The 116375-nt window shown below is 43.3% G+C and overlaps 4 protein-coding genes across 5 annotated transcripts; 1 reads left to right on the plus strand and 3 right to left on the minus strand.

The window, feature by feature from the left end:
* Positions 1-4000: 4000 nt before the first annotated feature.
* Positions 4001-16467, minus strand: LOC105021757 (cortexin-3). 2 transcript variants are annotated; one of them, XM_020053048.3, is made up of 2 exons: positions 15831-16467; positions 4001-6765 (listed from the first exon to the last, which is right to left on the minus strand). In XM_020053048.3, the coding sequence occupies exons 1-2, from the start codon at positions 15859-15861 to the stop codon at positions 6365-6367; spliced, it is 432 nt and encodes a 143-aa protein (XP_019908607.3). In that variant the 5' UTR covers positions 15862-16467; the 3' UTR covers positions 4001-6364. The 2 variants fall into 2 exon arrangements, with proteins under 2 accessions (XP_019908607.3, XP_019908608.1); XM_020053049.3 differs by lacking the exon at positions 15831-16467 and adding an exon at positions 14387-14765.
* On the plus strand, positions 10603-14394 carry LOC105021756 (diacylglycerol O-acyltransferase 2-like). Its single transcript, XM_034296736.1, has 2 exons — positions 10603-12140; positions 13792-14394. The coding sequence occupies exon 1, from the start codon at positions 11071-11073 to the stop codon at positions 12049-12051; it is 981 nt and encodes a 326-aa protein (XP_034152627.1). The 5' UTR covers positions 10603-11070; the 3' UTR covers positions 12052-12140; positions 13792-14394.
* Positions 16468-27695: 11228 nt separating the features above from the next.
* Positions 27696-39155, minus strand: prrc1 (proline-rich coiled-coil 1). Its single transcript, XM_013137270.4, has 9 exons — positions 38844-39155; positions 36942-37054; positions 35166-35585; positions 34165-34313; positions 33040-33142; positions 32452-32615; positions 31648-31751; positions 30017-30119; positions 27696-29320 (listed from the first exon to the last, which is right to left on the minus strand). The coding sequence occupies exons 2-9, from the start codon at positions 37036-37038 to the stop codon at positions 29111-29113; spliced, it is 1350 nt and encodes a 449-aa protein (XP_012992724.2). The 5' UTR covers positions 37039-37054; positions 38844-39155; the 3' UTR covers positions 27696-29110.
* Positions 39156-40231: 1076 nt separating this feature from the next.
* megf10 (multiple EGF-like-domains 10) lies at positions 40232-111433 on the minus strand. The gene is made up of 25 exons (XM_010889645.5): positions 111108-111433; positions 90426-90571; positions 86718-86819; positions 86197-86297; positions 83528-83620; positions 72200-72446; positions 70994-71114; positions 70569-70705; positions 59798-60010; positions 56052-56226; positions 55629-55749; positions 54801-54964; positions 52799-52901; positions 49883-50029; positions 49504-49638; positions 48796-48924; positions 45583-45711; positions 45121-45249; positions 44342-44470; positions 43686-43913; positions 43322-43449; positions 42478-42598; positions 41875-41919; positions 41575-41778; positions 40232-41449 (listed from the first exon to the last, which is right to left on the minus strand). Exons 2-25 carry the CDS (start codon positions 90551-90553, stop codon positions 41283-41285), a joined length of 3396 nt encoding a protein of 1131 aa, XP_010887947.4. The 5' UTR covers positions 90554-90571; positions 111108-111433; the 3' UTR covers positions 40232-41282.
* Between the last annotated feature and the right edge of the window lie 4942 nt (positions 111434-116375).

Consider the following 116375-nt stretch of genomic DNA (forward strand, 5'->3'; position numbering starts at 1 on the left):
ATGAACAAAACTACATAAAACTGGTATGAACTCTACTTAAAACTGGTATGAACAACACTATATAAAACTGGTATGAACAACACTATATAAAACTGGTATGAACAACTCTATATAAAACTGGTATGAACAAAACAATATAAAACTGGTATGAACAACACTATATAAAACTGGTATGAAACAACACTATATAAAACTGGTATGAACAAAACTACATAAAACTGGTATGAACTCTACTTAAAACTGGTATGAACAACACTATATAAAACTGGTATGAACAACACTATATAAAACTGGTATGAACAAAACTACATAAAACTGGTATGAACAAAACTACATAAAACTGGTATGAACAAAACTACATAAAACTGGTATGAACAACACTATATAAAACTGGTATGAACAACACTATATAAAACTGGTATGAACAACACTATGTAAAACTGGTATGAACAACACTATATAAAACTGGTATGAACAACACTATATAAAACTGGTATGAACAACACTATATAAAACTGGTATGAACAAAACAATATAAAACTGGTATCGCTTGGAGGCCTATGAATCTGTCTCACGCTCAGCTCCAACAGCCTCCAGCCAGGACTCCCATGGAGGGAGGGACTGGGTGTGGTGGGGCTGAGCCCACTGGGTGCTCACGGCAACAAACCATTTCACAAAACCGACTGAGGCCGTTGCATGATAATGAGACCATCGACAACAACCTGGGAGCAGAGACGTTTGGAGCAGCAGAGTCTTTTCTATGATGCCCAGAGTTCTGTGTGTCGGACATCGCATGTCACTGACTTTGGTTTTAACAACACTATATAAAACGGGTATGAACAACACTACATAAAACGGGTATGAACAACACTATATAAAACGGGTATGAACAACACTATATAAAATGGGTATGAACAACACTATATAAAACTGGTATGAACAACACTATATAAAACTGGTATGAACAACACTATATAAAACGGGTATGAACAACACTACATAAAACTGGTATGAACTCTACTTAAAACTGGTATGAACAACACTATATAAAACTGGTATGAACAACACTATATAAAACTGGTATGAACAAAACTACATAAAACTGGTATGAACAAAACTACATAAAACTGGTATGAACAAAACTACATAAAACTGGTATGAACAACACTATATAAAACTGGTATGAACAACACTATATAAAACTGGTATGAACAACACTATATAAAACTGGTATGAACAACACTATATAAAACTGGTATGAACAACACTATATAAAACTGGTATGAACAAAACAATATAAAACTGGTATCGCTTGGAGGCCTATGAATCTGTCTCACGCTCAGCTCCAACAGCCTCCAGCCAGGACTCCCATGGAGGGAGGGACTGGGTGTGGTGGGGCTGAGCCCACTGGGTGCTCACGGCAACAAACCATTTCACAAAACCGACTGAGGCCGTTGCATGATAATGAGACCATCGACAACAACCTGGGAGCAGAGACGTTTGGAGCAGCAGAGTCTTTTCTATGATGCCCAGAGTTCTGTGTGTCGGACATCGCATGTCACTGACTCTGGTTTTAACAACACTATATAAAACGGGTATGAACAACACTACATAAAACGGGTATGAACAACACTATATAAAACGGGTATGAACAACACTATATAAAATGGGTATGAACAACACTATATAAAACTGGTATGAACAACACTATATAAAACTGGTATGAACAACACTATATAAAACGGGTATGAACAACACTACATAAAACTGGTATGAACTCTACTTAAAACTGGTATGAACAACACTATATAAAACGGGTATGAACAACACTATATAAAACTGGTATGAACAAAACTACATAAAACTGGTATGAACTCTACTTAAACCCACTGGGTTGGGGTCCTGCAGGTTTCTGGAGATGATAGGGGAGGTGGACCACTGGGTCCAGCTGCCCCCCAGGGGGGATGCGTGGCATGGCACCGGGACAGATTAGCCCCATACAGGTGGGCTTCTCCCGCAAACACCCTGGGATCCAGCAAACCAGAGTGGGGCAGTCTTCTCAGAGGGCACCAATCAAGCCCACAATAGGGGGGCCAGACAATGGCCTGTGTTGGATCTGGTTCAATACAACAGCTCTATTTGATGACTAAAGAACGGCTGAGGCCCTTCTGACATTAATGATTTATCGAGGTCATCACAATATATTCATATATTCATAGAGAAGAGTCAGAAGAAGGGTGAACTACTTTGAAATGACAGGCAGTTGAGGCTGTGCAATTGGGCAATGAGAGACATTGTACATTTGAAGGGAATATCCCTAGTTGACTTTCACCTTGTGGAGCTGAATTACAGGGACAGCAAATTCAAACCAACCTCCACAAGCCTTACTTTCACTTTTGGTCAACCACCTTGAAAAAACTGTAAAATATATTTTAATAATTTTTTTGTTAGTAAAGCAACATGGTAGATTACACAATGACTCCCTAATTTAATCGTTGCTTGTTTTCTGCTTGAAGAGAAATTGAGTAAACAGTTTAGCATTTTTGCTAACTGGAAATGACAGAAGGATTTGGACCAGGTGGAGCTAACCCCTAAGTTTAGACAAACCTCATACCCTACCCCAACCTGGGCTCTTCATTTGGCTACATCTGGGGTCTTCGCTGTCCTGCCCCTACTGATTTTTTCTAACTAATTAGCCAAGTAGTTCCACCTAGCTATCTTAAGATGCTAGTCTCTCTGGTAAATGACCAACATGTAAACATAAAACGTATTTTGCTGGCTGCAGTCTGCCATTGCTGATTTGAGGAGAGATAACTGTGTCTTAGTGATGTCATAGATTGATGATGCCACTTCTCCATTTTAATATAAATTCAGCTTTTTACAATGATCATTCGTACGCACAAGTAAAAACACGATTCCTGCTGATATATTATGTACATTTTCTGATGTGACAATCCAGAAATTCCACAATACACCTTTAACCCACCAATATGAAAATAATCTAAGTATCAGGTAGTCATTCGTATCTGTCAGTTCTATCATGGTTAATACCATTTTCATAATAATTAGATGATTAATTTATTAATTCATCCGTGGAAATGAGCTCACATCAAACATTTTCTAAATTTATAAAAATATTTGCAAGACATATTGCTCATATCGGGGTAATTTCGAGTGAGAACCAAAGCAAGAGCAGCGGTGCATGAGAAAGTTCCCATGAACTTTGCTTAAAAGAACAGAAAATAAAATAATGATCCATCCAATTTAATGGCATAAAATGTATTTCATGCCTTTAAGAACAAGACCATTTGGGCAGAACATTACTTTTTCAGCAGAATAGCCAGCCAGCTCAGGGAATGTTAATGCAGACAGTGTGAGGCTTTGCATCTGTGCAGTGGACGAGAACAAGATCATACAGAAGCTTGGTCACACACACCCCTAAGGTTTGTGAAATGGGAGAGGAGGAATGTAAATAAGGTAGAGAATGAAATGGAGTAGGTCGAGGCTGCTATTGCTGCAGATTTAATTCCAGGAAAAATAACCCTGCCATACATGTTATGTTCTTGTATAACTTTTGTAATTACTTAAGTTAGTTACTTACCTTAGTTACTTAATTGTTTTTCACCTGTGCTGCTTACCTCATTAGACAGGACGCTTTTCACCTGTTCAGGCCCATCAGATACTCAATATTTTCAAGCTGCAAGCATAGGGTTTTAATTTGATTTAGAGGTCTGAGAGAACAACACATTTAGTTGTTTTTTCCAGAAGCTATTAAACCTTAAATGCTTTACTTTTGACTTTTCACTCCATATCCTAAAATTGGTGTGGATAATTTATTTTCCAGTAGTTTGAAAATCTTCAGTGGGCAACAGAAGTTTCCTTAGTGAGGATGTTATGTTGCTTATTTCATAAGTCTGTGTTTAATTAGTGTCTGTATCATATAATATAAATCATGAGCCTCACGTCAATAAAATACCTTCAGACGTTTGGATCTGGAAACAGTTTATTCACAGACACATCATCACATTGAATGGGAGGCAGGTGTTTTGTTCAGTTGGTGGACAAAAATCCGACCAACCACCACATTGCAGTTGTAGCTCAATGGTCACTAGTGCCGTGCATTCTTACACAGGCTAATCTACTGACTGAGTTAAACTTCACAGCTTGAAAAGGCCACTGCTTCAATGTCAGTTTTGAGAAATGAGTATGTTTAACAGTAACTCAGTCATTTCAACATACTCAGGTGACACGTTTATTGTAGAAAGCCTACCTTGTGTAGCATCAGACAACACACTTTATTTTTTATTTTTTTTAAAGACCTTCACACCAGCTGATATAATTTGCACCAGCCCCTTTGCCAGGCTGAGTTGAAAAATAAGCGTGTTTAATGGTCTTGTGCAATCTGAAGTTTAAAAAAAACGCAGGAAAATGAACACCTTTCAGGTACATGGCTAACACGTCAACATTTGATTGCTGAGTAGATTACACATGAAATAATATATATGATCTTTGCTTTTGAAATGGACTGTTACATTACAATAGCCCACCGACTGACTTCGTTGAGGAACCTGTGCAGAGAGAAACAGTGGCTTTTGTGAGATTACCGTTGCTTTTGCTAGCTAAAAAGGTTTACAGTAAGAATCTTAGCAACCAGTAGCAGTTCACACTTGCAACTCAGAACACTCTATGCAGTTTATTGAAAATCTAACATTTTGTGTATAATTATGTGCCATTTTACTGATTTGTAGCAGTGGGATTTACAATAACAACAATCTAGAAACAGTCTCTGAATAACCTTTGCCAATTGTGTCTAACAGATACAAATGACTGTCATTACACAAAAGAACATCTTACTGGCTCATTCATGGTGATAAGATAAATTAGCACAATATTACTGAATTGGAGTTATTAGAATTACTGGCTGAATGCAAAGCCAGGATATATGAAAATTGTTAAATGTAGCATAAAGCAGATTTTAAAATGACTGAATAAATATAGTCTGACTACCATTAGTCTCTTGAAATTAAGACAGGTGTAGTTGGCTCTGGCTTATTGGAGAGTAGTTCTCATTTTCAGGCTATAAAAAGTATAATATTACTAAAGAAATGACATGACTGGGTGTGGTTTAAATATAATGACTTGACCTGAATTGCTTAAGTTACACCTACGCCGCCATTCTGAAGACTTCTTAACTGCGTCCAATCACCTTTTCTCTGTTAATTGTGATCACGTTTCTTAACCTGTGCAATTCGTTTCTGTGTTATGTGTATCCAAACTAAATTACATTTAAAATGGCTAGAATACAGGACTCAGCTGCAAACAACACACAGGTCTCAAATTCCCTGCGCAAATAAAGGTAAAAAAATATATAGCTGTAATCTTATGCGCTATGAAAACAGAGGTAACCTTGAGCTATTGAAAATGTCATAACTAAATTGAATACCTTGTGCAAATACGTCCAGTAAATTTAAATGAATTACCAGCAGAAATGACAGTGCCCTGAAAGTTTTGGTTGATAATACTCATTATTACACTATGCTAGGTCAACATTTGGCATTCAGCAATTACACAGCTGTCACTTTCAAGTCTCTAGTCCCACCTCAGAACCGAAATGTTCAATTAGTACCAGTTCTCTGAGGTGGAATAACTTAGCAGCCTAGAACAGCAGAGGCTGACACAATGTGGGCATAGTTCCAGAAGGTGAGGCATTGTGACCTAAGAAGAGGACAGGGATTGACATAGTTATCTACTTGAAAGATGCCGTGAGGAGGGTTGACAAAATGTTGACACTGACAAAGCTGTCGCCCTGAACGTTGAGGCCATGTGACACGGACTACTCTGTTTGAGGGGCGCAGTACAGGAACCATGTGTTTGTGTTTCCATGCGTGCGTGTGTGTGTGTGTCTGTGCGTGTCTGTGCGTGTGTGTAAGACTTTACCAGTCCACAGCGTAAACAACACCAAGCTGGAGAAAGTGCGTAGGAGAGGCTTCGACTCAATATACGTGTCTTTTGCCTGTCAAGACTGTGAACCTTGAAGACATCAAGTTCCCTGCAGTGTGTGAGCGTGTGCATGTGGGTGGGTGTGTCAAACCAGATCTTCTGGTACCTTCCACACCATTCACCCTGGACACCCCCACACTGCAGGATGTGTCTGTGTGTGTGTGTGTGTGTGTGTGTGTGTATTTCATTCTATTCTACACATTGTACAATATGTCTGTATTCCTACATCACCGCATCTGATCACACTGACCATTCTCTCCAGCCAATCCAGATGTCAGCCAAAGTTGCCACCGCAACTCTGCATATTTCACTGCGTGTGTGTGTGTGTGCGTGCGTGCGTGCATGCGCACAAGTGTCCATCGCCCTATGCCAGGGTGTAGTCGAACTGGCCCTTCTCCAGGCCGTCCAGGCCGTCGGCCCAGGTGGAGGTGGGCATGCTGCGGTACGGGTCCAGCAAGATGCGGAAGCAGCGGACGATGAGGATGAGGAGGAAGCCGAAGAGGAAGAAGACCAGGGCGAAGGTGGTCTTCTGCTCCAGGGTCATGGCGGCGGCGAGGGCGGCGGCAGCCGCGGAGGACGAGATAGAGGAGTGACGCTGTCCTCCGGCAGAGTGCAGGAGGGAGAGAGGAGAGGTGAAGGGCTCACCCTCCGACACCAGGGAGGCGATGTGCTCTGCGGCTAGGCCACGTGGCTCCCACAGGGGGCGCTCTCGCATCCTCACCGAGCCAATCCTGCCTGTCAGCCCTTCCAGACCAACCTCATCATCTAGACAACGGGGGATGGGGGGGGGGGGCATGGAGGAACAAGGTAGGGAATGTGTGTGTGTTTGTATGGGGGGGGGTGAGAGGAGGGGGATTGAGAAAGGACAGAGAGAGAAAGAAGTTGATAAAGTGGTGTGGAGACACAAAAGCAAGGGAGGTGAAGAAAGTTGTGGGACAGGGGACGTAAAGGTAGAGCCATGGAGAGAGAAGGGGGACGGAGTTAACCCGCGGGGAGACAAAGATCTGTAAAAGCATTATATTCAGCGGGATAACAGCAATTTGTTGTTCGTCACCTGACCTTGAAAATGCGTCCTTCACACAAACATGATGGGCCGAGTTTGAAGGAGTGATTATTCTTATCCGAAGGTCTATGACAATTTCTTACTGGGAAAATATTTTTTTGTGCATCCGTTGCAATTACATTTGGTCTATCTGATGCGAGGAAAAACGGAATGCGACACGGCCAACGAGCCCATATATATTTCTTTTTTTGCTGTGTCATTAATCATCGGCTGTCAAGAACTTGTATTCAAAATACTTTACATGAGTCACATACAGCAAAATGTTTTGCTTCACAGCTGTGATCTGGCGATAGGAAGACACTATCCACTCCTGATAGGTTTATAGTGAACCAAGATGGAAAGTGTCGATCTAAGAGGGACTCGCTGTCATGTGTCGTCGAATCGCTTTAAAATATACACGTTATTTTATGTTTATAGTTATCTCCATTTTATTTCCTGAAATTTAATTTTAAAAGCTGGACGTTTTGGTGTTTCCTTTAGAAATGATTGAACTGACACAAATGCGTAAGATAATTTATTTAAGGGAAGTTAAAAATGAAAGATTTTTTCAAAAAGTAATTTACTTTTACAAATATTAATTAAATTGACATTTTTACTTTGTATAGTTCCAGCTGCCAGATAAGAGCCTGCGGTGAGATTTGTCAACTGCCGTGTTGGTGAAGCAATACATTCCCAGCTCACAATGCTGCACTATTGCTCTTGACATGGTGACACGAGAGGAGTTGGCAGGTGCAGATCTGGCTGTCAGTCAGTTGTCACGGCTGATTGACAGCATGGTTTGAGCTGCGAGACACAGGCCACCGCATGTAGTAAAGTATACACAGTCTTTTCAGCGGACACCAAAGGTCAGTGCAAATGTACTGACACTACCAGCAGAGTTGGGGAGTAATCAGATTACGTTACTGAGTTTGAGTAATCCAAAAGTTACGTTACTGATTACAAAGGTGGACAGGTAACTTGTAATTGTAACGGATTACATTTAAAAAGTAACCTACGCAACCCTACCAGGCAGGTGTAGGCACTGTAGGGCCTGAAGGTGTTTTTTGTTCACAGGTGGGGCAGGCCTAAATATCAGAATAACAACTAAAAAAAAACATTTAAAGCTGTCCTACTGAATTTGGCTAAGCTTAACTGGCACACACAGCGCTAACTTGACTGCCCACTTGAGTGTAACAACGTCCATCTATGTATGAATCTGAATTGACCAGAACGGGGCAGTACAACCACATGCCTGAAAAACTCTCTTTGTGGTAGTTTTGCAATCCAGCCCAGTTGTTCCTGATTCTGCCCATCAACCGGGATCATTTTGTGAATCAGGTGCCTAACCCTGGGGCTGGAGCCGACACAAAGGACAGTAGTGACAACTTGCTGGACCACAGGAAAGCTCCCAGACCAACCCACAATACAGGTCTTTCATGCACTTCCTACTCCACTAGTTGACATACTACAAGTCAAAGGTTAAACAAAATACGCCCAAATCTTAAACATTGCACTAACACAAACCACAGTCATTTTAAATCCATCATACTGGTCCTTAAAATCGCAGCCTGTTGGCAGCGCGAGTGTGTTTTACCGTGCAGGATTAAGAGACAGCAGGAGTCGCTAGGAGCTATTTAAAGACAGTGTGTCAGACCACTCTGAGCAGATCAATGTCTGCTAGATTATTCGTCCTGAAGCCGCAGAGGCTCAGGATCATTCTCACTGAGGAGAGATTAAAAGAGTGAGAAGAGTCTGATATATTAATCCCAATCCCCCCCCCCCCCCGTTCTCTCTCTCCCTCTCTGTCTTTACCAAACACAGAACGACTGTTGTAAATGCCAGGAAATGGAATGAAGGGGTCCCCTAACTGTGTGTGATTCCACATTAGAACAGTATTGCAGGGGAACAGTATGGGACAGTGACAGTGAGGGACGGACAAGCTTCTGTCAGACTTGTGCTTCGAAGCCCATCGATGGATTTGAGTTAAAGGGTTTGGGCACCTCTCCGTTTTTGAGTGTTTCTTACTAAGAGCCAGTGCTTCTTGCAGACTAAAGACAATTAATTCAATGAATGAAAAAGACGTAACTTTCTTAACCGCAAAACATGTCAGCGCGCAAATGTGATATGTTAAGAGTTGATCGCGGTTGGTCCGACCCAGGCTTATTGTCTGTGTAAACTTATAGCCCTGCCTTTTTTATTTGGATTTTCAAAATTACCGTCTGTAGATGCTCTAGAGACATCTACAGATGTAAATAATTGTAAATAATAGTAAATAATGGCTAAGGTTAAGGCTGGGTATACCACAAGTGATAGGGAAATGATGAGGGAAGGGTTAAGGTTAGGGATAGGATGAGGGTTAAGGTTAGGGATAGGATGAGGTTTAAGGTTAGGGATAGGATGAGGTTTAATGTTAGGGATAGGATGAGGTTTAAGGTAAGGGCAGATAGCAATCTGAAATGTTATTAATAGTCTGTAAAGCATCTACAGATTGACTACCCAAATTAAGTGTTACCAGACATCTAGATGTGCACCATACAATTGAAACAGTAAATTGGTTTTAAGTATTGCTATGTGACGTGTGTTTTCCTTTCAGATTGCACGCGGTTAATGTGTTCCCTCCAGGCCAGAGGTATCCAGTTTTACAGCATCTGCAGTGCTGGTGTTGGGTTGCAAACCATTATTCAAGCCAAGCTGGGAGACAATATGTTGAGGGAAGAAAACAATACGTTACTAAATGAAATTGAATTTGCTGATGGATGTCTGCAACTCATCCGGAATTCTGCGACTTGCCTGGTGTTTCAACATCCTAAGTTCCCAGATCCTTTGGTCACCACTATCCTTTTTAAACACACACTGGCTTTTAACAAAAATGTGTGTCCACCACAAAACCACAGCGCTTGCCTAAAGCACTGCGGGGGGAAATGATCCTCCCTACCTTCACGCAATGCTCAAACCCTACCCTCCTCCCGGAGCTCTCCGTTCTACCACCTACAGGTTGTAAGGTGTAAAACATAATCCCCCTCAAGTTGATTTAAATAACACGTCTCACGAACTGGGGCAATTCAAAGTGCTTTAAATTATCAATCAAAACGGGTTAAATAAAACTATTTCTGTTCACTAAAATGCTGGGATCTGTTACCCATGAGGCAAGGACAGCAGCTCCTCGCCTTTTCAGAGACAAGCAGTCAAATTAGTGTTCTTTTGCATCAATGTAGGCGTCTGCTAAATGACTTCAATGTAATGTGCTGATGCTTGGATTGCACTAAAATCTGCACTCCAGTCAACCCTTGGTGGACACAACTGGGCCACCCAGGCAGAAACTCTGTTACTGTCTGAGACGGGAATGTTGAGCAAGGCTTCCCTTTTATCCACTGTTGAATAAGAGGGTGGATAAGACCTCCACGTATCTGAAATCAATATACCATGAACAGTTCTGTAAATCTCTATTGAACTGTTTTGTTTTTTTCATTCCTTTCCAACATCATTCTTTTTACAAACATTCTTTTTCTTTGAGGTGTGCATTGTCATTGTCAGCATGTGAGGGGTCATTAAAATTGTCGTGTCTGCCATTCTGCATGCCAAACAACCACGGTTTCCCTCCAGACTTTAGGCATCCCAGAAAGACACAGTGTGCAGACACCATCTTGGGAACAATTCCAAAGTCTGCCCAAATACTTTTAAAACATACCTTTTATTTTTTGAAGATTCCTGAATGGTATTTAAAAATATTGAGGAAGATTATTTCTGAAACCAATTCCTGTTTGATAGTCAGGCTATACGCAGCCAATATGTATGTTATACCATTTGGATGACTCATGTCATGTTAATCTTTGACAGCGATAGCCCATAGTGTTCAGGGAGTGGAGAGGTAGGGATTGTAACCAGCAGCCTCACTTGAACTTTGACCAACATACGTCATTGTGGGTTATGTCAAAGTGTAGCATTCCGGTGCTCTCCAGAACGTTCTTCTTCTTCGTGAACTTAAGCCACGGACAACTTTGGGAAATCTACAGGAAAAGGTTGCAAGGATGGAGCAGGAAAAGACTAAATGGAAGAACTTCCAGGAGGATATCAGTGTTCTGCAATCAGTACTGACTGTTCCGCTCTTAGGTCCGGCTTGTGTTCTGCTGATGGTGTATTTCATGTCCACTTCTTTGTGGCTGCTGCCTGTTCTCTACTTCATGTGGCAGCTGAAAGACTGGCACACGCCTGAACGAGGAGGCCGGAGGAAAGCGTACGTCAGGAACTGGAATGCGTGGAAACACGCGACGGACTACTTCCCGATTAAGTTGGTGAAGACCGCCGAGCTGAAGCCAAACAAGAACTACATTCTGGGGTGTCATCCTCACGGGGTCCTGAGCCTCGGAGCCTTCATGGCGTTCAACACGGAGGCCTGCGGCTTCCTGGACCTCTTCCCGGGCATGCGCTCCTGCCTCTGCATCCTCAGTGGCCTCTTCAAGATCCCCCTCTACAGGGATTACGTCATGGCGTCTGGCTGCTGTCCGGTCAGCAAGCCCAGCCTTCAGCACCTTCTGTCTAAGAGCGGGAAAGGCAACGCCGTCGTGATTATCGTCGGGGGCGCTGCGGAGTCCCTGCTGAGTCTGCCCGGGGTAAACGCCGTGGTCATGAGGCAGAGGAAGGGCTTCGTCAGGGTGGCCCTGGAGTTCGGCGCAGACCTGGTGCCCGTCTACTCTTTCGGGGAGAACGAGATGTTTCGCCAGGTGACGTTCGCGGAGGGCAGTGTGGGCTGGCGGTTGCAGCGGCTCTTCAAGGCGATTGCGGGCTTCGCGCCGTGTCTTTTCGTGGGCGAGCGCTGGCTCTGGATGCCCTACCGCTGCCCGGTCACCATTGTCGTGGGCAGTCCGATCCCGGTACCGAAGAGGCCTCGGCCCAGTCAGGATGAGGTGGACCACTACCACGCCCTCTACATGGAGGCCCTGGCCGAGCTCTTCGACAAGCACAAGGCCAGCTGTGGACTCTCAGACAGCCACCGGCTGAGGATCGTATAGACCAGTCACCATGACCTACCCCTTCAAGCGCAGAGTTTGGGGGTATCGTGCCTCCTGTGCCTCACAGTCAGAAACTGTAGCTCTTCACGGTATGTTCATGTGCCGCGCACACTAACGTCGTTATATTAACTGATCAAATCTTTTAGTTATGGTTTACGGTAGTACGGGGAGTTTAGCCTTGGTCGTGTCACCACCTCACTCTAGTCTGATTATCTTTATTAGCGTTAGGTCACAAGTAGGCGTCAAATTATTAAAACACCTTGATTTGGACCAGCGACAGCCTCCATCTTTCCCATCATTCGAATTGTTTCCATGTATTATGTTTTACATTTTACACTTCAAAGTCCAATAGGATTCCAAAAGGACAGGATCTGTAATACAAGAAAAAAATATTGCACTGGAGATTTTCTCCATTTTACTTTCAGGTAGCATGACTACATGTCTACATGAACAAGGTGTATGGCATTTCCTAACCACGTATGCGTTTAAACATTTTTACTACTAGGTTGAGTATTTGCAATTATCTTTTTATTGACAGCATTTTAACATACTACTTGGACTAATGGATTCCAACTCCAGATCTGATCCAGTGACATATCAGTCAGTGATCCCTGGATCTATCCAGCTGCCTGGCTAATTGGCTAATTAGCTTTACTGCATTCACTTTGAGAACGATGACATCTCTTTAAGCACCGATACTGTTCTGTTTTCATTGTTATTGTCACGTATTATATCGGTCGATCTTGTATCGCTCATGTGAGAATTTCTTTGTGCTGTTGGCTCCTTATGAAGCAATAATTTTACCATTCATCAAAATACCAAGTCCATTTTATAACAAGCAGCATTGTGTGAGATAAGAAATAATCAATCAGACCATCTGAGAAATGTCTATCGGGGATCATAACATTCTTTCATGTATAATAATTAACTTCGACTGGCACAGTAAAGCTGCCAAGCACTGACAGCAGTATACAGTATCTCACAAATATTGACATCAATATACAGTATCTCGCAAATATTTTATTATATATTTTCATGTGACTGAAGAAATGACACTTTGCTACAATGTAAAGTAGTGAGTGTACAGCTTGTATAACAGTGTAAATTTGCTGTCCCCTCAAAATAACTCAACACACAGCCATTAATGACTAAACCGCTGGCAACAAAAGTGAGTACACCCCTAAGTGAAAATGCCCAAATTGGGCCCAATTAGCCATTTTCCCTTGCTGGTGGTGTGAGATACTGTACACAGCTTGCTTGTGTTAAGGGTCCGCTATGTGCACAGAACAAAAATCTTCAAGCAAATTTGACAAAGATAGCTGCAGTGAGTGGTGTTGGACATAGACCCAATGGCTGTGTGCTACAGTGCTATTACTAACATACTTTAGGGCTCCAGGTTGGGAATGCTTTTTGTAGGACCACATACAATGAAAGTTACTGGCATCAAACAGACTTTCATTATTGTTATCATGCAAGGCATGAGCAAACACAACAAGACATATGCTGACATTTCAAACACACATATCCTCTCACTCACACACATCTTTTAATCTGTCAGGACATTACGTATGAAAAAGTTAAAAAAAATATAATAAAAGTTATTTGTCTTCCGGTAATACAAATATAATACTGATCAGGCAGTGTTACCTTCATTAGTTATACTGCATACATGAAAGTAGCCTATTGTGTTGAACTGGATAAAGTAACATGAATGCTCATCTCATTCCGGACATCATTCAGAACCATCTTGCAGACTTTCCAGCCCATCTGTGTACCACCGACCATGTGAATGCAGCACTGGCTGTTTATTAAAAAAACAGGTCAAAATACCAACTGTAGCTCTGTCCATTGTGTCATTTCCACTGCCTCGATGTGTCCTTTGCATATTTTAAACATATTTATCTAGTAAATCCTTTGTTTGTGTTTTTTCAGTTTAATTGTTTTAATTTATTTAATGCATTTTCAGATAAAAAAAAATAAAAACTCAAATAGTCTGAACATAAAGTACCTAACAAGCAAGGGGATCTCTAAGTGGATCTCTGAAAACAAATCTATATAAACATTTTGAATTTACTTGAGTGTTTCACTTTAGTTAGTTTAGGTTTAGTTAGCTAGAAATGCAGAATTTGCACTATTGGTTCCGTTTGGTATGAAGCAATTAAAATACAATAAATGTATTGAAACACATAATTAACACAGTTTAATAGTGATTCAATTATTAGACAGAATGTATACTGTACAATGTTAACCCTGTAAGCAATTTTGTGTTCAGGCCGGTTGCATTATATTGCATTAAGAGTAAAAAATAAAATAAAAATGTACAGCAAAATCTTACCTTTAAGTCTTTCTTTAGGCAGACAGACATTTATGAAAAATTCTGCTCAGCTGTCGTTTTCCTTAATAACAGTAAATTAGTTAGATAGCATACCTGGTCACTATAACAAGACCATACCTGGTCACTATAACAAGGCTAAATATTTGTTTTATGGCCAAAATGATATTTAGTGCGTTGTGCTATACACTCTAGTCTCCTAGCACCAAATTGGGAAAATGGGAGGAGCGACAGGTTTGAAACACGGACATGGATCTGCCTCAGTACTCCACGGAAAAAAACGGACCAAAAACACATTTCCAGGCGTCTTTGGACAACATGTTCAGTCTAAAACACCGCCAGTTACTGTCACCAAACATATGACATAAAACGGCATAGTTATGAATGAGGTATCTTAATTAATGTATAACATTGTCCCTGCTCAGACGGACCAAAGGAGATCAGATTATTTAGCTATTAATACAGTACAATAGGCCTACTGCCTGTGATGACTGACTGGTTTCAAATCCTAACAAGTCAAATTATATTGGTAGTGGACCACCATATCAATTAATACCAAGTGAATGATCAAATTATGTTGATTTACTATGAGAAACAGATATACGGTATACTTGTATGGACAACATTATCCTATAGGTATTGGTATTTGATAGTAGATACCATTAGGTCTCAGGCAGATCACAAGAAGCTGTGACGGCTGGCCAACTCAGTACCTTGACATGTTCTGCAATCTGGTTATACTAAGGGAATCTATGCAAAATTATCCAATGCATCCAAGGGGATTATATGCCAGATTACTCTATGCAGATTATCGTCGGCATCCACATCGTAAAGACATCAAAAACGATTTATAAATTAGTCTACGAAAGCTGATGAAAAAAAGATGCCATATGGTGGAGACTAATTCAGAAGTGTGTGACCGCACCATACCGGCTACTGTATATTAAATCATTATTAGATTAATTAGATGTTCTAAAGGCGAAGCCGGAACAGGGGTCCTCTTTGAATGGAGATAGGCTACGCTACTTTCTCACGTATAAAAGTTGTTACAATGCATAACAGTCAAAACAGCATTTAAACATTCACCGTTTAGTCACAGTTGAAAGTTAAGAATATAGCATCAAAATCCAATGTAACCAAATATGAATATCGACGTCTTCCGATTTAACCTAATATGGCTTTAAATAACCAAGTTGTTGCCGTGTTTGGATCCACCTACTGCGGTAATCTCACCGCAAGCCAACGGTCGATCTCATGTTCACTCAACAAGTGAAAAAAGCAGATTTGATGCCGAGGAACCTGTCACGGGCAATTCAGCCACTGTTGGAGTGTCTTCGATTCAATTCACGCAACAAACAACGAACGCTATGAGAAATAAAATGAACGCGACAGTCCAACCGCACACACAAACATAACTATTGAGATGCGTGTACTTATTATACCTTACCTTTGTCTCCCTGCGAGAACGACGGATCCATTTCCAGAGTTACACAGGGAAACTGAGGCTTTCGCCCATTCTACCTTCCCCTCTCCCCTTCAATATCAGCACATATTCAAGAAGCAAGACAAGGACGAAAGGGAAGAAACCTTCTGAATAACTAGTTCAATTGGGTCGTCTTACACCGCAACAATCCAGGTTCAATGAAACTGGCAAGGCAGGGAGAGACTTCAACGGCTTGCAGCTTAGGCTACACCGTTGCGCCTCGCTCCTCTGCTATGTGTACGTGTGTGTGCTCCAGCTCTTTGATGCTGCTGTAGGATAGTTGATTCGGGGCACGGTTAAAACAGTCGACATCGTAAGGACGCAACTGGAATAGGAAATCACTGGGTGTCCCCCTCTACAACACCATCATGCGTCTAGGCCTGGAGACGCACGCCTACCGTATTTATTCCTTTGATGCCCTTTGTATTAATCTACATGTTTACCCTTTCATCAACCCCATTTTTCTGCCCCATTTTTCTAATTCCCTTTTGTATCTATTGCCTTGTCTCATAGCAACAACTTTTGGACAGTTTAAATGTGCTTTAAGTCTTCCTCATGGGCTCCCATACTGAACAACTCCTATTGCACAGTCCTCTTCCAACCGCCGAAACGCGTGTAGTAGCTTGTGTGTGCATGCTTACACACCTGACAACCTAAGTTAGATTTGCAGGTGCCCCGAGCCACCTGAGAGAGGCGCTAGAGGCCAATGACACCAGGAAATCCCTGATGACGATCATTTTGTTCACTGTATTAGGGAACTATGGAAATTAATTTGTGCTGGGTCTTATTGTATTTGATTATAGACCAAATATATGTTATGGTAGATAGATATCCTACCCTGGCTTGTACGAGTAACATTATTATATCCACCATGTGGGTTTATCTGGGAGGGGACCCATTCATTAATTATGAATAAAACACAATTTACATTTGATATTGGTCTCTAAAACAGTGTCTGCACACAACAAGTCCTCAATGGACAGAAAAAATTTAATCCCTACTTTTGCTCTCCAGAACTGGAGCTTGGTCTGGCTGTTTATGAGACAGTTTTCAGAAAATGCTTGGAAAGGATATTTCTGAGCCAGATACTACAATATGAAGAGCGCATAATCCATTTTTTTGTGATGTGTGCACCTTCATTAAAAATAAATGTGTCTGCATAAATATTCATAAGTCCTTATAAATAAGTTGATGCATTAATTTGACCCTCAATATGACAAGTTACCTCCTTACCTTAGTTACATTGATGTTTCTTGATTGTAGAGCCTTCAAAATCTACCCTGAATCCACCCTTGTAGTGTAATAAAAATAATCCATATTTTTGGGATAACAACTATCCAACTTGTTACATTTGGGTCGTGACAAACACAAATTATTAACAATAGTCAGACTGGATCATCAAATCCATATCTGAAAGAGTTTAGAAAAAATATACTAGCAATTACATATAATCACTGATGTTTTCAGCATACAGTGCTTTTGCACTGGGTGGGTAAAGCAAATTCTCTCATATACATTAGTTACTGTTTCTATGCAGTTCAGAATAGTCTCCTCACTTAACATTCTGTCATGTTCCCCTACTTTCTGGATTAGTGTCCATCAATTAAAATGAAACTTAGCTTATTAAACACAAGCAGGTTTCAGATAATACTGTGATAATGTGTTTTTAGTTTAAATACTGTAGATTTATTCTCAACTCTAAGGGCAAAATAGGTCATCCTCCAAGCTTTCCATGTTGTCCTCACTGTGATGAGACTATTCTCTGATCATAAAGAGGTGGGTTTAAAGTTAAACAGGTGCTTTTATCTGAAATTGCACTCCAAGTAAGCCCTAGTGGAAATAATTTGCCCTTCCATACCATTGTTGTTGTACATCTCTCTCTCCACTGAAAAGAATAAATGCACTAGTCCAGCTGTAACACATAAGGTGATAAAGGTTCAGTGGGCCTATCTACCTAATGTCTTTGGTCCGAAGCTGATTCAACTGTAGATTTGCACTTAGCACTAGCATCTGCCTGGAGCCCTAGGAGGGGCCCTCTGTTCTGAGGGAGTACTGGTCACTAGAAAGACTTTCTTTTCATCTCCGGAACAGCAACTTTCAGTTCTTGCCACAGATTTCCTAACTAGATTGAGGTCTGGGCTTTATCCTGGATATTCGGAGACACTCACTTTGTTTTTCTTAAGCCACTCCTGTGTACCCGTAGCTGTGTAATGGGGATCTTTGTTTTGCTGAAAAGGGAACCTTGCTTCTGTCAATCCTCCCCACAGTCCTGACAGGTTTCCCAGTTCTTTTTGATTTTCAACAATGGCCACAGAACTTTATTGATTCTCTGAGTAAACAAAAAGCTTTTTGATGGTTTGTACGACCAAATCTCCTTCTCTTATTTTCTGTGGACGCCCTGTTATGGGCAGTGTCGTTTATGTCATTCTTTACATGTTTTGGAATGGATATCAACATGTTATGGTGGATGTTCAAAATGTTTTTTTTTTCAGGAGCGATTTACAATATGTGCAATATGTAAGCTAATTTCCTAGATCTCAAACTTTGAAGAAGCAATCATTAGAGGAAGTGCAAAAGACAATGAACAGTGCCATCACAGTAGAGAAAGATACAGTGGATATAAAAAGTCTACACACCCCTGTTAAAATGCCAGGTTATTGTGATGTAAAAGAATAAGAAAAAGATAAATCCATGTCAGAACGTTTTCCACCTTTAATGTGAAAAACAAACTGAAATCTTTTAGGGGGAAAAATATTAAATAAAAAAACTCACAATAGTGTGCTTAAACTAATTCTTTGTTGAAGAACCTGTTGATTTTATTACAGCACTTGGTCTTTTTGGGCAGGAGTCCGTTAGCATGGCACATCTTGACGTGGCAATATTTGCCCACTCTCCTGTGCAAAGCCCTCTTCAGATCACCCCACAGATGTTCAATTGGATTCAGGTCTGGACTCTGGCTGGGCCATTCCAAAACATTAATCGTCTTCTGGTGAAGCTATGCTTTTGTGGATTTGGATGTGTGCTTTTGGTCATTGTCGTGTTGAAAGGTGAACTTCCTTTTCATCTTCAGCTTCCTAACGGACGGCTGAAGGTTTTGTGCCAAAATTGCCTGGTATTTGGAACTGTTCATAATTCACACCACCCTGACTAAGGACCCGGTTCCAGCTGAAGAAAAACAGCCACCACCATGCTTCACTGTGGGTATGGTGTTCTTTGGGTGATATGCAGTGTTGTTTTTGCCCCAAACATCCCTTTTGGAATTATGGCCCAAAAGTTCTACTTTGGTTTCATCAGACCATAACACAATGCTTTTGGGAGACTTGATGTTTGTTTTTGCAAACTTCAGCTGGGCTTGGATGTTTTTCTTTGTAAGAAAAGGCTTCCGTCTTGCCACCCTACCCCATAGCCCATTCATATGAAGAATACAGGAGATTGTTGTTACATGTAGCACACAGCCAGTACTTGCCAGAAATTCCTGCAGTTCATTTAATGTTTCTGTAGGCCTCTTGAAAGCCTCCCTGACCAGTTTTCTTCTCGTCCTTTCATCAATTTTGGAGGGATGTCCAGTTCTTGGTAATGTTTCTGTTGTGCCATATTTTCTCCACTTGATGATGACAGTCTTCACAGTGTTCCATGGTATATCTAATGCTTTGGAAATTATTTTGTACCCTTCTCCTGACTGATATCTTTCAACAATGAGATCCCCCTGATGCTTTGGAAGCTCTCTGCAGACCATGACTTTTGCTCTGCAAAGCAACTAAAATGTTTTTATGAAAATCCTACTAGAACAGCTGAACTTGATTTGTGATTAACCAGAGTCAAACATGAGTTTGAATGTGATTGGTTAATTCTGAACACAGCCACATCCCCAGTTATAAGAGGGTGTGCACACTTATGCAACCAGGTTATTGTAAGGTTTCTATTTTTAATTTGTCCCCCTTGAAGATTTCAGTTTGTTTTTCAATTGAATTGTTCACATTATAAATCACATTAAAAGTGGAAAAGGTTCTGACATGATTTATCCTTGTCTCATTCTTTTACAAAAACCTGGCATTTTAACAGGGGTGTGTAGACTTTTTATATCCACTGTATAATCACAGTAAAGTAAAATATAATCACAGTAGACTAAGATACAACTTTAAGCCTATAAGAAAAAGGTGAAGTGCTTTCACCTCCTTAAACAACTTATAAAACATGTTTTCCTTCATGTACTTCCTTGCACTACAATCAATCCCCTTTCAATTTAATTAACTATTCTTCATATTGCAAAACGTTTTATTTGAAAAGATGCACAAAACTGACCCTCCACAGATATAGAAAACTCAGTAAAACAAAAAACATTATCCTTATCCTCACGAGGATGGCGCAAGATATTTTGCTGACAACAATAAAGAATAACTCAAATAAAAACACAGACATTTAGCTGTTATAAAATAAATGTTGTCCTCTCGAACAAAAGTAGCTAACCTGATTTATAGCTAATGATGTCTTCCATATTACTAACCACAAGATGCCACTTTCCCAGGCTGTCTGAGTATGCTAACATCACTAGTAAACAACCAAGTACATTTACAAGTTCGAGAGCACAGTCAGCTATTTGCTAATTGATCTATTCTTCTGTCCTATATTGATATTCAGAGAGCAATATCTGATAGTATATTTTAAAACATACTTTACTTTAAGGCAATTTGCACTGAGCACCAAAGCTGCTTCTTTTCTTGGGTTACTGGTCAGTTGTCATGAGGAAAACTAACAGTTTGCAAAGAGCGTGCAGGACCCAACAGGATGTGTCACGTGATTTACTTGCATCCAGCTAAAAGGTTGTAGTTTTAAACCTCCAAAATGTCCTTTAACTGCCCAACAAAATCCAAAGCAGCTAACAATGAATTGCTTTAACCATTGTTGAGATGCCGAGACACAAGATTTCAACTAAATCTGCAACAACTTCTGATAAAACAGTTCAAGAGACATTAACTAGCGCTTGGCAATGGCCTTCACGTGATGCCCTGGGTGGCATTCTGTCGTGAGGCATTGGGCCAAGCAGCAGGTACTGTGTCAGACATCACCGCCCGCTCTGGTCTGGTTCCTCCCAGGTTTTTTTCTGTCAGTTAGAGTACCGGTCTCCAGGCAGGTGGTGGGTCTTGCATTTTGTGGAAGCAGGTGGTGACTAGCCATGCACACAGTCATTGATTTCACGCGGGCACAGTAGCCGACAGAGTGATCGTATGTTAAGAAGGCTTGTGTCAAAACACAGGGGCACTGTAACGGCCTTTTAATATCCCAGGGCTGGTCGTGATAGCGCCTGTCTTGTGCCTGTGGGGTATTGCAGGGGTAGATAGGGGGAACTGTGCATTGGTGAGGATACTAGCTGTGAATATCCTGGACTGGGCTGCAGTTACAATTCCAGCAGCTTGGTCTTAATTTGTGAAGCTTTTGTACAGGTAAAACGCTTATATCCGTTTGGACAAAGTAGATTAAAGGTATAATTACAATATTGCTGGCTTAAATTCCCTGTGAATCTTACATCATGTTTCACAAACACACATAGCCATAATCTCATAAATGGGGGTGTGAAATCCCTTCCAGAGTGAGACATTGCCATAAACACCACCAAGACTTCACTCTCACAACAAGACTTCATTCTAAACACCAAGACTTCACTCTCAAACCAAGACTTCACTCTCACACCAAGACTTCACTCTCACAACAAGACTTCACTCTCACAACAAGACTTCACTCTCACACCAAGACTTCACTCTCACACCAAGACTTCACTCTCTCACAGCTACACATTGCTTCTGTATTTAAACTTAAGGTAAATAGATTTAAAAGTGACTTAAGTCATGTTACCTTAAATCTGAAGAGAACCCTATACAGCAGTGGTTTCCAACCTATTTTAAGTAACTGTATCACCTAGTGGATACACTTGAGAAGCACTGTGTAACCCCTGAAGTACCCCCTCTTGTGCACTTTACCAATAAGCCTATAACCTCAAGTGTTCAGAAAACATTAGGCTCTTTGTTGCTTAACATAAGACGAAGTTCTGGCAAAACAGTTTTTCCTCCATTGTTCTGTAATGTTGCAAACTGGCATTTGAAACAGCTCTGGAAAATGTGTCTAACCCTGTCTGAAAACACTGACGAACATTTCCCAGCTGAGGGAGTGTATGGTCAGTAGCATTTTATTTTGATGATAGGTGGCGCCAGTATGAACCAACCCAATTTTCCAGGGAAATTGCAAAAGGTCTGATGCTGTGATTGTTTCAACATCGAGCAACAAGAAAAGGAACAAGAGTTGGGTGTCATGGGGACACCCACCCAGTGTCGAATTCTGGACGCAAAACGTTTGGAAACATTTGTGTATGTAGAGATGGCCTTGTTTGGGCTAACAAACTATCAAGACAAATAAATGGCCACATTTGATAGATGTTTTTATTATTTAACAATAATATTGATACTTTTTATTATTTTTTATTTTTTATAAAAGTGCAATTTTGCTCAGCTAGCGGGGTAACCCCGCGATTCTTCCCAACGGAAGATAATGCCATAGGGTTTGCAGAAGTGTCCCTCTTTTTTCTCTTCCTGGCATATTCAATCATTTTTGCTTTGCTTTTTGCTTTCACTCCATTATGTACAGTTAAACAAAGTTCATTATCATTTGAAAGTCATGATTATAAATGCCAGCAGTGTAAAGACACAAGAGAAAATTGTTTTAATTAGTTAGTAATACTGTAGGCTATTTATTACATTACTGAAACCCTGGTGGGGCTAACACAATATATGGAGGACCTCCTGGTAGACAGACAAAAACAATGATTTACTTTTGCTTTGAGCTAGACTGGATGCTTGTGAAGTTTGGACAGATCATTTTAGGTTCTGCTTCTTAAAAATGTAAAACCTGTCTATGTCTGCAAACCACATTCCTTTATTAAAAGTGTCAAACAATTGCAATAGCAATTTAGAACACAACCATTTCTTATCAAACTTAACTTGACAATATCTGAAACTTTTTATAAGAACAAAAATTACATCAACTTCTCTCAAAATCAGTTTGATTGGAATTGCTTTAAAACTAAGTATTAATAAAGCAAAGAAACTGTGAAACTATATCAAACTTGGTTGGAAGGTTCCCTGGGGAGTTGCCCTCCTGTGAAGTCCACTGGGCTGCCCTGTCGTTCTCCATTCTTTGCTGACGAGGACACTCGGCTGACATCTCGTCGTTGAAGGACAGGTTGCGAGGCAGGGGAACATTCTCTCTTCCCGAGGAAACTGCAAAGGGGGTCACGATTTCTTCCTCCTTCAGGCCTCTCACTTATTTATTTTTCAATTTGATCAATAATTGATGAGATGCAGTGTACACCTCTCTGAGACCTGAGACATGCCAGTCCTTGCTCATTCAACCAAATGAGTTGCATTGTGGACAAACCCCCACCACCAAGCGACTCTTTAGTCCAAGTGGGACCTACATGCAACTGATGGCTTTGAGGATGTTTCGGCTTGTAAATATTTAATAGGGTAGAGTGGCTTGATGGTTTAAAACAATGTATTTGCTATACAGTGTGTACAGTACAGCTCACTGGCAGTCTCAGTTTTGTTCTTTCGTGTAGTTAATTAACAATCTTCTAATTCTGTTCCGCAACTGAAGGGTGTATTAAACCAGACAAGGTTTAGGCTCCAGGGGAATCTCTCTCCGCACCTCTCAGCCCTGGTTGTTTTGTTCATCTGGAGCCTTGCCACTCACTAAACTCACTGTGTATATTGCGTATAAGAGATTAATTCTTAAACCAAACATTTTGCACTGAGTTGGAGCACTGAGGCACAGCACACTGAGGTAGCAACATGGGGTAGACATGGGTGTGACCTCAACAAGTCTAATCAGTAGTTGGTATGTAGTTATCAAGGCCTTATCAGTAGTTGGTATGCATAACGTGTGCGATTCTGGACCTAATTCCAGGGATATGGTGAGTGGCCACGGTGTAACCCTGCATTCTGGATCAATACTGCTAAGCAACAACACTCACCCAGTTGGGAGAGGGAAGCTGCCAGAATGTATTTGACTTAACAGATTATACAAGTTAGAAGAAGTTGTCTATGTCTTTGCTCCTTAAATCTGGAGTTGCAGTTAATTACCTATACATGAATTCTCTTTATCCATTAAAGTTTAACTGCTATACTCAAGCAGAACCCAACACATCAGCTTGTTTTACTTCAGTGTCTGAAAAAACAAAAGCACATGGAAACACTACAACTCAAAACATGGTACAAACTATAAGTTTGATAGCATGCATGATTGGGTCTTTTATCCATAGCTCTGTCGATACTCCAGGCCCATCCTTCAGCTTTTTACAAAATTAACTGCAGGCAGTTCAAAGTTACTATTAAAAACATTATGCTCCTTGTTGGTAGTTATGACCTTGTCATATTGCAGCAAGTCAAAATGGACTGAGGGTCCAAAAATACCACTCCTCTTAAGTAGTTATGACCTTGTCATATTGACGCAAGTCAAATTGGACTGGGGGTGCAGCTTGTTATCACACAGCTGACTTCACCAGGAAGGTGGCGGATCCAAAGCGTAATGGAGACGTTCATTCGACTGTGACCTCAGTCAACATGCAGGTGTCTGAACTGCCACAAAAAGTCGACAGAGCGTGATGGAACTCCCTTCCTGCTCATTTGGAGCTCCTGGTCACGACTGGCTGGGAAACATACTTGGATACCGCTTCGATTAAGTGCCTTTACAGCACTCCGCTACTTCGAAACGGTTAGCGGTTGTAAGCGGCGTCAATTTGCTGCTAAAGTTTTTCTTCCGTCCTGCGCTACACACGCCGCAAACAAGCGCTCTGCTTCGCAACCACCCTCATTGGCTTGAGTTGTAGAAAAGACACATTTCGTAGCCCCGTCGGCAACATTCAAAGCTAGCTGTGAATTGAGTTTACCCTCCGCTCCATAATGCTTTGGCTATTTAAATTCAATTTTGGCAATGGACATTATCATGCCTTCCCGAACGCCCAGAAAATGACACGAATACATTCCCTATAGACTGCACTAGTGGGCTAAACACAGACACAAACCAAAGTAACAAACCAAGACTAAGGTTTAAAAAAGAGAAAAAGATAGATATCACTGGATATTACAGGTAGCCTTTGTATAAGCCAAATTAAATAGACCCTTTTCTGTCTTCCCTGAAAATTATTTGGTGACCCATCACCCAGTACCACAAACAACTCAGGATAACCAAACGAAGAGCAATGAAAGAAGAACGATTTCTCAAACGCTGAACAGGGAGTTATTTTTCGTCACATTTTGTATGCTCATCAGGTTTCATGCACCATAAAACTAGTGGCGTCTCTATTGTAAAGACTGGTTTGTCAGTACATAAAGCATGTATCTCACAGCTTTTGGGTGGATCTTATCTGCCAAGGGAGTTGTGTGTGCGTGTTTGTGTGTGTGTGAGCGTGACCTTGTGTGTCCTCAGGAGCAGATGTTCCTGAGTTCAAAGACCCTCAGACAGCAGGGGGAATAAGAATTCACATCAAGTCAGCTATTCTCTTTGTGCTCGGAATATGTACATCTGCCACATATCTTACACACACACACACACACACACACATCTGAATACAAATAATGTTCCTTATCAAAAAGCATTAAAAGAGGGGTGCCTGAAGAGAGCAACGGTAAAGTCACTGCCTCACAATTAGCTGTGTCATTGTGAGATCAGGGTACGAATCCATTTTTGTGGATTAGCCTCAAGGCCTGTCAGAAGACGATGCAACTGGCCGGCAGGTTAACAATCTAAACTGGTTCACTCCTTGTGGTGGCTTGGGCAAATCTGAGCTCAATCCATGTCGAAGGCCCGGAGAGAGTGTGCACGTTCCTGACATGCACGGATTCCAGTTTACACTGACTACGGCCCATTAGCTGTTAGAGACATTCCGATCAAAACTCCAGGGGGACGATCCTTCAGTTATATCCCCTTGTTGGGTAAAAAGTGAATCGGTCCATCTGCTTCGATGTGGCGCGAGGCTCAGCTTGCTCTCAAAGTGCATTTGGTCACAAGAGTATCATTAGTTATAGGGCCTCCACAAATGTCGCTAACTCCATTGTGGCGACCAAGAGGTTGGCTTTCTCCATCTGGAACCATGATACTCGCAATAATAACTTAATAGGAGCCATTAACAGATGCACACGTTCATGAATCTAGTTCAGGTCCTTGTCAGCTTGCTCACACACTTATAGCTAAAGCCAGAGGGAACAGGGCGGTCGGTGTGTCCCAAGAAGAGGTTATAGCACACTTCAGGAAGTTTATCACACTGACTACAAATCTGGAATAAAATAATTTTAGCTATTGGGCTGACCTGTTAGTCACACCATTCTGTTGGTGTCTCGAGTTGGCTTTTACAAAACTGCGGTATGTTTTTCTAGTTCAGTTACATCACAAACTTGACCCAGAGCAAGGACGTTCTCGCAAAGAACCCGGTCACAAGTGAATCTTCTGGCAGGACATGACCCCAAGCATGCGCTTATGCCAGCTTGGTGGTGGTTAATGAACCACAAAATCCACATTCTCCAGACTTAAAAGTCCTACTGGAAACTGGTGTGTTAATTGAAAGAGGTCAGTCAATAAGCGCAGACTGATGGTGGCCCGAAGTATATGGAAAGTTTCTGCCCAGAAGAATGGTCTAAAAGCATACGTATATCATTTCAAAAATTTGTAATTTGCATTTCCTTGAATCATACAGTATTCCCCATTTAGTACGAATTTTAAAAAGCTAGGTAACAGGCTTATTTTAAAGAGCTTTTTTTGTTCAGTTTCTTGTCCCAATTCTCAGCAAACTTGTAGGATGCATTTGTGTGATTGAAAACCAGACTAATCTAAACCTAACGACGTCCATTGTAGAACAAGGCAACAGCGAATGGGTCTCTATAACAAAATACATCATTCAGACAGGTTCTTGGAAATTGTGATTGTGACATGGTGTGGATAGTGAGGCCCATATCACCCAGCATGTATTTGAAGTCTGAAATTCTTTAGGACTTTCCTGTACTTTTGCTTGAATTGGACTGAAATGTCACTAGATTTTCATTCTAGTCCTTATAGTGGTTTGTGAAACTAAATATACAAATGACACCATACCATTTTTCCTTTTCATTTTTTTATTGAGAAAACGTATCCAACATTCAATTGCTTGGTTGGAAAAATTAGACACTCTAGATTAATCAGCTCAATATAGGTTATTAAATTACTGTAGAGAAAAGTTTGGGATGTGTTAACATTCCACACCTTCCATTCTTTACCTGAATCATCATGTTATAGATGGTCTCCATGTGATGCTGCTATTGCTGAACATATGCATTTAATTTAATTAACAATATAATTGATCATATTTTATTTAACTGGGCACTATTTCAAATAGTTACTTCAGGACCATCTACTTAATTTCAAGGATACTTAAATCATACAATTCTGTAAATATTCACAGTCATAAAAATATTTTCAAACACCTTGATATGGAGCATGAGGTCAGGGACCTTGAGCAATGCCACAGAAACACTCCTGGAATTCATAATGACTGACTTGTTCATTCCAAGGCCCTTTAAACGAGCAGCGCAAACCCAGGAATGGATAGGTTAATAGTGTCTCTGAGTGGATTTAAAACTTTCAGATCTCAATTGCTGTTAATATCTTAATATTTTACCATGAGGAGTACAGAGCATGTAAAGGGCATAAAATAACAATGACCTGACAGAGTGTGTGTGTGTTTCTTACATACGGAGCAGGACTACGTGACAGTTGTCATCGATACAAGAAAACAACAAAGACAGAAACCAATATGAAACAAAATTGATTTTACTCACATGAAGAAAGGCACATTTAGGAGTACAGAAAATTCAACACACCAAAAGAGATTTTTTTTTTTTAATCAGTCAGTCGGGACACAAAACAAGTTAAATCCCATTTAAAGCAAGGAGTTAAAGAAAATATTTCTGGCGTAGCTGAACAACAACTTCCCGACAAGAGCGGTGTTTACTGACCTCTCGATGCGTTGCATCGTACCACCATGGGACTTCTATGTTCTGGGCAGAGTGAATAACAGCCTCAAGCAGCCACGAAAAGCTGTTGACTGCCTTGAAAATAAAACCCAGAGGTCATGCACAGTTTTGTGTGTCCTTGTGGCACACGTCTGCCGTCACTCATGAGTAAGTTTGTGTGGCGAGCAGTGCATTCACACTAAATCAAGCCCATCTAATTCCAAAAGCGGAAACAGAGCTTGGAATAAAAAATTCAAATGTATAGATCAAGAAGAATGTAACTTCAACAGTCCGCATTTGACAGTTGCATTTTAGTGTGAGAGAGAAATTGTATACTAAAGGACGTTATACTAACTTATATATATGTCGTATTAACACGTGTATACATACAACGTACAAAACATTACAAACCGATGCTTTCTAAGGCGCTGCTAACTCTGTGCGCACGTTGCGATCCACACAGCTTCGAGGCATCCGCTGAGCGGGCTGAGTGCAAACCGGATAATATTTTTTGTGTAAATCCCACATTGACATCAATGAGAGATTTGTATTTAACTACGGGTAACATGCAAAGATCTCAAACGAATGTTCACCCTGCAGCTAGTCCATATAAAGTGAGCTTTTCCCCCAGTGATTGGGAGAGAGAGAAACTGTATGTTATGTTGGCAGTTGCTGTTCGCTCTGAAGATACAAAGCACCATCTTCTCCTTCAGGAAAACGTGTTCATTCAATAGTAGTACAACGCTGCATTCTGCATATTTACATGACCTGAATTTAAGTACTGGCAGAACAACACATGGTTTCAATGAAAAGGGGACAATCTATAATATGTTAAAAATATCCCGCTTATAAGAAACAAACAGTATTTAATGGGCTACCTAGTGTGTTCATCCACATCTCTTTAAAATGGCATTTTCTTTTTGGGCCTTCGCTCGGGAAAACTAATTCGATTTTGAAATAAATTATAGCTTCCCTGTCTTTGAGGCAACAAGCCATATTCATCTTTCTTTCCTACAAGTTGGAACAACAGAATAATTGAAACACCTTAAAAAAAAAAAAAATTGCTACACAAAAATATTTTAAAAAACCCAAACAGAAATGTGCATTTTGGCTTTTTGCCCAATCCGGACGGACAGTTAAAAGCAGAGGTGGAATCCCATTGGGCAAAATACTCGCCGCTCATCCACTTCCCCCCTGGTTGCCGGTCTGGAGGTCTCACATAGTTCTGGGCGGCAACTGCCGTTTGTACATGCCAGCCAGGGCCTTGGCGGCGCCCTGAATCATCTGGCGCCGGGACATGCCAGTGAGGGCCTGGTGCCAGTCCGTGCGGGACACGTTCGGCACATTGCGCTCCAGCACCTCTCCCACCGTCACCAGCAGGCCGGACCAGCGGAGGCTGTAGTCGGGCGGAGTCAGAGCCTGAGCCTTTAGAGGCAGTGGGGACAGAGGGGGGTGTTTGGGTTAGAGGACTGCAGAGCTCTGATCCGTGTCATCGGCTACTTGGTGCTCTGGATTCAGTTTGGCGTAATCCTCTCTTACAAAGGCGAGCACATTTTCTTAAAATCCGATTTATACCAAGCAGACATCCATCAGGTGATTGGCTCATGGTTTGCATGAGGTTTGTCATAAGATACCAGATGACATGCAACAGATTATCTACTTCATCTACTTAATTATTATTTGGAAAGAAATTAATCTTTGAACCCTTTCACACTTTTACCAGAGACAAGGCCTTAAAGAGATTTTCATCGATTTCTTTTTTTTTTTTAAGTCTACCCAAGTGGAGGCACGCTGCAGCTGGAAGTATTATTTAAATGCAAAGTGACAGCTTTGACAGGTCAAGTATGAAAGAAAGGGACCCTTATGGGACGACGGTCAGCAGCCTGTCAGAACAGTGATGGCCTTCAATCCAAGGGCAGCACTAAATCTCAATGTCCTGCCTCCCTCCTATTGGCAGACCAAAACGAGTGCTTGTCAAGTGCTAACGCTGAGTGCTAATGACAAGCTAACATATGCAACCATGCTAGGTAATACGCCGTACTTCTTCTTTAGAGCTATGGGGTGAACCGTCAGCGCCCAATTAAAAACAAGACAGCGCTAGCGGCAGCGCTGGCCTCCTACCTGCTGGACGTGCTCCAAGGCCAGGGGCGTGGCCTGAGTGAAGGTCTTGATGTGAATGCCCGCCCCAGGGTCCTCTAGGATTAGACAGCCAATGTCAAACCACCTAGACGGAACAAGAGACGGAACACAATGTCAACCGTGGTGAATAGAAGACAGGAACCACACGCTAATACTCAGGCAACAGCAAGTTCATTTGGATACTGACACGTATTTTGGCTCTGCATTCCAGCTCTTTGGACTCCTAACGGCACAATGACTGTCAACGTGATTTTAGGTGGCAGCAGGGAGCTTCATGTTAAGGGCTCTATAACAGCAACGCTCCGACGCAAAGTAGTGAGACCCGCAATGAAACCCTGAATAGAGTGAATTAACGAACACACCTTTAACCTCCCTCAACAGATGCACAACAACACCCCGAAACGCAAATTAACAAACACACCTTTAACCTCCCTCAACGAATGCTCAACAACACCCCCGATATGCAAACTAACGAACACACCTTTAACCTCCCTCAACGAATGCTCAATAACACCCCCGAAACGCAAACTAACGAACACACCTTTAACCTCCTTCCACGGACACAATCTAAACACTGCTCTGGACTAATGAAACGCTCCTCCACATAACCATTCGCCCGGTGTGGCGACGAGAGCTAGTTTCACGTTTTTTTTTTGGCTTTACTCCGGTTGAGACTCGAAGGGATTAGGAAGCGGTCTGAGCCCGGAAAGGCCGCATCTCCACACGGGGCCTTATCTTGATCTTTTTCAGGTAATTCTGATCGTCGCCAATCTGATTGGGTACTTTTGCCAATAATGTAGCAAAAGGTCAGAGATGGGCTACTGGGCTGCGGAAGCCATTTTGCCCTTGGCCTGGCTGGCAGCCTCCTTGTCCTCTGAGGTCCTCTTATGGGATATTGAGCCACTCTGCCGTTTGGTGATAAGGAAAAGGCATGACGACTAAGGTCGCAATCCCAGACCTGCCAACATCATGTTTTTTTAATGCCCTAAAGCACAATCCCGGTACTGTGACATCAGCAGTCCAGACAAACACTTACATGTCTCACAGGTGATTTCCTGTGGGGAAAATGTTGGAAGGTCAAGAAATTAGATTGGGAAAATTAGATTTGGAAAATGTGTCAAGGGACACAGCTGTTTTTTAAGTTTGTTTTGTTCAAAGGGACATTTTAGTTGATTTGGACATTTTTAAATGGACCACATCATTTCCACATAACCACCATGCTTGAATTCCTAGAGAAGTTCAGCAGGCTGTTTTATCCTCAAAGTTAACTTACAAAACACGGGAGATTTAAATAGGAAGGAGGAGGGAGAGGCGAGAAAGCGAAAGGAGTTTCTACGCTCTGGTGGGGAAGTATGAGTCAGCCAGGACTGTGTGTGGAAGGATGAGACAGTGTGTGTGTGTGTGTTTGTTTTTAGGTGTGCAGTGAATGTGTCTGTGTGCGTGTGAAAGAGAGACATGAGTGTTTGTGTGTGTGTGAGAGAGCAAAATGTATCCGTGTTTGTAAGAGAGAGAGAGAGACTTGTGTTTGGGAGAGCGAAGTGTGTGTGTGTCAGAGGAAAAGAGAGGTATGTTTAAAGGGTTTTGCGGTTCCAGGATTCTTCTTCAGTACTTACTTGTCTGGGAACAGCTCTGCAATGAAGTTCTCCACCGACACCACGGGCTGCCTCTCATGGATGATGCCGGAGCGCCGCAGGCTGTCGATGCGCTCCTGGGCCCCCTGTGGAGACATCAGCCCAAGACGTCCATCGCTGGTTATGAGCAATGCAGACCGCACGCACGCACGCACGCACACCCCCTTCTGGATGACTTAAGAGTGATGGGAGTGCGTACCCGGGGAGGTGCAGAAAAAAGGAGCGCCAGAGTATTGCAATGCAAGGTCTTATTCCTCGTTGCTGCAGTATCTTATCATCTGTCAGTCTGGGTCAGCTGCGTTTTACCTGGGAGCTGCTGCCTCTGTTCTACCAGTCACGTCATTAACAGTCTACAGAACCCCTGTGCAGCAGGTCTACTGTAGCTACACACATTACAGAAGAGGTAGCTAATTTAATGACAACATTGTTATTACAAAGAAATGCAATGACTGTTACGACAATTTCGGTAATGCAAGTTTTTTTTTTTTTAAACACACGTGTGCACAAACAGAGACAAATGCAGGCATGTTAATTAACTGTGTATCATTTTAAACCGTGCGGTCTGAAGCCATTATAACACATGATTAGGGCTCAAGGAGAAGGAACGCAAACTTAAATCAACTAATTGTGACCTTAATTTTACTGGCACTGATATATAAGACGGGGACAAACACTTCTGTCCTGTAGAGGGAGAGAGGTTTCCCCATTTTCTGGCAGCACAATGACGACCGACCGACCGACACACACACACACACACACACACACACACAGTGATGTGCAGCTGACCTTGACTCCGGCTGCATAGCCCACAGGCTGCGGCGCGATGTTGGATTGGCCAACCTCCCCGGTCACCATGGCCATGCCAAACACCTCCTGGAAGGCATCTCTCACGGCTGCAACCTTCACCTCTTTGTCTGACGTCACCACAATGTCCAGATCTCCCCCAGACTCTACGATACATTCACACACACGGTCAACCCAGGAATGACAGAACACACACACAACAGACTAAAAATATGCATATACAGTACAAACAAATCTTTCACATACACGCATATCAGCACGCTTCACAGCCTAGAGGATGATTTAACCAAGGGTTTGGGCCAATTCAAATTCTATTCAGACAATTCAGTGATTTTAACAGCAACAACAGAAAATAAAAGCCCAATTGGTATGTCAGTTGACTCACTTCAATCGCCACTGTTAAAACCCTGATGCGTGTGAACACATTGGGAAAGGATGGAGAATTGTGGATTCAGACATGGAGTACATCAGGACGGGCTTTGAGAATTAGCCAGGGGACCCAATCCTGGTGTTCTGAGTAACATACGGACAATAAAGTTGAGTAAACAGGAAGGACCACGGCCTACTTACTGATGTATGGGGCCATGCCTGGGTCCAGGGTGGTGATCATGGACTCCACCGAGTGCTTGGTCTTGTCAAGAACCGTCTTCACCATCTGGTTACCGGCCACACCCTGACAGAGGACCAAACACAGAAGGAATTAATGGCACCCCTTAACCGACTCTTATGGCACAAGTGTTGAAAAGCTGATTGGATTTGCAAAAAGAGGGAGGGGCCAGACAACAGCTCATCACTTCACCCCGGTGATGCAACATTTTAACACTGTTGATGTTGTGGTAAGAAACCGTTTTGAATGTGTTTGTTAAAAAAACCTTGTTCAAGTCTGGAAATAAAAACAGTCAGATCGACATCCCAGTCATTTCATGGACTCATTCCACACAGTGCTCACACACAACGAGACCATTAAGAAAACACAGTTGAGACGCCGAACAAGATCAGTCGTCGAACCAGAAGATTGTGAATGACGGTGCGTGCCAGCACACAGAACAGCACGCACGCCCCAAACAAGACCGGATCGAAACCATCAGGCTTTATTCCCACTTGGGACTCCTCGGGGTTGTCTATCCAGCTGTCCGAGGTTTGCTGTTCTCTGCCAGCCAGCCAGGAGGAAGAAGACATTAAGGCGGGACACGTTTTTTTTTAGTAGGGCCATACATAGAAAACAGAAGGCCATTTTCTGGGATGTAGCCATCGGCATCATCCTGGCAGGCGGAGCTCATTCATCCGACAACGCTGACAAAATTAGTGGCGGATTTATGAGTAGTGTCCAGGAAAGTGTTTCTCAGAAACCCAGCTGTTGCATGTGGCGTAATGAGAGACTGGGTCCTTTGGGTTCTGACAGTACAAAGACTGAATATAAGATGATGATGTCGATTGGAGGGCGTTACACACTGTGGGGGAGGCGTAGTGCTGGGACACGAGAATCTTTGTTTCAACTTCATTTACAGTTTAAGAAGTATTTTGGGGCGATTTATGTTTTACTGATAGAGAGAAAGTTAGAAGAGCGCATTTCACTTCAGTTCCATCTCACAACATATCTGAACCCTCCTAATGAACCCAGTTTGAGAACGCGTCCGGTCCATTGCCCCAATGAAACCCACAAAAAAAAAAATAAGAATGAATAAATAACAGTACCTTGAAGAACCCCCAAATTCCACCCCCCGCGTTGGGATCGGCGGCGCCGCGGGGGTCCTCGTTCTCCACCTCGGGGAAGGTGATGGGGGAACCGGCGTCCAGACCCCCGGACATCATGGGCTGCTGCACCATCGGGTTGGAGACGATCCCTGGAAGGTCACATGGAGCCTGTTATCACTGACTCACCATAATACATACGTTTAACAGGGCTGCCAATGGAAAGTGTTTTGGAACAGGAGACTGTCTCCTATTGGCCAACTCCAGGTAGCCCCTCCCTGTTGAAACGCGTGGGTCCAGAGAACAATGACGCCGCTGCTTTTCATCCTTTACTTCTAACCGGGGACTGATTATGTCCTTGGACACAGTGCCAAATTACAGACATGAATCAATCAGGGAAAGCAGCAGTTCAGCACACCTTGACGTCCGGGCTTAAAAGCCACCACTGTGTCCAGCAGACCAACACGTAATGACAACCAGGAAAAGGCAGACGAGAGAATGAAAATACCAACCAATCACACCCTTACAATGCAAAATAAACTGGAGGAAACCACACGTCACGACCACCCCGCCCACACAAACCTCAATAACCTAACCTTTATGCCTAACTTTAACATAATCCTAACTCCTAAACATAATCCCAACTCAGATAACGCTTCTTATTAGGGTGAGGACCAGCCAAATGTCCTCATTTGGCATGATTTTCCATGTTTTACTATGGGACACTCAAGTCTTCAATTGGATCTTAAAACCGAAAAAAAAAAAAACACATTTGGCAATTAGCGCGCGAGAAAGGGGGAGAGAGGGAGAGAAGGGGGAGAGAAGGGGGTGGGGGGGGTGGAGCAGTCTGTATTATGCACCTTGTTCCCTCTGGTTTAAAGTACTTCAACACACAACAGAAGAAGATAACCCCTGACCCCCTCCTGACTGACCACTGGGTTGGACACGTCCCATTGGAACGTGTAAGTGTCCAAGTCCCCACCCACCATCGACGGGCATCTTACCTGGCATCGGGGCGGCGCTGGAGAAACTGGGCATCAGTGGCGTCTGCGGTGTGCGCCCGGCGTGCCCCCGTGTGATGTCATAGCCCGCGCTCATGGTGAAGCCTGTGGTGGGGGGGCCCGTGGGTGGAACCGACATCGGCGGCCCGGTGGGCCGCGGCGCCGCTGCGGGGGCAGAGGCGTAGGCGGGTGGGGGGGAGAACGCCATGGGGCTGCCGGAGTAGGGGGGCCCGCCCATGACGGGCGGCGGGGGAAAGTGAGGGTTAGACAGGGGGGGCATGGGAGGCATGGGGCTCCCGAAAAGAAGGGGAGCGGAGGGGGGGACGGAGGCGGAGACAGCAGGGGCGACAGGGGTGGAGAAGCCCTCCGGAACAAAGGTGGAGACGCTGGTGGTGCTGGGGAGTGACAGTGGACTGGACAGGCCTGGGGAGGGAAACAGTGGCATGTCACGGACACCATGGAGACAGTGGGGAAAGGGACAATTCACCCAAATAACAAGGTATGTCAAAGCAGGCGCCGATGTTTAATAAACCAAACATCTGCTTGTCTACATCCTGAGGGGGTAAAACACTACGCTGTACAAGACATTAGGTGTCCCTTAAAGGTTACATTTATATTTTCGGCGAACCAGACAGAAAGCCAACACAATAACAAGATAACTCCTAAAAAACAAAAACATGCTGACATTCAGAATAAGCTACCTCCAGGACGCTATTGTCATTGTAGGAAATATAACAGGCAAGTTGTTTTCCCATTACAGCAGAACATAACTCGCCAAAGGCTCCAATTATTAATGGGAAAAGCATTGTTGCTGCGTCACTGCAAAGTTACACAGGGGGTAGGTCGTTATTATCAGAACTTCCTTGTACAGCTGCCAAACAGCCAACCTTGTCTGTCCAAAACAGTCTAAAGGACAGACTAACTAATGTGGACGTTCAAAGCAGTGATTCACTCCTCTGCGTTTAGATGAACACACACATCCTCCGTGAAAGTTGAATGGAAGAGGGAAGGACAATCTCCCGTTCATCAACCAACAAAACGGACATCTCATCTACAACTAATCGATGTCCGGGTCGCGGATGAGAGAGAATGATCGGGCGACCCGTTGCTGTTCCCACAACAAAAGGCATATGCGCTAAAGCCATTGACCTGACTCCGGAATGATGTTCCTGATGGCTGTTTCTCTGCAGAATGGCGCCCCCTACCATCTCTGTGTGCCCTTGTCACTTCCACACATCTGATATAACTGAGCAGGGGACAGCAGTAGGGTTGGACCATATCCACAGAAATCAGTATAGCGATAAGTGGACCCAAACACCTCGATAACAATATATAACATTATCGAGTTACTTCTTAACGTTAATTACACAAATTTCGTTAGCAGAATGTCTAAACTGCACAATTGTACTCAGCCTTTTTAAACACAAAGTTATGGCGAAATATATTGTTACAGGTAATTGGGTCCACTTCGCGATGCTGATTTTCGTTCGGACATCGCCCAGCCCTAGAAAGCGGTGGTGGAATCTGTGCAGAGTGTTTGATAACAGGCTTCCCTGTGAAGTGGGGTCACTGAGGGCTGACCGGGGAGGACAACATGAAACGCAGCACAGAACATGAAACGGTCGTTAGATTATTCTTTACGGACACGTACGTTACACGTTGTGCTTTGACTTATGACAACTAGATTGGGCGGATCCCTATGGTGATCCAGCCAATCCAAACTGGACATGTAGCCGTAACCGCGGCGCCACTGGTCCGCTGCTCCGGAGGAGGACTTACCCATAGTGAGGGGAGGGGAGCTGACTGTGGCTGGCATGCCTGGGGGGGGCAAGGGGGAGGCCGGCGGGGTGGTCTCTATTCCACTCTCTTCCATCATCGTCTTAGTCGCCGATCTGCCACGTCAAAGAAAGGATGCGTTATTGTCACGCAACACAGCAGGAGTGGTTTTCCAGTGTGGGGCAGTTGTTGACCGATGTAGCGGCCTTTAGACAAGACCAGGCAGCGGCAACGCGCAAACGCTTTGAATGGAAACGGTGGATCCTAGGGCTACGAATTGACATGGATGTCACGGGACGAGAACACAGCGCCTCGGTGCCGATATGATATGTGCTGCCATTCTAAAGACTATTCATGCGTTGCGGTTTGCTACTGCGACTTTCGCTCCACACATGCAGAGGGCCAAAGGAAATACCCATGAGAAAACGAAGCCATCAGTCATGGAAATTACAGTGCTGAAGACATATATGCACCCCATTTTTTAAAAAGTAAATAGAATAACAAGCTTTAAAGAAAATCTACTTGGGTTTTCCTCTGTACTGTCCAATCAATCCGGTAGATGTGGGGGAGTTCGAGCGTTGCCCTGTTCGCTTACAAAAGCAGACCTTAAATCAGTCTCTTTCTTCCAAGTTCTGCATGAGAACTGGAACATCTGCTTATTGGGGACCCTGCACAGGTGATTAACATCTACGAGACACTTCTATGTAGATGGACATTTGTATACAGACTTTCAAATCCCAAAATGAAGAGCTTTTAATTGATATATTCTGCCAGCAACATAGCACCCAGCATCACCCTGCAGGCCTTGCCACAGGGGTTGACGCCGGTGGGACCCAACATGGGAGACCAGATACTGCTGCAAGATGTGTTTGGGGACACTCATTCCAGTCAAATCCCAACGCCCCGGGGCAGTGACGGGGACACTGCCCTGCATCTTTTGGATGGGTCGTCAGACAAGAGTCCTGACCCACTGTAGTCCACCCAAGATCCCCATGGCATTGATTGAATCCCTTTGATGCAGGCATTAAGGTTTGTGGATGTACTCTGTCGGTCTGATCGAGGTGCAAGAGCATCCGTGTTAATCCAAGTGTCACAGATGCATTTCCAATCTGGCGCCCACACCAACATGGCAACCCATTAATCCATAATGTCCAGTTGGCAGAGTTCTCCCCTCTAATCTCCCGGTAACTATTTCCCAGGTCGTTGCTTTTAAATAAGAATGGGTTCTTAGTTAACCTACCTGGTAAAATAAAACAGCAAATAAAGCTAAAGGTTACATAATTTTTATTTATTGCATTATTACCCAGCTACTTTCACTTTTCTCTACTGTCATTTCATATTTTCTTCCAATTTTAAATAATTGTGACTGTCCGACGAATGTGTCTGCATTGTACTAACACAACGCCTGGCAAAATGCCAGAAAACTTGCCAATTGTCAGCTGATGCCACGTCTTCATCATACCGAGGTACAAGCATGCAAACCTATAAATCACTGGACAGCGACAAGAGTGTATACATGTGTTTATTGACACACTTTATGTGGGCTGGCAATAGTGCCAACAACAATAAATAGTCCACGGCTGTATGTAAAACAAAGTGTGCAGCAGTTTCTTAAAACCAGAAGCCCGTTAGCCCATTTAGTTCCACAATAAACACAGCAAAAAGATAGCTATGAAGTTTGAATTGTCAATCAGCTAAATACCAATTTACTAAATTTTCTATAAATAACATTTCTGAAATTGGTTGGTATGTTTTGTGTCTAGCAGGGAAGCTAAGTAGTGATGGTTAATGCTTTCTTACTAGCTACAGTAGCTAACTTGGCTAGACTGATTTACCGCAAGACAAAGGCATTGATTACTTATTTGTTCGCAGTTGACAGAAATACATTAGTACATGCATTCATACCTGAAAGCGTGTTATTCCAGAAAAACAAGTCGGGTGGAAAATCAACCACTTTTCCAATTTATGAGCTAAAAGAAAGTAGCAAGCAAGTGAACTGTCTCAATGGAATATGGCCGCGTACTAGTGACGTCAGACATTGCCACGTCTTACAAAAGAGGTGTGGAAACTGTACGTCGGCTCATGTTACAGATCCTATGTATGCTAAGATGTTGCCACAGAATTGCAGCTCTTATAATGTATTATTTTTCAATTGATTTATATGTAGTATTTCGCTTATTTTGGTTAAGCTGCCAGCCCAATCAAGACAAAAGGCATGCGTAAACCGTGTCCCCAGGTGATGACGAACTCACTGCCACACCGTGCCAGACGCGTAATCAAGTAATTACGTCATGAACGTCACATTCTTGTAATTTTATTGAAAAGCACTGGCACATACAGTACATGTAACCTATTAAAAACAAAGGCAAATAAACCTAAATGCATTATGGAGCAACTGTAACAAGTGGCAGTAGTCATTGTCATGACATTTCTTTGGGGAGAAGAAATAAGTGTGCAATTTTTACAAAAGGTCTAAGAATAGGGTGATCGAAAAACGGAACAAAAATATATGTATATACATTTACACGTCCAATTCGCCTCAGACATACCAAAAGCCAACTTTTCAATTTAATCAAAGCCGACATGTTCATGTATTGATAGCCAATGCCATAAAAACACTAGTGTTGTCAGCTTTCATTGTCAAGCCAGGGTCAAACTGTCATGTTATTTCCTGGTGAAAATCTATTGAATTTATTATAATGAAAATTACTGAGCCATGTCTAGTCTCATCTACAACATTATTTTAGACCATTTTTAGTATGGTATGATTGGACCTCTCAGAACACAACACAGGGTGTGCCATTATTCTTAGGACCCTGTGGTTACTGTAGATTAATAACATTCACCAGAAGGGAGACAGTTGTTTACATATATCTTTTTACATCAACACCAAACATCACTTGTTATTTTCAAGTGATTACAGCTATATACATAATTTTTGTACAAATACATTTAATCTCTGGCTCAGAATGGTTCAAGACCTGTGACTGTCTTTTAGGCCATTCAGAATGTGTGGAAAGTGTTCTTAATATAACCTCGAACAAATCCAGTATTTTATAGAAATGTAGGCCTATTTCATGTGCATCTTGAATTTAGCTCATTATAGAGTACTTTTTATTAGACCTACCATTTCATTGCCATGCAAAAGTCCAGCTTAAGCATTATAATTACAAATGAGTAATTTTGTATTATGCTGAGCCCTCTCAATTGCACTACATTTAAGTTAAATCACTATTATACTAAGTAATTTAACAGTGTGTCATGCCAATAGTTTCCCTGTTTTAATTTGAGAACACTAGTTCACAGGTTGCTAATGACCTCACCTCATCTGATCTAATTACAAGCATTAAGTAATTCAGCTATTTTAGTGATCATCCTTCAACATGCCTTCATGACCAGTAATAGAGCCCAACTCCTTTTTTCCATATGAACAGTCGTAATGCTGTAATGGAACTCTCCCGTGCTTTGGAGTCAGTTGTGTTCACCCAGGAGGTCATTCTTGTGTTGTGAAAGTATTATGGCATAACATTTAAACTTGTTCTCACAATGGTAACTGACACAAAGCACTAACCGCTTACAGTAACAGACCTCCAACAGACTTCATACTGAGGGATTGAAAGGCAGCAAAAATTCAGCTATTTGCTCTTAATTCACCACAGAATCACAAGATTTACTATGGCACTTCAACTTTGGTTAACTTTAGTATTTAAGTCATACTAAATAAGATTAAGATTTGTCAACAACAATAACAGTAACATTGTCAAAACAAAACAAGACTCAATTATACAGTACTAATAACAAAACAAAAAAAACTAAAATATGTAAGAACAAACTATGCTAATATACTGTTAACCAGTTTAATTAGCTGATTCTAATACTGTTAAAGTTCACTTTCATCATTACAAAAATAAATTGAGGTTTGTTTTGTATTTGTACACTATAAAAGGCAAGTGATATGAATCCCCGGGTGAGTTGAATGACTAACAGAAAACACCATTGTTCCTAGGAAAGGCGGTAAAAAGCTGTTTATCAATATTACTCAAGCACCTCGAAGTATCACAACTTTTCACAAATAACAGTCATGTCTAGGCTGATACTAAAGACATTTGTGAATGTGACACTTGAGGCAACAGAAGAGTTCTTCTCACTCCCCTCCCCTCAAAAAGTGATTAAGAATGATTATAGTGATAGTAAAAAAAAAAAACTGCAAGGAAACAACGAGTAAAACTGCAAGGAGGAATATTCAGAGAATGAGCGTATGGTATGCCAGCAAAAGAGGGGCATTGTTGAGTCTCTGAGAGCTTATTCACTGTCTAACTCCTCAAGGGGCGATTCTCTTGGAGATCATTCACTGTCTAGTTCATTGTGGGGCGATGGTGGGCTGTCACGCATTGGCAGGAGATCATAATGACAGGGGATGTGGCTGTTTTTCGGGAGGTCGTATGGGTCCTGGGCAAACGGGCCATGACCGTTGTTGCTGCCAGGTGTGTGGATGGTGTTGACAGTTGGCTCTGGAAACAGAAGCATTTTCAGTGTTAGCCTAATTATTTCCTTTTTGTCTAGACGGGCGACAGTCATAGCAGGGGGGTTATTAAAGGCTACAAACACACGTAGGAAGAGATCCCCTGTCACTCACCAACTTCATAGACGTTCTTGTTGGTGGGGCCGGTGTTGTTGATCTCCGCGTAGGGTGAGTCTCGCCGCGCAGGCGATTTCATCTCGACGTAGCCACACTCCACTTTGGGCATCAGCAGAGGCGGGTCCTTGATGGTGGCGTAGGGATTCTCCGAGCTGTTGAGGGAGCAGGAGCTTTCGTGATAGGACGTTCCCTTCACCAAGTCTGAGGGACAGAGACGGGGACCAGTCAGGGATAGGCTTCGAACTCAAACGACCAATGTTAACAGTTTCATTACAATATGATATAATAACAGCCTACCTCGCAGGGATTTTCCCATGTATCGTCGGTCAACTCCATAAGCTCCTGGTACAATAAAGAAATATATTAAATGATAAGCACATTATAATGATGCATACTGAATGTGTGTATGTTAGTGTGTGTATGTATGTGTGTGTTAGTGTGTGTATGTATGTATGTATGTGTGTGTGTTAGTGTGTGTATGTTAGTATTTGTATGTATGTATGTATGTTAGTGTGTGTGTATGTTTGTGTGTGTATGTATGTGTGTGTATGTTAGTGTGAATATGTATGTGTTGGTGTGTGTGTGTATGTTAGTGTGTGTATGTATGTGTATGTTAGTGTGTGTGTGTGTGTATGTTAGTATTTGTATGTATGTATGTGTGTGTGTGTTAGTGTGTGTGTGTATGTTTGTGTGTGTATGTTTGTGTGTGTATGTTTGTGTGTGTATGTATGTGTGTGTATGTTAGTGTGAATATGTATGTGTGTGTATGTGTTGGTGTGTGTGTGTGTATGTTAGTGTGTGTATGTATGTGTGTGTTAGTGTGTGTGTGTATGTTAGTATGTGTATGTGTGTTTGTGTATGTTAGCGTGTGTATGTGTGTGTGTTAGTGTGTGTTCTCACCCAGCTCGTTGAAGCAGCCTCCTTGTTTCCAGTCAGCAGGCAGAGTTCCAGTGTGGTCCAGTATTGGAGGCCTCTTCCTCTGGTCCACGTTCTTCAGGTTAACAAAGTGGTTGTTCTTAGCCTGAAATTCACCCCATAACACTTTGGTTAACGGCCTTTTAAAACATTGTCTGGAATTCTTGATAATTGTTGTTTTCTGCAGGATTTTGTTGTGGAAAAATTATATTAGTCTAATCCACATTTTGTATCTTTTTCCACATTTTCTTCCAATTTTGCTGTATCCAATTCTGATTTCAAAGCCTCTTTCTTCACCAAGCCTGTTGATTCTTGATAAACAACCCAACCATTGTGTCGTAACACACACCCGTTCCTTCACTGAGGACCCCAGGCAGCTCGTGGGTGCCTGACTTCGCCATAAGCCGAGGTACATGAGCCCAGTGCGCAAACTGTACTATCTATGACGAAATCCACATTTGTTACCCCTCCTGAAAGTTTTGTTGACCAAGAAAGGTTGTTCAGTGGTAGCAAGCAGTGAACTCAGTGAAGTGGTGAACTCAGTGAACTCAGTGAAGTGGTGAACTCAGTGAAGTGGTGAACTCAGTGAACTCAGTGAAGTGGTGAACTCAGTGATCTCAGTGAAGTGGTGAACTCAGTGAACTCAGTGAAGTGGAGAACTCAGTGAAGTGGAGAACTCAGTGAAGTGGAGAACTCAGTGAAGTGGTGAACTCAGTGAAGTGGTGAACTCAGTGAAGTGGTGAACTCAGTGATCTCAGTGAAGTGGTGAACTCAGTGATCTCAGTGAAGTGGTGAACGTGGCTTCACCACTCTGTTAGGGAGGCCTCACCTTTCCGTACGCCAGGTTGTTGACATGCGGGGGTCCGTTGCACTGGGTCAGCGTGTGGTAACTAGGGTTGGAGAAGTAGCTGGTGTTGGGGTGTCCTGGTGTCTGACTGGTTGGCGGGTGTGCTGCATCTGAAAGAGACAAAGAGAAACTGATTCATCGAGACAACAGCCAAAGCATATATGAGTAAGAGTTTATCCATTCCCATGGCTGTCTACGGTATGATTTTGACAAAGGAACATTAAATATATCTCCTGAACTGAGGCGGGTGGGGTGTTACTGCAGCGCATCCCATCAAGCCATAAACATCCCTATATGTCAGCTGTCACTCAAGGCCAGCGCTACAGGACAGACGGCCCTTTCATACCGGCGATGGCGTAGTCAGCGGCGACGCGCATGGCGGGCGTGTAGGTGACGGCGGGCATGGCGGGCTCCTTGCCCTTCTGCTTCTTCCTGTAGACGACGAAGAGGAGGAGCAGAGACAGCACCAGCAACACCAGGACAATGATGCCGGCAATGGCGCCGATCTGGTAGGAGTCCACGGGTATGGCGGTGCTGGTCAGGCTGTTGGGGTTGCTCACGATCACCACGCCGGCTGCGAAGGGGGAGGGGCAGTGTTCAGGTCAAGGTCTACCTCATCTAATTCCACTTTGTCCGTCCGGAGCGCACGGTATGATTTTGACAAAGGGACATGAAATATATCTCCTGAACTGAGGCGGGTGGGGTGTTACTGCAGCGCATCCCATCAAGCCATAAACATCCCTAAATGGCAACTGTCAAGGCCAGCGCTACAGGACAGACGGCCCTTTCATACCGGCGACGGCGTAGTCAGTGGCCAGTACAGTCGTCACAATGCCACTAGTCCCACTCTTACAGATTAGTAAAGGGACACTCTTTCTGATCTCTAAGGTGGTCGGTTCAAATCTTGCGTAGGGACCACCGCGGCGCACCCCCGGAATTAGCAGTGGGGTTTGAACCCATTTTATCGGTGCCAGGGTTGTTGTGGTGTGTAAGGGCACTTGCCTTGGTCACAGCGTGCCCCCTTCCAGCCAGGGTTGCAGTAGCAGGTGCCTGTCATGTGGTCACAGGTCGAGTTGTTGAGGCAGTCGCAAACCTGGCGACAGCCGTAACCATAGGAACCCGGGGGGCATTCTGAGAAATGGCACATTTGGTTTTCATTTTATGCTTTGTCTGTAAGGTCAAGTTTGTCAAATTTGGTGTGAGAAAATTATGTTTTAGTCAGTCCCAAGTTATTACCTCTTTACTCTATCATGCATTTTGATTAAGCGCTAAAGCTCTGTTGTTATATTTGCACTCCTAATCACTATAATGTCAGTAAATTCCGGAGAATTATGTTAGTAGTAAACAACTATTTGTTGTAAATTTACAGTATAATCCTCAGGTGTAAACATGCAGTATAATCCTTTGTTGTAAAGTCAGTATAATCCTCTAGCGTAAACCTATAATACAGTCCTCTGTTGTAAACATACAGTATAATCCTCTGGTGTTACCATACAGTATAATCCTCTGGTGTAAACATACAGTACAATCCTCTAGCGTAAACCTATAATATAGTCCTCTGTTGTAAACATACAGTATAGTCCTCTAGCGTAAACCTATAATATAGTCCTCTGGTGTTACCATACAGTATAATCCTCTGGTGTAAACATACAGTACAATCCTCTAGCGTAAACCTATAATATAGTCCTCTGTTGTAAACATACAGTATAATCCTCTAGCGTAAACCTATAATATAGTCCTCTGGTGTTACCATACAGTATAATCCAGAGCGTTAAACTTACTTTGCTCACAGTGGCGTCCCATGAAGCCCGTCCGGCAGGTACACTGGCCAGAGATGTGGTCACAGTCGGCACCGTTCCTACACTGGCAGGTCTGGGAACAGTCCTTACCGTAGAAGCCCAACGGACAGCCTGCAAATGGATGCATACGCAGTACGCACATCAGTCTTGGGCCAGCGACTGACCCGCGTGGGGCACTGTAAAGCCCATTATTTGGTGTCTTTACAAACGTGGGTGGGTACAAGATGACCAGGATTCTGCATCCAGGCCGGGATTAAAACAGAGGAGAGTTTAATAATCCACCCACACACCCTCCCACCCACACACCCTCCCACCCAAGCACCCACACACCCTCCCACCCACACACCCTCCCACCCACACACCCTCCCACCATCCCACACACCCACCCAACCAACAGCCCTCCAACCCTCCCTCCCTCCCTCCCTCCCAACCACTGGGACTCACGCTGAGTGCAGTAGAGGCCGGTCCAGCCCGGCGTGCACTTGCACTCCCCGTCGTAGGCGCTGCAGTAGGCCCCGTTGTGACAGTTACACGTGTGGATGCAGTTGGGTCCCCACTGTCCAGGGGGACAAGCTGTGAGACGGGGACAAACACCGCAGTGTGAGGGAGCAAATACAGCAACGACAACAACCTCCTGACCTCGAACAGCTGCCCAGGACATGTACTTGTACACTGCAAACTGTCCCACTCTACAGCTCAACAGCGCCCAGGCCGTGGACGAGGAAAGAAACGCTTGTCATTTGACCCAACCCCTGCAAAGTACAGTGCAACGGTGAGCACTGGGGGAGTACTAAAGTTAAGGGGATTTTCACCGTGTCAACCTTTTGGTTACTACTCAGATGTTCCAACTACTAGACTAACTTCTACCTCCTGCCCGTCTTTTTCAGCTAGTGAAAAAGAACGCACAAGCCAGCAAATAAACGAAACGAAACAGTGGTCCTGGCCTACGATCAGAAGATGTAGATTTGTTTGAATAAGATTTCTATTGGTATGAAACTCATGCTGTATTATCAGCCACCACTGGAGGGAGACAAAGTACTTCCCTAATCCCCAGCTGCCTGTCTTTCGCACTAGTTACCAATATTAACCAATTAAAAACAGAAATGTCTCTCCCTCAGAATCTCTTCCCAGAAAGTCCACATCCCACAAGGTAACTTTCAGCTGGGCCAAAGTTATCAGGACACATGATGGGTCTGGGTCATTACGGCCTCCTCATAATGTGAAACACACAAAGCATGTCTCAGTTCATCAGTGATGAGGCAACCCAGTCTGGCTATTCCAGGATCCTTTGAGCCTGTTATTAGTTAGTGGGGCCCGCAGAGCTCATCAGGGATCATTAGAGGTCAAAAAGAGTCTCCTCACTCTGCAGTAATGTGAGCCGGGCAGAGGGGCATGTCAGCGCTGTACAGCCAGTCGGTTCAGAGGACGGCAAATCTCCTGTGGGCCAGGAGTGTCCCACAGAAAACAAGTTTTGGATCAGAGTTCACGATAAGTAGAGCCTGTGGTCTGTCATAATGAACACTCGTAGAGCTAATAAGTGTTCAGAGGCTGGCAACGGAACTGTGAAGTTAACTAACATATATGTGTGGTATATTATTTGTTTTAATATACCACACACACATTTTGGTTCATTTGATGTAATTCAATTAGTTTTGCTGAACTGAAAGTTTTTTACACAGATTATGACTTGATGACTTTTGGCGTGACTTGGTAGAGCAGAGCCTGGAATGAAAGCGTAGACCGTTCTCAAAATTTAAAAAGAGTCGGCATTTACTTAAGTAATTTAGCAGACCCACTTATCCTGAGACTTAGAGTAGTGAATGCACACCTCATTTTTAGGGCTGAGAAAGTTAATGTGCTAACGCATGCGATTAATTAAAACTGTTTAATGCCGCTAATTTTTTACTCGCCTTTAAGGCGTTTTTCTTGTTTGAGCCTCAGCATGATCCATAGTCGGTGCTTAACTTGGGCGAGAGCTGTCACTTACTGATTTATGTACGGGTAACTTTACTGGCACCTGACTTATGTTGGAGTTGTCTGATGCGATTCTCATGAACTTTTTTAAAGACAACAATGGGGAGTAGCCTACGCATTCCTGTCGTGAGTCATGTTTACTGTCTGTGAATCCTGTCTAACAGCGTGTTAGTACTCGTAGGTAAGAATACAGTCTGCGCTGTTTCAAGTTGTTGGAAACTGGAATATCTACAAGAACAGCCGTGCCTCCACTCTCATCCTTTTCTGACACTGGTCCTGAGACGCTATGTGAGCGTGAATCCACCTGTTAACCTTGCTCATAGCATGGTGAGTTATGATTATTTTATGTTGTTGTTTGCCTAAGGCAGTGTTTTCTCAGCCCTGATCCTGGGCACCCGCCTGCCCTGCATGTTTTAGATCTCACCCTGCTCTGTCTCCATGTTTGTGGATAACCATCTATGGCAACCTTTCCTCCCTTATGCCTTGGCCTATTTAAGTAACCTACCTTATTGCATTTGGTGGAATTGGGGAAATATATTTAAACATATACATATTTGGTTGTGGCCAAACACCTATTAGAAAAAGCAAATTGTTTCCAGGCCCACACCTGAACCCCATTCAAATCACATTTTATCCTAAAAATCTAAGGCCAAAACCACTAAAAGCAGAGGTGTGATTTAGTGTTGGATAACATGCCTGCAGCTCTCCAGACAGAGGGGCTGATGGGAGTTTCATACAGAATCCTAAAATGTGGCTGTTGTTGTACTTGGTGCCTTGGTTAAGAGCACAATGGTAGGAGATGGAAGAACTATTGGATCAGAGACCAGCCACTTTCTGTTTCTATTTACATGGGATACCAATAGATTCTGCCAATCATTGTGGTAATTTGAGGGGAGGAATGTAAGGATCATGACATTCCCTGTTCTAATGGACCCACTTGAAAAAAGACAGCTCCTGCACTTTTTTAATTTCAAATCAAGCACTCTGCATAGTTTACAATAAAACATCATAGTCTTTAACATAATGCACTGCCTTTAAGACAGAAAAGTGTTTATTAATAAAAATTTGAACACATTGTAAAATTGCGATTAATCACAATTAACTACAGACGTTTTTGTGAAAAATCCCAATAAATTATTTTAAAGCAGTTTGACAGCACTAGTCATTATACATTTATTTACTGGCCCCGCATGAGAATCTAACCCACAACCCTTGCCCTGGGGAACATATCAGGTAGCAAGCACCACGTTTTACCAATTCAGCTGTACATTCCCCGATAAAACACATGTTCCACACATTCTTACATATTTTACCAACCCTAAGAAACACAAAGCCGCAAAATGTTTCCAATAGTCCTAAATCTTGGCCAATTCAGTATAAACTCCAAGAAAACCAAATATGTCTACATCTCTGGATACTGTACTTTCCACTAACGTCCCGAACAGACTGAACTAAACAAGATTAGTCTGAAGGCTTCGTACGGATGCAGATTGACAGGTCAGAAATAGTCATTTTAAAGCACATCCCGGTGCCAAATGGAACCGAGCCGAGTCAAACCAAACTGAAATGAGATGGTCCGGTCAGGCATTCACCAAAGTTGTTGGTACCGGCTGTAGCTTCCAGAACAGTTTGTCGGGGACTGCCAGCGTTGCCAGTGAATGGACTGGATTTGGGAGTACTCACGTTGGGAACAGTCGCTGCCAATCCAGCCGGGGTAACACTGGCACGAGCCGTCGATTGGGTTACAAGTGCCGTTGTTGGTACATGTGCACCCCCAAGCACAGTTTTTCCCAAACCTTCCACTGGGACACACTGGGAGGTGACAGGAGGAGAGTGAGCAGGTCATGACCTTTACATGGACAGTGGGGTCAACAACTCCACACTGGAAAAATACAAATCTGTGGTATTTTTCATAGTGAAACTCAAAATAAATATTTACTTATGGCTACTGAAGCACAATGACACACATATATTATCCCAGCCTCTTGGTTAAGCAGACTGTTTATGACGCTGTTCATAATTATAAGAATTCATGAAAAATAGTTGGACAAAACAATCAGATACTGTATAATCTTTGTGGGAATATGTGTCATACAGAATTATGGCAGAGTGTCATATTAAGTTATGGCTGAATATCATACAAGGTTATGGTTGAGTGTCTTACATTTATGGCTGAATGTTATACAAGGTTATGGTTGATTGTCATATGGGGTTTTGGTTAAATGTCATATAACGATATGGTTGAGAGTCATACAAGGTTATGGGTAGGTGTCATTTCAGGTTATGGTTGATTGTCATGTGGGGTTTTGGTTAAATGTCATACAACGATATGGTTGAGTGTCATACAAGGTTCTGGGTAGGTGTCATATGGGGTCATGGGGTTACACTCACCTTCGTTGCAGAGGGCCCCCTTGAATCCTGGTAGGCAGTCACACTGGCCTGAGACGTGGTGACAGGGTCCGTTACTGTGGACACACTGGGGGCAGGCCTGGCTGCAGCGGTGGCCGAAGTAACCGGGAGAACAGACTGTGAGAACAGGTGAGGAGAATTAGTACAACTCACCCAACACACCCAATGACATGAATGTTACAGCAGTCAACAAATGTCCCACAATTCCCAGGTTTTCAAGAAACCTTGGTTGGAAGGCCAACCAATAACCCACAAACGAATTATAGAGGCAAAAATGATGAAACATTATGATATTGAATATGAATGCAGGGTAAACATATCCAATAAGAACTGCTGGCATGGGCTGATGATAGACACTCACTGCGTTGACAAGTGGTTCCCCGAAATCCAGGTGCACATTCACAGGTGCCCTCGTCAGGAGAACAGGAGGCCCCATTCTTACAGTTGCAGGGTAGTGAACAGTTTGGACCCCAGCGTCCTTCGGCACACACACTGTCACAGTGGATCCCTGAGAACATACGGAATGTCACAGTGGATCCTTGAGAACATACAGAATGTCACAGTGGATCCCGTTGAGAACATACGGATCACTCAGGCAAACAAGTTCACATACAGAATGATTTATGGAATTAGCAGGAAACTCCAAGTTGCTTATTGGATCCACAGAGAAAAGAACCCTTCATACCCTTTGAAAATGAAATTACAAGACTTACAACAATTTATTGGAATATGCCTGCCCATAGAGCATTTTATAATTACATGAAATAACTCTACCATAAGTCAAATAGGCATATTTAACCGAAAATACATGTTACTGAATCAATTGAAATCACTCAAATCAGGTAGGACCTGCATATTTACGTTAATTTACTTCAGTTTGACCTTTGACCTCTTAATCAATAGTGTTGTAAATCTGCTTATTGATTTCTTGATTAATGCAAAGTTTAACACCAGGCGGCAGCTTCTCAGGGAGTAAATCCACAGTCAATATCATCTTACAGGCAAAGCTCCAGCAACATAGAAATACCGGGCACTCGAATGGAGATTGTTTTACAGGGCCACATTCCAGTAAAACAGACCTCAATATCAGGCAAATACTAACAGTACAACGCCAAACTCCTTTTAAGGTCTCCATTACTTCCATATTGGCCGGTGAAACACAACCAGCCCTGTGCCCGACAACTAACATTATTCAATTTGCCACAGCAAGTTGGCCGCCACTGGTTCCAAACCAGCAAGAACAATGGTTCTTAAATTCCCCCTTTCCATTCAGTGTGGCATCTCGGAGCAGCAAGGAACCCTCTGTCTGTCGACTAGATGGAAACAGATAGCCGGGGACAAGTGATACCACCATCAGTTATCGTGTGGGGGGATGACGGTGACAATAAAGGCCACAGTAAACTGCCATACTCTAAGAGTGGTGTGCTGCGCTGTCTCTGGGCTGGGCCCCTAGCCTCTGGGGGATTCGACACACCGCTGAGTGATCCCTCCAATGCCGTCTCCCTCCCTGAACGACTACAAACAAGGACATGGCTGAAGCACATCGAGGCGCGTGTACGGAAAAAGTTTGACTTTAAACGTGTAACATGAGAAATACATTGCCTGATGTCCGTTTTGGTGTTAGAGGGACCAGCTGTGGATAACTTGTTATTTTTTCTTCTGTTGGAAATTGAACCGTATCTGAGAACGATGTGGTTCTCAGATACGGACTCACTAGGCTTCTGTCTCACTCCCTCTGACACCTCCTTCCTCTCACTGTGTTTCTGCCACCTCCTTCCACTCACTTTGTTTCTGCCACCTCCTTCCTCTCCCTGTGTTTCTGCCACCTCCTTCCTCTCCCTGTCTTTCTGCCACCTCCTTCCTCTCCCTGTCTTTCTGCCACCTCCTTCCTCTCCCTGTGTTTCTGCCACCTCCTTCCACTCACTGTGTTTCTGCCACCTCCTTCCTCTCCCTGTGTTTCTGCCACCTCCTTCCTCTCACTGTGTTTCTGCCACCTCCTTCCTCTCCCTGTGTTTCTAGCACCTCTCTCTTCCTCTTTTTAACACTCCTCTCCTCACTCTTTTTCTCCCACTCTTCCCTCTATGTGCCACAGGCTTTCTCACCCTCTCTGTTTCCTGACCCTCTATTCTAATCTCCTTGTTTTTCCACTCACTTCTCTTTGTCTCTCTTTCTTTCCTCCCACCCCTTCTCCCTCCCTCTCTCTTTTTCTCCATCCCCAATCCTGCTTCTCTTTCTTCCTTCTCTTTCTTTCTAACTCAGGGATGTTTTGACCCCCCCCGCACCCCCCCTCCCCCCAGACCTCTCCGCCTCTCTCTCTGGGATGTTTTGACGCTCTGGGGGTTAGAGGCAACAGTGCGATGGAGTGCGGTGCCAAGCCTGGTGGACAAAGGGCTCATTGAGGGACTGTGTGCGCGTTGCTAGGCAATGGCGGAATGCTGGCGATAAACTCCAGCTAAGTAGCTCCGAAAGAAATGCTTTTCGTTTTTAAAGGTCCTACGCGGCGAGGAATCAGTATGCCGTGCAAGTATGGACCTGAACGCAACAGAGGAGGCTACCTGACCATAAGCAGCGTTTGGGCCATTTTGGCCATCAAGCCCACTTTGTCGCGGTCACCAACTCTGAATCAAATGTTCACATTTATTTTATGAAGCCCTTTCACGTTACCTGCTGTCACAAAAGTGCTTATACAGACACCCAGCCTGAAAGCCCAAAGAGCCGGCAAGATCAGGAACTGAAGCTCAGTGGCTAGGACAAACACCCAAGTAGGATCAGAAGTAAGAGTGGAATAGTGAGAGTACATGACTTTTTCAGGCCACATCAATGTTTTTGCATGTTAGGATGACCAGTAGGTCAATAAATACAGGTGTGCTGTGTCCTGAGTCTTTAGGCTCTAAACACCCCAGAGTTGTCACTGACTGAGCAATTTATTCTTACAAGACTCATGAAGGTGATATTTTGGTAGACCTATCTGTTTTTAATATAACCGTTGGTTAAAATGTTTGGGGTTTTACATGCAGACCTGGACTTGTAGTCCTGAAAAAAAAAATCCCATGTGAAGCTAAATATGCAGATAAATGCAGTGAAAGATTAGACAGAGGGGGACAGAGTCAGCTGGGTTATAGTCTTCCAACTAGATAAACAGTATTTTAAACACACATTCAAGGCAACCACTAAAAATGTATCAGCAACTTTGAATCGGATGGAGGGTGTGAACGGATCTTGTACAGAACCTCTGGCAGTTTCTTTAGGGTTCTACAGGATAGGATTCCGGACTGACCTGTCCATCCAGCAAGGCAGCGACAGTGCCCCGTGGAGGGGTGGCACCCATCTGCATGGCTACAGTCACAACGCTCCCGACAGTCCATGCCATAGGTGCCATCCTGGGAAAAAACAAAAACATTCCATTGGGAATGACGACACGATAAGGAATTACATTCGAACTACTGTGTTTCATAGATTACATGCAGTATGACATATTTAATATACATATTCAACATATATAGAATACGCTCAGGTGGTGCATGTTCTGTATGTATATATTCAGCTCTGGATTTCTTTTTTTTCACCACTGCACCTTTTTCTTTCCTTTCCAAAAAAGTGAGGAACAGAAGCGTTCAATTTGCAGTGGTCTCTTAATTTTAACCCTTCTGTTCCTCACTCAAAACCTCTCTTTCCAGCTTTTTTGGAAAGGAAAGAAAAAGGTACAGTGGCCTCATAATCTTTTCCAGAGCTGTATATACCAATCAGCCGTAACATTAGGACCACCTGCCTAATATTATGTAGGTTCCCCCTGACCCATCGAGGCATGGACTCCACTAGACCTCTGAAGGTGTGCTGTGGTATCTGGCACCAAGACATTAGCAGCAGATCCTTTTAGTCCTGTATGTTGCAAAGTGGGGCCTTCATGGATCAGACCTGTTTGTCCAGCACATCCCACAGATGCTCAATTGGATTGAGATCTGGGGAATTTGGAGGCCAAGTCAACACCTTGAACTCGTTGTTGTGTTCCTCAAACCATTCCTGAACCATTTTTGCTTTGTGGCAGGGTGCATTATCCTGCTGAAAGAGGCCAATGCCATAAGGGAGTACCTTGCCATGAAAGGGTCCACATGGTCTGCAACAATGCAACAGTGGTAGGTGTCAAAGTAACATCCACATGAATGGCAGGACCCAAGGCTTTCCAGCAGAACATTGCCCAAAGCATCACACCGCCTCCAACGGCTTGCCTTCTTCCCATAGTGCATCCTGGTGCCATGTGTTCTCCAGGTAAGAGACACACACACACCGAGCCATCCACGTGATGTAAAAGAAAACGTGATTCATCAGACCAGGCCACCTTCTTCCATTGTTCCATTGTTCCGTGGTGCAGTCCTGATGCTTGGTAGTAGACAGGGGTCAGCATGGGCACCTTGACTGGTCTGAGGCTACGCATCCATGATATGGAACAGACCCGTGATGTGGATCAGATCCCTAATGTGGATCAGACCCATGATGTGGAACAGACCCCTAATGTGGATCAGACCCATGATGTGGAACAGACCCCTAATGTGGAACAGACCCATGATGTGGATCAGACCCATGATGTGGATCAGAACCATAATGTGGATCAGAACCATAATGTGGATCAGAACCATAATGTGGATCAGACCCATGTTGTTGATCAGACCCATAATGTGGATCAGACCCATGATGTGGATCAGAACCACGATGTGGATCAGACCCACGATGTGGATCAGACCCACGATGTGGATCAGACCCACGATGTGGATCAGACCCACGATGTGGATCAGACCCACGATGTGGATCAGACCCATGATGTGGAACAGACCCCTAATGTGGATCAGACCCATGATGTGGATCAGAACCATAATGTGGATCAGACCCATGATGTGCATGGCATTGTAAACACTTACAAACGTATTAAACAAAACATTTACAAAACCATATAAAACAGCACTGTAATGCAGATACAGATATAGTAAGAACTAATCCATCCAGATTTAGAGCTTTATTTTTTCTTCTTCTTTTTTTTTTTGAGCTGCCAAGCTATTGATAGAAGAGCCTTAATCCTCTAGTTCCTGACTTCCTGGATTGCTCGTAGCTCTTGGGGGAGAGAGGATGTGCTAAGTTATTACAGGAAGCTGTGGATCAAAGCACTAATGCCTAGAATAGTTTGCGACTGCTCAAGATTCAACCAAAATTCCAAGAGCAGCAGCTTCTTCTAGGAAGCCCGAAACACATTTCAACCAATTAGCCGCCAACGACGGCTGATTCCTCACCTGGCAGTGGAGGTCACACCTCTCGCCCCTCCAGCCGGGTGCACAGGTGCAGCGGCCGTTAAGAGCATTGCAGGCCCCTCCGTTGCCACACGTGCAGGTGAGGTTGCAGCCCAGCCCCCACGTTCCACTTGGGCAGTTGATGGAGCAGTCCACTCCATGCCAGCCTAGTGGGCAGGGGGGGAAATGCATTCAACATGCAATTCAAACAGTGACACAACTGGTCCCCTCCTCGTCTTCCCTGCCTGAACGAGAAGGAAATGGTACTAGCTAATCCAGGGTGGTTTAGGGTGGGGTGGGTGGGGGGGGGGGGGGGGGGGGGGGGGGGGTAAGTACTGCAAGAGTCTAAATTGGGTATGAGAGAACTACAAGTCGATGTAAACTGAGTCGGACCGGCGGTGACGTTTATGTGTGGAATATCTCAGGCACTCTGAACAATTTTGAAGAAAAATATATTAGAAAATTAACTTAAAACATTAACTGCAGATGAGTTCTGGTCATCCTCGCTTGCATTTATTCTAGTAGCACGGTAACAATTTAAATTACGGTGCCTTTAAAGTAGTCCAATTTCCCCAGATTAAACTGAGAGAATCTCCCAAGGCTCACACAGAATTACGTGACGATTTGAAGGGGTAGCTCCGGGTTTGGTGTCTTTTGGTCATTGACTATTTGAGCGAACTGTACACGAACCCTTGATGCGGCCGTGCTGACGATAAACGGTTTCCGCCACATTCTACACGCCTGTCTAGACGATCACCTCGCTACGGGCAAACATTACGCCACGTCCCGGGACGTTCACTTAGCTATGAATCCTCAGTGTTAGTATCCTACCTGCTTTACAGGAGCAGGCTCCATCCACGGAAGAGCACAGGGCTCCGTTCTTACAGCCACAGGTAGAAGAGCAGTTCACCCCATAAGTTCCTGACGGACAGGCTGTGGAGCAGTTTGACCCCTGCAATGGAATACGGTTAGAAATGTCTTTACTAGCGTTCACTTTGTCTCGTTAGCCATACGCACTACACGGGTTGTGTTCATTAAGGCACAGCGTGGAAAACCTTTCACAATGTCTTCTCTCAAACTGCACAGTATCCAGAAAACAAACCAAATGGGAATAATTATCCTAGTTAAGCATACCTAAGATCACCTAAGCCTTTTTGTTATACATTTTGGGCAATTTATACCACATAATCGGTCCCAAACGATGCCTGTGGCACCTTTCACAGAGCTTCCAAGGACCCCTCGTAGCGTCTTTACCTTGAAGCCGGGGGCGCAGACACACTCCCCGGTTACGCTGTGGCAGTCGGCGCCATTCTGGCAGTGGCACACCTGGTGGCATGACTCGCCGAAGAAGCCGGGCGTGCACGTCTCGTTACAGTAGGTCCCCGACCAACCGGGCTGGCACAAGCATTCACCAGACATGGGGTGACAGCTGCCCACAGGAGCAGGGAGGCCAGAGGAAAGACAGACAGTTATCCATACAATTCCATGGTTATGCAGTTATGTCTTGTGTGGAGAACAAACGCACCAACACCAAATATATTTCCCGTAGACGGATTTAAGACATGATATAATGTTTGATTTAATGCTTTTTGTTTGTGTGTGTTTGTGTGTTTGTTCTCACATGACTTTTATGGTGTCTTTTTTTAATGCCTGCCAATATAATGTATAATTTTGCCTTTCAACTTCTTTCCAGTTCTCTGTTTTTGCATTTCATTACTTTGGGTGTTTGGCTGACAGCTATATGGTTATTTTGAATTGATAACATCGGATGTGAAATCTCTTGAGGTCGCTGTCAGCCTGCTTGCCATTTCTATATTACATTACATGTTTACATTTTTATACTTGGGAAGCGCTACACACACAGAACATCTTTGAGAATAAAGATCTAAGGAAAAGGGAAGAAGCCCTTTGGGAAAATGCAACAACAATGGAACATTGTGATAAAAGAAAACATGCTGACGACCCATTGACCTTTCACATGAATAGTCTGTAAGCTATATATTAAATCAAATATGTGGTGTATGGCATTAAATCCAGAGGAAAAATAAAGGGGAAACATGCAGTGAACCTCAACAGATAGCGGTATAATGAGGTCTCTGGATTTATAGATCCCGTTTTAGCATGAACACAGCCAATTAGGGCTAAGTGGTTACCTGGTTAGTAGATTTAAGTGGGTTGTGAGCGATCAGCCAATGATTAAAGCATTCAACTCAAACACTCCGCCCCACTGATAGTTTGGGGAAAAAAATCAGCCACTCGTTCATCCCGTTGAGATTTCGACAACATTGTTGATTATCATGCTTCCAGATTTTGAAGAAATTTTACGATAACGTCAAAAGGTGAGAAACCACTATTTCCCCCATAGTTAGGCAATTGTCAATGTTTTTAATGGATCGTTAACGATCTAGATTGTATTTGGATGCACTGTAACTATTGGATCAGTTCATGTTGATTTGCAGTCGGGGCATTACAGTCTTCATTCTATCACAATCCAATCAGACGCTCAGACATCTGGTGGCCACGATACATGAATGACACAACCTTTCAGAATGTGACGCCGACGGGGTACAGTTAATCACCAAATGGAAAAATTCTATGGCAAAAGTGGCAAAGGCAATAATGATAAATATACAGATACAGCTCCCTCCACATATTTTCTATGGTATTAAGGTCTGCAGACTGGCTAGGCTCTCTATTACTGCCCATGCTGTCACCAAAGCCATGTCTAAAAAAGTTCCAGTTCTTCTACGGTTCATACAATTCTTCTGCATTGGTTCAGACAATTCTTCTGCATTGGTTCAGACAATTCCTCTGCATTGGTTCAGACAATTCCTCTGCATTGGTTCAGACAATTCCTCTGCATTGGTTCAGACAATTCCTCTGCATTGGTTCAGACAATTCTTCTGCATTGGTTCAGACAATTCTTCAGCATTTGTTCAGACAATTCCTCTGCATTGGTTCAGACAATTCCTCTGCATTGGTTCAGACAATTCCTCTGCATTGGTTCAGACAATTCCTCTGCATTGGTTCAGACAATTCTTCTGCATTGGTTCAGACAATTCTTCAGCATTGGTTCAGATAATTCTTCAGCATTTGTTCAGACAATTCCTCTGCATTGGTTCAGACAATTCCTCTGCATTGGTTCAGACAATTCCTCTGCATTGGTTCAGACAATTCCTCTGCATTGGTTCAGACAATTCCTCTGCATTGGTTCAGACAATTCCTCTGCATTGGTTCAGACAATTCCTCTGCATTGGTTCAGACAATTCCTCCGCATTGGTTCAGACAATTCCTCCGCATTGGTTCAGACAATTCCTCCGCATTGGTTCAGACAATTCCTCCGCATTGGTTCAGACAATTCCTCCGCATTGGTTCAGACAATTCCTCCGCATTGGTTCAGACAATTCCTCCGCATTGGTTCAGACAATTCTTCTGCTATCACGTAAACATAGCACCCTGACAAGTTGACCAGATCTGACCAACATATCTGCAGGCAGGATGCCTTGGGAACCACTCAGAATATATTCCCACACCTTACTGGATTCTCCTCCCCTTGTACCTCGCCTGTCTGTGAAGTAGCTAGGTGCAGGAAATCTGTGACGCCATTTGCGCCATAAGTGGAGGAAGCTCCAATTCAGGAGTCCATCAGGAGACAGAACTGATGTGCTTTGGATCAGAGCAAAATTTCTCCGCATGGCCAGTTAACAGGAGGTGCCCAGGGAGTGCACCAGCATTTGATGTTTCCTACAAGGATTTGTAGCTCTAGACATTAAAAAGAATACATTATTTAGATGCATGCTTTTCTTGTCAGAAAGGGGAGTTTCTGACTATGCCGCATTGCTAGTTATCGTACATGACTAATCTCTTGAAAAAACATTACTAGGGATTACTATTTACTCTTTTCATTGCTGAACCACAAAGGGAACACTATTAAAACAATGTCCAAATGCCCCCCCCCCCCCCACAAGAGGCAACAATGTGGCAGCTGTGATTGCCTGCAAGCGCTATCCCGTTGTTGCCGTGGTACCTGTCTGAGTGGCAGCTGCCCCTACCTGACACAGCAGGCTCATTGAAAGGGAGGACGGCAGCTGTCCCCTCCCACAACACATGGAGTCGGCCAGCTGTGCCGGTTTGTCCAACACACAGGCAGTGAAACAATGGGGAAGTGTCTCACTCCCCCAGCCACCACAGACACACACACACACACACACGCTCTGAGTGACCGCCAAACGGCTTTGTTAAGCTTTGAATCATTCATGTTGTTTGACAGCGAAGTGTATGGCCGAATAATGCAATGGGATGAACCATCATTCACTGAGATAACAGACTGGTAATGATTGGTCTCAATTATAGACCAGAGCGCATAACTACAGAACAGGGTTTGGCAATGGCTTTTTGACCCCAAGGATTCTAGTATCTTATTTTTATATTCTTTTTGTAAAACCATTAAAAATAAATTATATATATATAGATAGATAGTACATTAAATGTATATATAGTACTGTATATACAATCTTGTCATGAGACTGTTGTGATTTACTCATTCAATCTGTTCTTGGGCTCAGTTCGTGAGTTTGAAGTGTCATTTTATACGTTTAGTTATGTTCTGGCTCTCCGACATCCCTCCTACAAAGAATGTTCTGCGGCTGAATTTAGTTGGCTACATTTTAGAATATCTATTGTAGGCTGACCTCGGGGATAATTAAATCAGACTTAGCCTCGTTCATGTGCTATGTGCTTTCATGCAGTGGATTCCTTGTATTTAAATGTTTCTAGGGCAGTCAGAGTTTTTCCGTTAACTCGATTTAACAACTTGTCGTTGTAGTGCAATACACATCACAATTAATCGCATTGTCAGAATGCATTGAATATACAGTGAAAACGGCAAAAACATGCTGACGCTGAGGGTAAAAAAAGTGTATTGTATCTATACTGTATTGTACACATCATGGTGCAATGCATTGTATTCCATTCCATTGTAATGCATTGCATTCCATTACCTGCGTGTGTTCTGGGTGTGGCAGGGACACTTCCTGTCACACCTGAGGCCGTAGTGTCCCTCAGGACAGAGGCGCACCTCGCACATCTCCCCGGTGTACCCCTGTTCACACAGGCATGCGCCGCTAATGTGGTAGCACTTGGCCCCGTTCTCACAGCGGCAGGTCTGGCGGCAGGACACCCCGAACGAACCCACCGGACACTCCTCCTGGCACCTGTGTGGGAGGGGTATGAGGATGACTCCCATTCATTCCAGTCAGGTCGGCGGAATTCAACTGATATATTCTCCACCCAAGTTCAGGTTGATAGTGCATTTGCATGTGGCCATAGATCGACAGGGGCTTTAACAGGGGAAGCTAGCACACTCTATGGGAAAACAAAACAAACAGCACGGAGCAAGATACACTCACATTCAGAAAAGTGAACACCCTGCTGGGTAGATTGCTCCCTTATTTCAAAATCCCCACAAGAAAATGTTTCCAGGAGGAAAATGTGTTTTGTGGTGTATATAATCAAATGGACTCATTACAGAAGAAACAGTGTGCAGCAGTTGGAGCTGATTAGTATGAAAAACCAGAGTCTTGAAAGACACCGCTTGACACCCAAACACCACGGGCCTCTGGTTCTTATTCATATTACTTGGAATGACTCTGCCTTTTCACATTGTTTGGTATGACTCTGAGATTTCACAGTGTTTGGTATGACTCTGAGATTTCACAGTGCTGATATGACTGTGAAATTTCACAGTGTTTGGTATGACTCTGAGATTTCACAGTGCTTGGTATGACTCTGAGATTTCACAGTGTTTGGTATTACTGATATTTCACAGTGATTGGTATGAGTCTTACATTTCACAGTGTTTGGTATGACTCTGACATTTCTCAGTGTTTGGTATGACTCTGACATTTCTCAGTGATTGGTATGACTCTGACATTTCTCAGTGTTTGGTATGACTCTGACATTTCTCAGTGTTTGGTATGACTCTGACATTTCTCAGTGTTTGGTATGACTCTGACATTTCTCAGTGTTTGGTATGACTCTGACATTTCTCAGTGACTGGTATGACTCTGACATTTCTCAGTGACTGGTATGACTCTGACATTTCTCAGTATTTGGTATGACTCTGACATTTCACAGTGTTTGGTATGACTGGCATTTCTCAGTGTTTGGTATGACTCTGGCATTTCTCAGTGTTTGGTATGACTCTGACATTTCACAGTGTTTGGTATGACTCTGACATTTCACAGTGTTTGACATGACTCTGATATTTCAGGGGTTGGAATGACTAACTTTACACAGTGTTTGTTATAACTCAGAGAACTCTTCAATGTCTTCCAATCTTCCAAACTTCTTAAGGAAGACAATAACCACGTATTCGGGCTTACTATACTTAATATAGTACTATGTAAACATTTTCTTTTTTGATCAAACCCAAGCTTTGTTGATGCAATGGCTGGCATACATAATGAACGTACAACAAGAAACTCTGAATTCAGTTAGATGGACACAGGGATTAAAGGGTTCTGCCTCCATCTACTTGATATTTACCAATAGAGAGGCTGTATTCGATTTTTCACCCTCCTTTTCAATGCAGGAAAGTGATCTTGCAGCAAAATGAAAATGTTAAATATAATTTGGTCTGGCTATTAAAACATTAAAGTGAAAGGATTTGTTTTATGTAGCTGAAGATAAATATACACAGTTGCTTCTTTAATAGTTGTATGATGGCAGTATCCAGAAACAATCCCTAAAATGTAAAGGGATTGATTTTAGGGTTGCCTGTCACAATCTGTTTATCATCTTTGGAAATACAAAAAAGATTCACAGTCTCAACAGTTCTTCCCTAACTCTCAACCCCTAAACACAATTAAAACTTTTTCCATGTCTCATCGTAACCACTCCTAGACAGACTCAGGTGATTTGAAAATTGTAGCAAGCTTTTCTCATAGGCATCTGCGCCCAACCATTGTGCTTGTTTCCACACCTCTTTCTCATCCTGTAACCCACGTGAGTTAACCTGAGTGGGCACTCCCTTCCCTGAAGACCTCAGTGAACTTCACAGGCAGCCGAGGGCGTCTCAGAGCTCTAAGTGACCTGGAAATCCCTGCTAACGAGCATCTCCTTACTCCAATGCTGACCAATTTTAATCAACAATGGGTCTTCCCCACTAGTCAGCAAGCAGAACAGTTAGAGCTCCAACCTAGACTGTGGTATGCATTCTTATTTTGATGCCAAAGCCACCACTGGTGGGGGGCGTGGCCAAAGAGCTCTATTTTCATGCCCTCTGAACAAAGCAATGGTTCCATTCCAAGACTCGAAGCTGTCTGGTTAACAAATTCCAAGTGTTTCCATTTGTTAGATGAAATGAAAGAAGAACAACCAGTTTAACAGATGTGAGTTGGAGGGGGGGGGGCAGAAAAGCAAATAAGAGGGAGATTGATCATAGGGATAAGATGAATATACTGATAGTGACAAAAAAAAGATGAGAAGATAAAAAGAAGAAAGTAAAAAGAGGGATCAGAGAGGGGGGAGACAGAGATGAGGAATGGACCAGCAGTGAGGACAGTTAGAGGGATTGTCCACTGGATTGGGATAATCCTTTTAAACCTGGTTGGCCAAGAAAAAACGCAACCCTCAGTACAACTGAAGTTATTTCACTACAACCAAGTCATGTCACAAGTATGTTAATGTCAAACAAATGTTACGGACACACATGATCCAGAATACAACATCAGTGATAAAATATAACGCTGGGTTTTCAGCATTAAAGAACTGACAGAGTGAAGTAGGTAAGTACAAACATACTGACAGACAAACAAAGTGGCACAGCCATCTAAGTCAATGGCTGCATCATGGCGGCCAGGAGTTTGAATCCCGGCTGTGGCTTATCAGACAGAGCCTGGGTGTACCATAGGGGATGCGGCATACTGGGGTCGATAGGTGCATGTCGCACAGAGTTGCCATGCCGACTGGCAGGTTGGGCATCTCCAAGCTCCGTCGTGGCTGTTGGTCAAGGAATGCACTCTCCTCTAGCACAAGGGCCTTAAATGTCTCCCTGGTTCAGCAAGCAAGGAGAGGAGAAGTACAGCGGCTTGGCGTGGGAGAACACGGTCTCAACCTTTTTCTCTGGAGTTGTTACGATGCGCAAAGGCTGTAATCGCATAGTGGACATCGGGAGGGGATATTGCTAGATATTATTAAATAAAATGGACAATTGGACGAGGCTAAGACCGCGAGAGAGTTGTAAACAAAAGCAGTCTGAATATGACTTGAATATGAAATGGAATGTTGCGGAAAAAGTCAATCAAGTGTTCAATCAAAAAGGACATTTGTGTTTACCCTCACTGCCACATCAAACTGACCCTCTCGATCCCCTCAGAATGGTCCCATTTGGGACCCCAAACCTCAGGGAAGAGAGGGGGTTTAGTAAACTATACTTGGAACGTCTGAGCTCTGAAGACATGCCTACCTGCTTTTAGCTCAGTAGTCCAGCACAGATTCTAAATGCACAGCCATGTTTTGGAATTTAGCGGTAATAATTTGAAAGATCTTCACTGAATGACAATTATGGACGGATTCATTTTACATTGAAAGCACAGTTTCACTCAATTATATCAATAATTATTTTTCTCCTAGCTATCTTAAATGTCCCTGTGTACAGAGCCGGAAAACAGTCAGAACATCCGGACTCCTCATGGAAAAAGAGTCTGTATATCATTACTCTTTTTGGATTAACAGTCAGAACATTAGGAGTCCACATGGAAAAACAGTCAGAACATCAGGACATCTCATGGAAAAAAAGTCACATCATCAGGACTCCTCATGGAAAAACAGTCAGTCGGGAGAATATAACACATTGAAAACAAATGCAAACAACAAAACCAAAAAGTTCCAACAACACACAATTTACATGGAATGGCTTGTTCTTTCCCACACTGAATGTAATGCAGTATATTCCTATATTTATTGAAATTATTTACTTTCACTCCTCTTTTCAAGACAAGGACATGAAAATATTTACTGTTTTAAGCAAATATCCAACCTTAAATTTCTCAAAAAAACTAATGAAAATTTGAAAGATATTTTAAATGCACCACAAATAATGTATTTAAAGCATTGATACACAACTTCCTCTCAGATTATGAAAACCAAATTGTTTCAGACTCATTTTTCAACAGCTATCCTAATTTTGAAAATGTGAATTTTTTAACGAGTGAACAGTTAATGAAGTCTGTTTGGCCTAATTACATCACTGTGTGTTTAATAAATCACTGTATGTTTTATAAAAATAACTTCCAAATACTGTATATTTCAGCATTTGTAACTTTTTTAAATTGGCCTTTAAAATGCAGAAAACATCAGAAAACATCATCAATATAATTGCAATGTTATTCTGACCACATAGTGTAGAAATCTGATAAATACATAGAAAAAAAGAAAAATATTTTGCATTTGCACGCACAACCAGCTCCTAAACCCAAGTAACACCATCATATAACCCAAGACCCTTTCACAATGCAGGAACCCAGCTTGCCTAAGACAATTCCCTTCTAATACCAAAACATATCCATCATATCATTCCCGCATTCTATGGCCTTTGGCAAAGAGAGCGTTTCACTAATTTCCAAGTTGATATCCGTCTGTCTTCCTACAGAACCAAATACTACACTGTAGTCTCCTAGCCCTGTCTGCCTCAGGCAGGGAGGCTCCTGGAAAAGTTATCCTCCTCTGGAGCAAGCAGTGTGGGTGTGTTCACACCACAACCACTACTCATAATGACCTGAGCTGTTGTGCTAACTGGGATCCAAAGCATGCCGGCGGGACACATACTTATCATGCTAATTAATTATCCAGACGGATGGTGTTCATCAAACACATGAAGTCACTGCAGTTACAGTAGACAGGGAGCTGGAAGGCTTGTGGAAGAGACATGGGAAACAAATGTTCATGAAGTGTTGTGTTCGTGGTGCACCAGGGGTAAAGAGATAGCAGGAACACTGGCCTCTCCTTATGTTCCTGCTACAGTGGATATATAAAGTCTACACACCCCTGTAGAAATGCCTGGTTTTTGTGATGTAAAAGGATGAGGCAAAGATAAATCATGTCAGAATTTTTTCCACTTTTAATGTGACCTATAATGTGAGCAATTCAATTGAAAAACAAACTGAAATCTTTGAGGGGGAACATTTTTAAATAAAAATCTTACAATAACTTGGTTGCATAAGTGTGCACACCCTCTTATAACTGGGGATGTGGCTGGGTTCAGAATTAACATATCAAATTCAAACTCATGTTAAATAGAAGTCATTACACACCTGCCATCATTTCAAGTCACTCTGACTAATCACAAATAAAGTTCAGCTGTTCTAGTGGTATTTTCCTGACATTTTCTCAGTTGCATCTCAGAGCAAAAGCCATGGTCCGCAGAGAGCTTCCAAAGCATCAGGGGGATCTCATTGTTGAAAGATATCAGTCGGGAGAAAGCATTAGATGTACCATGGAACACAGTAAAGACAGTCTTCATCAAGTGGAGAAAATATGGCACAACAGAGACATTACCAAGAACTGGACGTCCCTCCAAAAATGATGAAAAGACGAGAAGAAAACTGGTCAGGGAGGCTTCCAAGAGGCCTACAGCAACATTAAAGGAACTGCAGGAATTTCTGGCAAGCAGTGGCTGTGTGCTACATGTGACAACAATCTCCCGTATTCTTCATATGAATAGGCTAGGGGGTAGGGTGGCAAGACAGTGTGGAGGGAATTATGAACAGTTCCAAATACCAATTGTTGCACAAAACCTTCAGGTGTCCATTAGAAAGCTGAAGATAAAGTTCACCTTTCAGCACGCCAACGACCCAAAGCACACATCCAAATCCACAAAAGCATGGTTTCACCAGAAGAAGATTCATGTTTTGGAATGGCCCAGCCAGAGCCCAGACCTGAATCCAATTGAACATCTGTGTGTTGATCTGAAGAGCGCTGTGCACAGGAGATGTCCTTGCAATCTGACAGATTTGGAGCGCTTTTGCAAAGAAGAATGGGCAAATACTGCCACGTCAAGATGTGCCAAGCTAATAGACTCGTACCCCAAAAGACTGAGTGCTGTAATAAAATCAAAAGGTCCTTGAACAAAGTATTAGTTTAAGGGTGTGCACACTTATGCAACCAGGTTATTGTGAGTTTTTTTCCCATTTTTTTTTTCAATTGAATTGTTCACGTTATACGTCACATGAAAGGTGGAAAAAGTTCTGACATGATTTTTTATATCCACTGTAACTCTCTAATTTATTTTTGCAGCCTAAGGATGGCCTCTTTCATTTGAATTGAGAGCTCCTTTGACCGCATGTTGTGGGTTCACAGCAACAGCTTCCAAATGTGAATGCCACACCTGGAATCAACTCCAGACCTTTTACCTGCTTTATTGATGAAGAAATAACAAAGGAATAGCCCACACCTGTCCATGAAACAGCTTTTGAATCAATTGTCCAATTACTTTTGGTCCCTTCAAAGAGAAGGAGCTATATATTGAAAAGCTATAATTCCAAAACCCTTCCTCCAATTTGGATGTGAATACAAATTAAAGCTGTGAAACTGCACTTTAAGCTCATATTCATTATTTAACTGTAACTTGAATATATTTAGGTAAAAAGCCAAATAACAAAACTTATGTCATTGTCCAATTATTTCCTAACTGTTTTTTTAAACGCTTTAAAATTTGCCTTTAAAAATGGATATCATATCTTTGAGCACTCTGATGGAGGTGACCGCCATCTTTCCAACCGTCAGCTAGACCGCTGTGCTGATTAAAGTGTTACAGGAGCTTATATTTAGGCGAATAAACTAGTGCATCAACCTCCTGAGTCACTGGGCATAAACATAAACACACACTCACAGAACTCCCCAAAATAACACACACTCACAGTCTCCTTCCCAGCCAACCCTAGACAGATGTATGTATAGCCTACTGAGTCACTTGACGGAAACACACACACACGCAGACACACCTGTTTTTCCCCCGACCCAGTCCCCGAACCATCTGTCACACAGATCGCTGACTAGACCTGGGACACCAAGTGTGCCAACTTAATTACCAGGTTCAATGGAAAACCAGCAGGCTCCAGCAGATCCTCGCAGAGTAAGAGGTGACGGCCGATCCGTTCGTGTGAACCTTGCCTGGTCTAATAGTGCCCTGGTCCTCGGCCCGGCAGGGCGTGGCAGGCAGGCAGCGCCACGGGCAGTGTGGTGGCGTACTGTACCAGTTCTCTGCCATGACGTCTGGTTTCCCTCAAGCCCTTATTAACTAAAAAAAAAAGTACACTTGCAGTGCTATTCCTGTAGATTCACGGGGCAGGATAAGTATACGTTGCCGCCTCTCTCTGATACTGTTAATTATACAGACCTAAAGTCAGACTCCGCTTTGCTGGGGCTGAAAAACTGATTGGAGCGCGATTCACGACTCAAAATAGTTTTTCCTTTCATTTCAAATGTTTGTTGGAGTTTGCCTGGAAGAGTGACTGCAGTGGAGGAATTCTTAAAGACCAATCAATGTCTTTAAAGTTCAGTACTATTTCGGTATGTGTCTACCGAGGACATTGCTGCTTGGTTGCCCTTCAATATCATTAACAGTTGTTTGGGCTGAAATTGAGCTGAAATTGCTTTCATTTGCTCAGGACAAGGACGTTTCCAGGCGCTGTGCCAAGATGTTTCAGAAATTCATATATGTTTTTGGGGGGTGGCGATATACCTAGCTATGCACACTTTCCTCATGGCGCATCCATGGAAAGCGGGGATGTAAGGAAGATTTACTGTCCCGGGGCTATTCAGTCCCAGCTGCGACAGACCAATGGGTGAGGCTCTTTAAGGAAGGGACCCAGGCTACATCCCCAGGCTTCATCCTAGAAGGCACCATTTCCCATAATGGCGCTCTGCTTTAAACTGAGCCTCCTGACAACCCCATGACTGACAGCAGGGGCACTACAAAGCGGAGTAGGATGCCGCTTGGGACACGCCCCCATGAGATATCCAGGAAGGGTCAACAGGGGCCCTGGTCGGCAGAGGAGCAGTGGGACGGTCTCTCTCACCTAGACGGGCTCTCTCACCCAGACGGTCTCTCTCATCCAGATGGTCTCTCTCATCCAAAACGGCCTCTCTCATCCAGACGGTCTCTCTCACCCAGACGGTCTCTCTCACCCAGACGGTCTCTCTCATCTAGTCATTCCATTTCTATGGTCTCCCTACGACAGCTCTCCAGGCCTCTGGCAAGCAGCAGGCAAACCGCTGACCACAGACACACAGAGCATCCTACTGTAGCCCGCTGGAGGAGACACACACTCCCGAGGTCAGACGCACGCATGCACGCGCAAGCACACACAAGCACGCACACGCGCAAAAACACATTCCCTTCCTTCCGCTCCCATTATCCTCCCCACAACCAGACTGTCCACAGGCACGCAGACACACACACGCACACACACACACATGCAGGCACACACGCCCACACACATGCACGTGCGCACACACACACACACGCACGCACGCGCGCACACACACACAAACTTGTGTAGATGAATCGACAAACACTATATATGTTCAGCAGCGGTGGGAACTGAAAACATTTCACAGACCTTTAAATATCAGGACACTCTTCACTTCTCAACCACTACCGCAAAACACACAAGCAAGCAGCATGCACTCGCCGTAACACACGCACGCATGGACACACACACACTTTTATACAGTTTCTTCAGAAATTGTTTGTCATGGTCTTTGTAGCTCTCTGTCCAGATACAGAGGTCAGGAGGAGGAACGACAACCAACGACAACCGATCTCCACCCTCAACTAGACTGTGTTTAATGTGTTCCTGTCAGCTAGCTCTCGGGCAACGGTAATGACAGGACAGGGGCTCAGGACCGCAAACAAACAGCGGACGGGGGATCTGGGATGAGAGGGGGAGAGGTGGAGTGTTTGTTATTTCATGTCGTCATTGTGTGGGTATGGGTTAGCCCGACTACTCTTCCACAGCACTTCATGCCTACTAGCGTTTCTTCATGGCCAGTCTTTTGGATCGTATGTCTTCACATACCTCTTGCGTTCCTTCTTCATGGCCAGTCTTTCGGATCGTATGTCTTCACATACCTCTTGCGTTCCTTCTTCATGGCCAGTCTTTTGGATCGTATGTCTTCACATACCTCTTGCGTTCCTTCTTCGTGGCCAGTCTTTCGGATCGTATGTCTTCCCATACCTCTTGCGTTCCTTCTTCATGGCCAGTCTTTCGGATCGTATGTCTTCACATACCTCTTGCGTTCCTTCTTCATGGCCAGTCTTTCGGATCGTATGTCTTCCCATACCTCTTGCGTTCCTTCTTCATGGCCAGTCTTTTGGATCGTATGTCTTCACATACCTCTTGCGTTCCTTCTTCATGGCCAGTCTTTTGGATCGTATGTCTTCACATACCTCTTGCGTTCCTTCTTCATGGCCAGTCTTTTGGATCGTATGTCTTCCCATACCTCTTGCGTTCCTTCTTCATGGCCAGTCTTTCGGATCGTATGTCTTCCCATACCTCTTGCGTTCCTTCTTCATGGCCAGTCTTTCGGATCGTATGTCTTCACATACCTCTTGCGTTCCTTCTTCATGGCCAGTCTTTTGGATCGTATGTCTTCCCATACCTCTTGCGTTCCTTCTTCATGGCCAGTCTTTTGGATCGTATGTCTTCCCATACCTCTTGCGTTCCTTCTTCATGGCCAGTCTTTTGGATCGTATGTCTTCCCATACCTCTTGCGTTCCTTCTTCATGGCCAGTCTTTTGGATCGTATGTCTTCACATACCTCTTGCGTTCCTTCTTCATGGCCAGTCTTTTGGATCGTATGTCTTCCCATACCTCTTGCGTTCCTTCTTCATGGCCAGTCTTTCGGATCGTATGTCTTCCCATACCTCTTGCGTTCCTTCTTCATGGCCAGTCTTTCGGATTGTATGTCTTCCCATACCTCTTGCGTTCCTTCTTCATGGCCAGTCTTTCGGATCGTATGTGCTCCACCAGTCTCTCTCTGTCTTGTTCTCTCTTTCTCTGTCTCTCTCTGTGTTTCTATTTGTCTGGCTTTCTATTTCTCACGGGTTGTCTTTCTCTTTCTGTCTCACTGTCTCTCTGTTCCTGACCTTGTTACTGGCGTGGAGGGATCGATGAGACAGTTATCTTGGCAGCAGATGGTCTGGTCTAGTTACACTACCACAACTAGACCTAATATAGGTCAGAGATTACACTGGCCATTGACTTCCAATACATCAATCACAGACCACACCAAATATTGACCTTGAGCTGTGTTACAAACAAAGGAATTCCTTATAATGCAATGTCCAGTTAGATGTTTTTGTTAGCTGTGTCGAAGTTCGGCTGTGCTAAACTAGAGAAATAGAAAAATAATCTCAACTTTATTCTCCATTTTCGGTAACAACATATCAATCAAAGTATTTCAGACTGGGCTAAGGTCTGGAGCTTTTCTTGAACACAAAATAGAGTGTATATACTAAAAACGGCTTCACTGAGTTTGTTTGGAAAGTAGTGCTGTTATGGTGTGTTATAGGCTGTGTCATGTCAGAAGAATGTTTCTTTTATTTGTTCTGGCCCATCAGGGCAGGTTGAGGGGCGATGGTTGCTCAGTCCACACTTTGTGTTTGTTATTTTACTACGACTTCATACCCATGTGAAATAAAGAAAAAAAAATCACTGACCAGGAAGTGTATCTGAGTGTGACTGGTGTGGTTCCAGGCTGACTCACCGCTCCCCTGTGTAGCCTGGACTACACAGACACTGGCCCGTGGAAGAGGAACACTTTCCGCCGTGGTGACACTGGCACTCCTGGGAGCAGTTCCTGCCGAAGCGTCCCTCCGGGCATGGCTGGCCACACACCGTCCCCTTCACACACACACACACACACACACACACATACACACACCAGGTCTCCGTGTCAGCATCACTCTAATCCCAACACGCAGGCTATCGCATCAGTATCACACAACCCACGCCAACAAGCATGACGCTAAAACCGGCCCGTATCTATTAATCATGCCATCCAGTCGAATCACGCGTGACCGCCGATGTCAATAATGCAAGTAGCCATCGAACTGCGACAACTGTGCTCATGCGTGTCACAAATGTGTGTGCGTGCGCGCGTGCACGCGTGTGTGTGTGTGTGCGCGTTACCATCCACGCAGCAGGGCAGGAGCACTCCCCGGTGACATGGTGACACACCCCTCCGTTCTGACAGGGACACCTCTCCTCGCACTGCTGGCCGTGTTTCCCCGGGGGGCACCGGTCCTCACAGCTACAGGGGACACAGGACAAACACGCCCAGTCTGAGTCACTGGACCGGGGTGAGATTGCAACCGCAGCTGTGAACTCCATCCCTGGCTAGTTTGAAACGTCCGCTAGCAGCAGCACAGGATTGACCGCGGTTTCACAGGCGCGCCACCCACGACCTGACGCGGGGTGCTGAATGTGACCTAAACTGGGTGTTTGCGGTTCCGGGGCGAGATTACGCGTTTTAGTGCTATGCGCCTTGTTCCTTGTGAAATGGATGACATCGGGTTGATGTTAAAACACAGGCTTCTTTCTTTTCACTTGGCGGGCTTGTAATGTGAAGTGACAGCAGCGTGGTCAGTCCAGCATCATGTAATTGGTGTATTTGTCTGTGGTGTGACGATAGACACAATCAATACATCCTCTTTGTTTTTTCTAATAGGTTCAAACATTTCCCATAGTAGTGAATTTGGAGGACGGGTAGGTTGCTTGGAACTGTAAATGCCCAAAAAAGGATTTAAAATAAAATGTTAAGGCAGCAAAATGTGAACCCTTTAAAAGGTGTGCAGACTATCACTAGTGACTGAATTGTTTTATATGTATCCACTGATTATCTTTGACAAACATAACTAATAAATGCGTCATTGGCTTAGTACCAAGATAAAATCTTTGACAATCCAATTATGTTAAGCAAGTTTGATTTACTCTGTGTTTTATAACTTAAATGCAAACGTCAATGTGAACAACACGACGATATGGTCAGCCCTTGCATCCGTTGCTCTGTCAGAGTGGTTATATTTTTCCTGCCGCTTCCCTCAGCGTTTAGTGAAAACATCGGTGGGATGTCTTACTAACTCACCAGCTGATTGCCTCTGGAAAGAAATGACTGGATCTGAAACAAAGGCACTGATCCAATAATATGGGAGACGGTGCTGTTTTCGAAAATGTAACACACGTCACTTGACGTCACTCACAAGAAAATCCCTTTCAAAACCCCTCTCCTCTCGTACCGCGTGGTCACCACAGGCAGCGCCAAGCGCGTCTGGGGCCACCTACTCCATTTGTGTTTCTGTGCGTGCGTCTCTATTCCCGTCTGTCTACGTCACTCACAAAGCTCCGGTGTATCCGGGCGAGCACTTGCACTCTCCGGTCACGTGGTGGCACGCAGCTCCGTTCTGGCACAGGCACTTCTGCTGGCACCCGGTTCCGTAGCTACCGGCTCCGCAGATCTCCTCGCAGCGCCAACCGCGGTAGCCGGACTGGCAGATGCAGGCGCCCGTGATGGGGTTACACAGCGCGCTGTTCTTACACTGGCAGCGGTTGCTGCAGTGGGGACCCCAGTGGTTGCTGTCACAAGCTGCGGGAAGAGATAACTGAGGGTTGGCTGGGAAAAGCAACAACGTGGGCTCATGCTAGGGTCGTATTAGCTACGACAAAAAAACGAAATTGTTACCTGCTTAGCATTCCCATACGCAAAAGTCATACCTTGGAATATATTTTTACAAATTGCATGTACGTGTTTTTACATCTATTTAAATGGTAGATATCAAAATATATACTTATATTACATATATTTAAATATAGTTATGAAAAATTATCCTACACACCTTTCTAATGTGTTATATACATATGTATATATATATATTAGAAGAATATCCCGTGACTTGATTCATTGATATACGCCAATATAGGGATGACTTGACATAACAATGTGGATAGAGAAGATTATGGGGTATATCCCTAACATTTAAATGTATTGAAATTATTTATATATTTTATACATTCATTCAACCAATATATTTAATCTGTTTTATCCAAATATATTCCAGTATATTATTTTTGCCTATGGGCTCAGCCTGTGTCTGAGTCTGTCATTCTGTCTGTTTGGCTGTATGTGAGTTAATGTGGATGTTTCCTTATAGGAGGACATTGAAGTCAGTAAGGGAGTGAGTTAATTTGTCATAATGTCTATTTCTTTCTTGCTGCAAATCCCCAGAGCATAACAGCACTACACTCTTACTCTAAAGACAGAATAACACATTTTTATACCATCATCTTCAAATGTCAATACAGTATTAAAATATGTTTTATTGAATGTAAAACACCTTTAATGACAATTTATTGACTATTACTTGACTGCTAGCAGACCACACAAAACCAAGCCAACCACACCAACAGCCCTCCACAACCTGTTTCTTTAACTGAATACATTTCTGGTTTTAGAACATTGTATAACCTCACTGTGTGGTCTATCATATCTCCTCAGCGAATATGCATGAAGAAACTGTAAAAAAAAAGGTCTATTTTAGGAGCATCCCTGTTTTGACTTTCTGACAACCTGCTGTGTGGGCGGAGCCATGGCCCAACAATCACCTCGGCTAAAGCTAGTAATCACCCGAAAGGAAAACCTGTCATTCAGACTCAATGCCGGGTCAGATTCGATAAAACCCAGCCGGGGGTCGGATATCCACATGTTCGGGAGGGTGTGAGAAGGACACCCTGCCTGGATGGAGTGGGTTGGATGAAACTGAAACAGGTTTTGTTCATGAATCTGCACTGCTGGTGTCGACCAAACTCAATAGAAAATGAAACCTGCAAGGTGATTTGTCACCTTGCAGCCCGGAACGGCACCACCAACAGGCTAATGCGTTTGTTGTACTTGGCCGGGAACACTGCAGTTCTCAGCGTGCCACTGGCTGCAGGCTGTTTAACCCGTTAGCGCTCGTGCACGTGAGGGCCTCCCAGCCAGCCGTCTGAAAAGTCTTTGGGCTCCTCAAATCTGGGTCAAAGTTGTATTGTTGACTCTGCGCCAGATTCACTAGGCTCCCCACACTGCCTACAACACAAAAGACTAAACCTCGTAAAAAAATCCTCCCGTATCTTCAGCAAGGACTCATCCGTCCCAACGGGGCAGTGTTCATTAGGGCTGTGATTTTCGAAGCTCTGCACTGGAGCCATAGCCCCTCCGTGTAGTAGATGTATTGAAACGCAACCGCAGGTCGAGCAAGTTGTCAACTAATTAACAAAGCCCCCCTGACTGCTTCATTCTGGTGAGGTCTTGCAAATTCAGCAGGCTACATTGAGAAAGTTGGAAACCGTTTGGAAATCTGTCTTTGCATTTGATGTGTTTTGGCGTACTTCACTGTAGAAGCACCCTTCCCTCATACTCCTATAGGTATAAAATACGTAATTATTACTCTTCAAATGAAGGCGATTATGTTCTGGTCTTTTTGAGAGGGGATGAATTGCAAAAACTTCGTTTCAATCTTTTGTTTGACCATGTTAGCTTGTTCTCTACCATGGAGGAAGTGGCATGGTAAACGTGCCATCATGAATCTGATTCACACCTCGGTCATTTCATTTAGGCTAAGTACAGCGAGCTATTAGTAGTTTTAACTTGCCCTGGAGAGGGTTAGTCCAATAGAATATGCTGTCATAGAATATAACCTGGTTTAAAGATGGACTGATTTTGTTGTACATTTTATATATTATCCCCAGTTGAAATCAGAGTTGACAAAAAATCAGTCTTCTGTATGTCGCACTGGTTAATAGCATCTGCTAAGTGACACCTGAATTGAAATGTTTCTTCATCCTCTAGAAGCCCATTTGTTCTACGTCCCAAATGTATTCCAGAGCTACATTAGCACACCTGAATCAGCTTGTCAACTAACTATCAAGCCCTTGACTACTTGATTCAGGTGAGCTTGTTAGGGTTAAAACTAAACAGCGGGAAATCTGGGGGGCCCCACAAACGGCTGCTCTAAACTGTTGAATTGGAACTGCCCCGGGAAATAAAAATTATATTTGTCTTTTAAAAATTGTTCAGATAAACACTTTCCTAACCCTAACTCATTCATAGGGGTACTGTCCTAATGGTTGCTGTACGAGGTCTGGAAATGACTAGTGGGGAAATATGAGAGCGCAAAGGTTTACCCTCATGGGCAAACCTTTCATTAGTACTGTATACACACCGCACTGATTTATAGAAAAAAGGGCTTCTCTTTTTCATGTGGACTGAAAGACTTGAAGTTTGACAGAGGAACAATTGTACAGTGGCCATTGTACAATTGGTGGAAATACTTCTAAACGAAGACCAAAGAATCAGCAAGCAGCCAGTAATCAGTGGTAATGAATGTGTAAACTTTCACTAATGTCCTCAACTCCTTGACGTTTGGGGCTGTCTGACTGTTGTAAATAAACCCCCAACCCTAACTTACCATGACTCTAACTAACCCTAACCCCCTAACCCTAACCATCTAACACGCTAAATAACCCTAACTAACCCTAACCTTCTAACACCCTAAGTAACCCTAACCATATCTAAACCTAACCATAACCATAGCTAACCCCAATGAGTAAACATATCAGATTCATGTCTGTTGGTATGGCCTTTACTTTTTTGGAAAACATGACTACATCGGAGTCCGCATTGCTTGCGGCGCGTTACAGAGGGAACCTCAAAAACCTAAAAGCCCTCAGATTTAACTTCTGAACATTTTACAAAGAATCACTAATACAAACTGGTTTAGTTCACTCAACCCACACACAGTCAAAGTAACCCAACATAGATTTGCAGTGATTGCCTGTAAAAACGTCTTAGCAATTTTTTTGTCACAGAAAGTCTGTTTTGCATACAAGAGTAGCTAGTGCTATAGAACAGCATGGACCAAACCGAGGAGACTATGAGAATATTTTCACAGCATGAAAGCACAGGTAGCCATTGCATATTGTTTTATTGTACTGCACATTGACTTTAACATCGACATTTACAGTGGGATTTGTCTTTTCACTCCAAATCTGTAATTTCTTCAGTCATTAACGAGTATCTTTGTTAAAACTGCATACATGCGCCTGTTATCGTATTAACCAATCTGCACTTAGCTTAACGTCGACATCCGATGGGGCAAGACTACAAAGCAAGAACTTTAAGCCAACACTTTACGACATTGAGTTGCTTTTGACCAATCAAAGATCACTATCTCAAACTACGCAATTGGTTGTTGATACCTGGAACAATATTCTTGCTAGATCCCATGCAAAGGTGATGCTAGTGTGGCGATACAAATGTTTACTTTATATTAAATTTAGACTAACGTTAAATATAAAAATGAGAAGCAGCCTTTCTGGAACCAAGAAATTCCACAGCTTCTAATCTGGTTAAGAGAAGCCATATGGATTTTCATCGCAACAATGCATAAATAACGCACACTGTTTTATCGGTCCATTATTGACACCACTTTATGCTTTCTCTTCACCTGTAACGAATCAGAAATTATCTACCGAATACCAAAATATCAGATGTCAGCAGTAGTTACAAGTCACAGACTGAACCCAAATGAACTTGGTCGCTCATGGCTTTTCCTTGAGAGTGTGGTTGAAGGGTGTCCACCGAACAGGCTTAAAAACAGCGGAAACCTTCCCTTTCCCAAGTCTGGTTGCTTGGCATTAGAATGACGTCGACCTCACCCGCCACACGCGCTATTGCTGCGCTGATTAAAGCATGAGGAGAACTAATGAGAGGACACGCGAGGAAGCCGCAAGCCTTAAAATGGGCTGTAAATTTCACTGTGTTTGGGCGAGTGACGCATCGTCAATTGTGCGCGTGTGGTAATAGTGTTAACATAGAATTACAATATGTGAACTATTGTATGACCAAAACATTTGTATGAGTCAGCTATACTTTCTTTCGGTTCTTGTTCTTTTCGACTAGTATTTCCTCCAAACGTCGGGTTATGTTACAGTTAGACAGAAACACCGTTTCGACTGACCATATAAAACCAACCAGCTGTTTATCTCAACCTATTTTCAGAGCAGTAAAAAAAAACAAAAAACACTTGTTTCTTGTGATCCAAGATCTTGTAATGTAAGATTATTAACAAACTTTTTTCTCCACTCGATACGAAACGTGTTAGAACAAACCTTTTTCAACAGACTAGGGACGTGTTAAATAAAATACAGACTCAAACATAGCTTATGTGTCTAAAATGTCACTGTGCCTTCAGGAGATAATGGTTCACTTTAGCCGGAGATTGTTGAAAATGGATAATCCAGAGTTCTAGGTACACGTGTGGCCGAGTTGTCTGACAGTTAAGTCATTCAGCACGATGAGTCAATTGGACACCAGTTGTTCAACAGTGATTGATAACTGCTCAAAGTGGAAGTCACCCTAAACGCAGATCTAGGATCAGAGACTGTGCCTGATCCAATGCTACACTCCCTTCTGGCCTGCTGGTGAAAAGTGTTAGGCCACAGGTTGATATTCTGCATTACTAAGTATCATACAGGCTGGGCAGTAGATGGAGGGAGAGAGAGAGAGGTAAGGTGACAAAGTGGGAAGGAGGGAGAGAGCCAGGGAAGGAGGGAGGTAGTCAGAGAGGGAGAGAGAGAGAGAAACCATTATGCAGACAAACATCCTCCCTCATTCACTGTGGGACTGGTACCTTTGTACAAACTGACCTAGATAGAAAGGGGTTCAATGGAGGACCTGGGGGCTTTTGAGGGTCAAGCCTTGGGACAAGCCGTTCCCATTTGTTCCCCTATTCAAGCACAACTGAGCCAGAGATGACAGACGCACTAAGGAGAGAGGCTTCGGTCATGAGATTTGCACCGCTGTTTTGTTGCTTTAATTGAAATGTGACCTGTTATTGACATGTTTCCTGTTATTGACCTGTGTCCTGTAATTGAAATGTGTCCTGTTATTGTTGTGTTTCCTGTGATTGACATGTGTCCTGTTATTGACATGTGTCCTGTTATTGTTGTGTGTCCCTTGATTGACATGTGTCCTGTTATTGTTGTATGTCCTGTGATTGACGTGTCCTGTTATTGTTGTGTGTCCTGTGATTGACATGTGTCCTGTTATTGTTATGTGTCCTGTGATTGACATGTGTCCTGTGATTGACGTGTCCTGTTATTGTTGTGTGTCCTGTGATTGACATGTGTCCTGTTATTGTTATGTGTCCTGTGATTGACATGTGTCCTGTGATTGACATGTGTCCTGTTATTGTTGTGTGTCCTGTGATTGACATGTGTCCTGTTATTGTTGTGTGTCCTGTTATTGTTGTGTGTCCTGTGATTGACATGTGTCCTGTGATTGACATGTGTCCTGTTATTGACATGTGTCCTGTGATTGACATGTCCTGTTATTAACCGTTTTTTTCACCCCATATAATATAGGACAGTAAATTGCTTAGACAACACTAGCATATCAGTCATTATCAATAAACATCAACATTTAAGCCATATAAATACAATTGACAACAACAGACCATGTGAATGTAGTTACCAGGGGTCATTTCCATTCAATGGACAAAACTACTGTTGTAGTAAATCACTCAATCACAATCCTTTAAAAGCAATCTTTCCAACCCAATCTAAAAATAATCCAGAGAGCATCTTAAAGAGAGAGCACCCTTTTGTGAAAAAAAAATGTCAAAGAAAGAAAACACACACAAGGAGGTAATCTGATCTTCCAGTTTTGGAAAAGAGGAAAGAAAGAAGGGAGGGTGAGTAATAGAACGAGTGATGAATGAATAAAAGAGACAGACAAAAAGAAAGGAATGTTGAAGAAAAGGAAGGAGGGAGTGTTTTTCCATTCATCTGAGATCGCCTACTCTGCCATGCGAAGGCCCGCACCGTGCCCCAGCCCAAAAGGCTCATGGGAACTGTAATTTAGTTCACAGGGATACGGAGGATTCCCAGCTAAAAGACGACATCTGTACAATTCCTCAACATTTCCACAGTATTACAAAAGCGGATATACCATGTTTTCAAGTGTTTTCTTTCTCTCCTTCCACCCTGTGTGTGTGTGTGTGTGCGTACACATACACGCAAGAGTGTTTCTACGGCGATTAACATTCGTGGGATACTCTGTTGAGGCACTCAAGCTGGTCTGGAAACAGCGCCGGCATTTAAAGTCATTTGTCTTACTTGGTTTGAATATAGTCCGGGCACATGGTGGTTTGTGATAGTAACTCCTCAGATTGTAGCGTCCACGCTAGCGTCGCCAAACAGCTGGCCTTTCTGTGAAGCTGACTAGTAAGATCAGGGGCAGGCAGTCATTTTGACTTAGGGCTGAGATTTCTGCATAACGTTTTTTTCATCAAGAGACTGAGGGACAGAAAAAAGGTAGTTATTTGATAAAGGCTTCCACATAATTTCCATCTAGTTATATTTTAGTGACTAAAAACCTCAAGTGGATTATTTTCAGTTAAGATGCTTTGGAGGCTCGGTCATGTGTGCTGACACCAAGGTGGGCCGAATCGAAAGGAAGCGTTACTCGTCACGCAAGCAGTGTCACATGCTGATGCAAATGTTAAAGACTGTCTAAGCACACGGTACTACACACACATACACACACACATATCCACACACATACACACACACACACACACACATACACGCAAAGCTGAAAACATGACCTAGGGCTGGTGCTGTATGTCCTGTATGTTCAACTCCTCCTCCATAAACTGTACATCCAGTGGGACAGTCAGAGACGCACACCCTCCTCTACGAACTGCCCCAACAAACTGTTTGGAGGCGACGCTCCCTGAAAGGTCCCCTATTGCTCCCTTAAAATGTCAATACCGCCACAGCATCCACTGAACGGACCACAGCCAGAATCAGTACCTGGCATTTACTGGGTTCGAGTGTCCGGATTTCAGCCAATCCGAATACAGAGGATGTAGCCGTACAGACGGTGATAACACTGCACCTGCTAAGCCAAGTAAAGTTCCCTTATTAAAAGTATAAAGGGGACATTACACAGTCTATGGTGGGCTTCACATTTCTGAAATTCAGTACCGTTTGCCGTTCACTGGGGCACACCGAACGACACCCTGTTCCCTACCTAGCAGACTACTTTGGACAAGGGGCCATAGAGCGCTGAAGAAAGAAAACAACACAAAGACTAGGCCGGTGTCATTTAGGACACACTCCCCCATCTCCATGTAAGAGCCAGATAAACCTTACACCTGACACGCTCTTTCCAGACTAATGGCTTCAGCTGTGCGTGGTGTCATTGTTCGTCACTCTGTAAGACCCCAGACGGCCCTGCGCGGTCGTAACCGAGCATATGATCCACCCCGGCCCGCTGGGCTCCCCCTGCTGTCTCGTAAACCGGAAAGCCGGAAAACCTTACGACAAACGAGTCGCCTGAATATGGAGTTTCGGCGCAATGAATTAACAAGGTATTAATGCTTGTTTATATTCCAAGAGACGGGAGGGTTTCTGTGTGGATCTTGGGTCTTAAGATTTGAAATGGGATCCTCAGCAACCACTGGTAAAGGGTTTCATTTAAAAGTCATTATTTGAAATGAGACAGTGGACTTTGGAGACTAAAGCCATCGGAGGTGCGTTGAACAGTGGCCAGCGTTGCTGAGTAGCGGCAAGCATCTCTCCCTCCCTAGGAGTGGAGGGTTGAGTTTAGGTCTTGGAAAATGTTACTTGTTAAAAGTAAGTAGCAGACAGAAACAGTCCCCACTGAGTGTCTGGGGTTGTTGTTGTCATGTGTTCCGCCTGCTGTGAAATCACAAGAGCTAGACCCTCAGGTCATTCCCTACATTAGCATTTCTCCTCTTCTTCCCCTTGCCTCCAAGAAAAAGGTTTAGCCCACGCCCTTTTCCGCTCGTTCTTGAACCCCGCACCAAAACAATCCCGAGACAGATTGTCGGGGGCCGCTGACCCGTAAACTACAGAGAACAATAAGGCAACAAAAGTCTGGCTTTCCCGTTTCATGAGGAAATGAAAAGTCATATCACTTGGGGGCACACTGAATAGGCTACTCCCCTTTAAGAGGGGCTCAAGAGAGCTCCCCGAAACAGAGAGCGACTGTAGTTAAGACCTGGTTTTAAAAATAAATGGATATTCATTCTCAACACGACCGGTTAGCTTAGCCTCAGACAACTCCACTCAATAAGCTGGCTCTGATCTCAAAACAGTATGAAGGGCAAGAGGCAGGATTACACCACAATGATTCTATATTGCTTTCATTGTGTCTCTTGAAGCGTCTTAAAGACATATATTCATGTTCACATGCACCACTAGATTTGTATCCTGATATCTATAGGCTCCTTACAGTGTGTTGTCTGCCACACAAAATCAAAATACACTGCATTCGAAATAGATATGCTCTTGTTTTGTCACGGTACAACAACGAAAAAGCATTCAGCACCAGTGTCTTTCATGTCTATCACAAACAAAACAGGGTTTGGATAACAACAGACTTTCAGCCAATCAGATGCTGCGATGTTAACCGATGCGTGCCAGGGATGTGCCTTGGGGACTGTCCTCCTATTGATCTGGGAACCAACAGTCAATTCAGATTAGTTACAGCGATCATGGGGCACGTGTTGCCCACAGGCTTAGACTAGGGGGCCAGTAGGGGAACTCTGTAATATTTGTAACGGGATCGTTGTCATTACGTTTGAGTCATTTGTAAACCTATAAAACATATCCTTGTTATAATAAGGATGCGGCCAATAGAAATGACTCTCCCTTGCCTAGTAATGGGCATCATTCAACATTTCAGTTTTCACTCAATCGGACAACTTTGGTTGAACTTGGTTGACTTGGGACCTCTAACCATCCACCAGCATAGACACACATAGTTTTGAGTGATATCAGGCTATGGGCGTTTCTGAGGCCAGATCTCTTTCCTAACCTTTCACCTTTGCTCTATTTTGCCAGTGGATCAGAAACATCAGTGATTTTCTGAGGGTCTGATTCCCTAGCCCAGGCAGACAGACAAGTCAGGCCTGTTCAGGTCCTCAGGGAGACTCAGGCTCCAGACACAACAATGAGCCCCTTTATTAAACCACGGATACTGGAGACAGTGGGGGAGCACGGCCGGAGCCCCTCATATAATATAGACGTAGAGTAATGTACACGCACACACACGCACACACACACGCACACACCCACACACACACGCACACACAGCTCACACATGTAGACACACACAGCTCAGACAGATACACACAGCTCACACAGACACACACTCTCAGATAACATCAGCCATCATCCCACTTTCCCAGTCTCTTCCATTCATACTGGATCAAGACCACACGTTCCAAAACCCAAACATTTCAGAACCGAAATTTCATCACAAAGATCCTCAGATGCCAATCTAAACCCTGTAATTCTGAAGACAGTGGGTGGAGGTTATGGTAGGTAGACAAGTTATGATAGACAGACAGGTTATGGTAGGCAGACAGGTTATGATAGACAGACAGGTTATGATAGACAGACAGGTTATGGTAGGCAGACAAGTTATGATAGACAGACAGGTTATGGTAGGCAGTCATGTTATGATAGACAGACAGATCAAGGTAGACAGACAGGTTATGATAGACAGACAGGTTATGACAGACATGCAGATTATGATAGACAGACAGTTTATGATAGACAGACAGGTTATGACCGACAGACAGGTTCTGATAGACAGTTTAAGACAGACAGTAATGATAGACAGACAGGTTATGACAGACAGACAGGACAAGGTAGTAAGGGGGCAAAGGTTATGTTAGACAGACAAGTTATGATAGACAGACAGGTTACGGTAGGCAGTCATGTTATGATAGACAGATAGATCAAGGTAGACTGACAGGTTATGACAGACACGTTATGACAGACAGATCAAGGTAGACAGACAGTTTAAGACAGACAGGTTATGACAGACAGACAGGTTATGGTAGACAGGCCGTCCTTGAAGCGTGAGTCCCTATATCTAGAACATAAAGAAGAGTAACCTCACAACACACTGTGTCCCAAACGGCCTACGTAGTTCTCTATGTAGTGTACTCTGATAGGGCCCATAGACCCTTTCAGGGCCCATAGACCCCTGAGAGGGTCTCATTTGGCTTCTTAGTGAGTGAACCAGCGGTCACATCCACACTGTGACTTAACAAACCCAAGTGTGCCCAAACCAGGTCACTGGATGGATGAGCCAATGAATGTGTGTGTGTGTTTTATGTGTTTGTGTGTGTGTGTGTTTAGTTGTGTATGTGTGTATTCATACGTGCGTGTGTTTGTGTGTGTTCATTTGTGTAGGTGTGTGTTCATATGTGTGTGTGTGTGTTCATATGTGCGGTCATAGGTGTGTGTGTGTGTGTTCATATGTGTGTTTGTGTGTTCGTATGTGTGTGTGTGTGTCTTCATGTGTGTGTGTCTTCATGTGTGTGTGTGTTCATATATGTGTGTGTTCATATGTATGTGTGTGTTCATATTTGTGTGTGTTCATATGTGTGTGTGTGTGTGTTCATATGTATGTGTGTGTTCATATTTGTGTATGTTCATATGTGTGTGTGTGTTCATAAGTGTGTGTGTGTGTGTGTGGATGTGTTCATATGGGTGTGTGTTCATACGTGTTTTCTTGTGTGTGTGTGTGTGTGTGTGGGTGTATGTGTGTGGGACAGAGCGACAGCCACAGCTGTAGGATCTCACCACTGGAGCAGTCAGGGCCCCCCCAGCCTGGCTCACACTGGCAGGTGCTGGGGGCCACACAACGGCCGTGAACACACTTCTCCGAGCAGTGGGCTGGAAGGAGGGGGAGGAGAGGAGGAGGGGGGGAAGAGGAGGAGGGGGGGAGAGAGGAGGGGGGGGAGAGAAAACAAGGGAAAAGCAAGGTCAGATGTCAGTGGCTCCAAGAAAGCATTGGTACTTTGAGGGAAACCATGATTCACTTTAAAGAAATATAGATTAACAGGCAGACACTGCCAGTGTTATGGGGGGGGAGGGAGGGGCGGGGGGGGGGGGGTTATCGGAGCCTCTCTAGAGTGTCTGAGGGGCGGAAGGCACTTTTGGGACTTTTCCCTTGGTTCCATTGCACTTGGAAAGCTCACTGAAGTGCAACTCAAGTAATTTAATGAAAGCAAATACAATTCAAACCAATTTTCAGCCAAGATATGCAAGGGCAGAAACTTCAGGCTATTCATGGTTTTACCACAGCTTAAAAAAACTAAATTGCAACCTCAGTCTGGCCAGCAATAAATATTTCCTTTGTGTAAGAGTTGGTGATGGAAGTTATAGACTTTTAGTTTGCCATTTGTGGGCTTGGGTTTCATGTATTTTTTGTTCTAGCTGACCTAATCTGTGAAGCTAATGTCACTTGGTGTTTGTAAAAATGTGATGTGACGATCAGATAACCATTCATTAAGGTTATCAAAGACAAAATCAATTACATCAAAAGTACTTTCTGCCTTTGCTTACTGTAGATGCACCCAGTGCAATAACTGATCAATTGCCTAAACAGCGTTAACTAATAACTCAATGAGTTGGTGAAAATGACCTGTTAATTTAGGCTGTATTGTAATAGTTGAATATTATTACATTTATAAACCGGTTTGAATACTGAATGCTGATTGGCTGATAGTTGTGTTATATTAGACTATAGAACACGGGTATGACATTACATCACTTTTTACCACTCTCAATTGCATTCGGCCCCCTCGTGCACAAATGCTTACGTAAACACTACTCGTTAACAGATCAGAAGGCACATGTGACAGTGAAAAAACGCAAACAACGGTTCTTTATCAGAACCCAGAGAACAGCTCCCTTTGAGCCTTGGTCCGCTGAGTCATCCTCCCGATTCACCGTGAGGATGGAATAGGCTGACTACCTGTCTTTGTCTCAGTCACTTTGAAGCCCAGCACTGCTCAGAATCGCTTTGATTTAACCCCTTCAGACCCAAACCAGTTGGCCTGAGCTTAAGCGAGGTCATCTAATATGTATAACCAGGTCATCCAATATATACTTACAGTGACATGGTACAAAATCTAAAAGGTGTCAGGTTTTTCTTCCTGCTCACAATGTGACTGCACACAAGACAAGAGGCTTGTGGTGAGGCATTTGTTAAAATGGACGTTTGTTTTGACGACTTTCTCCTGTTGCCAGGGTCAGTTGTTGTTTTTGCCAGGGCCTCTGTGGCCCCAGTGTTTGTCACTCTGCTACACACCTGTTGCTCTCCACTCCTGAGACACAAGCTCTGTTCGTGGGTCATGACCGTTTGTTCGGCCACCACAAGCTGGCACAACAGTCATCAGTATTCCTCTTGTGTTTATGTTCACAAAGCCAAATCCTTATTTCACGGGCTGGCAGGAAACATTTTCAGTGGAAGCCGATAGTGAATAAAGCAATGAAACAAGTCTCCATGTCACCACAAATGCTTAGTTTGTTAAGTTGGCCACGTTGTACTTTGTTGTTTGTCACTCGTGTGGCTTATTATCCTCTACATGATCCCAATTCTAGCTTTTTTAACACAGGGATCGAAAACTTTGATTTTTCTGACTAACAAACACAGTCAACCATTTTATTGTTTTTGCTATTATTTTACCAGGTAAGTACGTTAGGAACAGGTTCTTAATTAGAGCAACAACCTGTGATTTAACCATTAGGGACATTGAGGTTACCTTTCACTTGTTTGCTTGGGGATTAGAAACACTAACCTTCTGTATACTGGTGCTACACTCTTGACCATTACACTAACCCATAGAAGACCGCAGATCCATATTGTCCTCTGTGGGATTTAGGTCGGCATTATTATTGGGATTTAGGTCGGCAGATAAGACATTATTATGGTTACATATCTGTTAGGCCTACCACTACATCCCACTACTACTGAGTCTCACTCCCACTACATCCCACTACTACTGAGTCTCACTACCACTACATCCCACTACCACTACATCCCACTACTACTGAGTCCCACTACCACCACATCCCACTACCACTACATCCCACTACTACTGAGTCCCACTACCACCACATCCCACTACATCCCACTACCACTACATTCTACCACCACTACATCCCACTACCACTACATCCCAGGCAGTGCATATCCGTCAACTGTTTTATTGTACCGAATGTATACTGACATATTTTCCCTGCGGCCTGAATCCCCCTTTTCCCAACAAAATATTAGTATGTATTTTACACTTGATTGGGCCGGGAAGTGAAACATACAGATGTTTTGTCAAAGCAACAAAACCAGTTATAAGGGCAACGTAAAGGTCAGTGTTTTCAAATAAGTGATCATTGCCGTGGGGGGGTTGGGGGGGTGCGGCAGCGGCGATGTTTTCAAAGGCCCCCAAAGGTAAAGGGACACTTACGGACACACGTCTCCTTGCTCTCATAGAAGCCAGGGCAACACTGGGACTTGCGCCGGTACATGGTCTTGTCTCCGCGGCGGTAGGCCGTCCGGTAGCTCACCCTTGAAATTTACAGAAAACACATCAAACACAGTGAAGACAATGAGTCCAGGGAGACACTTTTTAATAGACATCTGTAGACGACAGGCGGCATGCTGCCTGGTAGGTGTAACACTAAAGGAGCTCAGGTCTTTCGGCGTACCGCACAAAAGACATCATTATGGAAGTCATAACTGCCGGCTTGGTATAAGCTGTTCAGTTCAGTGGGACATTTCTCATTCTCCACGACACATATTTCCTCTACAGTGCCAAGAGCATATATTCACACTCATGCACAGACACAAACACACACACACAACTTTCCATGTTGTACTGCCGTTGTGGGGGACATTGGGTGATTTCAGGTGCCCCCCCCCCGCGGTAAACACACAACCACCCCCAAGCCCAGGTCCCAGTGCCGAGGTCAGACCCTCCGTCCTCACCTGTGCCTCGTGCACTTGAACCAGTTGAGGATGTCGGTGCAGCTGGTGTAGTAAACCTGATCGAAGGGGTGGGCGTAGGACTCCTGGACGGTGACCGAGTAACTGAAAGAGAGGAGGAGAGCCAGAGGAAAATGAGACACAATAAGGATGCAAAACTAAAGTGGGCCCGGGCTGCTGTTAGGAGGAACTGGAGGTGAGGGGGGGTAACGGCTAGCCCCGCTGATGACACGCGTCCCGTGTGTGGTCCCATAACTCAACGCGTGAGCAAAACAACTAGGCTAAAACCCAGGGCTAAGCGCTAGGCTAAAACACAGAGTGGTTTGATAACAGCATCATTAGGCGACTTGTGAGGTTCTGACCAGGATTAGGTATCAAGAGGCTTTCATCGACTCAGCTGGGGGCACAGCGGGCCCATATTAGCCAAACTAACCCTGCTCTGTGTGGGGCCTTGCATTTTCCCAGTGCTTATAGTAGTGTGCATGTTTAACAGGGTTTATAAATAAGTGAATGATTTAAGAATGTCTTGAACTGCACAAAACCACCAACTGTGACAATGGCTTTCTTGTGACATGCATGCGAGCAGTCGTGACCTGGGGCCTTTTTCGGGAATGCAATGTGGAAATGGTGGAGACCTATGAAATCAGCGTTGGCAGGCAGAACATACAGAATGCTTCCTTTTAGTGCCTGTTAGGAATGTGCGATTTATCAGCTCTTTTTGATTGTTGAAATCCAGAAAATATGAGGAAGGACACACCACATGAAAAAGCCCTTACACAAGCCTCCGACCGGAAACCGAAACGCTGGAATGACCAACGGCTTTGTGAAAACGTCACAATTTACTTTCTTATAATCACCGAAAGTAACATGAAGTTTGTCCTCAGTGCATTGTGAAACATAAGTAGTCCCCCCTGAAACTGTAGTGATCCTGATTTAAAGCATTTTAGAATTTGCAAGTGAAGCTCTCAGTGAATGAGGCAGCACAGATAGGACCCATTTGGTTTAAGGAACCGTGCCTTCAACCATGCCTTCAACAACTAAACATGCAATTAATGCTCATTAAGTCTGTCAGTGACAGGCTGTTACATGAGATATTATTTAGAGAGGAAGTGGATGGGAGGAAAAAGGGGAAACTCGCCCAGACACACACACACACACACACACCGAAACACACCCACACACAAACATACGCACTTAAACATTTGCTGTAACATTCTGCGGGAGCAGTTCCACACTCTTTCTCTTCTCTGCTCCTCGGGCCTGAAAGGCTGCAGCTGTTGCTCCAGATTAGCCAGTGAAAGTGAATCTAGCTGGGAAAGTTTCCTTCACCTTTGTTCTTTTCAATCTGCTTAAATGGATTTCACTTAATTTTCGTCTGGAAATCTTCTGCGTGTTAAAAACCAGCACAGACTTCACTTAGGTGTGAGATCGGTGTAATGATGCAATATTAGCATTTTGGTTGAACAGGATAACAGTGAAGAGTGCAATGTATTCCTTGGAACTGGCCTCACTGTACACTTTCACGGACAGTTTTATTATGCTATTTGACAGGTGTTATGCATGTTTATGAGGTTTTATATCACTTCAGATGAAGATGATCCAAGTGAAGTGTCACTAATTAAAATATATAAATACAGTATCTCACAAAAGTGAGAACACCCCTCACATTTCTGTAAATATTTGATTATATCTTTTCATGTGTCAACACTGAAGAAATGACACTTTGCTACAATGTGAAGTACTGAGTGTACACCTTGTATAACAGTGTAAATTTGCTGTCCCCTCAAAATAACTCAACACACAGCCATTCATGTCTAAACCGCTGGCAACAAAAGTGAGTACACCCCTAAGTGAAAATGTCCAAATTGGGCCCAATTAGCCATTTTCCCTCCCCGGTGTCATGTGACTCATTAGTGTTACAAGGTCTCAGGTGTGAATCAGGAGCAGGTGTGTTAAATTTGGTGTTATCGCTCTCACACTCCCTCATACTGGTCACTGGAAGTTCAACATGGCACCTCATGACAAAGACCCTGAAACTGAGCTGCAGCACGGTGGCAAAGACCATACAGCGGTTTAACAGGTCAGGTTCCACTCAGAACAGGCCTCGCCATGGTTGACCAAAGAAGTTGAGTGCACGTGCTCAGCATCATATCCAGAGGTTGTCTTTGGGAAATAGACATATGAGTGCTGCCAGCATTGCAGCAGAGTCTGAAGGGGTGGGGGAGGGGTCAGCCTGTCAGTGCTCAGACCATACGCCGCTCACGGCATCAAATTGGTCTGCATGGCTATCGTCCCAGAAGGATGCATCTTCTAAAGATGATGAACAAGAAAGCCTGTAAACAGTTTGCTGAAGACAAGCAGACTAAGGAAATGGATTACTGGAACCATTTCCTGTGGTCTGATGAGACCAAGATAAACTGCATGAATGCTGCTGGCACTGGGGAGCTACATTGAGGGAACCATGAATGCCAATATGAACTGTGACATACTGAAGCAGAACATGATCCCCTCCCTTCGGAGACTGGGCCGCAGGGCAGTATTCCAACATGATAACGACCCCAAACACACCTCCAAGACGACCACTGCCTTGCTAAAGAAGCTGAGAGTAAAGGTGATGGACTGGCCAACCATGTCTCCAGACCTAAACCCTATTGAGCATCTGTGGGGCATCCTCAAACGGAAAGTGGAGGAGTGCAAGGTCTCTAACATCCATCAGCTCCATGATGTTGTCAAGGATGAGTGGAAGAGGACTCCAGGGGCAACCTGTGAAGTTCTGGTGAACTCCATGCCCAAGAGGGTTAAGGCAGTCATGGAAAATGATGGTGGCCACACAAAATATTGACACCTTGGGCCCAATTTGGACATTTTCACTTAGGGGTGTACTCACTTTTGTTGCCAGCGGTTTAATGGCTGTGTGTTGAGTAATTTTGAGGGGACAGCAAATTTACACTGTTATACATGCTGCACACTCACTACTTGATATTGTAGCAAAGTGTCATTTCTTCAGTGTTGTCACATGAAAAGATATAATCAAATATTTACAGAAATGTGAGGGGTGTACTCACTTTTGTGAGACACAGTACGTTAGGCAATTGAAGAATGAGAGTGTAATACCAACAGACTCAAGTTGGCACCTTAACAAATCCAGTACATATCGTGTGTCATGAAAAAGTAGACCAACAAGGACATCAGACATCGAAGACCATTTCATGTCATGACATGGTTTGTTTTTCACTGACCTTATCAATCTCAAACACAAACCAATGGAACCCCATTTAACCCACAGGAAAAACTCCTCATGTAAGTTAGCTTTCTGTAACTCAACGCAGCGTTGGTTCGGTTTTGAGAAACGTGACAGTTTGACGGTTGAGAAATGTGAACAAGTATTTCATCTGTACTTAGGATCCCTTTATTATTCAAGTTGATGGAATTACACATAAACGATGTGGGAATGGTCCACACTGAGAATAATAGTAGTTTTGACTAAGAAACTGAGAGTGAGTGAACGGACTAAACGTCATCAGTCCATTTATTTTGAAGCAATTTAGCACACCGTTTCTCAAACCCTATTATGGCTCCGTTAAAACAAGGGTGTACGGTCAGTAGAAATCACAGAGATACTCAAATTTTTAAAATAAAACAATTATTTTAACCCCACAGGCAATGCCTACGGGATGTCGGGCGCCTGCAGGTGGGGCGCGCCTGGCCTACCTCTCCCAGTGGCTGCAGACGTTAGGGTCCTCCAGGTTGAGGGAGGAGACGTAGTGGGGCAGGAAGCAGCACGTCACCGCCAGCAGGAGGGTCCCAGGGTGCCGCAGGAGGGAGGAGGCGGTGGCCATCGCGGGTTGAAGCTACACCTGGGACGGAGAAGCGGACGGAAATGAGAATCATAACTTCTCGTAAGGTCGCGTCCCCATCGTTTGGTCGGGACGGCATCATTGTTTGAGCCCGAAGTTGCATATGGCGATTCATTATGGGTGTGTGTGTGTGTGTCTATCTGCATAAGACATTTTAAAGACATCTTTCAAATTATTTTGCTCAGCAGTTTGTGTGTGTGTGTGTGTGTGCGAGCGTGCGTGCGTGTGCATGTGCATGTGTTATCAGAACACGACCCCCTGCTACATTATAGGATGGCAACTTGTCTTCAGGCTGACTAAGGTCACAGTGTCACAGTAACAGAGTGTGGTGTGGGAACAGGATGGTAGCTCACTGTTGAGCAATCAGCCCAGCGTCTGTACAAACATGGCCTGGGGGGGGCAGGTGCATTCAGATGGCTCCTCTGTGGGAGTGGCACAGATGCCTCCTCGTGCGGAGCCCTATGCAAAGTGCCCTGAAATGAAAGTGCCCTCTGAAGTGCACGTCTTAGCCACCTCTCTGAGCTGCCTTGGTGTTGTTCAGCTTCATCTATCGGGTTGACGGAGTGGACGTCGATATGAAAAGTAAACACACCTTCACGGATCATTTCACCTTTCACGCTTTGCCTAGAACATGCCATCTGGCCCACGCTGCAAATTAACCCTTTATCTCAGAGGTGTACGAGAAGTATGTCGACAACAGAGCCAACAGATTTGTTTTCTGCAAACAACCTAGAGATTATTTCAGTAAGAATTTGCCTCAGACTCAATAGCAGCGTTCCTATGTTTCGGAGACAAGATGTTCAAACACCACACTCTCAAACGCGATCCGGCCAGGGATTTTAAGTCCCAGGATGGCAGAACTTGATAATACCCTGTTCAGAACTCACATTTTACAAAAGAATAATAATCAGGCCAACATAAAGCTAACAAGGCTGCGATGTAATGTAAAATGTTGGCTGAATGGACACACCATGCACTGGCATTGTTCCTTGTGCTTTCATAGCAACATATTTAAGTGACGTTAAAAGTCTGTGTATTATACATGCACATAATAACATGTCTGAATGATCACAACCGTAAGCATGCCAACTGAGCATCTAGCTAGTACAACTAAGCAGACACTACCAGTGCTTCATAACCTTGCAACGGCACAACTCATTGACATTATACATACAGTATATTCATCATGCTTGCTTCCAAAAACCAAATTTAAGAGTCAACATCAAACGCTGCACAGCTCATTTATAATATATGTGAATTTCTAGGCACAGGCCCAATGTGGAAATTAAAAACATTGGACAAAGGAACAATGTGCTGTTGAAAAAAAGTGACTGGCCCAGTTTTGGTGTTCTCTGACCATAAGATGAAATGGTGACAAATTCCCCCAGTCTTTCCGACAGTACTCAAGGTTCGGACACCACAATTAAAAAATTTAACAACATGCACTTCATATTTTGTCACGTCCTGGCACGGCAGGCTTGAGAGAACTTCCTTTCTCCCTCGTTTGGATCACAGACACTTGTTTTGTAGTTAATCGCCCTCACCTTATTAAAAAACCTAATCTTGATTTAACTGTCCTTAATAATTTCCGTCCCATTTCAAAATTGCCATTCCTTTCAAAAGTTATAGAGAAAGTATTATTTCCCAGCTTTCCTCATTTTTAAATGAAAATCACATTATTGATAAATTCCAGTCATGTTTTAGGGCACGCCATAGCACTGAATGAGCTCTTAAGGTGTTAAATGATTTCTTGTTGTTTAGGGACAATGGAAACTGTGCTATTTTAATTCTTCTTGATCTTTGTGCTGCTATTGACATGATTGATCATGCCATCCTTCTAGACCATCTCAAACTAGAAGTTGGCTTTCAGGGTACTGCTCTAAAGCTTTTTACTTCATATTTGAGAGACAGGACATTTTCTGTAAATATTGGGAACTTCTTCTCCTCCTCTGCATCAATCACCTGTAGGGTACCTCAAGGCTCTGTCCTAGGCCCTATCTTATTCTCGTTATATATGCTTCCCTTGGGCTCCATCTTTCAGAAATATAACATCACTTACCATTGCTATGCTGATGAAACTCAGTTTGTACCTTCCCCTGAAAATGTATGAAAAGAAATCCATGAAATAACTCTGATTGCCTTAGAGACGTTAAATACTGGCTAGCTAAAAACTTTCTTCAATTAAATAATATAAAAACAGAAGTTATTGTATTTGGCCCCACAGATTCCACCAAGGTTATTGTTAATAACTTAGGGCCCCTATCCAACAATGTACATAGCTATGCAAAAAATCTCGGGATAGTTTTTGATTCAGATCTTAATTTTGATAAACAAGTAAATGCTGTTGTCAGAAGCAGCTTTTTCCAACTCCGGGCCATTGCCAAATTGAAACCCATTATTTCCTTTAAGGATTTAGAGACAGTTATTCATGCGTTCATTTCCTCCTGTATGGACTACTGTAACTCTTTGTATATGGGAATCTGTCAGTCTACCTTGTCCCGCCTTCAGCTTGTTCAAAATGCAGCCGCTAGGTTTTTAACTGGTACAGAACCGAGAGAAAGCATCATTCCTGAAACTGGCCTCTCTCCACTGGCTACCTGTTTAATATAGGTTTGATTTTAAGGTTTTTTTTATTAGTTTTTAATGCCCTACATGGATCAGCACCCTCCTATATTTCAGACCTCCTTAGCCCGCACTCTTCCTCAAGGACCCTTAGGTCGCCCAACAAACTGCTCTTGTGCGTTGCACGGTCACGTCTGAAGTTTAAAGGAGATAGTGCTTTTTCTGTTGCTGCTCCAAAGTCGTGGAACAGCCTACCTTTATATATTAGGTCCTCTACTAGTAGCAACGTTTTTAAATCCCACCTTAATACCTATCTTTTTTCTTTAGCATTTGAGTCTGCAAATGGGTAGGAAGTTCTGTTTGTTTGTCCTATAAATATGTTTAGTTGGCAATATGTTTTGACTGTACAGCATTTTGGTCGACATACGTTGTTTGTAAGTGTGCTTTATAAATAAATTGGACTTGACTTGACCTGTTTCCTTAATCACTGTTCCTGTTTAGGTTTCTCCTTCCCCAATCACTGTTCCTATTTAGATTTCTCCTCTACCAGTGTATCTTGTTGGTCTTTGTTTGGCATATGTCTTTTATTACGGTTGTTCTGTCTTGTCTTGTTGTGTAGTGTTTATTTTGTTATAATTCAAGTTCATTTATTAAATGTCCTCCATTCTCCCTGTGCTTGTGTCCTGCCTCATCATCTGTGACAACAGTACCCTTCCATCACACTAATATTGTGGGGAAAAATGAAAATGACAAATTGGCTGCATGAAATGCTTTTCAGAATTGTGCATACACTTGCAGCATGACCTGACATTGTGGTGTTAAAACAAAAACTCACTAAAACCATCTGCTTTCCATCAACACCCACTAGATTTGATTGCTTTATTTCAGTAAATTCAACGGAGTCCAAAGAATGGAAAAAAGGTTTTATGAGGGCCTGAGTAAACATAATGTTGGGCAACCAAACCTCAAACGATAACTCTGTATAACCCCGCGTTAGGGTCAGTAAGGACAAGGAAAGTCAGATGGGAGACAAAATCAATGGAGAAATGGAACAATTCTTACCGTGAAATATTGCAAATGTCATGCTTTTGTTGAGTTTTATGAGATAATGTCATGAGAAAATCGACTATAAACCACTATGAACAAAAACACTGTTGGGATTCGACATGTGCAACGTGTTAAAATCAAACCTTAGGTTAGTTACTGTCACTAAGAGTAATAATCATAATGTCATACTGATATGCAACTGAGGGAAGAGGTGGAAAGGGAAGTTGAGAGGCAGCGGAAAGGAGGACGATATGTGAAAGGGGAATCTCAGAAATATAAAAGACAGTGAGAAAAAACAATAGTTTCTTACTAAAAGTTTAGAAAATATTTGCTAAAATGGCAAGTTAATATATATATATATATATATATGTATATGTATGTATGTATGTACAGCTGTGCTCAAAAGTTTGCATACCCTTGGAGAATTGGGAATATATGTACCATTTGTAAAGAAAGCATGTGTGAGCAGGCAAACCACATGTGTTTTATTTCTTATGGGATTCACATTGAACTGTAGGTCATAACAGAATGGCACAATCATAAAACAAAACATGGCAACAAAGATTTTTTTTTTACTGACCCCTGTTCAAAAGTCTGCATACCCTTAGTTTTTAATACTGTGTATTAAGAACTAATCAGTGACAGCGTGCAGTCTATCAGTGACAGCGTGCAGTCTTCTGTAATAGTTGTCCAAGAGCGTCCCATAAGCAGCTTTCATGTAGAAGAATGCAAATTGTCTGCCAGTATTTTCTGATAACATGCTACATTCAACTTGCCATTTTTATAAGATTCCCCGTGCCTTTAGAGCTCACACACCACAAAACATCAGTGAGCCACCACCATGCTTCACAGTGGGGATGGTATTCTGTTCACTATAGGCCTTGTTGACACCGCTCCAAACATAGCGCTTATGGTTGTGATCATAAAGCACTATTTTAGTCTTGTCACTGAAATTTCCGTGTGCCAGAAGCTGTAAGGCATGTCATGGTGTTGTCAAGCATATTGTAACCAGGCTTTTTTGTGGCATTGGCACAGTAAAGGCTTCTTTCTGGCAACTCGACCATGCAGCTCATTTTTGTTCAGGTATCGTTGTATTGTGCTCCTTGAAACAACCAAAACGTCTTTTTTCAAAGCAGCCTGTATTTCTCCTTAGGTAACCTGTGGGGTTTTCTTTGTATCCCGAACAATTCTTCTGGCAGTTTTGGGTGAAATCTTTCTTGGTCTACCTGACCTTGACTTGGTTTCAAGAGATCCCCGAAATGTCCACTTCTTAATAAGTGATTGAACAGCACTGACTGGCTTTGGATATGTTTTTATAGTATTTTCCATCTTTATAAAGTTCCATTACCTTGTTACGCAGGTCTTTTGACAGTTATTTTCTGCTCCCCATGTCTCAGTATCTAGCCTGCTCAATGCATCCACGTGAGAGCTAACAAACTCATTGACTATTTACACACAAACACTAATTGCATTTTAAAAAGCCACAAGTGTTTGAAATTCAACATTCAAGGGTATGTAAACTTTTGATCACAGCCATTTGTGTGATTTCTGTTATCATTATGATTTTAAAAGGAGCCAAACAACTATGTGATAATAAATGGCTTCATATGATCAATATCGTTTGCATACCCTGGCTTTTTTTGTTTTGTTGCATGATCAATCATATTTTCAAAATCAATACCAAAATTTCAAAATGTTTGCCAGGGTATGCAAACTTACGACCACAACTATATGTGTATATACGTACATGTATATGAGCCTTCATAAAGTATTCAGACCCTTTCACTTTCTCCACATTTTGATGTGTTATATTTCATTAATTTATAATTGATTCAATTTATAGTTTTCGCAATTAACCTACACACAATACCCCACAACGACAAAGCGAAAACTGGTTTACTGAAATGTGTGCCACTTTATTTACAATAATAAACATTTATTGCATGTAAATAAATATTCATGGGTAGTCCTTTTCCAGCTTTGCACACCTGGATTTGGGTAGTTTCTCCCATTCTTCCTTATAGAACCTCACAAGCTCTGTCAGATTGGATGGGGAGCGTCGGTGAACTGCAATCTTTAGGTCTCCCCACACATGTTCAGTAGGGTTCAAGTCCAAGCTTTGGCTGGGCAATTCAAGAACATTTGCGTTTTCTTATGTGCTTCAAGTCGTTGTCATGCTGAAAGGTTTTCCCCAGTCTGAAGTCCTGGGGGCCCTGGACCAAGTTTTTTTAAGGACCACTTTGTAATTTGTTCCTTTCATCGTTGTCTTAATCCTCACCAGTAACCCAGTCCCTGCTGTTGAGAAGCATCCCCATTGCATGATGCTTCCACCACAATGCTTTACCACAATGTTTTTTCTCAGAGGTCTACTTCAATTTCATAGGATTCATGGCTTAAGTTTGGCTGTGACATGCAATGTAAACTGTGGGACCTTATATAGACAGTTGTGTTCTAAATGTCCAATCTATTGAATTTGGTGGAAACAGGTGAACTCCAATCAAGTTCTAGAGACATCGTAGTGATGATCAAAAGAAAGGATAAATCACAGCTCAATCTAAAGTGACATTGCAAAGTGTCTGAATACTTATCTACTTGAGCTATTTAAGTTTTTGATTTTCAATAAATTGGCACAAATGTCAAAACAATATGCTTTCACTCAAATTGGGGAATAGCACCCCTACATCCTGGGGGGAAGGAGAATACAAGTTTAGTGTAATCTGCATTACAGTGATAGGAAAGACCATGTAAGGATATGACAGAGCCAAGAGACTTGGTGTATAGAGAGAAGAGGGCCAAGATCCAAGCCTTAGGGAACACCAGTAGTAAGAGGCTGCACGGCAGACACCGATCATTGTCCACGACACCTGATAGGAGCAGCCTGCCAGGTAGGAAGCAATCCATGAGCGAGCAGAGCCTGAGATGCCCAGATCAGAGAGGGTGGTTCAAAGCGTGGACAGTGTGGCCTGTTTTGAATCGTGACTGGTTAGGGTCGGGTTATGGTCTGGAGAAGGGAGAAGGGGATAGGGTGAAGAGGGCATGATGTTGGGTGGCCAGCCATCACTAGCTGCAGGATATCATCAGGTAATAGCGGGGAATAAGTGATTAATGAGCAAGGCTAGTTGAAGGCGACAACACTGCCGCTAGACAAAATGCTGCTTGAGTATATTAAGAAGCCTAAACACACAGACCAAATGAAAGCAGCCAAGGGAGGGCCAGACCACACACCTAATAGCCTTGCAGTAAAATAACATAGCAAACACTCCCAAAAACAAGGGCTGCACAACTTCACAAAAAAGGCACTTAACGTCTTCTGAGCACAGTAGATCAGCCAAGCTCCAATGGAGCACACACACATTTACATTTTCTACTGCTTTTGCTTTTTCTCATCATGTTAATGTCAACTGTCTGTGATCTGAGATCCTCATATAATGATAAAAAATAAGTACATTTGGTACCAAAAACAACACCTGGCCAATGCATACAGCCTAGCCCGAGCCTACCACTTCATATTCAAGAGAAGTTAACCATTGACAAATAAAGGCCATATTTGAGACATTGTTCCATCAATCCTTCTGTGCATTCTAGCAAAAGTGTCATGATGTTGATGTTAATAAAAATATGAAGCGTAAACTTGGTTGTAAAGAATTTTTATTACTAGGATAACATGATATACCTTGGTATCTCAATTACATTCAAAAACATTCATAGACAATCTTAGTTAAAAATGAACAAACCACATAAACCCCATAAAAAAACAAGTATCACAAAATCCTTTTGAATTAATGGATATCCAATCTCCAATAGATACAGCATACCAGATATTCCTAGCCCAAGTTCTATTTTCAATCATTTGACTGGGTTAAAACAGTAAGGCATTTATTTACTGGAATTACAGGATTCCGCCAGCAGATTTTTTGTCCCAAAATGGTTGTTAAAATTTGTGATCCCCAAGCCACCAATAATGATAAGGAAGAGCAACAGGCCTCAGGCTGATCATTTTGGTCAAATAAGACATCAACAGTAACCATTCTGACAAAAAAAAGAGCTCATATCTTTGCCCGTGAACAGAAAACGAAAATGGTTCAAGCCATACGTCAACCCTCAATCAATACACAAGGGCATGGAAGTGATCATGACTCAGAAAAGCATATGGTTTTTATCACGTTGTTTTGACATCTTCCATTCCAATGGGACTGAATTCAAGATGAGGACTGGAATCTCCCACAACCAGCACTTCCTGTGACACATGCTGGCTTGGTTTGGAGTCCTTGTCAGTTCTGAAATCTGTGTGCCATCTGTGGATCAACTGTGTGTCATTTGTGGGTCATCTGTGTGTTATCTGTGGGTCATCTGTGGGTCATCTGTGTGTTATCTGTGGGTCATCTGTGTGTCATCTGTGGGTCATCTGTGTGTCATTTGTGGGTCATCTGTGTATAATCTGTGTGTCATCTGTGTTTCATCTGTGTGTCATCTGTGTGGCAAAAATGACTGCTTACCCAGATTTTAACCTCCTGAGACCCTGTGTCCGCATATGAGGACACTATATTTTAGGCTACCGGCACCATATACAAACCCGATTCCAAAAAAGTTGGGACACTGTACAAATTGTGAGTAAAAAAATAATTTACAAATCTCATAAACTTATATTTCATTCACAATAGACTATAGATAACATATTGAATGTTGAAAGTGAGACATTTTGTAATGTCATGCCAAATATTGGCTCATTTTGGATTTCGTGAGAGCTACACATTCCAAAAAAGTTGGGACAGGTAGCAATAAGAGGCCGGAAAAGTTAAATGTACAGATAAGGAACAGCTGGAGGACCAATTTGCAACTTATTATGTCAATTGGCAACATGATTGGGTATAAAAAGAGCCACTCAGAGTGGCAGTGTCTCTCAGAAGTCAAGATGGGCAGAGGATCACCAATTCCCCCAATGCTGCGGCGTAAAATAGTGAGGTAATATCAGATAGGAGTGTCTCAGAGAAAAATTGCAAAGAGTTTGAAGTTATCATCATCTACAGAACATAATATCATCCAAAGATTCAGAGAATCTGGAACAATCTCTACGTAAGGGTCAAGGTCGGAAAACCATACTGGATGCCCATGATCGTCGGGCCCTCAGACGGCACTGCATCACATACAGGAATGATACTGTAATGGAAATCACAACATGGGCTCAGGAATACTTCCAGAAAACATTGTCGGTGAACACAATCCACCGTGCCATTCGCCGTTGCCGGCTAAATCTCTATAGGTCAAAAAAGAAGCCGTATCTAAACAGGATCCAGAAGCGCAGGCGTTTTCTCTGGGCCAAGGATAATTTAAAATGGACTGTGGCAAAGTGGAAAAGTGTTCTGTGGTCAGACTAATCAAAATTTGAACTTCATTTTGGAAAACTGGGATGCCATGTCATCCGGACTAAAGAGGACAAGGACAACCCAAGTTGTTATCAGCGCTCAGTTCAGAAGCCTGCATCTCTGATGGTATGGGGTTGCATGAGTGCGTGTGGCATGGGCAGCCGACACATATGGAAAGGCACCATCAATGCTGACAGTTATATCCAAGTTCTAGAACAACATATGCTCCCATCCAGACGTCGTCTCTTTCAGGGAAGACCTTGCATTTTCCAACATGACAATGCCAGACCACATACTGCATCAATTACAATGTCATGGCTGCATAGAAGAAGGATCCGGGTACTGAAATGGCCAGCCTGCAGTCCAGATCTTTCACCCATAGAAAACATTTGCCACATCATAAAGAGGAAGGTGCGACAAAGAAGATCTAAGACAGTTGAGCAACTAGCCTATATTAGACAAGAATGGGACAACATTCCTATTCATAAACTTGAGCAACTTGTCTCCTCAGTCCCCAGACGTTTGCAGTCTGTTATAAAAAGAAGAGGGGATGCCACACAGTGGTAAACATGGCCTTATCCCAACTTTTTTGAGATGTGTTGATGCCATGAAATTTAAAATCAACTTATTTTTCCCTTACAGTGATACATTTTCTCAGTTTAAACATTTGATATGTCATCTATGTTGTATTCTGAATAAAATATTGAAATTTGAAACTTCCACATCATTGCTTTCTGTTTTTATTCACAATTGTACACTGTCGCAACTTTTTTGGAATCGGGTTTGTACTTCATTCTGCTTAACTTAAACATATTGTCTTTATATTGTCTGCACCATGCTTAGATATTATACTTATCAGGTCCTACTAATCCCAAATAGCTAAGACAAATAAAAAATGCACACATTATCAAAGCTCAGGTCTTAGGAGGATAAATATTGGCTTTGTGCCACTGTCTATTGTTCCATTTCAAGTCTTCTGAGGTAAATATTCAAGGCTGAAAGTCCAATGGTACAATCCTACATCCGGGTAACATATTCTGGATAGAAATACTGGTTTTCTACATGAAACATCCTTTTGTCACACATATGTACAATCGGAGCATTAACACCCTGCTGCGGGTGTTATTTCCATTAAATTAAAAAACTTTCTAAAGTTTGTCAGACGCTTTGCCAGACTTTCATTGCCTTGCGAAAAAATGCATGAACCCCTAAAAGATGAAAAATAATTACATTCCAAATAATAATTTGAATTTCCTGCGGTCGCAGAACTCGTTTTCTGCTGCAGTCAAATTATGTCCCTGGTGGAGGAAACCCCTGGATCTCCATTATCTAATTATTCTCTCCATTTCCAGACCTGTCCACTCCAGTAACTACAAGCTAAATGGATGACATCCATCATATCCCAGATGTGCAGAGAAGCATTGTGGAAAAGCCCAACCAGCACTGCACAATGATAACCTCTGTCACAAATCTGACGGGGTTGATCAGAGCCATGTAGAGCTATATACTCTGGTATATAATAATTACTTAGGTATATAATAATTACTCTGGTATATAATAATTACTCTGGTATATAATAATTGGCCTTGTGCCACTGTCTGTTGATCCACTGTCTCTTTGCTATATAACTCTGGTTTTGGCTTGTGAATGCGGCACAAATGAGCTCTTGCAGACACCTGTCCAGCCTCATCAGGAACCTCCTGAGGTTTCCATAGAGGAGGGTAATGAGGATGTATGACATATTAGAAACAGCCCCAAGTTTTGAACCCCTCCTCTGCCCACCCGAGTGAAACACTTCCTGGCTGACTTACCAAGGCTGGAGGAGACTCTGGGTGGAGGGGACTCTGGGTGGAGGGGACTCTGAGCTGGGGGGGACTCTGGGCTGGGGGGGACTCTGGGCTGGGGGGGACTCTGAGCTGGGGGGGACTCTGGGTGGAAGGGACTCTGGGTGGAGGGGACTCTGGGTGGAGGGGACTCTGGGTGGAGGGGACTCTGAGCTGGGGGGGACTCTGAGCTGGGGGGGACTCTGAGCTGGGGGGGACTCTGAGCTGGGGGGGACTCTTTGGGAACAGTGGAGGGATATTTGAATGGACGTAAAGACATAGGGAAACAGGACCACTCATTATTTAAATTGAATATAGATACATCCTCACCGTACGTTGTCCCTGAGAGCCAAGGCATGTCAATAAATTGGCTATGGAATATATTCAATATTTATCTTAATGTTATTTTGCAGATGCTGTTAGCGGGAGTGATCAAACCCAAAACGTCACCATTGCAAGCTCCATAATATTGTGCAGACCCCAACATCAAGGCCCTAAAACGTTTTGTCTCAGAGGAATCCAAAGCCCCCGTTTGCTAAAGCCACGTTGAAACAAGTTTGCTCTCTCTTCTGTCTCTTTCGCTCTGTCTTTCTCTCGTTCCTTTCTTTTTCTATTTGGTGGGCAGATTCCTCCTGTCCTTTAGTACACTACTTTGACAAAGCATCTTTGAAATCAACAGTCGTGTCACATCCCAGGCGATGGTGCCTAGTACCGGCATACAAACAAGTGTACTAAGGAAAAATGGCGCAATGTCTAGAAACTGCAAAAACAATACTTTCCATGTCACATTCCTTTCAGTTCAACGTTTGAGGCATTCAATACATTGCGTTAAGTAGGGAAGTCACCATTCAGTTACACGCATCGATCCCTGCTTTAAAACAATTGCTGTGTTAATGTTGAAAATATGCATTTGAAAACGTATTTGACTGGAATTACAGCTGCCACAGCACCCAGAGACACTTAACTGGAATTGAGAAAATCATTCTGTTGCGGTCCCCTTTAGATAATGTCTCAAACCGAATGCACTTGTGTGCATACGTGTGCATAGACAGAGTCATCTCAGAGAGGACCAGCTCAGCAGCAATAAAACATATTGCTCCTGTGTCCTATCAGAGCCCATGTATCTAGAAACATACTGGATTGCCTAGAAAAGAAAGAAGTCCTCATTCCTAGTGATCAGTGTGAGATGAGCTTGCTGTTCAGTGTTATTCTGCTGCCAGGATGGAAGCTTGTAGTGAAAACTACTGGACGTCACTCCATTTACACCATGTGACCATGTGGATTCTACAGCGGACTGGTCCCCACATCTCTCCATGCCAACTAGCCAAACGAAGAACCAGCGAGGCTGCAAATTCTCCCGGAAAAACCAGCGGCAGACAGCGACGCAAGACTACGGCCCCTGAAGATCTTCACTGACGACAGCGTGTCTCTACGCGCTGTTAATGGGGGCATCAGGGGCTCTCGCTCTCTGGTTTCACTTAGCTAATGTGGCACAGCTGCACCTAACCCGCGAAACCCCAAACCCCCTGCCCGGGACAATTGTGGCGGTTCACAAACAAGGGTGTCGCTGTGTGTTTGAAAGGGCCCTACAGTCAGGGCGGGGGGCTTGGGGGGAGTGTGTGTGTGTGTGTGGTGGGGCTCTCATATGCAGCGCATGGCGGCCCAAAATCAGGCCCATTGATGGAGTCAGGCCGTCTGAAGTACAGCCAAGCACAAGCAGAGGATTGCCTGAGTCACAAAAAACCTATTTGTCAACACATGCAGTGTTCTTTGGCTACTTTTTCTGTAAACTTAGTAGGGGTCCAAACTAGTGGGAGGAGCTAGGGTGGAGGTCAATTATATTCAAAGTCCAATCAATTTGGAATTCCAATTCCCTTTTTTTGAATTATTATGAACATTTGGTTTACATTTTGAGTGACCTACTACTGTTCAACAGAGTTTGAAGCCCGTCATGTAGCTTGGCACACGAATACCACATGAACACAAGGCACCTTTCTGACAGGACTTTGGCAGGGTTTTGCGGATACTTAACGTTAAAACATAAGGTTCACATCAACCACAGCCTGTAGAAATGTTAAGCCAGAGGACTAAATCCCAGAACACACAACAATACCTGCCAGCTTCTGATAGATGGGATTTTTGAATCTGTCATTTGTAGTGATCTTTTCTTTCAGTTATTATTCTTAGACATTTTGGCAAATGCAATGAATGCCAGACCTCTCATCTGCTCACCTACCTTTTGCGCATAAACATACCAGAGGATGTATTTAGCTAAACAGCTCAACATACATGATCTTTTCCTGGATCCATCTGCTTTAGTGACAAAGTGAGTTAGTTCATTACGAGTTTTGATTGGGCTTGCAGTTTGACAGACAGTTTCCTTTACCAAGATACTCAAAAGAATCCAGCAATTTCTGTATATCTAGGGGGAACAAGATATACTGTGTGTGTGTTTTGTGCATATTTCTGCACTCAACTACCTACACAGTATGTGTATCACACTGTCTGTAATGCTTAAAACAATATGTAGAATTTAACATTTCAATGTACTTGTGACATGCTATACAGCAGAATTCGACTCATAAATTAATTGTAAGCCACTTAGATACTCTAACGGGTCAGGCCTCTGGCGGATATCAGTGGGAAGACTCTCTTCAGGGAAATACCAGGCACATGGTTCATCTGGACAGACGCAGCTTTTCACACAGAACTTAAGGCAACCAGCAGTTGGTTTGATAAGAAGTGTGTGTGTGTGTGTGTGTGTTTATAAGTGAGAAAGAGAACGAGAGAGAGAGGGAGAGGGTGATAGCTGGTAGAGAGGGAATGAGAGAGCGGTTAGAAAGAGAGTGGGAAAAAGAGAGAGAGAAGAGGGAGAACGAGAGAGCTGGTAGGAATTACAGGGGTGAGAGAGAGCTGTTAGAAAGAAAGGTAGAGAGAGAGAAGAGAGAGAGGCAGAGAGAGATGAGAGCTAGCAGGTACAAAGAGAGAGAGGTAGAGAGAGAGGTAGAGAGAGAGAGATGAAAAAGAGAAAGCTGGTACAATAATCAGAAACAGATCCACCATTTTGCTTATAGAGTGGCCTATAATAGAGAAATGTTTGAGAATTGCTGGCTATTTATTTTGCACTTTTTGCATCAATTTAGGCAATTCATTTCAATACAGAGTTTTTCCAAATGTGTGTGTGTGCATGTGTGTTGTGTGTGTGCACGTGCATGTGTGTGTGCATGTGTGTTGTCTGCCACTTATCGGGCTTCTTAAAGTCTTCCAGACATTCTGCGTTTAACTGGTCTTTCAGTAAACAGCCCCTTGCCAGTGTTTATTGGGACAGGTGGTTTCACGGTATGCCAAAGGAAGCCTGCTCAGCACTTCGGCTCACACACAACTTAATAAAAACCCAAACTCTAAAGGAGAATTCCAATAACGGCAAAATGTAACAGGGGAAAAAAATGCATTAAGATATCCTCATAAACATTTTCACTGGCACATGTTGAAGAGAAATTTTTTTTCTCATCCCATAATCCCACAGATGTAATTTGGTCAGTCGCATGCTGCACCTGTTTACTGATGTCAGACCTGAGCTTAAGTAGCAGTTGAGACGCGTTCAAATTCTTTTGTTTTGCTTGATTGAACTTCTATCTGCCTCAAAAGCAGCCAGCACTTCACGACTCAAAACAAGCACTCAGAGTATCTGAAAGACCTCGAATACCACTTCACACAACGGTCTGGCCATTGTCCGCTTATTACTTCGCAAAAGACCCCAGATTTCATTATCAGAAGTGGGATTAGAACCCAAGATGGTTCCAAACCCTCAGACATCAAATGAAGAATAAGGTCAAATTATTTGGAGGGGAAGAGTGACTGTCAGCACAGCACATGACAGTTGTGTCTAAATTCCCAACTTTATTGCAAATCCCAGACGTTGGAGCTGCTACGAGGGGCCTTGACTGGAAATGTAGAGTTATGGGGGCGTGGGGATATGTTGGCAGGCGCCAGCCGTGAAAGCCTTGGTCATAATCACAAAACGATGTTATTGAATGAGCAATTTTAATAAAAGAACATTATGGTATATGGTATAATGCCATTATACTGTATAGTTAAAAAGGTTGGGTTTTATGGAATATAAACCAACTTAAAGTGTTTATGCATCCTAGAACTAAAGGACAGCACAATATATACACTGCTGAAAGAAATTCAGGGGACCCTCAAATAACACATCTGGTCTTGTCTGGTCTGGTCAAAATATATTACAGATCAAATTCGTCACTGCACATTGTGTAGTTCTTTGACAAAAAATGACATTACAACGGTCAGAGGAAACCATAATCACCAACCGATTGAGGGCTGGGTTCAAATTCACACCATAAATCGAAATAAACAGTTGAAATCACAGGCTGGTCCAACTTGGGTGAATTTCAACATGGCAACCCATAATGGGACTCAATAGTGTGTATGGCCCCCACTGGCCTGTATGCACTCCCAGCAACATCTGGGCATGCTCCTGACGGCGGATGATGTCCTGGGGGATTTCCACCCAGACCTGGATCAGGGCATCATTGAGCTCTTGGACAGTCTCGCGCGCCTACTTGGCGGCGTCGGATGCACCGATACATAATGTCCCAGAAGTTCTCAATTGGATTCAGGTCTGGATTCAGTTTTATTTGCACCAAAACAGGTGACACTGATTGACAATCGCTTAGGCTTCCATACTGGACAGATTTATATCCCTGAAGTTTAATTGACTTGGTGTTACACTGTGATGATTACGTGCTCCGTAATACTTATAGTTTCACTAATTCACCCACAGATGTGCAACCAACTCGCCAGCAATGGTCAACATGCTCACAATGAAGCCTAATGCTTCATTCTTGTTTTAAATTATACCTAAGTTATTGTTCAGTCAGTAAGCCTATTTTGACATTGCACAAAGACAAAAATGGTCTTCTACTTTCAACAGGAGCCATTTGCTTTACGACTCGTGTTTCCCTCGCAAAGACGAGACAAATGCAGCGCCGTGGCATTCAGAAGGACAGCACATGCCTGTTTCCCGCCTGCTTCCTATCTCCTCGCAACCCTCCTGCTTAAGAGATCGAGGCTGGCCAGCCCCGGCCATAACCTGGGAAGCGGCTCCATGCGTGAGCCCGCACGCTCGCCAGTACGCAGCCTCTTCTTCCACAGCCCTCAAGCCAGGCACCCTCCTGGCAACACATGGAGGCTGGGTGTCTGTGCAGCCCCAGGCCAGCTCAAGGCTGGCCAACCACTGCCCCATATCGGCCAACCACAGCCCATCTGTCTTAAGGTCTTGGAAGACAAAGGCTAGGGGAGCTCCCTCTAAGAGGAAAGCCCTGTGCCGCAGGTACTCCTCAGATAGGACCGGAGCGTCTCTACCGCCTCCTGCAGCAGTGGGGAGGCGTTGGGCATCTTTGGATTTCTCCCCACCACCATAGTCCATAGACCTGCATTTTCTCGTAGTGACCAGACAACCGCATCCCCCGAGTCAAGATAAATAATTTATGAGCACAGGGTTTTGCATTTCTGCTCTTCAAGGAGTTCCAGCGAGGTTTCCTGCACCACGGAGACAGCATAGCGTTTTGATTTTCTCTGGATTATAGGGAGGGTGCTGTCAGACGTGCTCAGCCTTTCGTCTGTATGCAGTTCACGGACAGATCTGCTGTGCAGTTCTGACTTGCCCACAACGCCTGGTGGTTTGGCTACACGTCCACGCTTCTTAGCACATCAACAGCCATTCGTTGGTGACTGGGCTTCTAAGTCGCTCACACCACAAGCCCAACATGAACAAAATCTTTAAAAATAAGATGCAAAAATTGTCACTTTTTTTTGCAATTAGCAAGGCAAAATAAACGTAGTCTTGGTATCCCGATATCTGCCTCAGCGGTCTGCAGATTTTCTTTGCAGTTATGCTTGGGTGTTTCAGAGAAAACTATTGTTATCATGAGAGAAGAAAATCTGATTACGAGTTATCGCTCAAATAGAGTGATGATTACATGGTGGGCTGGGTCTGTGTTTTTGATACTTCTTCTAAGTAGTAAACTGTATGTGGTGGGGTTAGGCTAACACGCTACCTAACGCGTGTCCATCGAGCGTTGTTTAGCTAGCTAGTATATGAAACCAATCTGGTCTCCATGCTCAATATGCTGCTGCATAGATTTGCATAGGTTTGAAAGAGATCAGCTGGCTGCTGGAGGAGATTCGGGTGAAACCAACAATAGCAAGAACATGGGCGACACCAAATGTACCTAGCAGCAAGCCGAAACCAGGAAGAGCGCAGGGATATACTTCCCTTTTGAGCTGGGCTCCTCATAGGATTCTTCCTTGAGTTTTTCCTAGACAAGAAAACAGAATGTCTAGGACAAACTCTTAAAAGGAAGTAACCTCCATGTCATTTAATAATCCAAATGAACATAAACATTTGAAGCTATTAGAATTTCAGAAATACTCAATGTTCTTAACACATTTGTAACGCAACACCAAATGATTATGTGGAAGTAGGAGCTGAAGTATCCCACAAAATATTGCGGTAACTGATCAGCATGAAGCAAAATCTGATTTAAATCTAATTCAATACAGTTATGTTATGATATGATCTTTATCTCTATAATTCAATTCAGAAATGTAACACAATAACCCGTGCAGAAGAAAATCTAGTGGCTGACCTGCAATAAACCCAAACCCAAAATTAATTCAGTGTGCTATTTATACTGTACTCAATATTAAAGATTATTTAGATTCTGGAGTACCCCTATTCACACGAATATGCCTTGAGTCTTTTTCTTTGTTGGAACTTTGGGTTGTATTTCTAAAGATTGCTAAGTCCGTAGGAAAGCCAGGGTCTTCTTACAGTAGGCTCTGCCAACAACTGTTGTCATTTATGGCAGGCGTATTCAACTAGGCAGGGAGTCCATCTTGGCATGTCCACGGATGTGAACACAACAGAGCAAAGGGATGGACGAGTCGATGTGGCGGTACTAGTTAGGATATGTAAACAAACAACCGAATGAAGATTGGTACAGAGGAAAGGGACTTGGCTTTATCAAATACAAGTTCAGTTAAACTCAAAAGGTGACTGTCAAGGGCGGAGAAATACCTAGTTCAGAACTCTTCCCCTGCTTTTAAAACAAAAGATTTACGGGATGTCAACGGGTCCAGGGGTGTTTTAGGTCAGAGGACTAAGGGGCAATTCAGTAAAGATGGGTTCCCTCCCATTCATAGGACTATTTAATTCTTTGTGAGGCCAAAGGACTCCCAGCCTTCTCCTTGGGCCACCCGGTTAACACAGACATGTGTTCACTGTCAATCACAGCACGTCTCAACAAGCTCCTCCTCAGAGACACCGTTCTCACATCTAGACTGTTTAATTATTAATCGCAGTCTCATGTTATATCATATTTTGGCCAATGGTACGTCCAACCTGTGGGTTTGCCGTGCTGAGTGGTCGCACCGTTTTGTATATATCTAGACCTGGTTTGCCGTGCTTCCACCGATGACAATATGCTCATTATTCTCTGCACTTTGAGGTTGAACAATATGATATTTCACAGCAGGGATCTGATTGATTTTCTAGCCTTAGGCCTTCAGCCAAAATGGCATAGCAGCAGGCTGTATACTGAAACCATCGTCTATAGCACTTCAGTAACACCTGATGAACATGGCTCTTTTCCAATCCTTGCAATCTTTTAATGAATGTGTCCAATCACTGTAACATCACCTTGTGCTTTTACACGTGTCATTTAGCTGGGAAAACACGGCTAACTGAGGCCTTTTAACAATTAACCAAAGGAAGTCGGCGAAAAATGTGGAAGCATCTGACTGCTTATTTTTATCCCTCCCGGGTCGGCTCTGTCCAGGTCCAAACCCTTTAATTATAAAAAGGGAATAATGCTGTTTTCATTGCTTACAGCTGTAGGAGCCTGCCACTCCCAAAACAAACTGAACTTGTTATACTGCAATAATAACACAGTGGTGGCGAATGGATTAGCTTGCTCTGATCATACTGCACATCTTTCCGCTCTCTGCCCCATTCCACTTTTTGGTGGGCTAACAGTTAGCAATTTCCTGCACTACTGTCCTTTAGCAGCAGTGCCTGGGAGAACAGCACCCTGGAGAAACATTGCCCGTGACTTAAAGACTGGCAATTAGCTCCCGAAGCATAATGCCAAGGCTTAAATTTAGCGGGTCAGTACAGTCTGGTGCTGAGCAGGGAAGAGTCCACAGGCCTAGCCGGTTGCAAACTACACAGGAAAGCAGTCTACCCAGCACATAACTATTGGCCCAACTCCCATGTTCTCACATACAATCAATGATTGCAGTCAGTATAGTGTAACTGCATTGTGTTGAGAATTCTGCGTTCAAAATAACAGCTTTTCTAGCACAAAATAGCCTACATTTTCCCTACTTTTACAGCATTGTTTGCCAGTGTATTACTGCAGTTACTGTAAACAAAATCTGGAAGTTGAAAGCATTCTTTTTATTGTATTTTTTTGACTTGCCTATAATATTGAGGCCTCACCTCAATCTACGCCCATGTTGTAATCTTTTTTTGGGGTCTAGTCATGATGTCCTTGACCTTCACAACTGTAGGCCTATATTCATCTGGCATCAATTTTGGACAAAAGTCTACTCTTTTGGTAATCTATCTACTTCTCTCCCAGAAGATTCCACACAAAATAACAAGAGTATACTCATCACTTAACAACTTGGAGCCCTTTTCTTCAATTCCCAGCAAGTCACATGACAGTGGCAGCTGGACAATGCACGCCACATTGCGGGAGCCTCGCGCTCCACTCACTGCCCCAGGGACACTGGTGGCAAGAGTTCCTCAACAAAAATAGTTCCGCCCTGTGGCACCGACTGGCATTGACTGAATTCAGTGGTGTGGTACACAGATTCTTCTTGTTAACTCATCGGAAGCTTTCTATTCAGTCTGTCTTTGAAAAGATGAAGGGGTGGATGATGTGGATGACAAAGGTGTTTATGACACCCAAACCAGAGCCGACTGAATATGGGACACGAGACACTGTGACAGGGGAAACAAATGTTACAAGAAATACCTTAAAATTAGGGTAACATTTTCTTTGATGCATGAGTAGCTTACTCCTATCAGGACAACGCAAAAATTGTGAAGTTCTTCCGATAAACAAATAGACATTAGACATTGTTGAACGAATAATGCGCAACATTGACAGCTGAATTCGATAATTAGACTTCGGCGAAACAGGTTAATTGCCCCGGGGGGGGGGGGGGGGGGTAAACAGAGGTATACTGGAACTAAAGAGAGTTGTTTAGGGTTCTCCTATCTAGTTAGCCTATCTGACATTGTGCGGAGTATGCTTGTCTCCTATTAGCGCGTCCCACCGCACCATGCAGAAATGTAGAAGTTAGGACCTGTCACTAACGCAATATATCCAGTCAATGTTTAATTGCTTGTCATAATTAATCTATTTAAAATCAAGTTCTAATGCATGCTAAGGCAAATCATTAAAAGCTTTGCGTAATTCTATTTCAAAAAGATGCGCATCGATGTGCATGTTAAATCACAAATCCCTATATTCAAAAGTCAGATTAATACTAGAACAGCTTAAATGTTCACTCCATAACATGGTTGCTTTATAATCTACTCAAGACTGCATTGACATATTGAAAGTGTTGAGAACAAATCCAAATAATTAATCCGATATTTCCTAATATACAAAAAAGCACAAAATTATCAAATAAATCATGGCCTACCTATTCTATGCAAGTGTTTTCGTCCTATCCAGGCTTATGGATACATTCTGTTACGCTCCTCAAAATTGAATGGTCCTCGCGGATGAATGATCCAAAAACGGCAGGTTGAGGAAAGAAGCCTGTGTTTCTGGGTCGGAAAGGGGGAAAGAATCCACTGAAAGAGTAAAACAAACTTAATCGTTCAATAATAAAACGTGGTTAATTGGCACGTATACATCCTAACAGCCGTCGGACAGTGAGAAAGTTACGCTGACTCTCAAAAACACGGGCACCACCACCAATCTTGTCATGACCTCACCCTAGCGTCAGCCAATGAGGACGGGAAGCGATGCAAAGAGACTTTCAAGAAGCGCTCGATACTGTTTTCTTACATTGCAGTAGTTCTGGCGACTGGCAACTTGGTTGTTGCTGTTTCTGAAGAAAAAAAACATAACTTTTTGCATAACATTCGATATTATTCGCTACAGGCCCTACTGCAGTACATAAAACAACTTTTAAATGAAACTGGACTTTGGAAGATCTTGTAGCTGAGTGTAGTAACTATAGCCCAGAATATTAGTTTACTTACTGTAAAAGAGTAAAATAAAGTACATTAGGCCTACAAATGACCTAGAAACGTGGGCGAATGTTGTTCACCGGTTTAAACCGTTGCCCATGCAGATACCGCTGCCGCATGTGTTGGTTCCTTTCCATTGCTCACTATCGCGTTTATAATCCCTAAATTCTGTCTTCTGTCAAAAAACTAGAAATGGCCAAAAATGTATGTGTAAAGAAAAAAGTGCCAGGCGACAATGGCAGGAACACACAAGTCTTGTTCTGGATTCATTTGTAACATATTTTGCGTCATCTAGTGGTGAAGATTTGGAACAACAGTCCATAGATGTTTTATTTTTTATTTTTTATAAAACAATCAAACAAAACAAAAACAAATAGGTGAACTTAGCGCCCAGACTCACAATTGGACCTCATTCTATTTGATTGAGTTAGCCAGACTGTTTATCAGTAGGCCTATATAAGAAAAGTAGGCCTAGTTAATTTCATTAACATCTGCATAGGGAGAAGACTGCAAAAATTCACATATTTCATTAAAACAGTGTTTCTTTAAATGCATAATTTCGATTAAAACGCAATCCAACCTGGGGGTTTGTGTGACTTGGCGCCCCAGTCCAACTCATCAGATCAGAAACAGTATGTGAGTCCCTGAACCTCCGACACATGGGCTGTAATGCGCATGGGCCCACCATCAAAGTGATTCGGCAGAGGCGTGTAACATGGGTACAGGCCCATATCTACCATTGAGAACATCGACGACACGTGTTCTGAAGTGAATGAAGCCAGGAAAAAAGGCACTGATCTTCCATCCATCCATCATCTTCCGCTTATCCAGGGCCGGGTCGCGAGGGCAACAGTCTAAGCAGGGATGCCCAGACATCCCTCTCCTCAGACACTTCCTCTAGTTCTTCCGGGGGGACACCGAGGCGTTCCCAGGCCAGCCGGGAGACATAGTCCCTCCAGCGTGTCCCAGGTCTTCCCCGGGGTCTCCTCCCGGTGGGACGGGACCGGAACACCTTCCCAGGAAGGCGTTCCGGAGGCATCCGAAACAGATGCCCAAGCCACCTCAGCTGACCCCTCTCGATGTGGAGGAGCAGCCGCTCTACTCTGAGCTCCTCCCGGGTGACTGAGCTTCTCACCCTATCTCTAAGGGATCGCCCAGCCACCCTGTGGAGAAAGCTAATTTCAGCCGCCTGTATCCGGGATCTTGTCCTTTCGGTCATGACCCAAAGCTCATGACCATAGGTGAGAGTAGGAACATAGATTGACCGGTAAATCGAGAGCTTTGCCTTGCGGCTCAGCTCTTTCTTCACGACGACAGACCGATACATCGACTGCATTACTGCAGAAGCTGCACCGATCCGTCTGTCAATCTCCCGTTTCATCCTTCCCTCACTCGTGAACAAGGCCCCTAGATACTTAAACTCCTCCACTTGAGGCAGGCACTCTCCACCAACCTGAAGTGGGCAAGCCACCCTTTTCCGACTGAGGACCATGGCCTCGGATTTGGAGGTACTGATTTTCATCCCCACCGCTTCACACTCGGCTGCAAACCGTCCCAGTGCATGCTGAAGGTCCTGGTTAGAAGGGGCCAACACGACAACATCATCTGCAAAGAGCAGAGACGAAATTGTGTGGTCCCCAAACCTGACACCCTCCGTGTCTTTTTTCAGCGTTTCTCCAGATGACGAAGAGTCTTAGCCACAGTGCGGGATATGTTGTCTGAAATTTGTCAAACACTGCTGATCAACAAAACAAGCATGACAGGTATATTAGAAGAATCTAAGAATATTAGTTATTTGACAATTACTGTTGACTAGCCAGCTATTTTAGTGTAGATATGCATTTACGTTCAGCCTCTCTCAAATTATTGACTTTTGACTGTATGCAGGTTGTAGGAGTAAGTTTGATATTGGGGACTTACTTTTTCTATGTCTATGGTCTAAGTGAAGCAGTCTTGAAGCTGACAAACCCATGAAGCTGGCTGAGAGAATGCAGTGCGCAAAGCTGTCATCAAGGCAAAGGGGGGCTACTTTGAAGAGTCCTCAATATGAAATGTATTTTGAGTTCTTTCTTTGGTTACTACAGGATTCCATATGTGTTATGTTACAGTTTTGATGCCTTCTAATACTCTACAATGTGGAAAATAGTAAAAATAAACAAAAATGAGTAAATGTGTGAATTGGATTAATGTTTGCTACATTTATTTTAAATAAATATTCACACATTTCTAAAAGTGTTTCCACTTTGTCATTATGGAGTATTGTCTATAGACTGATGGCAAGTTACAAGGTAATTGTGTAGAATCCTTCTAACGTTTAGTAGACTGAATTTTAAACAATGACAAGACTTGTCTCCTCCTATACTTCCCTTAACAAATGAGACCAGAAAAGTATTAATTAGTCAACATTGAAAATAGGTGGTTTAGGATGGGAGGATAGTACTTTGGATGTCTAAAGTGAAACAAGTCCATGAAAATGGAACAATTTTGTAGAGAAAAATACTTGAAACACTAGCCTAAAACATGCCCCGGGCAGATGTCTTCTGGTCATTTATACTTGAAGTGCAGCTAAAAAATTTTGAAATGGCAACTTTAATTATAAATTCAGTTTATAACACAATAAAATGTGTGAATGGATATGAATACTTACCAAGAGGAAATTCCTCCAGAATTAATTAATCTGCTAAAACGGCATAATAAGAATTACAATTATGGTTTATAGGGTGCATTCTTACTACGGCGCCACAGCAGATTGGTCTGCAAGAATACTAAAAGTAATGTACCTAATTAGTCTTAACAGAGCCAACACTGGATTTTACTACGTTGTAATGGAATGTACAGGGCAAGTTTATAGTCCTTATATTGAAAACTGCTACCAGGACACATTCTTTCACTCAGCTCACTTTCAAGATTAGTAACATGTACATCCATTTTACATGCTTATAATTGAAACATCGCAACCATGGATCATAAATATTCTAAAATCCGATATTCAGACAGACTGTAACGGTCCCAGCCTGATGGGACTGTTCAGCTTCATGTTTTCTGTTTGTCCTTGGCTTGTCTTTTCCTTGTATGGTCCTTCCTGTTCTTGTTTCAGTTTATCAGTCTACTCCTTTCCCCTATGTTTAGCCCCCACCTGTTTCTGTTCTCCTCGTTAGCCTGTGAATTTAGTTCAGCCATGTTCTCCCAGTCCTTGTCGGTCATTGTGTGTGTTTTGTAGTGTTTGGCACGCTGTTTTGTTTCGTTCCTTTTTTGTTTCGTTCCTCAACCTCTGCGCCTGCTTCCGTCTCCCCCCTTGGAACGTGACACAGACTATACAGAATTGTGAGAACTATGTAACATCATTATAAATATTCGGCTCCATACTGTGCATTTGTAAAACACGCAGAACCAATAAAAGATCATGATTTAGAGTAGATTTTAAATTGAGCAGATTCTGTACCTGCCTTACAGACTGACCACCCATCTCTTTAAACTCTGTGACCAGGTCTTCTAATCCATCCCTGGGGTATAGACTGACCAGGTCTTCCAATCCATCCTGGGGGTATATACTGTGACCAGGTTTTCTAATCCATCCGGGGGGTATAGACTGACCAGGTCTTCTAATCCATCCTGGGGGTATAGACTGTTATTAATGTTAGTGCTCATTCTTCCAGTCTTCAACTGTCCAATTTTGGTGAGCTCGTGCAAATTGTAGCCTCTTTTTCCTTTTTGTAGTGGAGATGAGTGGTACCCGGTGGGGTCTTCTGCTGTTGTAGCCCATCTGCCTCAAGTTTGTGCGTGTTGTGGCTTCACAAATGCTTTGCTGCATACCTCGGTTGTAACGAGTGGTTATTTCAGTCAAAGTTGCTCTTCTATCAGCTTGAATCAGTCGGCCCATTCTCCTCTGACCTCTAGCATCAACAAGGCATTTTCGCCCACAGGACTGCCACATACTGGATGTTTTTCCCTTTTCACACCATTCTTTGTAAACCCTAGAAATGGTTGTGCGTGAAAATCCCAGTAACTGAGCAGATTGTGAAATACTCAGACCGGCCGTCTGGCACCAACAACCATGCCATGCTCAAAATTGCTTAAATCACCTTTCTTTCCCATTCTGACATTCAGTTTGGAGTTCAGGAGATTGTCTTGTCCAGGACCACACCCCTAAATGCATTGAAACAACTGCCATGTGATTGGTTGATTAGATAATTGCATTAATGAGAAATTGAACAGGTGTTCCTAATAATCCTTTAGGTGAGTGTATATCTGTTTTTCCAGTGCCCCAAGGGAAGAAAAACTGATGTGTGTGTGCGCACGCGCATGTGCGCGCTCTGATCACATTCCAGAGAGTGGACAGTATAAAGCCAGCTTCTAAGCAGTATTCAGTCTGCCAGCCTAACCCAAATTCATAACAGTCATAAGAGGTCCTCCTGATTTTATAAAGTTCAAGATTACTACGGCACCGTATTCTCCATACAAGACCCAAGCAGGAAGCTAAACCGGTGATTAGCCTTTAAGTGTGGTACTGAAAAACAGGCTGGTCTACCTGAACACTAGCAAACGCTTCTGGCAGTTAGCTGTGGATTAAAAGCTTAGCTGGCCTCCTCCATAGCTTGCCTAGCCTCCTCATCGTCCTGTTAGCAAGACGTTCGTACTAGCAATGGTGCATGAGGAATCAGAAGGCTGCAAGCAATGGAGGAGGCCGGCTTTAAACGTGGGTTTATCTAGTG

Source organism: Esox lucius, chromosome 14 (genome assembly GCF_011004845.1).
Source record: "Esox lucius isolate fEsoLuc1 chromosome 14, fEsoLuc1.pri, whole genome shotgun sequence".
NCBI lineage: Eukaryota > Metazoa > Chordata > Actinopteri > Esociformes > Esocidae > Esox > Esox lucius.

Coding starts and splice junctions, on each gene's coding strand:
- prrc1 (XM_013137270.4), bottom strand. CDS start 37,038: ATGATGGAAGAGAGTGGAATAGAGACCACCCCGCCGGCCTCCCCCTTG. Junction 34,314..35,165: donor CAGCGCCGCCCCGATGCCAG/GTAAGATGCCCG, acceptor GTGACCTTCCAG/GGATCGTCTCCAACCCGATG. Junction 29,321..30,016: donor CCTTGGAGCACGTCCAGCAG/GTAGGAGGCCAG, acceptor CTGCCTCTAAAG/GCTCAGGCTCTGACTCCGCC.
- LOC105021757 (XM_020053048.3), bottom strand. CDS start 15,861: ATGGATCCGTCGTTCTCGCAGGGAGACAAAG. Junction 6,766..15,830: donor GTTCTCGCAGGGAGACAAAG/GTAAGGTATAAT, acceptor CCCGTTGTCTAG/ATGATGAGGTTGGTCTGGAA.
- LOC105021756 (XM_034296736.1), top strand. CDS start 11,071: ATGGAGCAGGAAAAGACTAAATGGAAGAACTTCCAGGAGGATATCAGT.
- megf10 (XM_010889645.5), bottom strand. CDS start 90,553: ATGGCCACCGCCTCCTCCCTCCTGCGGCACCCTGGGACCCTCCTGCTG. Junction 83,621..86,196: donor GAGCAAGGAGACGTGTGTCC/GTAAGTGTCCCT, acceptor CCCTCCTTCCAG/CCCACTGCTCGGAGAAGTGT. Junction 56,227..59,797: donor CACACCCAGAACACACGCAG/GTAATGGAATGC, acceptor TCCTGTGGGCAG/CTGTCACCCCATGTCTGGTG.